Source organism: Pongo pygmaeus, chromosome 10 (assembly GCF_028885625.2).
Source record: "Pongo pygmaeus isolate AG05252 chromosome 10, NHGRI_mPonPyg2-v2.0_pri, whole genome shotgun sequence".
Classification (NCBI taxonomy): Eukaryota; Metazoa; Chordata; class Mammalia; order Primates; family Hominidae; genus Pongo; species Pongo pygmaeus.
The window spans coordinates 54048826-54188210 of NC_072383.2; the positions used below are offsets into that span (position 1 = coordinate 54048826).

The following is a 139385-nucleotide window of genomic DNA, read 5'->3' on the forward strand; positions in this document are numbered from 1 at the left end:
GCCCTGGTCTGGCTAGGGGATGCAGGTGAACAAGAAAGGTTGCCAGCCTGGTTCTCTGGGCAACTGGAGGGAGGAGGAGGGGCTAGAAGAGTTATTTTTAATATTACTTAGAGCACCGAAAGAGGATTTCCCAGTAGGAAAAAAAGGATTTGATGTAGGGAACACTGATACTTTCAGGGCTCAGGGAGACACACAGGATATGGAAGGAGGAGGCCAGAAGTGGTGATAAAACCTTCTTATGTGGACAGTCCTTCTGCATTGAACTACAAGCATTCATATTTGGGTAACTCTAGACAGATGGCTGCCTATTTTTAAGCCTCAGTTTTCCTTCTTCTGACTAAATGTGAGGACTCACCCGATGTACAGCCCTGTACCAACTGGTCGGGAGGTCAAAAATTAGAAGTAATGGTGTCTCTTTATGAGGAGCTTATAACTTAGTAGATGAACATACATATACATGTGAAACAACTACAGAATATAGGATACATGCTAGATTACATGGCATTATATGTTCAGAGTAATGTTGAAGGAAGGGTTCAGTCAAGGGGGTCTTCCTGGAGAAGGTGTATTTTGAGTCAGTACTTGAAGGAAGTTATTGATGTAGAATGGTGGAGACATGGGAAGAAATCTGTTGTTTCAAGTGTAGGGACTAAACTAGGAAAGTTTAAATGGCAGTAATTAGTTAAACTAATTAGTAGGGGACAGCAAGCAAATTGGCTTGGTAGGCCTATTGGACCTTGGGGATTCTGTAGCAGTCAACTTGGTTAAGGCAGAGTGGTAATGAGGTCACAGTTCAGTTATATATCCCTGTTAATTTCTGTCTTTTAACCAACCAGATCCTTACTCCTCATTCAAAGCAGCTGTCTCACATGTATAAGCCCTTAGTCAGAGGCGGGTGGGGCTGGACAAGAGAGTGGAATTGGAAAGAGTAAATCTGTCCTTTAAGGTCATGTGCCCATCTGAAGGTGGCTCCAGATTACCATTTGTGAACTGGAAGGAGGCACTGTACTACAGTAGTGGAGAGGAGGACTGGGCGATGTGGACATTTTAACAGGCTCTCTCTGGAGTGCAGAGGTGAAACGAAGAGATGTTAGGAAAGAAAATAAGTGAGATCATCACCCAACTTGGGGTTTCATGGAAGAGGATAAAAGGAAAGGTGGCGGCCGGGCACGGTGGCTCATGCCTGTAATCCCAGCACTTTGGGAGGCCAAGCAGGTGGATCACCTGAGGTTGGGAGTTCAAGACCAGCCTTATCAACATGGAGAAACCCCGTCTCAACTAAAAATACAAAATTAGCTGGGTGTGGTGGTGCATGCCTATAATCCCAACTACTTGGGAGGCTGAGGTAGGAGAATCGCTTGAACCTAGGAGGCCAAGGTTGCGGTGAGCCGAGATCGTGCCATTGCACTCCAGCATGGGCCACAAGAGCGAAACTCTGTCTCAAAATTAAAAAAAAAAAAAGTTGACAGAACACATTTATAGTCCAGGCATGGTGGCTCACGCCTGTAATCCCAGCACTTTGGAAAGCCAATGTGGACATACTGCTTGAATTCAGGAGTTCGAGACCAACCTGGGCAAGATGATGAAACCCTGTCTCTACCAAAAATGTGGTAGTGTGCCCCTGTGGTCGCAGCTATTTGGGAGGCTAAGGTGGGAATATCACTTGAACCTGGAAGGCAGAGGTTGCAGTGAGCCGAGATTACACCAATGCACTCCAGTCTGGGTGACAGAGTGAGACCCCCATCTCAAAAATTAAATAGATAAATAATAAAACATATTCATTTGGTCAATAATTATTTTGAATTGGTAGTACTAACTGCTATAGAGGTAGAACAGCTTATTAAAAATGGGTTTTGATGATCATCCAATGGCTCTTGCTTACTTGAAATCCAGAGAAGATGGGCTCAACCTTTTTTTTTTGAGACGGAGTTTTGCTCTGGTTGCCCAGGCTGGAGTGCAATGGCGCCATCTAGGCTCACTGCAACCTCTGCCTCTGGAGTGCAAGTGATTCTCCTACCTCAGCCTCCTGAGTAGCTGGGATTACAGGCATGCACCACCACGCCCGGCTAATTTTGTATTTTTAGTAGAAATGAGGTCTCTCCTTGTTGGTCAGGCTGGTCTTGAACTCCCAACCTCAGGTGATCCGCCTGCTTGGCCTCCCAAAGTGCTGGATTACAGGCCTGAGCCGTCTCGCCCCACCTTTTTTTTTTTTTTTTTTTTTGAGACAGAGTCTCTGTCTGTCGCCCAGGCTGGAGTGCAGTGGCACAATCTCCACTCACTGCAACCTCTGCCTCCTGGGCTCAAGTGATTCTCTGCCACAGCCTCCTGAGTAGCTGGGACTATAGGTGCGCACCACCACATCTAGCTTTTTGTTTTGTTTTGTTTTGTTTTTGAGACGGAGTCTTGCTGTGTCGCCCAGGCTAGACTGCAGTGGCACGATCTCGGCCTACTGCAACCTCCGTCTCCCGGGTTCAGGCTATTCTCCTGCCTCAACCTCAGCCTCCCGAGTAGCCGGGACTACAGGCACCCGCCACCACACCCAGCTAATTTTTTGTATTTTTAGTAGAGACAGGGTTTCATCGTGTTAGCCAGGATGGTCTCCATCTCCTGACCTCGTGATCCACCCACCTCAGCCTCCCAAAGTGCTGGGATTACAGGCAGTGAGCCACTGCGCCCGGACGTGTTTTGTATTTTTGGTAGAAATGGGTTTTTGCCACGTTGGCCAGGATGGTTTCGATCTCCTGACCTTGTGATCCGTCCGCCTTGGCCTCCCAAAGTGCTGGGATTACAGGCGTGAGCCACCGTGCCCGGCCCAAGAGCTACCCTATTTCTAGACCAGATGTCTCTTCCACATTAATTAGACCAGCATTGCAACACAGTCTTTTTTTTTTTTTTTTTTTTTTGAGACAGGGTCTCACTCCCGTCACATAGACTGGAGTGCAGTGGTGCAATCACGGCTCACTGCAGCCTCAACCTCCTGGGCCCAGGTGATCCAACTCAGACTCCCAAGTAGCTGGGATTACAGGCATGTGCCACCATGCCTGGCTAAATTTTTTTGTATTTTTTGTAGAGACAAGGTTTCACCATATTGCCCAGGCTGGTCTCAAACTCCCAGGCTCGGGTGATCCACCAGCCTTCACCTCCCAAAGTGCTGGGATTACAGGTATGAGCCACCATGCCTGGCTGCAACACAGTCTTTATTTACTTTATCCCCTGCCCCTCTGCATAACCACCACACACAACACTTCTTAGGGAAAGATTTCCTGAAAGTGGAGAGCTTGACTAAAGATTTAGAAAGCAAGCAGAGGAAAGGCTTGTACTGTAATAGCATGAATTTCTTAAAACTCAACAGCAGGCACCACCATTCTCTTGCACTCACCTAGTTCTAGTCTTTCTTTTTTTTTCTTTTTTCTTTTTGGAGAGACAAGTTCTCACTATGTTGCCCAGGCTGGTCTTGAACTCCTGGCCTCAAGTGATCCTCCCACCTCAGCCTCCTAAAGTGCTGGGATTACAGGCATGAGCCACTGCACCTAGCCTGATCTCTTTCTAATTGTTGATTTCTTTCTTCCCTTCCTTTTTTTCTTTTGTTCACCTGACTTTTTTTTTTTTTCTTTTTTTTGAGATGGAGTCTTGCACTGTTGCCCAGGCTGGAGTGCAGTAGCACGATCTTGGCTCACTGCAAGCTCCGCTCTCCGGGTTCATGCCATTCTCCTGCCTCAGCCTCCTGAGTAGCTGGGACTACAGGCGCCCGCCACCACGCCCGGCTAATTTTTTGTATTTTTTAGTAGAGATGCGGTTTCACCATGTTAGCCAGGATGGTCTCGATCTCCTGACTTTGTTATCCACCCGCCTCGGCCTCCCAAAGTGCTGACATTACAGGCGTGAGCCACCGCGCCTGGCCCACCTAACTTTTATCAAGAGCATTTTCTCTCTTTCTTTCTTGCTTTCTTTTCTTTTCTTTTCTTTCTTTTTTTTTTTTTTTTTTTTGAGATGGAGTCTTGCTCTGTTGCTCAGGCTGGAGTGCAGTGGCACAATCTCAGCTCACTCCAACCTCCGCCTCCTGGGTTCAAGCGATTCTCCTGCCTCAGCCTCCCGAGTAGCTGGGACTACAGGCGCATGCCACCATGCCAGGCTAATTTTTGTATTTTTAGTAGAGATAAGGTCTCACCATGTTGGCCAGGCTGGTCTTGAACTCCTGACCTCAAGTGATCCGCCTGCCTCAGCCTCCCAAAGTGCTGGGATTATAGGAGTGAGCCACCATGCCTAGCCAAGAGCATTTTTTTTTCTCTTTGAATCATGAAAAGTAGTATAGTGATATTTAATTGCCTGGGTTTCTGTCCATGAGTTCTCACTCTTCAACAAGTGCACACTTTTCAGACAAAGATGGTTCTCTGTCCTAAGAATATCTGGTTCTTCCTACCTCGACTTCTTTCTATAAATATTAAAGGTAAAAACTATGCAGTGTTAGCCCAGAGCTTGGAATGTTAATCTCCTTTCCCAAAAATGTAGAACACAGCACTAACCACTTGTGGAAGCTACAAACATGAACAGTGCTTCTAACTATAAACAAGGCCGAATATGATAAAGGCTCTGTGATGGTTAATATTGAGTGTCAACTTGATTGGATTGAAGGAGGCAAAGTGTTGTTTCTGAGTGTCTGTGAGGGTGTTGCCAAAGATAAACATTTAAGTCAGTGGACTGGAAGAAGGTGACCCAGTCTCAGTGGTGGGCACCATCCAATCCGCTGCCAGCGACGCTAGAAAAAGTAGACAGCGCTAGGCATGGTGGCTAACACCTGTAATCCCAGCACTTTGGGAGGCCGAGGCGGGTGGATCACCTGAGGTCAGGAGTTCGAGACCAGCCTGGCCAACATGGCAAAACCCCATCTCTACTAAAAATACAAAAATTAGCTGGGCATGGTGGCGCATGCCTGTAATCCCAGGTACTGGGGAGGGGGGCAGGGCGGGGGTGGTGAGGCAGGAGGATCGCTTGAACCTGGGAGGCGGAGGTTGCAGTGAGCTGAGATCGTGCCACTGCACTCCAGTCTGGGCAACAGAGTGAGACTCCGTCTTAAATAAATAAATAAATAAACAAACAAATAAATAAATAAATAAAAGTAAAAGTAGGTGGAAGAAGCCGACTTGCTGAGTCTTCCGGCCTTCATCTTTCTCTCGTGCTGGATGCTTCCTGCCCTCGAACATCAGACTCCAAGTTCTTCAGCTTTTGGAGTCTTGGACTTACACCAGTGGTTTGCCAGGGGCTCTCGGGGCTTTGGCCACAAACTGAAGTCTGCACTGGCGGCTTCCCTACTTTTGAGGTTTTGGTACTTGAACTGATCCACCACCGGCCGCCTTGCTCCTCAACTTGCAGACGGCCTAATGTGAGACTTTACCTTGTGATCCTGTGAGGCAATTCTTAATAAACTCCCTTTCATATATACATTTATCCTATTCACTCTGTCCCTCTAGAGAACCTAAGCCTCTAAGAGCGGCGTTCAGAGGATCTACAGAGATCTGCGGTAGACACGACCACGAAGTCGCCTCTGTGCCTACGTATCGGGTCCTGTGACCACAGGCGACCTCAGTCCCCTGAACCATCTTTGCAGCTTCTCAAACGCACACCCCAGTGCCCTTTCTCGCCAGACGTGTGAAACTACATCTCCCGACAGGCGGCGTTGTCCCCTTTCTTCCTTCCTTCCTCTCCCAGGCCCGAGCCATGGCAACAGCGTGACGTGGGGGTACCAAGATCTGCGGGAGCGGCGGTCCCGGCTTCAGTTCTAGCCTACCCGGCAGCCTAGACGAGAGCAAGGCGAGAGGTGCTGCCGCCTCCCGTCGCCCCTGCGCTCAGAGGTCCCGAACCAGCCTGGCCGCTACTTCTTGCCGCTCCGCCTTTGGAGTGAGGAGGGCGCAGCTCGCGTCAGAATTTAGAGGGCCAGGCAGGGTCGCGCGCATGGCCTGGGCGGGCTCGCGGCGGGTCCCGGCTGGGACGCGCGCGGCAGCCGAGCGCTGCTGCCGGCTCTCGCTCCGCCCGGGCGCGAACCCGGCCCCGCCCCCAGGCCCTCTGCCGCCGCCGCGACCAATGAGGTGAGAGGGAGGCGACCGCGGCTGAGGGCAGGGGGTCGCTGCGAACCCCGGCGTTCCGCGGTGGAGGGGTGCTATACTGGGATGCAGGCGCGGCAATCATGCCCTGGGAGCTAATGTAGAGCTTTGGATAATGCTTTTGCAAGTTGTACGAGAAGGGAAGTTCTTGGGGTGAGTGTCCAACCTCTTCTGGGCCCTCGCGAGCGCCCTGGGGTCCCCGGGGACAGTGATGCTTCCTTAGAGTCTTAGCTTTCAGCAGTAGCGTAGGCCCAGTCAAAGGCAACTGGCGCTTCCCACACACCCCGCTTTTTCTCATTCCCCCCACCCCGCCCCCAGCCCTGTCCTTAGCTGCCCTCGACCTTTTGCACTCGTGACTTCCTGGCCAGAGAGAGCCTAGCGGGCTGCAGCAGGTGCTGGGGGGAAAGCTTGTCTGGACGACCTTCGTCTGGGATGCACTCTTCTTCTCCTTCACCTACAAATGATAGAGGATTACGAAGAACTATAAGGTTGGCTCCTCTTTCCTTTGACCTTAGGTTTCTGACCTCCTGCAGCCTCCTCTTGCCTCGGGCTGCCCAGATCTTGGCGGCTGAGGCTGGCTTACCTTCAAGCCGTTCCTTCATGGGATTTGCTGCTCCCTTCACCAACAAGCGAAAGGCTTACTCGGAGCGTAGAATCATGGGGTAGGCATTCTCTCCCTTGCATCCTTCCACTTCCTCTTTCCCTCCAAATAACTATGTCCAGGCAAGAATGTCAGGGTATCATCGGTGGGCAAGATTCATCCCTAGCCATCCCCCTCCCCAGATACAATACTGATCCTCAATCCTCCCTTGCCACCCTCCCGACCTTAATTTCTCCCTTCTTGGTTGCTGTGCATGTGCTTAAGTGAAATGAGACTAGGGTTGGACTATACTTTAAGACAACAGGGCGTAGCCGATCGTTTTAGGTCAGGAGTTCAAGACCAGCCTGGCCAACATGGTGAAATCCTGTCTCCACTAAAAAAAAACACACACACAAAAATCAGCCTGGCACGGTGGCGGGCGCCTTTAATCCCAGCTACTTGGGAGGCTGAGGCAGGAGAATCGCTTGAACCTGGGAGGCAGAGGTTGCAGTGAGCTGAGATTGCCCCACTGTACTCCAGCCTGGGCGACAGAGCAAGACTGTCTCAAAAAACAAAACAAACAAAAAACAGGGTGTATTTTTCTGGTGACCATTTAAAAATTTTTTTATGGGTACATAGTATGTGTAAATTTGCAGCGTAACCTTTTTAGTATATTTTGAGCATAATAGCTAACTTATCGAGCACTTGCTACGTGCTAGCAGCTTGACTTAGATGTTTTACATAGATATTTCTCATTTAATTCTCACAACAAACCTATAAATCAGGTGAGAAAATGGAGACACAGGTAATTTACCTAAGGCCACATTGTTAAAAAATTGTTAAGAGCTGGGATCAGATCCTTGTGTGATCACCAATAAAATTGACAGCCTCTGTTCTCCCTAGATGGTCCCTCTTAAAATCAAAATAAACAATGAATGCAAAAGCATTCTGTAAACTGCAAAATATAAGGTAACAATATCATAAGGATTTACACGTTTGCTTTTGGGAAGTTATTCATCCAGGCTTATTTGGCATCTGTAGTTCCTGAAGGTGCATGGTTAGTGGGCAAAGGTATGAATTAGGGGCCTACAGCAAGGAGGAACCTGACCCAGCTGGCAGCTCCTTGGCCTGTGATTCTTCTTCTCCTAGGTACTCAATGCAGGAGATGTATGAGGTGGTGTCCAACGTCCAGGAGTATCGTGAGTTTGTGCCCTGGTGTAAGAAGTCTCTGGTGGTATCCAGCCGTAAGGGTCACTTGAAAGCCCAGCTGGAGGTTGGCTTTCCACCTGTCATGGAACGTTACACCTCTGCAGTTTCCATGGTCAAACCTCACATGGTCAAGGTGAGGCCTGTATGGGAGGGATTGACAAGATTTTTTGTTTTTAGCAGTTTCATATGAAAGTGCTATTTTGGCCTTCCTTGTTAAGGACTTTATGTCCATGTGTCAAGTATTTCCCTAACATCAGAAAAGAAGGAAAATGGCTTTCAATTCCTTTATATTGTATCCTATACTTAGTAATGTTATTTAACTACCTGATTACCCTATTCTAGGCTGTTTGTACTGATGGCAAGCTCTTCAACCACTTAGAGACCATTTGGCGATTCAGCCCTGGTATTCCTGCCTATCCTCGAACCTGCACTGTGGACTTTTCGGTGAGTCAGGAGGTCGTGTAGCAGAGGACGAGGACTGGGTATGAGGAAGGGCTGGCGTACTGTGACAGGGTTATTAATTTATTTGAGATGGAGTCTTGCTCCGTCACACAGGCTGGAGTGCAATAGCACGATCTTGGCTCACTGCAACCTCCACCTCCCGGGTTCAAGCGATTTTCCTGCCTCAGCCTCCCAAGTAGCTGGGATTACAGGGGCCTGCCAGCAAGCCCGACTGATTTTTGTATTTTTAGTAGAGATGGGGTTTCACCATTTTGGCCAGGCTGCTCTCAAACTCCTCGCCTCAGGTGATCCGTCCACCTTGGCCTCCCAAAGTGTTGGGATTACAGGCGTGAGCCACCACACCGACCTGACAGGGTTATTCTTTAAGTATAGCTAGCATTTCCCAAGTCAGTTAGTCTGAGTCAGACTTGTACTCTGTGCTCAGTCCCAAGTTAGGGCTCTTACGGGGATCCAACGAACTGGATGGGGAGGGGGAGAAAAGGCACTGAGGAACAGTTTCCTTGCATTTGGCCAGGGACTATCCAACATGGTCTGGAAGTTTCTGACTGTCTCTTACCCATTCCCAGATTTCCTTTGAATTTCGTTCTCTGCTGCACTCCCAGCTGGCCACCATGTTTTTTGATGAGGTTGTCAAACAGAATGTTGCTGCCTTTGAGCGTCGGGCAGCCACCAAGTTTGGTCCAGAAACAGCCATCCCCCGTGAACTGATGTTCCATGAGGTGCACCAGACTTGAGGCAAGGGATTGCTCCCTGACCTCCCTTTTACCCCAGTTCCCTATGCAATTCTCTTATTTATTTGGTTTGGCTCCTGTTCCAATTTGAAAGGAGTCTGTGTTCATAATACTGTTTTTCCTCTCAATTCCCCAGAAATTGGGTTCTATGCTGGCTGGAAATGTTGGGGGAAAGAGAAGGCAAAGGATGTGGAAATGAGATGTGCTTAGGAAAGGGTCAGGCCCATCGTAGGAGCACCATATGCCTGCAGCCTTTTCACTGCAAATTAGAATAAGGACTATGTGGTTGTCTCTGGACCTTATCAAGACACCTTAGTGTCTGACCAGGGGATGACAGTAACTTTTCTAAGGATTGAATAAATTGAGCTTTTCTTCTGGCACAGAGGTACTGAGTGGTAAGTAACTTTTACCCTGCCTGAGATTCCTCAGGAGAAAAGGCAACCTGCCTCCAGCCTGAAATACATAAAGCCTCATTTTAAGACTGTAAGTCCATGCTGCCTGGCTACTAGAGAGCAAGTGGCTTTCTTACCACCAGTGCCGAGGAGAAAAGTACTGAACGGAAACGGAGTTGTCTTTGTACTCTTGAGTTGTACCTTATTCTTCCACTTGGCCTGAGTTTTTATAAAATTTCAATAAATTGTGACAGTGTGAATTTGGCTTTATTATATTGTTTCTTGGGGCAATAATGTAGATATAGTAGAGTAGAACGAAGTTATGGCTTCTTTTCCTGGGGGAGTGAAGGTGTAAGAAGGCCTCTTGGACACAGTGTCCCTGCTAACTATAGTAGCACATTCTACAAGCCAGGACCTAGTACCCACCCCCTTGTCTATTTATAGACTTTTTCAGAAGGTCAGTTGCAGCACGGATCTCAGGACAGAATCATCTGGTCTCAGACCTCCCATATATGTGATGCCGTCAGGACCACCTCTTGTTATTTTTGGGACCTCCTTCAGGGAAGCTGTAAAGAGCAGGCACTCCAAAAAGTACCAGAGCCCTCTAGTGGCTCTGGTCCTGAGGTAGCAGTACTAGCCCATTCATCCTTGGTACAGTTTGTTCCTTTCTCTCAGTGGGCTAGACCAGTTCTTGGATTAGTCACATAAGCAATTGAGAATCTCAGCTATAGCCCTTGAGTATGTTACCTTTCAACAAAATTAGCAAGGTTAGGGGCTAAACATCAAGGACTTCCTAACCTTGAGGAAGGACAGAAATCTCCTCTGGAAATTTCTCAGGGAGCCTTTCCTCTGGTTAAGGTAAAAGAAAGCCAAACCCGCCTAAAGATAAATGGATACAGATTACTTTACTTATAACCCACTAAATTCAGGATCTTGCTAGCCAGATTCTTTACCTCATAATAAAGATTCTTCCAGGCCTTATTTAATAGTAGGCTCAAGCATTGTTAATAAAAACATTTATTTTGCATTTTATACAGAACAACCTGAAGTCTGCATCATGACTTGACAGTTACCCAGGGGTTTACAGTGTGTCCAACTCAACAGTGTGGTTCTGGGACTGGGTATCCACACAAACACAGGCAGGAGTTTGGAGGAAAGATGGGGGCACAGCAGGAGTGTATCTCAATCCTTTCTCAAAGAAAAAGAAGTAGAGCATTCTGAGTTGCTGAAAACCTGTGCAAATGGGACTTCTGAAACAAACACTGTACTGTGAGCTCTCAGGGAAAGGGAGGAAAAAAGATGTTGATAAATAAGGAGGCAATTTCTTGAGGCAGGGGATGAGGAGGGAGGCTTACTATTTTTAATGCCCTCAGCCCCAGTACCTGATAATCAGAGGAGACCATGTCCAATCTTGAACCAATTCTCTGTTCAAAAAGAGGTGCTAATACCCCAGGGACAAGACTCTGAAAATATCATGCTGGTTATTCTGGAGTCCCTATTCTATGCCCCACAGCATATTAAAAGATGGGGGTTGGTGGGGGGTGGGGAGGTCAGAAGGTAGTGGCTTGTAGTCTGTGGAAGTAAAAAACTTAATTCACATTAAGCACTGATAAAACCCAATGACTGGGCCCACAGATCTGTTGAGAGTCTCTAGTAGGGACCAAGAGGGGGAGGTCCAGAACATCCTCAGCCTGAAGTGCAACAGGTGTAGAAAGTCTGGGAGGAGGTGAGTATTAAAGTAATGGGAAACAGAACACTCCCAGACCTTAATTTTAATTGGATAGTTAAAAAAAAAAAAAAAATCAAACATTGGGTGCCAGTCACAACAAATGCCATGCCTTTATGGTCACTTGGTAGTATAAAAAAATTGCCAAAGCATGTCCAGCTAACCAACAGGTCTTGCTAGGAGGTGTTTGTGTGCATGGGAGAGGGCTAAGGGGCTTGGTACAGCTGACTATCCAGCATGATTCCTATGGAAACAGAAGGGGCAGAGTCCTGGTTTGCTGGCTTATTGAGGGCTTGGCAGAGAAGAAGCTAAAGCTCCAAAGTGATTGCAGGTTCTCTGCAACCGGCTTTGACCCATGGAAACAGGCGCCAGATTCTCACTCTAGAGATAGTGAGGGGGCCAAACCTACTCATACCACATGCATTAGTCCTGGTCATCCTCCAGGACCATGCCTATGATGGGCAACTCATACCAGGCAGGGGAAGGGAGCTGATTAGGGAAGAAGGGACCATTTTTCATCTTTTAAAGTCTTAATTTGTATTTTAACCTCAAACATATTATCAGTGCCTCAGATATAATTTAATCTTAAGTCTTTAAAGGCCCCCTGAAACAAAAGTATACTTTTTATTTAGGCTTCCTCACTTTCTGGTAGTCACTTTCCCCCAGTCTCCAGTTTTACCCTGACTTAGAGTCCACAAACTTCATCAGACCCTCTGTGCTCATGGACTTGGGCCTTTCTAGAGGGAAGCCTAAGGCTCGGCTCCAGATGAGCTGTGCCAGTACACCCAATGCTCGTGACACCCCAAACAGGACCGTGTAGTAATTCATCTCCGTCATGCCATAATACTGTAAGGTAGAAGAGAAAAATATTTCGTTTAAGGCAGAGGCAGTGGCATGTACAAGTCCTGGGTGATAGAAACCTTAAAAGCTAAATTTTCTGTTTTTCTCCAAGGACTTAACCCAGTCAACCTTAAATAGAAATGACACTGAGAAAAGTATAGCAATTGGGATTCTGAAAACAGAGCAACCCCAACCCCCAACCCTCTCACAGTCAACTTTATCAAAATGCTCTGTGAGGGAAGTCCTTGCTCTGACTAGGAGTTAATTGACTTTGTGCATGGCAGATAACAATAGGGTTTGGTACAAATTAGAGAGAAAAGAGGGAAAGGAGGACTTACCTGGAGCAGCACCCCACTGTGAGCATCTACATTGGGCCAAGGATTCTTGGCCTTACCCTGCTCTAAGAGGACATTGGGCACAATCTTGTATAGCTGAGCAACCAACTTAAACATGGGGTCATTAGGCAAGTGTTTCAGAGCAAACTCTCGCTGACAGGTATATCGTGGATCAGTCTTCCTTAGTACTGCATGGCCATAGCCTGGAACAACCTGTAAAGAGTGAGGAAAAAAGATAGTATTCTCAGTAGAAATTCTTTTATTTTTTGAGACAGGATCTCACTCTGTCACCCAGGCTGGAGTGCAGTGGCATGATCACATCTCATGGCAGCCTCGACCTCCCAGGCTCAGGCAATCCTCCCACTTCAGCCTCCAGAGTAGCTGGGACCACAGGTGCACACCAACACACCTGGCTTTTTTTTTTTTTTTTTTTGGTAAAGATGGGGTCTGGCCGGGTGCGGTGGTTCACGCCTGTAATCCCAGCACTTTGGGAGGCCGAGGTGGGGAGATCACCTGAGGTTGGGAGTTCTAGACTAGCCTGACCAACTGACCAACTCGGAGAAACCCCGTCTCTACTAAAAATACAAAATTAGCCAGGCATGGTGGTGCATGCCTGTAATCCCAGCTACTCGAGAGGGTGAGGCAGGAGAATCACTTGAACCTGAGAGGCGGAGGTTGCAGTGAGCTGAGGTTGTGCCACTGCATTCTAGCCTAGGCAACAAGAGCAAGACTCTGTCTTAAAAAAAAAAAAAAAAAAAGATAGGGTCTATGATGCTCAGGCTGGTCTCAAACTCCTGGGCTCAAGCGACCCACCCACCCTGGACTCCCAAAGTGCTAAGATTATAAGCATGAGCCACCACACTCAACCTATTTAAAACTGTTTTTTAGAGAACGGGGTCTTGCTGTGTTGTCCTGGCTGGAGTGTAGTGGCTATTCACAGGAGCGATCTTAGCACACTGCAGCCTTACACTCCTGGCCTCAAGTAATCCTCTTGCCTCAGCCTCCCAAGTAGGTGGGACTACAGGTGCATGCCATTGTGCCCACCTAGAAATTCTTTTCTAAATTCTTCAAGGTAGATAAATGAAGAAAAAAAAAATCTCTAATTTAGGGACCTCTTTCATTCTTTTCTTCTTAATTCTTCCAAATTGCAGAACTTGGGTCTTGGTTTCTTTCCTAGTCGTTAAGCATCTCTGCTTACCCGTCCCGAGTTGAGTGTGTTCCAGATGTAGTCTCGTAACTTCTCATCTGACACATCTTTGCCAACTTCCTTCTGCAGCTGTGTTAGCCAGACAAGCACTTCCTATGGGTAAGGTTTGGGAAAAAAGGGAATGTTAAAATACATATGCCGGAAGAGAATGCCAAGATCAGAAACAAAGCATGGGGTAAGGAAAACATCTAGCAGGAAAATAAAAAGAATAGTCTTACCTGATTTGCCAGTCCATGGAGAGGCCCTGCCAGCCCGTTCATGGCTGCTGCAAAGGACAGGTAAGGGTCTGAAAGGGCACTGCCCACCAAGTGGCTGGTATGGGCACTTACATTGCCGCCCTCATGGTCACTGTGGGGAAGTAAGAAGGGAGAGCCAAGGGGAGAAAGAAGGGGCAGATTATGGAAACCTTGCTGTTCTCTTATTTGCCACTTACTAGCCTAGTTATGGGCTCATGTCAGCCTATAGCCAGTCAGTTATACCTAAACTCTTGTAAAAGACATCCTAATCTTGGCCAGGCACAGTGGCTCATGCCTATAATCCTAGCACTTTGGGAGGCCAAGGCGGGTGGATCATGAGGTCAAGAGATCAAGACCATCCTGGCCAACATGGTAAAACCCCATCTCTGCTAAAAATACAAAAATTAGCTGGGCGTGGTGGCACACACCTGCAGTCCCAGCTACTTGGGAGGCTGAGGCAGCAGAATCACTTGAACCTGGAGGTGCAGGTTGCAGTGAGCCAAGATTGCGCCACTGCACTCCCACCTGGTGACAGAGCAAGACTCCATCTAAAAAAAAAAAAAAAAAGCATCCTAATCTCATTACCAGCTTTTGTTCACTCATCCACAGAGCTGGAGAGGTTACTGGTTGATGATGCCTGTATGCTCTGCTCCATGACTCCAACCTAGCTTTAATAGCAATGGCCCCAAAGAGCGAGCTCCTGGAAAGGTGAAGGACCACCTAATGTGAGCAGCTAGTACCTTTTCCCAGCCAGAAGCACCATCTTGTTCTTAGCATGGTTACAGTAATTTCTTTAGGCCTCCTGACCTTGCTTACTAGACCCCTTTCTTGCCTTGTATCATCCTTTATGCCACGTTTCTGTCTTCTTGCTGCCTATCATCTGTTCTCAGAAAATGAGAACATAAAGGAGCCTTTAAAAAAATTTCCCACCAATTGAGGCACCTAGTGGCTGTGGTTGCTGGGTCTAGCTTACCTGTGTATGGTGAGGTACAGGCGCATGAGCTCAGTGAACTGATGATCAGTGTAGCCTAACATGTTGGTGAAATTGTGAGACCAGTCCAGGTTAGAGTCAATGGCCCCAATACCGCTGCCTTCTCTGTAGAGATTTCGGTAGATCTTTGCTGCAACACAAGGTAGCTTTGCGATTAGATCCATAGAGTCTTCATAAATCAACTGACAGAAGAGGAGCAACATGGAGAAAAAAAAAAAGAATTATCAGCAAAGAAGAATTAGGCAGGGATATTGTCTGTCCTCCATGAATTGGGGCTATTTGGGTCGATGGTTAGTTATATGATGGGATGTAGTGAATAACAATCATAACCATTTCACTGAATAACTATTATGACCCAGGCACTAAGTGATTTGTAATACTATCTAATGTACACTAAAACATTATTCCCAATGCTTACTACTACAAAGTATACAATGACTGCCATTTTAAAGATGAGCAAACTAAGGCTCATAGTATTAGGTTAAATGCCAAAGTCAAGTTTGAACTCTGATACGGTTTTTTGAGACAGAGTTTCACTCTTGTTGCCCAGGCTGGAGTGCAATGGCGCAATCTTAGCTCACTGCAACCTCCGCCTCCCAAGTTCAAGTGATTCTCCTGCCTCAGCCTCCTGAGTAGCTGGGATTACAGGCATGTGCCACCACGTCCGGCTAATTTTGTATTTTTAGTAGAGACGGGGTTTCTCCATGTTGGTTAGGCTAGTCTAGAAACTCGCGACCTCAGGTGATCTGCCTGCCTTGGCCTCCCAAAGTGCTGGGATTACAGGTGTGAGCCACCATGCCTGGCCTTCTGATATGTTTAATCATGATCTTTTTCACTACACCATGACTTGACGTTCAATGTGTTAAGACAGCAGGTTTTACAGCCAGGCACGGCAGCTCACGCCTATAATGCCATTACTTTGGGAGGCTGAGGCTGGCAGATCATTTGAGGTCAGGAGTTCAAGACCAGCCTGGCCAATATGGTGAAACCTGGTCTCTTCTAAAAATACAAAAAATCAGCCAGGCGTGGTGTGGGCAGGCGCCTATAATCCCAGCTACTCGGGAGGCTGAGGCAGGAGAATTGCTTGAACCTGGGAGGTGGAGGTTGCAGTGAGCCGAGATCGTGCCACTGCACTCCAGCCTGGACCACACAGCAAGACTCTGTCTAAAAAAAAAAAAAAAAAAAAAAATGGGGTCGGGCACGGTGGCTCATGCCTGTAATCCCAGCACTTTTGGAGGCCGAGGCAGGCAGATCACGAGGTCAGGAGATCGAGACCATCCTGGCTAACACGGTGAAACCCCGTCTCTACTAAAAATACAAAAAATTAGCCAGGCGTGGTGGCGGGCGCCTGTAGTCCCAGCTACTCGGGAGGCTGAGGCAGGAGAATGGCATGAATCCGGGAGGTGGAGCTTGCAGTGAGCCGAGATCGTGCCATTGCACTCCAGCCTGGGCAACAGAGTGTGACTCCGTCTCAAAAAATTAAAAAAAAAAGACTCTAGGTTCTAATAATGAATTCTATGTTCCATCTTTCAAAGAAAATTCACCGTATGTGCCAAGGATCAAACAGTGATATTGAATTGTTATTTAATAACAAAGGCTTCCATTCTTTTTTTTTTTTTTGAGATGGATTCTCGCTCTGTCGCCTAGGCTGGAGTACAGTGGTGCAATCTCGGCTCACTGCAAGCTCCGCCTCCCAGGTTCACGCCATTCTCCTGCCTCAGCCTCCCGAGTAGCTGAGATTACAGGATGCACCACCATGCCTGGCTTAATTTTGTATTTTTAGTAGGGGGGGGGGTTTCACCATGTTGGTCAGGCTAGTCTTGAACTCCCGACCTCAGGTGATCTGCCCGCCTTGGCCCCTCAAAGTTCTGGGATTACAAGAGCGAGCCACTGCACCCGGCTGAGGCTTCCATTCTTTAAGCACTTACTATGCAACAGGTACTGTGCTAGTTATATTATTTGCAGTATTACTTTTTCTTTTCTTACAATAATCCTGTAAGGTAACATATACCTCTTTTTATAGATGAGGAAATTGGGGCTTAGCTAAGTTAACTTGCACAAGGTCACCCATGTAGCCAAGAAGCATTACCTAGCTTATATTATTAACTCATGCCACTTTTATTTTTTTGAGACAGAGTCTCATCCTGTCGCCCAGGCTGGAGTGCAATGGTGCGATCTCAGCTCACTGCAACCTCCGCCTCCAGAGTTCAAGCGATTCTTGTGCCTTGGCCTTCTGAGTAGCTGCGACTACAGGCGTGCGCCACCATGCCTGGCTAATTTTTTGTATCTTTAGTAGAGATGGGGTTTCACCATATTGACCAGGCCGGTCTCAAACTCCTGACCTCAGGTTATCCACCCTCCTCGGCCTCCCAAAGTGCTGAGATTACAGGCGTGAGCCACTGCACCCAGCCCATGTCACTTTTTAAAAAGTTGATAAACAGGCCAAGCACGATGGCTCACGCCTGTAATCCCAGAACTTTGGGAGGCTGAGGTGCACGGATCAAGAGGTCAACAGATCGAGACCATCCTGGCCAACAAGGCAAAACCCCATCTCTACTAAAAATACAAAAATTAGATGGGCATGGTGGCGTGCGCCTGTGGTCCCAGCTACTCGGGAGGCCAAGGCAGGAAAATTGCTTGAACCTGGGAGGCGGAGGTTGCAGTGAGCCGAGGTTGTGCCACTGCACTGCAGCCTGAGCGACAGAGTGAGACTGGGGGAAAAAAAAAAAAAAAAAAAAGTTGGTAAATAAAAAGCATGTATTTTTGGTTTATTTTATTTTGAGACAAAGTCTCACTCTGTCACCCAGGCTGGAGTGCAGTGGGGCTATCTTGGCTCACTGCAACCTCTGCCTCCTAGGTTCAAGTGATTCTCCCACCTCGGCCTCCTGAGTAGTTGGGATCACAGGTGTGCACCACGACGCCCAGCTAATTTTTGTATTTTGTTGTAGAGATGGGGTTTCGCCATGTTGGCCAGACTGGTCTTGAACTCCTGACCTCAAGTGATCTGCCTGCCTTTGCCTCCCAAAGTGCTGGGATTACAAGCATGAGTCCCCACGCCTGGCCTACTAGCAAAACTTGATCTGTCAGCTACTTCACAAATTTGACTAAATTCAACAGCTTAAGGCTACTTCACAATTAAACAGCTGGTTGCATCAGAGCAATCAATCTCCTTGTTCTGAGTGACCTTAAGTCAATTAGAGGCCTAGAAGCTAGTTAAACTCTTTCAACTCAAGAGGTTACACTATTCATCTAGAGTTAATGGAAATTATTATAGAAGAAATGTTCTGTGCAGAAGATCATCCTCTTAAGGTATATGTAAAAAAAACTCCTTAAAAGTTCAAGAAGGCTGGGCACCATGGCTCACTCCTATAATCCCCAGCACTTTGTGAGGCCGAGGCAGGCAGATCACAAGGTCAGGAGTTCAAGATCAGCCTGGCCAACATAGTGAAACCCCGTCTCTATTAAAAACACAAGGCCAAGCGCGGTGGCTCACGCCTGTAATCCCAGCACTTTTGGAGGCCGAGGCGGGTGGATCACGAGGTCAGGAGATCGAGACAATCCTGGCTAACACGGTGAAACCCCGACTCTACTAAAAATACAAAAAATTAGCCAGGCATAGTGGTGGGTGCCTGTAGTCCCAGCTACTTGGGAAGCTGAGGCAGGAGAATCGCTTGAACCAGGGAGGCAGAGTTTGCAATCAGCTGAGATCACACCACTGCACTCCAGCCTGGGCAACGGAGCGAGACTCCATCTCAAACAAACAAACAAACAAAACAAAAAAACAAAAAACAAAAATTAGCCAGGCGTGGTGGTGCGCACCTGTAGTCCCAGCTACTGGGGAGGCTGAGGCAGGAGAATCGCTTGAACCCAGGAGGCAGAGGTTGTGGTGACTGAGATTGTGTCACTGCACTCCAGCTTGGGCAACAGAGCGAGACTCCATCTCAAAAAACAAAACAAAACAAACAAACAAAAAGGCCCAGCGTGGTGGCTCATGCCTATAATCCCAGCACTTTGGGAAGAGGTGGGCAAATCACCTGAGGTCAGGAGTTCTGGACCAGCCATTCTAGACCAGCCTAGCCAACATGGTGAAACTCTGTCTCTATTAAAAAGACAAGGCCAGGCGCAGTGGCTCAAGCCTGTAATCCCAGCACTTTGGGAGGCCGAGGTGGGCAGATCACAAGGTCAGAGGTTCAAGACCAGCCTGGCCAACATAGTGAAACCCTGTCTCTACTAAAAATACAAAAAGTTAGCTGGGTGTGATGGTGTGTGCCTGTAATCCTAGCTACTCGGGAGGCTGAGGCAGGAGAATCGTGTGAACCCGGGAGGTGGAGGTTGCAGTGAGCTGAGATCGTGCCACTGCACTCCAACCTGGGCAACAGTGCAAGACACCATCTCAAAAAAACAAACAAACAAACAAACAAACGAAAAACACACACACAAATTAGCCAGGAGTGGTGGTGTGCGTCTGTAATGCCAGCTAGGCATGGTGCCATGTGCCTGTAGTCCTTGTTACTTGGGAGGCTGAGGCAGGAGGATCACTTGAGTCCAGGTGTTCGAGGTTACAGTGAGCTATGATCATGCCACTGCATCCTGGCCTGGGTGATTAGAGAGAGACCTATTTCTAAAAAAATAAAAATAAAAATGGCTGGGCACGGTGGCTCACATGCCATTTCACTCCAGCCTGGGTGACAGTGCGAGACTCCATCTCAAAAAAATAAATAAATAAAATAAATAAATAAAGAAAATGAAAAACAAAATATTAAGATTATATGACCTTTTGTACCTGCTAATGTGTGCAGGTACAAATACACACATTCACACCACCTAAAGTGTTTATACATAAGCCTTTATAAATAAATGCTTTATGTGGTGTGAATGTGTATATTTTGCATCATTCTGATACCAACTCCCCAATGCCAACCAAGTTAATATCAATTTTAAATGCTCTGTCTTCCTCAACTGCAAACACAATTCTCTACACACAGTTGATGCCGAATTAATATTGACCAACTAAATTAATCTAGATTTGCCAAGGACCCAAGGGGGTTGCATCAGAGCAGTGGATCATGCTCTTCTGTGTCTTGCACCACAGTGAACTCTTTAGGGCCTTCCTGGTGGCTGGCACCTCCTGGCCAAAAATCATTTAATGTACCTGCTTTGTAAAAAGAAAATTTTCTGTTCCTATACTACCTATCTCCAAATAAGAAACAAAAGAAAATGGTACCTTCTCCTGTAAACCTAGCCAGATCATTTGTACTTTTACCCAGTGTTTCTGAGTTTGTGGGGTACTAGAAGAGGACGGAAGGAATTATGTACTATGCACTGGGATAAGAAACAATCTTTCCATACCCCAACCAGAGTTGTAAACTGTGGGGAAAAGCAAGAGAGATCAGATTGTTATTATGTCTGTATAGAAAGAAGTAGACATAAGAGACTCCATTTTGTTCTGTATTAAGAAAAATTCTTCCGCCTTGAGATGCTGTTAATCTGTGAACTTACCCCCAACCCCGTGCTCTCCGAAACATGTGCTGTGTCAAACTCAGGGTTAAATGGATTAAGGGTTGTGCAAGATGTGTTTTGTTAAACAAATGCTTGAAGGCAGCATGCTCCTTAAGAGTCATCACCACTCCCTAATCTCAAGTACCCAGGGACACAAAAACTGCGGAAGGCTGCAGGGACCTCTGCCTAGGAAAGCCAGGTATTGTCCAAGGTTTCTCCCCATGTGACAGTCTGAAATACGGCCTCGTGGGAAGGGAAAGACCTGACCGTTCCCCAGCCTGACACCCGTAAAGGGTCTGTGCTGAGGAGGATTAGTTTAAGAGGAAGGCATGCCTCTTGCAGTTGAGACAAGAGGAAGGCATCTGTCTCCTGCCCATCCCTGGGCAATGGAATGTCTCGGTATAAAACCCGATTGTACGTTCCATCTACTGAGATAGGGAAAAACCGCCTTAGGGCTGGAGGTGAGACATGTGGGCAGCAATACTGCTTAGCAAAGCATTGAGATGTTTATGTGTATGCATATCTAAAGCACAGCACTTGATTCTTTACCTTGTCTATGATGCAAAGACCTTTGTTCACGTGTTTGTCTGCTGACCCTCTCCCCACTATTGTCCTGTGACCATGACACATCCCCCTCTCTGAGAAACACCGACAAATAATCAATAAATACTAAGGGAACTCAGAAGCCAGGGGGATCCTCCATATGCTGAACGCTGGTCCCCTGGGTCCCCTTATTTCTTTCTCTATACTTTGTGTCTTTTTCTTTTCCAAGTCTCTCGTTCCACCCAACGAGAAACACCCACAGGTGTGAAGGGGCGACCCACCCCCTTCAGTAAACTATTAAGGACACTTTTCATTTTCAGAGAATAAAGTTCATTTGTTGCTGGATCTGGAGCCTACTCCAAGGATACTAACCACTCTCCCACTCCTGATGGGTATCTTAGGTTGGCTACCCGAGAACATGACTGACTGGCATTAGTCCTCCTAGACTCCAGAGTTGCAATTGCTGTTCTCCCAACTTGTAAGATTTCTCAAAGTTTTCTGTATTTGAAGAAAATGGGGAGGGAAAGTGACCCTCTGGCGCTAGCGTGAGACTGCTCTGTGAAACCTTCCTCAGGGACCCTGCAGTTAAGTCACATCCTTTTCTTTTCTTGTTTTTTCCTTTTTTATGTACAGATGGGATCTATGTTGCCCAGGCTGATCTCAAACTCCTGGCCTTAAGCAATCCTCCATCCTCCCACCTCAGCCTCATGAGTCACTGGGATTATAGGTGTGAGCCACCTACCTAGGTCTCTTTTCCATTTCAACAGCCATGTGTACATACCTCTGTTACAGCAAAACTATGGAATTTTTTTTTAGATGGAGTCTCACTCTGTCGCCCAGGCTGGAGTGCAGTGGTGCAATCTTGGCTCACTGAAACCTCCACCTCCCGGGTTCAAGTGATTCTTCTGCCTCAGCCTCCTGAGTAGGTGGGATTACAGGTGCCCGCCATCACGCCTGGCTAATTTTTGCATTTTTAGTAGAGATGGGGTTTCACCATATTGGCCAGACTAGTCTTGAACTCCTGACCTCGTGATATGCCCGCCTTGGCCTCCCCGAGTGCTGGGATTATAGGCATGAGCCACTGTGCCCGGCCGACTATGGAATTTTAATAATTTCTTTTTTTGCACATGTGTCAGCCTAACCAAACAGTCTTGGTGATAGAAACCATGCTCTACTTAGCTTTGTAATTCCAACAACTGACAAAAAACAAGCCTCCAATGAAAATTTGTTAAGTCAGTTTCCGATGAACTCAGAGGTAATTTTTGTAAAGATTCTGTATTTTTTCCCTCCCTTCACACTCAAGTCCTTTGAATCCCCATCACACACCAATCACCCCACCCAAATTTCCTACCTCCCAGTACTTGGTTCGGCTGATACCCTGTGCATATGCTCGGGCAAAGTTACTTTCACTGTTGAGGGCTGTAACAGCTGCACTGAGCTGAGACATGGGGTGTAGATTGGTGGGAAAGTTGTCCAGCATGGTGACCACATGGGAAGGCAGAGCTGCCCTCTTTGCCCACTCTTTTGAGAGCCAAGATACCTGTGGAAAAAGAGACCGTGCTCGGAACACCAACAAGGACAAGGAGGGAGAAAAATAAAAAAGGACTGCAACATCTGAGTAAAGGAAACCCAAGAGAGGTCAACCCAATCTATTTACACAGCAGAACTCTGCTCTGATTCCTTCCCTTCACTACGCATCTCTATAAATGCCGGATCAGCATTAAGTGTCTGAGATTAGAGAAAGGCAATGAAGAAGGGGAATGAGAAGAGCTAATAACATCCTTCTGCTTTACCTGTTCCTCTGTTGGGATATGTCCAGTTACCAGCAGCCAAAATAAGCCCTCAGGCAGGGGTTCTTCCCCACCCTTAGCCTTGGGTAGCAGTTTCTGACATTCAGGGATACTAAAGCCTCGGAAACGGATGCCCTTGAGAGAGAAGAGAGAATTACAACTCAAGTTTATAGCCTGGAAGTCACACGACTGGTCTTACTCATCAGACCTTACAACAAGTTAGAGTAGAACTTTTTATGTTAATTATTATTTTTGTAGAGGTGGGGTCTTGCTATGTTGCTTAGACTGGTCCCGATCTTCTGGCCTCAAGCAGTGCTCCACCTTGGCCTCCAAAAGTGCTAGGATTACAGGGGCAAGCCATCATGCTTAGCCCAGAATATAATTTTTAATTTATTATTTTTTTTTGAGACGGAGTCTCGCACTGTCGCCCAGGCTGGAGTGCAGTGGCGCGATCTCGGCTCACTACAAACTCCGCCTCCTGGGTTCATGCCATTCTCCTGCCTCAGCCTCCCGAGTAGCTGGGACTACAGGTGCCTGCCACCATGCCCGGCTAATTTTTTGTATTTTTAGTACAGACAGGGTTTCACCGTGTTAGCCAGGATGGTCTCAACTTCCTGACCGCATGATCTGCCCGCCTCAGCCTCCCAAAGTGCTGGGATTACAGGCGTAAGCCACTGCACCCGGTCCAGAACAGAACTTTTAAAGCTTAAATCTTCACATAACTTACCTCTGGTTTTGTACTTTTATTTTTACTAGTTGATATATTTAAAAGGTAAATTTGTTCTTCAATTATTCCATACATATGTCTTCTCTACCTTCCAATATATGAAGCTAGGTGCTCTATTTTATGCTTACCCTTACTGGTCTAATCCACGGTTTGCATATTTGCACAAACTCAATGATTATTAGTAATTGACATGAAGATGTCTTACCTCATCAGGATCAAGAACTGATGTTTCATAGACCAATCCCTTCATGCCTCTCATGCCACCATACATCTAAAGAGGATGAAGAAAAAAGGAAAAAAAAAAGAGGCTGTGGCCAGTAATCAGAATGATTCAGACTAGAATTTGTTAGAGCTTCATGGGATCTGGGAGAGAAAATTTATTCTCAGGCTTGTAAGGCTTCATTTAGTGAGAGATGTCTGAGGAGTCAGCTTACTAAAGAATTAAACTTTGTGGCCGGTCGCAGTGGCTGACAACTGTAATCCCAGCACTTTGGGAAGCCGAGGCAGGTGGATCACCTGAGGTCAAGAGTTTGAGACCAGCCTGGCCAACATGGTGAAACCATGTCTCTACTAAAAATAAAAAAATTAGCAGGCATGGTGTATGTGCCTGTAATCCCAGCTACTTGGGAGGCTGAGGCACGAGAATCGCTTGAACCCGGGAAGTGGAGGTTGTAGTGAGCTGAGATCACGCCACTGTACTCCAGCCTGGTGACTCAGTGAGACTCCGTCTCAAAAAAAAAAAAAAAAAAAAAAAAAAAAAAAGAAACAGAGTTTTGCCAGCCATGTTGCCCAGGCTGATCTTTTTTTTTTCCCCAGATGGAGTCTCACTCTTGCCCAGGCTGGAGTGCAATGGCGCAGTCTCGGCTCACTGCAACCTCTGCCTCCTGGGTTTAAGTGATTCTCCTGCCTCAGGCTCCTGAGTAGCTGGGATTACACTTGCCTGCCACCATGCCCAGCTAATTTTTATATTTTTTAGTAGAGACAGAGTTTTACCATGTTGGCCAGGCTGGTCTCGAACTCCTGACCTCAGGTGAGCCACCCGCCTCGGCATCCCAAAGTGCTGGAATTACAGGCATGAGCCACTGCAACAGGCCTGGAAATGAAATTTTTTAAGTTGAGAAATCACCATCTTTCTTTTTTGTTTGTTTTGGAGATAGGGTCTCCCTCTGTTGCCCAGGCTATACTACAGTGGTATAATCATGGCTCACTGCAGCCCTGAACTCCTGGGCTCAAGCAATCCTCCTGCCTCTGCCTCCCCAGTAAGCTGGGACTACAGGGACATCCCACCATCTCTGGCTAATTTTTAAAATTTTTCTTTCATAGAGATGGTATCTTCCTTTGTTGATCAAGCTGGTTGTTAACTCCTGGCCTCAAGTGATTCTCCATCTGCAGCCTCCCAAAATGTTGGTATAATAGGCATGAGCCATTGTGCCCAGCCTACTATCTTTAATATTTCTGCCTCTGTTTGACTCCTTTTCTTATTGTATTTCACTTTTTTTCTCCTGCCTAGTCAACCACTCCCCAACATACCCTACCCTCAAATTCCAACCAATCAAAACAAACAGAATGAGTTCTATTCTAGGAGAAGGGGATGGAGACCAATAAGCTAAAAACTGTTGAGAAACTATCAGCTGAGCTGCTCAGAATCTGAAGGATGGGGAAAAGTCATCCTAAAGCTGTCCTACAGGGCCTATGGGACACAATGCTTTTGAATAGTCAGTGGAGAGAATGTTACTTTTGTTGATGCACATTACAGAGCTACTTTTCCCAGCCAAAGCCACACAACCCTTACCATGTCCACAGTGATTTGGCCCACCACCGTCTTGCCATGTTGCTGCCTGAAGGTCTTAATTTTGGCCTGCTCCTTAGGTATCAGGTCAGCCAATATGTCTTTCAAATTCTAAAAAGAAGAGTGGAAGGGCTAAGCAATGGTCTAAAAGTTTATTAGATTTCCTGTAAAGTAGGTGTGTCAAGAATTTGCTTTTTAGAAGCTGGCTTTATCTGCCAGGGAAGTCTGGTCAACTACTCTGCACAAATGAGGGTAAAGAATTAGGCAGGGGGAGGAAGGAATGAGGAGTTACTGTTTAATGGCAACAGTTTCTCGGTTTGGGCAGACAAAAGTTCTGGAGATGGATGGTTGCACAATAATGTAAACATCTACTGCCACTAAACCATATACTTAAAAATGATTAAAATGGTAAATTTTATGTTATGTATATTTTACACTACTTAAAACATTTAAAAGAATTAGGCAAATGTATTGATATTCCCATCTCACTATACCACTGAGTAAATTATTTGTTAAACAGTAGTATAATAATAATAGCAGCTATAACAATAACAATAGTAACAAACACTTCCAGGAAATACTCAGGATAATAAGAGGCCAGGTGGTTGCCAAATCCTCTGCCCCAAGGTCAGGCTGGCCGCAATGATTCTTATTCTTAGTCTTCTTTTCCAGACCTTACCGTGGAGGAAGCACTGGCATGCCGGGCTGCAAGAACAAGACAAGATGCATTCTGCAAAGCAAAAAAAGAAAACGTTATGTAACTGTTACCCCTCCCTCCTTTGTATTAACAAGAAGGAATTACAGTGACTCAACCTCTCTCTCTTCATCTTAGCCTCTTAGGGCAGTTTGACATAAGAAAGCTGTAAAAGTCCCCAAACAGTTTGGAAGGAGTTACCACTATGGAGACAGCAGGTTTAAGTGCTTTTTTTCATCCATAGCTTCACTAGCATTCCTTGAAGACAGACTCCTTCCCATCATCTGGGTTCCAGACCAGGGCAGTTGTCAATATTTTTGAGTGACCCCAAGGAAAACGAACGAGGAAACTGAGCAATTACTTAACACTGCTGGTAAGATCTCTCCTGCACCTGGTCTTTCAGCAGCACTTCAACCTCTCTAGTCTGGGAAAGACCACAGGCAGAGGGCAGCCTTTCACAACGGTACTTCTGACCCTCCTGGAAAAAGCTCAAAGATTATCTACAAAGAAGCTGACAGAAGACTACTCATTAGCAGAAATGGAAACTTGCAAAGTTTCTAAGAGTGTCAAAAGAAAATAATTAGTTTGGCTGGGCACGGTGGCTCACGCCTGTAATCCCAGCACTTTGGGAGGCTGAGGCGGGTGGATCACCTGAGGTCAGGAGTTCAAGACCAGCCTGGCCAACATGGTGAAACCCTGTCTCTACTAAAAATTAAAAAATTAGCCAGGTGTGGTATGGGCAGGCAACTGTAATCCCAGCTACTCAGGAGACTGAGGTGGGAGAATGGCTTAAACCTTGGAAGCAGAGGTTGCAGTGAGCCAAGATTGTGCCACTGCACTCCAGCCTGGGCAAATGAGCAAGACTCTGTCAAAAAAAAAAAAGAAAATAGTTTAGCTAGTTTATGCTTTTCTGTGTGTACAGGTAGTTTCTTTTTTCCTCAAATAAAAAATACATCTATGAGAAGATTGTCAAGTTGCAATAAAAGTTCCACACCAACTTTGTGAGTTTTCTTTTTTCTTTTCTTTCCTTTTTTTTTTTGAGACAGTTTCACTCGTGTTGCCCAGACTGGAGTGCAATGGTACAATCTCAGCTCATCGCAACCTCCGCCTTCTGGATTCAAGTGATTCTCCTGCCTTAGCCTCCCGAGTAGCTGAGATTACAGGCATGCACCACCATGCTTGGCTAATTTTTTTGTATTTTTAGTAGAGACGGGGTTTCACTATGTTGGCCAGGCTGGTCTCAAACTCCTGACCTCAGGTGATCCGCCTGCCTCGGCCTCTCAAAGCGCTGGGATTACAGGCGTGAGCTACCACACCAGGCCATACACTTTGAAATAAGATGACCAATCAGGTTACTAACTAGGAATACGGCCTGAGGCAAGGAAATTAATTTTTCTGTACTAGATTTTGAAAACAAATTGAGATAATCAAATTAAGCCTAAGTTTCCTGCTCTATAAAATGGCTCTAATACTCACCACACACCTCACAGAATAGTCCCATGATAATTAAATTACAGTGGACATAAAAGTGCTTTGCAAACTTAGAAGATTACACACAGAAATAAACTAATCCTGGAGCAAGGCTGTACCTGTCCTTTTGTCAAAAGACTAGAGACACCTTTTCTAGTAACTACTGCACTGCTCTCTGTGCAAAAAAGTGCTACCTGCCTGGGGTGAGAGTTCTATAGGGCTGAAGGCTTTTTAGAATTTTTTTTTTTTTTTTTTTTTTTTTGAGATGGAGTCTCATTCTGTCGCCCAGGCTGGAGTGCAGTGGCACGATCTCTGGCTCCCGGGTTCAAGTGATTCTTGTGCCTCAGCCTCCTTAGTAGCAGGGATTACAGGCACACGCCACCATGCTTGGCTAATTTTTGTATTTTTAGTAGAGACAGAGTTTCATCATGTTGTCCAGGCTGGTCTCAAACTCCTGACATCTGGTGATATGCCTACCTCGGCCTCCCAGATTTTTAGAATTTTTAAAATTTAGTTCCCCTATTTCTGTTGGGACGGAGAGGAGGAATGAAAAGAGGCCCTTCAGAAAGGTCACTGTTTCCCCCAGCCTGGAGTTTAGTGGCATGTTAATAGCTCACTGTAGCCTTCAATTCCTGGGCTCAAGTGATACTTCCACCTCAGCCTCCTGAGTAGCCGGGATTACAGGCGCACATCACCAAGCCCAGCTAATTAAAAAAAAAAATTTTTTTTTGTAGAGATGGGGTCTTGCTATGTTGCCCAGGCTGGTCTCGAGTGATCCTGGGCTCAAGCGATCCTCCATTCTCAGCCTCCCAAAGTGCTGGGATTACAGGTATGCACCGCTGCACCCAGCCAGAAAAGATTACTTTTAAAAGAATCAATCCAAAGGTAAATTCAGAGAGCATAGACCAAGCCAGTATGTTCCTAAAGCAAAGGAGGAACACCTCAACTTGTTACCAGGGCTGTCCTTAACTCCTTTTCTTAACTTCCTAGAGTCTCCTCTATCTTACTGAGGATCATTTGAGCAAGAAATAGGTAGCACAAACAGCCCTTCATAGCCCTTGCACCCTACATGGGCAAACAGGAAGCTGAACCCAGCACTGAAGATGTAACTTTGCCCTTTCTTTCACAAAAAAAGTGGGCAAAGAAAACATGTTAATAAGTTCAAACTATTGTTCTACAGAGTTAACCTTGTTCAAGCTATTCCATGGTTTAGAGTCCCACAGATTGCCTATTATAGAGGCCCCATGTCCCAGAAACTACATCAGCCCAGCAGGAGACCTTTTAATTGAGGGTGGTTGTTTGCTGTGGTGATTTTTTTTAAATTTAATTTAATTTAATTTTATTTTTTGGGACGGAGTCTCACTCTGTCACCCAGGCTGGAGTGCAGTGGCGCGATCTCGGCTCACTGCAAGCTCTGCCTCCCAGGTTCAACGCCATTCTCCTGCCTCAGGCTCCCAAGTAGCTGGGACTACAGGCGCCCGCCACCACGCCTAGCTAATTTTCTGTATTTTAGTAGAGGCGGGGTTTCACTGTGTTAGCCAGGATGGTCTTGATCTCCTGACCTCGTGATCCGCCCACCTCAGCCTCCCAAAGTGCTGGGATTACAGGCGTGAGCCATCGCATCCGGCCAGCTAATTTTATCTTTTAAACTTTTCTTATAGAGACAGGGGGTCTTGCTATATTGCCCCGGCTGGCTTTGAACTCCTGGGCTCAAGCGATCCTCCTACCTCAGTCTCCCATAGTGCTGAGATTACAGGCATGAGCCACTGCAACCAGCGAACTTTCTGTTTTGTTTTGAGACAGAGTCTTGCTCTGTTGCCCAGGCTGAGTGCAGTGGCTTGATCTCGGCTCACTGCAACCTCCGCCTCCCAGGTTCAAGCGATTCTCCTGCCTCAGCCTAGCGAGTAGCCAGGACTACAAGCACCCACCACCATGCCCAGCTAATTTTTGTAGTTTTTTAGTAGAGACAGGGTTTCACCACATTGGCCAGGCTGGTCTCAAACTCCTGACCTCAAATGATCCACTTGCCTCAGCCTCCCAAAGTGCTGGGATTACAGGCATGAGCCACGGTGCCCGGCAGATTTTCTGTTTTTTGTTTGTTTGTTTTTGAGAAGGAGTCTCGCACTGTCACCCGGCTGGAGTGCAATGGCACGATCTCAACTCATTGCAACCTCCCTTTCCCGGGTTCACACGATTCTCCTGCCTCAGCCTCCTGAATAGCTAAGATTACAGGTGCACACCAACACACCCGGCTAATTTTTTGTATTTTTAGTAGAGATGGGGTTTCACTATGTTGGCCAGACTGGTCTCGAACTTCTGACCTCATGATCCACCACCTCGGCCTCCCAAAGTGCTGGGATTACAGGTGTGAGCCACCGCGCTCAGCCTGACAGACACTTTCTAGCACCCTTCAGTGTCAGGTTCAGTCATATTTTTTGCTAAACCTGAAGCTTAAAAAAAAAAAGTTTTCAGAGGAATTTTAAAGGCAGCAATTCATTGGTAAGATTGCTCAAAAGGGTAGAGTAGAAAAAATTCAATTTAGGACAACTTTATCTAATGATGTAGAGTACAGAGCACTTGATTTGGAGTTAGGAAAGGAAGTCTGGGCTCTAGTCCTAGCTCCATTACTAATTAACTAAGACAACCAAAGGAAAACAATTAACTACTATTTCTCTTCCCATTTCCATAATTAAGATAACACTTAAACTACTTAACTCAGAGTCTGATTCTCAGGCTCCAATAAGGACATATATGCAAAAGTAGTCAAGTCTTGTTACTTAAAATGTGACCTCCTCGCCAGAAGTATTCACATTTCTTGGGCCTCAGACCTACTGAATCCAAACAGTTTAGATATGGAGTTACCAAGGACCAAGTCCTAAATTAATGTTCTGCCACTTTCCCACTGTGTTATCTTGGCTATGTAACCTAATTTCTAAGACTCAGTTTTTACATTTCTAAAATGGTAATAATAAAAGCCAATTTCAGAGTAGTTAAGTAAACTAAATAAAATAATTTTCATAAAGGCATCTAGAGAACAGTGCCTTGTGCATAGCTGAATTCAGTAAATATTTGTTTCTTAGAAATGTGTTGGCCTATCACCTACCACCAAGTGTCAGAACTTCCTGGGAGTTGGATCCCGGGAAAGAGGCAGTCAAGCCTGAGGCAGAGGTGAATGGATAATTGCTTCCAGCTGTGGAATACAAAATAAAGTCCCAATTTTCTTTCCTTCTTTTCTTTCTTTCTTTCTTTTTTTTTTTTTAACAGCCATCAAGGAAAAGATACCAGTTTTCTTTTTAAGGGTTTCTTGACCAAGAAGGGAGGAGTCTCAGGGAGAGGAAACAAATTTAACTAACCCTAATGGCCACCAGCAGACCAAATGACTCTAGACAGGAGGTGCTTGAGGACTGTAACATCAAAGGCTACATTTCATTTCCTCTACCCTGTGGCTGCCAAAGAAAGCTGCTGAATGGCTCTGAACAGTACATTCAGGTTATGTTCATTGATGAGACAGGTAGATTACAAACCTCTGAATCATCCCTGAACTTCTACCTCCCAGATTCTCCCCTAACCCTGGAGGTGTGACAGTTGGGCTTTTGGCTTCTGGATGCATGCCACCTGTAGAGTCACCTTACTGGAACAGCAGCTCTCAGGAGAATCAGGCAGTCATCTCACTCAATAGGTCAGCTCCTTCATGGGGAGAGATGGAGAGGGCTACTTCCAAAGACAAGGGCCTGGCTCACAATGTCTGACAGCCAGTATTCTCTGTAGGGTGGAGGTGGCGTTATCACAATCACGAAGAGGTTTTTCCCCCACAATCACTAAGAGCTCATTTGTTGCCACCCCTTACAAGAACTCCTCTAGTGAGTCTGCCATTATTGACAGAGGTGGGCTGTAGCCCTCAAATGTGGTAAGATGAAAAAATATAAAAATTAAAAGAGGCCAGGTATGGTGACTCACACCTTCCTGTTCTCCTCTGCCTTTGCCTCTTTTAAAAAGTTCTAAGTTGCGGCTGGGCACCGTGGCTCACGCCTGTAATCCCCGCACTTTGGGAGGCCAAGGCAGGCGGATCACAGGGTCAGGCGATCAAGACCATCTTGGCTAACATGGTGAAACCCCGTCTCTATTAAAAAATACAAAAAATTAGCCAGGTGTGGTGGCAGGTGCCTGTAGTCCCAGCCACTCGGGAGGCTGAGGCAGGAGAAGCTCCGGGAGGTGGAGCCTGCAGCGAGCCAAGATTGTGCCACTGCACCCCAGCCTGGCTGACAGAGCGAGACTTGGTCTAAAAAAAAAAAAAAAAAAAAATTCTAAGTTGCTAGCCAATCAGGACAAATACAAAATGTGAGGTCCCATTCCAGCCAATGGAAACTGGAACTGGACACAGCAGTAGGGTGGATGCGTCAGGGTATAAATGACCCTGTCTCCTTTGCTCAGTGTACTCTCGTGGCAAAACTGCTGGCGTGTACTCTTTCTGCAGAAAGTATAAAAATGGCCTTGATGGCCGGGCGCGGTGGCTCACGCCTGTAATCCCAGCACTTTGGGAGGCCAAGGTGGGCGGATCGTGATGTCAGGAGATCGAGACCATCCTGGCTAACAGGGTGAAACCCCATCTCTACTAAAAAAATACAAAAAAAAAAAAAAAAAATTAGCCGGGCGTCATGGCGGGTGCCTGTAGTCCCAGCTACTCAGGAGGCTGAGGCAGGAGAATGGCGTGAACCTGGAAGGCAGAGCTTGCAGTGAGCCGAGTTCGCGCCACTGCACTCCAGCCTGGGCGACAGAGCGAGACTCCGTCTCAAAAGAAAAAAAGGCCTTGCTGAGTAAATTAAATTAAATTAATTAAATTTATGTTCAAGTGCTATTTCTTTATGGCACCAGGGAACAGCATTTCAAACAGGAGGCTGAGGCAGAAGAGTCGCTTGAACCCAGGAGGCTGAAGCTGCAGTGAGCTGAGATTGTTCTACTGCACTCCAGCCTGGGCAGCAGAGGAGACTCTGTCTCAAAAAACAAAACAAAACAAAAAAACCCCACTTACTCAATATAGGTTATTTTCCTCTTACTCCTTAGCCTATTACCATCACTGTTCCACATCTAGCACCCTCACCCTACAGTCAAGAAGCCAAATTTTCTTTGATTCTCCATCCTAGGTACATCCAGACTCTGTCTGTCCTTCCGCATATCCAGGATATGTCCTACCACACATCCACATAACGTTAAAACCTCGGGGGAGGCTGGGCGCAGTGGCTCATGCCTATAATCCCAGCATTTCTGAATTAAAAAGCAAGACTCTGTCTCTACAAAAAATAATTTAAAAAATTAGAAAACAGGCTGGACGCGGTGGCTCACGCCTGTAATCCCAACACCTTGGGAGGCTAAGGTGGGTGGATCACCTGATGTCAGGAGTTCAAGACCAGCCTGGCCAACATGGTGAAACCCCATCTCTACTAAAAATACAAAAATTAGCCAGGCGTGGTGGCACATGCCTGCAGTCCCAGCTACTCGGGAGGCTGAGGCAGGAGAATCGCTTGGACCCGGGAGACGGAGGTTGCAGTGAGCTGAGATTGCGCCACTGCACTCCAGCCTGGGTGACAGAGCAAGACTCCGTCTCAAAATAATAATAATAATAATACTAAAAAAAATTAGGAAACAAAACAGAAAAACCTTGGGGAAGAAGCTCCTGATTTTAACAGGGACTTCGTCCTTCATCAACAAAAGATCAGAGCTTGCCAAGCCAGCAGGACTGGCTTAGCTGATGGAGCAACACAATACACTAATAACCAGTAGGAAAAAATCCTGTGCTACAGACACTTCCAATGCAGAAGGAACAACTTGCATTCAGAGAACACTAACACAAATAGGACAAAGGCTCCTCTCTCCCCAGAACCAGGTCAGAGAACTAAAGCCATTTAATGTGTGTGTTTCACAATGGTGATACTGGAAGTCGGTTTGGCACTACATGGTCAGGCCACTTAAAAGCCTGAGCAATCTACAGATTTCATACTTTGACCTCCTTCATACTTACAGACATTTCCTTAATAATTCTACCTAACTGTCATTTCCCAACAGTCTCTTCACGTGAATAGTCACTGATCATGGCCGGGTGCAGTGGCTCATGCCTGTAATCCCAGCACTTTGGGAGCCCAAGGTAGGCCGATCACCTGAGGTGAGGGGTTCAAGACCAGTCTGGCCAAGATGGTGAAACCCTGTCTCTACTAAAAATGCAAAAATTAGTCGGGCGTGGTGGCGCACACCTGTAATCTCAGCTAATCGGGAGGCTGAGAAAGGACAATTGCTTGAACCCAGGAGGCAGAGGTTGCAGTGAGCCGAGATCATGCCACTGTACTCCAGCCTGGGCAACAGAGCAAGACTCCGTCTCAAAAAAAAAAAAAAAAAAAAAAAAAAAAAAAAAAAAAAAAGATGCACTGCACTCAGGAGGACTGCAAAAGATACTCCTCCAGCTTCCATCTTCAGAAAGGAATCACAAGTCTATTTTTGTTTTTTGAGACAGAGTCTCTGTCACCCAGGCTGGAGTGCAGTGATGCGATCTCGGCTCACTGAAACCTCCACCCCCTGGGTTCAAGCCATTCTCCTGCCTCAGCCTCCCGAGTAGCTGGGATTATAGGTGCCTGCCACCGTGCCCAGCCAGGAATCACAAGTATTAAACTTTCCTTTCAGTAGGAACACTTACTGTTCTTTTGTTGAGACGAGTCTCACTCTATTGCCCAGGCTGGAGTGCAGTGGCATGATCTCAGCTCACTGCAACCTCTGCCACCCGGATTCAAGCAATTCTTGTGCCTCAGCCTCCCTAGTAGCTGGGATTACAGGCAGCTGCCACCACGATTGGCTAATTTTTATATTTTTAGTAGAGACGGGGTTTCACCATGTTGGCCAGGCTGGTCTCGAACTCCTGACCTCGAGTGATCTGCCCACCTCAGTCTCCCAAAGGGCTGGGATTACAGGTGTGAGCCACTGTGCCCGGCCAACACTTATTGTACTTTAATTTAATGAACATTTTTTTTTTTTTTAAGAGACAAGGTCTTGCTATGTTGCCAGGCTGATCTCAAACAACTGGGCTCAAGTGATTCTCCTACCTCAGCCTCCCAAAGTGCTGGAATTATAGACATAAGCCATCATGCCTAGCTAATAAATATTTCTTGGCCGGGCACGGTGGCTCATGCCTGTAATCCCAGCATTTTGGGAGGCTGAGGCAGGTGGATCACGAGGTCAGGAGTTCAAGACCATCCTGGCCAACATGGTGAAACCCCATCTCTACTAAAAATACAAAAATTAGCCCGGCGTGGTGGCATGCGCCTGTAGTCCCAGCTACTAGGGAGGCTGAGGCAGGAGAATCGCTTGAACCTGGGAGGCAGAGGTTACAGTGAGCCAAGATCACACCACTGCACGCCAGCCTGGGTGACAGAGCGAGACTCCATCTCAAGAAAAAAAAAAAAAATTATTGAACATCTACTTATTATGTGTACACTAAGTATATACTAGTGAATAAAGAATATAGGATCTGTCATCATAATACTTTCTCAGGAATTAGAAACTATTCCCTTACTTCTGCTAGAAGTTCTTAGAAGTTTTACGGCCGGGCGCGGCGGCTCACACCTGTAATCCCAGCACTTTGGGAGGCGGAGGCGGGCGGATCATGAGGTCAGGAGATCGAGACCATCCTGGCTAACGCGGTGAAACCCTGTCTCTACTAAAAATACAAAAAAATTAGCGGGGCGCGGTGGTGGGAGCCTACAGTCCCAGCTACTCCGGAGGCTGAGGCAGGAGAATGGCGTGAACCCCGGAGGCGGAGCTTGCAGTGAGCCGGGATCGAGCCACCGCACTCTAGCCTGGGCGACAGAGCGAAACTCTGTCTCAAAAAAAAAAACAAAAAACAAACAAACAAAAAAAGAAGTTCTCCCTGACACTTTAGGGATTTACAAGAAACTTTTCCAGACCCCATCTTACTCTGCAGAATCATAATCTGAAGGTAGGATCCAGGAAACTGCGACATAAGCAAGCATTACAGGTGACAATGCCCACTGTGAGTTTACAGACCTTTTAAATTAGCATCATGTTAAAAGAAATACACAGGGCTGGGTGCAGTGGCTCACGCCTGTAATCTCAGCACTTTGGGAAGCTGAGACTGGTGGACTGCTTGAGCCCAGGAGTTCGAAACCAGCCTGGACAACATGGCAAAACCCTGTCTCTAAAAAAACTACAAAAAAATTAGCCAGGCATGGCTGTGCGTGTCTGTGGTCCCAGCTACTCAAGAGGATTGCTTGAGCCCATGAGGTTGAGGCTGTAGTAATAGCAAGCCATGTTCGCACCACTGCACTCCAGCCCCCCACCAAAAAAAAAACCCAAAACAGAAAACTAAGGAATTTGTGCAGTTGAAGCACAGTTGAAGCCAGAACTGAAAGATAATCAGATGCTAAGAAAGATCTATTGCTACAGTTGCCTCATTACTGTTTTAAATTTCACATCCTACTCTGTTGCATAAAGTATTGACACAGGGCAGAAAGAATTATTGTGTGGCTTTATTGAAATCCACCAAGTCTGGTTTCCCTTCTGCTGCCCCTTGGATTTTAAGTCAGGAATGCCAACTCTATCACTGCTACCTACCATAGTATTCTTGCTGCCTCCCCATGCATTTATTCACCTGCTACCAACCTAAAGGCCACTAGGAAGACCAAATGCAGTCATCTCACCACTAACACCCCATAAGGCTTCCCCTGCCATTCTAGTATCAAGGAATCACCATTACTTTGGGTAGGCTGATAGTCAAAGTGAAGGCACAGAGATATGAGCCCTTACCTTTAAAAAATTTGGGCTTTAAAACCTAACTAAATATTTTGCAGGACAAAACCAACTCGGTTTTGTTGAATCCAATTTCTCAGTAGGACTTATACAGGTGATGTTGTACAGTGGTATAAGTCCAGTGTAAAGAAACCATTGGTTCCTTTGCATTTAAGAGTCTTGAAAAAGTCTAGAAGTAATCTAGAAACATCTTTGAATTGATTTACTCAGTTTCAAACATACTAGCTTGGAGAAGCAATTTTCAGTGGCTCAAGAGACAGTTCCCTTTAGCTAGGGTTGGTTAAGCATGTTGACTTCAAAAGTCCAGAAGTGAACTGTAGCCCTACTTCAATTCCTAGCCCAAATCCAAACCCAGATCATCTGTGAAAAGATGTCACAAAACTGAGTCACGCACAGATAATACTAAGGCCATTGCTTAGCATTAATGCATTTGGATAAACAAGAAGTCAAATAATCTCAAAGCTCTCTGAGTTAGCGTCTCTCTAACTCAGGTGTTTTAAATTATGTAACATTTAAATTATTTGACAGTGAAAGTAGAACAATACAACAATGACTAATTCACATTTTGTCTCCTAGTAAGGTTAAAAAAATTCGCCAGTCTGGCCAATATGGTGAAACCCCGTCTCTACCAAAAATACAAAAAATTAGCTGGGCGTGGTGGTGCACACCTGCTAACCCCAGCTACTCAGGAGGCTGAGTCACGAGAATCGCTTGAGCCTGGGAGGCAGAGGTTACAGTGAGCGGAGATTACGCCATTGCACTCCAGCCTGAGTGACGGAGCAAGACTCTATCTCAAAACAAAAAAAAATTTCTTCTCAGAAAAGTAAAACTACACCTGACGCTGAGACTCAAAGTGGTAAGAGTCAGTTCTCCCTGGTGAGAAATTACTGCCTCCCAAAGTCTACCTTACTAGCAAAAGTAAAATTACCAATTATGACTACCATTATCCACAGGCTAATCTAGAAAGCACAGGCAGGTGCTAGCAATGCTGACAAGCCAACAAGCTTCTTGGTATCCTGGTCATATTGCTTATTTCTCAGGAGATTTCCAGTCCAATAAACTCATTATTGGGCTTTGCTACCCCCCACCCTTTTTTTTTTTTTGAAACGGAGTTTCGCTCTTGTTGCCCAGGCTGGAGTGCAATGGCGCGATCTGGGCTCACCACAACATCCGCCTCCCGGGTTTGAGCGATCCTCCTGCCTCAGCCTCCCAAGTAGCTGTGGTTACAGGCATGTGCCACCATGCCTGGCTAATTTTGTATTTTTCGTAGAGACGGGGTTTCTCCATGTTGGTCAGGCTGGTCTCAAATTCCCGACCTCAGGTGATCCACCCGCCTCTGCCTCCCAAAGTGCTGAGATTACAGGTGTGAGCCACTGCACTTGGCCTACTTTTAAGGGTCAAAAGCCTTCTAATGGCTTTCAACTGATAGGTTACTAGGATCGTCAGGCCATCTCTAACAGGAAAATAATGGTACCATAATTATGTAGTTCTGTCATCCCAAAAGTGTTCTGAGCTTCCCTATAGGCTTAAGGAGCAAAATAAATTCAATAGGTAAATCCCAAGGCTTTTTCACATTCACTGCAGGGTTAGACTATCTGGTCTGGGTTAGCAGCTCAGAAATGAGCTAATTATAGTGTCCCCCATTCTGCCAAAACGCTATCTAGAACTTGCTTCATTTCCCAAGAGGTTTCCTTACCCTTTTCCCCAGCAGCAGGAGAAGCAACAGCCAAGTAAGACAAGCATCTCCCAAATGCTCAGCTAGTACTTGCCACTGGGTGCCTGGAAGAACCAAGGTAAATCTTACAAGTTTCACCTTGTGCCAACCATGAAAAATAACGCACAGCAGGCCAGGTGCAGTGGTTCACACCTGTAATCCCAGCACTTTGGGAGGCCGAGGCAGGAAGATTACTTGAGCTCAGGAGTTCAAGACCAGCCTGGGCAACATAAGGAGACGCTGCCTCTACTAAAAATAAAAAAAGATTAGCCAGGCGTGGCGGTGCACACCTGTGGTCCCAGCTACTCGAAAAGCTGAAGTGGGAGGATTGCTTGAGCCCAGGAGGTGGAGGCTGCAGGGAGCCTTGGTCACACCACAAGACTCCAGCTTGAGTGACAGAGCAATATCCTGTCTCAAAAAAAAAAAAAAAAAAATTACATACAGCAAGCCAAAACCATCCTAAGGCTTTCCTTTCCTTCAGATGCTGTCAGCTTTAAATTATCCGCAGGAAAAACTAAGTTCTTTGCAGAAGTCAAGGTCACTTGTGGGACTGTCCCCTGCTTGGATTGGAGGGCTGGGACTCCCTCAGCACAGCAGTTTCTGTCTAAAAGGGCCAAGTTACTTAGAACTAAAAGTACTGCAATTTGAAATTGAAGGCATCATTACCTGCAACAGTATTTCTATGACCCAAAAGGCAATCAATACCAAGTAAAGGATCCCAAAGAAGGAGAGAAAGTTCCTGGATAAAGTAGACTTAAGATCAACGGCATAACCTGGGTAAGCAAGTAGTATGATGGTCATGTGACCTTGGCATTAGTATCTCTTGCCGAGGATCTTCATTTATTGGCCTGCAGTTTGGTGGAACCACCTTTCTGGTTGTTTCTGCAATCATGTATGATAGTCATGCAGGAGGTTGTACAGAAGTGCTCCACCCCACCCAAGCTCCTCCTATATAAAAAGTGCAAGAGTCCCAAGGACAAAGAGGAGGGCCTGAAGGACCCACTCTTGTGCTCGGCGTGGTCACCGAAGGCTTAAATAATAGGCTTGGAGAAATGGAAACAGGCAGTTCGGGAACTGACAAGGCCCTTCCTACAAAGCAGAAGACGAAATCAGCCACTGCTCCAGAGTGAGCACATCTCTTCACTCCCGCTCCCTCCACCAAACTGACTGTAACTCCAGTGAAACACCATATCTCTAGTCTCTACCAGAGGTTCCTGTCTCGGCTCCTTGCTATTTCAGGGCCACGCATCCCTTCCCATTTCAGACATGCAGGGTGACAGCAGGGTCGGCCTCCTCTCGCGCTCTAGACTGCGGGCCGAGGGCGGGCGGCGTGCACTTCACCCCCAGGAGCCAGAAGGGAAGCGCGGCACATGGTCCTGGGAGCTTCACGCAGGGCTGGCGGCCGGCCAAACGCAGGGCTCTTTAAGGCACGCAGGGTGCGCACGGGTGTGGGAGGGAGACCCCGGCGCCGGAGGGCCTGCGGTCGCCTCAGCCCCACCCTGGGACGGCGTGCTCCCTCCCCTCGCTGCTCACCTTGGTTCCCAAGAGCCGGGCGGCCGCAGTAAGTAAAGCCATGGCGAGCGATCTCCGGGATCTGGTGGGGAGGTAAGAAGGGGAGAGAGCTGCGGCAGGAACAGGAGCCGCCGCCGCTGCACCAGAGGCCGCGCCGACGGGTTGACAAGGTTGAAAGGAGGCGGCTGAGGGAAAGAGTAGACGAACCGGCGGCGGCGCCCAGCCCGGGGTCCTCAAGGAGGACCCGCCCACTGGCCGGAACCCGAGCCCGCCCCTCTCAGGGGACTCTTCCCGGGCCCGGCCATTGGTCTGGTATGGAAGCGGGGCGGGACCTTAGCCCTTGACAGCAGTTGTGACGGGGAGGATTGGACCGCCCGGATTAGGGCTAATTAACGGTGGATGGGTGGCGGGCGGGGAAGTGCGGGTGGCTAAGTAGGTGCCTGAGAACTCAGTTAACTTCCCTCTTGGCTTTTCCCTTTGACCTTAACACGTTTGGGGTTATCTCTGAGGCGAATACTAAAGGAGACGCTCCAGGACTCGACCTCTGAAGGTCCTTGGAGCCAATTCCGTAATATGCTCTCATGGAAACTGATCATTGCCTGATCCTCCTACCGCCTTGGCGCGCTTTCTTGAGGAATGTCTTTGGTTAATGGCTTCACGGCCATGGAGGTGACATCATGTGGACAACAGGCTATGATGCCAGAGTTAGCTGCTTGTTGGAGATCATTTGAGGTCAGCAGAGGCCACGATATTATAGATACTAACAGACCCCGATATGGGGAGAAAAGCAAAAGCAGGAGCCTGATATCCAGTGCTTTGTGAGCTGTCAGTTCTGTGTATAATGGCAGGAAATCCAAGTCTTAACTGCGCCCTTACTATGAAGGCTTACAGAGCCGGCCACAGCCTCTGGGTCATGGGCATTAGTCTCACTGCCACTCTGGTCACGTAACCCCACACGGCAGCCCACCCCACTTTAGCCACAGATTAGGGCCGCAGACTAACCCCTCATCGAAGATCCCCTTTCGTCACATCATTCTTTAGGGCCTCTGGGCCACTTCTCCTACTTGGCAGTCTTCTATGCCCTCTTATCTTGTGCTCCCCAGAGACCATGACACGACCCTGAAGTGATATTCCGCACCACTTTCTAACTCCTCTGGGTAGACAAGGCTTCAGGACCTTTGTGCCTCCCTAAGCCTGTCGTAGTCATTGACTCAAGGGCAGAGGGGAACTGACCCAAGGACCAGGGCATCTTATCTTATCTACAAACCTCCAGTCCCAAGTGAACAGCCTTTTTTTTTTTTTTTTTTTTGGAGACAGATCTCGCTCTGTAGCCCAGGCTGGATTGCAGTGGTGCGATCTCAGCCTCCTGAGTAGCTGGGATTATAGGCGCTCGCCACCCCGCCCAGCTAATTTTTGTATTCTTAGTAGAGATGGGGTTTTGCCATGTTGTTCAGGCTGGTCTCGAAATCCTGACCTCAGGTGATCCACCCGCCTCGGGCTCCCAAAGTACTGGGATTACAGGCGTGAGCCACCGTGCCCAGCTGTGAATAGCCCTTTTATCTCACCACATAGCAGTAACAAGGATCAGAGGTCTCAGTATCCACCTAAGCCAGGTTTAGATAGATCTCCTTTACAAAGAACTGAGTTTCTAGCTTGGACTTGGAAAAAGATAGAAAACCCCTATTTTCTCTTCTTAATTTTCTTTATATTCAGCTTCACACCTAACAACCAATGCTCTTCTGGCCTGGGGATCAGATAGTTAGGTCTCAGGAAAAAACTTTAGGCAATGCTCCAGAGGAGCACTGACCTCAGCTACCTTTGAAGACCCTGGTGACTTCAAAGCTTCACTGATCAATATTTGCTCCCCATTTAGCATCTCATAAAGGATTTCCACATAACCCTAGAATAGTCTGACCTGGTTCCTTTTCTCTGGTTAATTATCCACAGAGACTAACCAGCAGACCACAGGACTGAACTTCAGTGCCAAAGGATGAGACTACCAAAGGAACAATTATTGAGACGCCATAGGATCATCTGTCTTGGAGCTTTAGTGATTGGGTGGGGAACAGCAATGCTCTAAGCCTCTCGACACTGGTTCCCAGAGCCACTAGTGCCATGGGGACTTTATGGACTTGTTTTGAAGTTGTCCAATCCTGACATCGACTGCTATAAGGGCAATTGGAAAGCACAGGATCAAAGGGGCTAACTGGCATCTCCCAAGAGCTGGCCTAGATTCCTTCTCAACACTGATGGGACCTGGGGAGGTGGAGAGAATGTTAAGGAAGAAAGATTGGCGTGAATAAAGCAGCCAAGTGAGCTCTAGGTCCAAGTATAACTAACTGCTTGGGAACTTGAAGGGGCAAGAGAGAGAAGGCTGAGAATTTAGGTTGTTGTGACCTTGGGAGGACCTCTTTAAAGTGTAGGGAGGCAATAGCACCCCCTAGTGGCAAAGGACAAGTGGGCTAATAAAATCTAAATCTAAACCCTTAAACTACAAGGTAAACCAAACTCCTCTATTTAATAGATAATAGCTAAAACTTAAACTGGAGGATTCCTTACTATTTGCAGATACTATCTAAATGTGGAACATGCATTATCTTTTTTTTGAGATAGAGTCTCGTTCTATTGCCCAGGCTAGAGTGCAGTGGTGTGATCTCAGCTCACTGCAACCTCCACCTCCCGGGTTCCCGGGTGGCACATGCTGCCACGCCTGGCTAATTTCTTTTTTTTTTTTTTTTTCTATTTTAGTAGAGATGGGGTTTCACCATGTTGCCCAGGCTGGTCTCCAAAGTGCTAGGATTACAGGCGTGAGCCACTGTGCCTGGCCTGGAACGTGCATTATCTTAATCTTCGCAACAACTCTAAGTTTCATAGGTATTAAAAAATAAAAGGAAGAGAAAACCAAGACTTAGATGAAGTATCCTACCCAGTGTCATAGCTTGTAATTGGCATAGCTATAAATTCAGACCAAGGTCAGCATTACTAGGCTGTATTTCTTTTTCTTTTTTTTTCTTTGAGATGGAGTCTCACTCTGTCGCCCAGGCTGGAGTGCAGTGGCACGATCTCAGCTCACTGCAACCTCTGCCTCCCTGGTTCAAGCAATTCTTCTGCCTCCGCCTCCTGAGTAGCTGGGATTACAGGCACATGCCACCACACTCAGCTAATTTTTGTATTTTTAGTAAAGACAAGGTTTCACTATGTTGGCCAGGTTGGCCACTGCGCCTGGCCCTAAGCTGTATGTCTTACATGATGATTGTGATTTTTTTTTTTTTTTTGAGAGAAGGTCTTGCTCTGTAACCCAGGCTGGAACGCAGTAGCACGATCGTTGCTCACTGCTGCCCAACTTCCTGGCCTCAAGCGATCCTCCCACCTCACTCTCCCAAGTAGCTGGGACTACAGGTACTCACCACCACACGTGGCTAATTTTTCCTATTTTTTTTTTTTTTTAGAGACAGGGTCTTGCTATGTTGCCCAGGCTGGTCTTGAACTTCTGGGCTCAAGTGATCCTCCTTCCTTGGTCTCCCAAGGTGTTGGGATTACCAGCATGAGCCACCACATCTGGCAATTGTGAACTATCAGCTGCAACTCAGTAAGGGGATTTTTGAGTCACTGTCAACTGTCTCCTGGAGACATCAACTCACTGTGTTGCTACAAAGATATTTCGGCTGGGCATGGTGGCTCACGCCTGTAATCCCAGCACTTTGGGAGGCTGAGGCAGGTGGATCACAAGGTCAGGAGATCTAGACCATCCTGGCTAACACGGTGAAACCCCGTCTCTACTAAAAATACAAAAAATTAGCCGGGTGTGGTGGCGGGTGCCTGTAGTCCCAGCTACTCGGGAGGCTGAGACAGGAGAATGGCGTAAACCCAGGAGGCGGAGCTTGCAGTGAGCCGAGGTTGTGCCACTGCACTCCAGCCTGGGTGACAGAGCGAGACTCTGTCTCAAAAATAAATAAATAAATAAAAAGATATTTAAGCCAAGCAAGGTGGAATGTGCCTGTAGTTACAGTTGCTAGGGAGGCTGAGGCAGGAGGATTGCTTGAGCCCACGAATTTGAGGCTATAGTGCCTAATGATCACGCCTGTGAACAGCCACTGTACTCCAGATTGGGCAACATAGTGAGACCTTGTCTCTAAAAAAAAAAACAAAAATAAAAGATAAGGAACTATAGTCTTACTCATCTGTAAAGACTTTCACATCCATACGTGAACTAGATAATAAATGGTGACTCCCAGAATACATAAAGGTAGGAGAGACAAACATTCAGCATTTGAAATGACCAGAAAGGGGCTGGGTGTGGTTTCTCATGCCTATAATCCCAGGCGTGGTAGTCTCAGCACTTTGGAAGGCCAAGGCAGGAGGATCACCTAAGACCAGGAATTCAAGTCCACCCTGGGCAACATGATGAAATTCCACCTCTACAAAAAATGTAAAAATTAGCCAGTCCAGGTGGTGTGCGCCTATAGTCCCAGCTACTGGGGCAGCTGAGGTTGGAGGATCAGTTGAGCTCAGGAGGTTGAGGCTACAGTGAGCCATGATCACACCACTGCACTCCATGTACTCCATTCCAGCCTGGGCTACTGAGCAAGCTCGTCTCAAATACTACAGCCCAGGCGTGGTGGCTCACTCCTGTAATCCCAGCATTTTGGGAGGCCAAGACAGGCGGATTACTTGAAGTCAGGAGTTTGAGACCAGCCTGGCCAACATGTTGAAACCCCGTCTCTACTAAAAATACAAAAATTAGGCCGGGTGCGGTGGCTCATGCCTGTAATCCCAGCACTTTGGGAGACCGAGGCGGGCGGATCACCTGAGGTTGGGAGTTTGAGACCAGCCTGACCAACATGGAGAAACCCTGTCTTTACTAAAAATACAAAATTAGCCAGGCGTGGTGGTGCATGTCTGTAATCCCAGCTACTTGGAAGGCTCAGGTAGGAGAATCGCATGAGCAGGGGAAGCGGAGGTTACAGTGAGCCGAGATTGCATCACTGCACTCCAGCCTGGGCGACAGAGCGAGACTCCGTCTCAAACAACAACAGCAGAAACAAACGAAAAATGACCAGAAAGGTAAAAGGGGTGTCTTATAAGGAACAGTCAGGAAAAATGGCTGAACAGAGGATATAATGCTTTTCCACTACAGATTACTAGAATCAGAGGGCATACATTCAAACTTGGAGATGGTTTTTCAAGCCATATTTAAAAAGTGCTACTTTATACAGCCACTTGGAGACTCCACTACATAGAATGAGGTATAACAGAAAGATGACTGGACTAGGGATTAGAGGATCACTGGGGTTGAAGTCTTGGCTCCTCGCTGACTAGCAAGACACTTAATCTCTCTGAGCTTAGTTTCTTCATCTATAAAATAGGAATAACATCTATTTCTTAGAGTTGTAAAGATTAAATGAGGCCAGGCAAGGTGGCTCACATTTGTAATCCTGGCACTTTGGGAGGCCAAGAGGATCACTGGAGCCCAGGAGTTTGAGACCGGCCTGGGCAAAACAGCAAGACCCCATCTCTACGAAACATTTTTTAAGTTAGTTGGGCCTGGTGATGCGCGCCTGTAGTCCCAGCTACTCAGGAGGCTGAGGTGGGAGGATTGCTGGAGCCTGGGAGGTGGAGGTTGCAGTGAGCCATAATCTCACCACTGTACTCCAGCCTGGACAACAGAGCAAAACCCTGTCTCAAAAAAAAAAAAAAAGATCAAATGAGTGTGTATGTGCTTGTTGTACAAGTATTCAACATATATTATTTCCCTTCCCCATGCTATTTATTCCTATTTATTTATGACAGGGTCTGGCTCTGTCACCCAGGCTGGAGTGCAGTGGCAAGATCTCAGCTCACGGCAACCTCCTGGGCCCAAGCCATCCTCCCACCTCAGCCTCCTGGGTGGCTGGGACTACAGGTGTGCCCTGCCTGGTTAACTTTTGTATTTTTTGTAGAGATGGGGTTTCTCCATGTTGCCCAGGCTGGTCTCGAACTCCTGAGCTCAAGTGATCCGCTGCCTCAGCCTCCAAAACTGCTGGGATTACAGGCGTAAACCACTGCACCTGGCCCCTGTCCTATATTTAAAGGAATATTGTACCTATGAATGCTTTTTAAGTTAAAAAATCCTATAGAACTTTTTTTTTTTTTCGGCCAGGCAGTGGCTCATGCCTGTAATCCCAGCACTTCGGGAGGCCAAAGTGGGTGGATCATTTCAGATCAGGAGTTCAAGACCAGTCTGGCCAACATGGTGAAACCCCACCTCTACTAAAAATACAAAAATTAGCCGGGCATGGTGGCAGGCACCTGTAGTCCCAGCTACTTGGGAGGCTGAGGCAGGAGAATCACTTGAACCCGGGAGGTGGAGGTTGCAGTGAGTCGAGATCATGCCACTTCACTTTTTTTGTTTTTTTTTGAGACAGGGTCTTGCTCTGTCACCCAGGCTGGAGTGCAGTGGCGAGATCATGACTCACTGCAATCTCGACCTCCCTGGCTCAAACAGTCCTCCCACCTTAGCCTACTGAGTAGCTAGGACTACAGATGCCTTCCACTATACCCAGCTAGTTTTTTTGCATAGACAGGGTCCTGCTATGTTGTCCAGGGTGGTCTCGAACTCCTGGGCTCAAAAGATCCTCCTGCCTCGGCCTCCCAAAGTGTTAGGATTATAGGTGTGAGCCGCTGCATCTGGCCTAAACTTTTTTTTGAGTCTCACTTTATTGCCCAGGCTGAAGTGCAGTGGCGCAATCTTCACTGTAACTTCTGCCTCCCTAGTAGCTGGGACTATAGGCGCATGCCACTACACCTGGCTAATTTTTGTATTTTTGGTAGAGATGGGTTTTTGGCATGTTGCCCAGGCTTGGTCTCGAACTCCTGGCCTCAATTGATCTGTCCACCTCGGCATCCCCAAGTGCTGGGATTACAGGCATGAGCCACTGCGCCCAGCCCTAAAACGTATTTCTAAAGGACTAAATTTTCACATAATAAACTTTCCTGTTATATCTGTACCTCATTTAACACTGTCTTCGGAAATGTTTGTTAAGTTCTAACATTTTACTGATAAACTAAGTTAGAAGGCATCTGAAGCGTGATCAGATTTACAAGGTTAAGAGCATATGCTCTACCAAATACTGGGCTATAATTTATTATAATGAACCTCCAGAGGGTTCAGATAAATTCATGCATTCCTTGTGATATGAATTAAAACATGTGCAAAGCCGGGCATGGTGGTGCTTGCCTGTAATCCTAGAAACTCAGGAGGCCAAGGCAGGAGGATTGCTTGAAGCCAGGAGTTAGAGGCTGCAATGAGTTATGATCATGCCATTTCACTCCAGCCTGGGCAACAGAGCAAGACCCCTGTCTCGCTAAGATAGTAATAATAATAATGATAATAATAATAAAAAAAGAGGTTTGCAAAGTGTATCTTCCTGCTGGGCACGGTGGCTCACGCCTGTAATCCCAACACTTTGGGAGGCTGAGGTGGGCGGGTTACTTGAAGCCAGGAGTTTGAGACCAGCCTGGCCAACATGGTGAAACACTGTCTCTAGAAAAAACTCAAAAATTAGTTGGGCATGATGGCACATGCCTGTAATCCCAGCTACTTGGGAGGCTGAGTCAGGAGAATCGCTTGAACCGGGAGGTGGAGGTTGCAGTAAGCCAAGATTGTACCACTGCACTTCAGCCTGGGCGACAGAGCGAGACTCTGCCTCAGGAAAAAAAAAAAAAAAAAAAAAAAACCCACAAAGTGTATCCTTAATCAAGCCTAGAAGGTAACATCCACCCTTTCCTATATAGGACATATCCTTTGTGTACCAATGACAAAGTTTCTCCAGCTGGAGAGTTCTTAACAGCTGTACTTTGACAAACCAGAAAGGTGCATCACAAGTAACTTGTTACTGATTAACATTAAACTTATTTATTTAAAACTATGAATAATTTGTTTTCTAAATTAAAACAGTTTTAAGTTTCCAGAAGAGTACTCTCTTTATTGTATTTGAGACAGGGTCTCACTCTGTTGCCTAGGCTAGAGTGAAGTAGTACAATCACAGCTCAGTGCAGCCTCAGCCTCCTGGGTTCGAGAGATCTTGCCACCTTGGCCTCCAGAGTTGCTGGGACCACAGGTGCACAGCATTATGCCGCCTAATTTTTGTATTTTTTGTAGCGATGGGGTCTCACTATATTGCCTAGGCTGGTCTCAAACTCCTGGACTCAAGTGATCATGATTCTTCTACCTTGGCCTCCCAAAGTGTTGGGATTAGGGGCATGAGCCACCGCATCTGGCTTGAAGAGTACTCTCATTTATACTTCTGATAAGCTTTCTGATGGAAAAGAAAGGCATTTTTAGGCACAAAGCACGAAATGGACAGCACCTTGGGTATACTTTCAGGGACATGAAAAAATGTAATTATTACTTATATGCATCATAGAAGAAAAAATAAGGTTTATAATAGTTGGTTTGGAAAACTAGACAGAACACAGCATTTCTTATGGATGATGGGAGAAGATGGAATTAACACCAGGCTGATATTAGTTGACAATAAATATCAGAGTGCTTGCTCTGTGCTCTAGTTAATTTGTCAGATTTCGCAGGGATTTTTGGTACAAAAAAGCTTTGTGGAATATATGCATTCTATGTGCCAGGCTTATTGCAAGGTATTATTAGAGAAAAAAGACTTAAAATAGAAGCTACTCTATAGCTATATTAGATCAGATTGGCACTTGGGAAAGTTAGCTTATAGACCCAGTTTTGCCATTAAATACAGAACTTCATGAAGTTCTATGGCTTCTCTGAGCCTCAGCTTCTTCATCAATAAAATGGGCAGAGGTGAACCAGATGACCTCTAAGGTTCCTTTAGATTCTAAAATGATATAATTTTTAAAACCTTTGAAATGTTTATTCAAGTCTTCTCTCCTTGAGGTGTTCTTGGGACTGGAGACATTCCATTTGAAACCCTGAGACAACCATACCTCAAGCTCAGGGTGTTTTAAGAATTTTCCACCAGGCGCGGTGGCTCACGCCTGTAATCCCAGCACTTTGGGAGGCCAAGGCGGGTGGATCACGAAGTCAGGAGATCGAGACCATCCTGGCTAACATGGTGAAACCCTGTCTCTACTAAAAATATAAAAAATTAGCCGGGCGTGGTGGCGGGTGCCTATAGTCCCAGCTACTCGGGAGGCTGAGGCAGGAGAATGGCATGAACCCGGGAGGCGAAGCTTGCAGTAAGCTGAGATCACGCCACTGTACTCCAGCCTGGGCGATAGAGCGAGACGCCGTCTCACACACACACACACACACACAAAATTAGCCAGCGTGGTGGTGGGTGCCTGTAGTCCCTGCTACTCGGGAGGCTGAGTCAGGATAATGGTGTGAACCTGGGAGGCGGAGCTTGCAGTGAGCCGAGATCGCACCACTGTACTCCAGCCTAGGCGACAGAGCGGGACTCCGTCTCAGAAAAAAAAAAGAAAAAAAGAATTTTCCAAAAGAAGGTATCCTTTAGGTTTTCATCCCTATGCCCCAGTCTGGAATCTCTACACACAGAAGTGTGGACAGACTTATAGTCCAGATTGACAATGGCTAGTGATAGAGATAAGAAAGATATACTTTATTGTTGCCACTGGCATCAAATTTAAAAGCTTAGGCTGGCAAGCAAGGCCTCTCATTAAACAACCTTCCTTACCTCATCTGTCCCTATCCGATAAAGCCCTTACTTTTCAGCTGAGTTGGTCACATCCATTTTCCCCTTCCTGTCTCTGTTCTTGCTGGTCCCTCCATCTGGATGGACAGGGAAGGAAGAATAATGAATGTCCGTTATTTCCTTCAAGACCAAGCCCTGTCTTACTTTATGTTTCAACAGCCATGAACACAAGGGATTTCTAGAATGCTACACTACCATACACTTATGTTCACCTGCTTACTCATGGAGGTTCCTCTATTCTCCACAATTAGACCCTAAAGACGTGGTATTGAGTGGGCACTGACTGAAAGCTTATCTAGTTTATGAGTGGAGTGGAATCTCAGAAGGTAGAAGAATTAAAGGTTCAGGCCTCTCCTACCTTTATCCTGTATCTATCCCAAAACTCTTCTTTCTCCTCCCATTATCTTTCCTGTCTATAACTCCTTATCTTCAAGCTTAATGTAAGGGCAATTCTGGGCATGAAAAGACAACACAGTTTGTACTTTTGGTTTCATATTTTTTCAGTTCATTTCAGTAAAAACATAATATATAAAAGGCATTGCCACCATTTTCCCCTCCTGGGGGTGATCCATCAAGCCAGTGTGGGCTGCTCCAGTGGTTCATAGCTCATCATGCGATATGTGCAGGGCATGGTCACAAAGATCTGCAAATGGCAAACAATTTAAAGGAAAATGCCATTCTCATACTGATATATGCCAGTATCAAGAAAATTTCCCAGACCAAGCTGACACAAACACACACCAACCACCATTCTGCAGAATATATGCTTATAAATGATAAAACATCCCCACTGCCCTCTCATCACCTGTATCTCAGGGTCAAGGGGACACAAATTCTGAAAGCTGACAGAAAATGTGGAGGAACACCCCAAGTCCCTAAGCCAAGGGAAATGGAAGACAGCTCTTGACCTAATACCAGAGGTTTCTGGGATGGGGGTGTATGGGTGAGTTAGGGAATGTCAGGTTCCACAGAGCTACTAGAACAGGAGATAAAGTGGGGGCAGCTTACCTGTTCGCTTACTGCAAAGTTTGTCTTTAACATTGTCAGCCTCTCGGGAAAAGAATTCAATGAGTTCATCCTCGTATTCCTCCACAATGCTCTCACACTGCCAACCCAAGGGAGAAATGGGTGACACAGGGCAATAAGAGGCCTCTTGCCTTCACTTCCAAAGAGGAGGACAAGGATATCAGCCTAACTTTCTAATTGGTTCTCCAACAACCCCTTAATGTCCAAGAACCAGCTACCGATTCCCATAGCTCACCGCAAACTTGAGGGTGCCGCTGATATCTGAGTCGATTCGGATGCCTTGTAGGTCCAGTTCATTGGATTCTCCATTCCGGCCCACTACACGTACGTAGTTCTTGCGATGGGTGGAAGGATCAATCTGTTCCCCATACTCCTTCATCCGGTCACATATCTCCTCCAGCAGCTCTGTGAGGTGGGCCTCTGAGCGGGCATAAGGCACCTAGAAATGTCCTCAGCCTTGGGTCACTCTCTTCTACCTCTGTACATTAGTAATTTATATCCTTACTTTTCTTTCCAAATCTAGCTCCAACAACCTATTCTAAAAGGCTTTCCCTAATTGATTTTAATTTTTAATTAGTTTTTTTTTTTTTTTTTGAGATGGGATTTTGCTCTTGTTGCCCAGGCTGGAGTGCATTGGCGCGATCTCGGCTCATTGCAACCTCTGCCTCCTGGGTTCAAGTGATTCTCCTGCCTCAGCCTCCTGAGTAGCTGGGACTACAGGCATGCACCACCACACCCGGCTAACTTCTGTATTTTTAGTAGAGATGGGGTTTCTCCATGTTGGTCAGGCTGGTCTCAATCTCCAGACCTCAGGTGATCCGCCTGCCTCGGCATCCCAGAGTGCTGGGATTACAGACATGAGCCACTGTGCCTGACCTAGTGTGGTTTTTATTTATTTTATTTTATTTATTTATTTATTTTTTTGAGATGGAGTCTCACTCTTTCGACCAGGCTGGACTGCAGTGGCGCTATCTCAGCTCACTGCAAGCTCCGCCTCCCGGGTTCACACCATTCCCCTGCCTCAGCCTCCCGAGTAGCTGGGACTACAGGCACCCGCCACCACGCCCAGCTAATTTTTTGTTTTTTTTAGTAGAGACAGGGTTTCACCGTGCTAGCCAGGATGGTCTCGATCTCCTGACCTCGTGATCCGCCCACCTCGGCCTCCCCAAGTGCTGGGATTACAGGCATGAGCCACCGCGCCCAGCCTGGTTTTAAATTAGTATGGTTTACTTGATAGTAAACCATAAGTTTACTATGGTTATTTCAAAGTACTTTTTTTTTTCTTTTTTTTTTGGAGACAGACCTTACTCCGTTGCCCAGGCTGGAGTGCAGTGGTGTGATGACTGAGGCTCACTACAGCTTGGATCTCCCAGGCTCAGGTGATCCTCCCACCTCAGCCTCACACAGGTGCACACCACCATACCCAGCTACTTTTTTGTATTTTTTTTGTAGAGATGGGGTCTTGCCATGTTGCCCAGGCTGGTCTTGAACTCCTGCGCTCAAGTGATCTGCCTGCCTTGGCCTCCCAGAGTGCTGGGATTACAGGTATGAGCCACTGTACTTGGAAGTAGTTTCGAATATATGATTTTATTTTACCTCATTGTACAATTCTTTTTTTTTTTTTTTTTTTTCTTTTTGAGACAGAGTTTCACTCTTGTTGCCCAGGCTAGAGTGCAATGGCGCGATCTCGGCTCACCACAACCTCCACCTCCCGGGTTCAAGTGATTCTCCTGCCTCAGCTTCCCGAGTAGTTGGGATTACAGGCATGTGCCACCACGCCCAGCTAATTTTGTATTTTTAGTAGAGACGGGGTTTCTCCATGTTGGTCAGGCTGGTCTCAAACTCCCGACTTCAGGTAATCCGCCCGCCTCAGCCTCCCAAAGTGCTGGGATTACAGGCATGAGCCACCGTGCCCGGCACCTCATTGTACAATTCTAAGAAACAAGACAGTTAACATTAGCTCCAAGTTATAAACAGAATTTTTTGATTAACCTGATCAACTTATACTTCTAATTTCTATAGATGAAGATAATTTTTTTTTAAATTATACTTTAAGTTCTGGGATACATGTGCAGAACGTGCAGGTTTGTTGCATAGGTATACATGTGCCATGGTGGTTTGCTGCACCCATCAACCGGTCATCTACATTAGGTATTTCTCCTAATGCTATCCCTCCCCTAGTCCCCCACACCCCAACAGGACCTGATGTGTGATGTTCCCCTCCCTGTGTCCATGTGTTCATTAATATTTTATTTTTGGCCGGGCGTGGTGGCTCACGCCTGTAATCCCAGCACTTTGGGAGGCCGAGGAGGGTGGCTTACCTGAGGTCAGGAGTTCAAGACCATCCTGACCAACATGGAGAAACCCTGTCTCTACTAAAAATACAAAATTAGCCAGGTGTGGTGGTGCATGCCTGTAATCCCAGCTACTCGGGAGGCTGAGGCAGGAGAATCGCTTGAACCCGGGAGGCAGAGGTTGCCGTGAGCCGAGATTGCGTCATTGCACTCTAGCCTGGGTAACAAGCGTGAAACTCCATCTCAAAAAAAAATAATAATAATAATTTTGTTTAAATTGAAACTAATATCCTCAGTAAGCACAGTATTAAAGAGGTAGTGTAGGCTCTGTGAATAACAGCTATTAAAGTACCATAATCTTTTTTCTTTTCTTTTTTTTTTTGAGACGGAGTCTCGCTCTGTCACCCAGGCTAGAGTGCAGTGGTGCCATCTCAGCTCACTGCAAGCTCTGCCTCCCGGGTTCACGCCATTCTTTTGCCTCAGCCTTCTGAGTAGCTGGGACTACAGGCACCCACCACCACGCCTGGCTAATTTTTTGTATTTTTAATAGAGACGGGGTTTCACCGTATTAGCCAGGATGGTTTCGATCTCCTGACCTTGTGATCCGCCCGCCTCAGCCTCTCAAAGTGCTGGCATTACAGGCGTAAGCCACCGCGCCCGGCCTCTTTTTTTTTTTCCAAGACAGAGTTTTGCTCTTGTCAACCAGACTGGAGTGCAGTGGTGTGATCTTGGCTCACTGCAACTTCCGCCTCCTGGGTTCAAGTGATTCTCCTGCCTCAGCCTCCTGAGTAGCTGGGACTATAGGCATGCACCACCGCGCCTGGCTACTTTTTTGTATTTTTAGTAGAGACGGAGTTTCACCATGTTGGCCAGGCTGGTCTCGAACTTCTAACCTCAGGTGATCCGCCTGCCTTGACCTCCCAAAGTGCTGGGTTTTGGGTTTTTTTTGAGACAGGGTCTTGCTGTGTTTCCCAGGCTGGAGTGCAGTGGCACGATCACGGCTTACTGCAGCCTTGACCTCCTGGGCTCAAGTGATCCTCTAGGCTCAAGTGATCCTCCCACCTCAGCCTTCCAAGTAGCTGTCACTACAGGCACATGCCACCATGCACTGCTAACTTTTGCATTTTTTTGTAGAGTTGGTGTTTTGCCATGATGCCCAGGCTAGCACTGTAATCTTAACGTTGCCTTATATATTGCTTATTAGATACATCTTTGTGTACATGTGTGTTGTTTTCGACTAAAATTTCCTAATTATGAGGATAAGACCTTTTATTCTTATTTCTGTTTTTTCATTTTTTATTTTTAGCTCCGACTCAGATTTTGAACGGATGTTTATATGTATACCACAGTGCTACATTAAAAACGAGTCATGTGGATGTGGAGAAGGGTGCTGATCAGGACTCCCTGTTTGCTACAAATTCTACAGCAGAAACAAAGTATTAAGGTTTGCAGCCAGGAAGCAAGTGCATGGGGAATAAGCCTGCAGCTTCTTCCAAATGAGACAGAGCCAAATCTTTTTTCTGAGTGTGTTTTCTTCATTTCTATTAAACCAAGGTCCTTTTTAAGCAGTCGAATTTTCATCCAAAGCCAGAGTGAGCTACTTTGTTTGGGGGAACAGTAACAGTTACCTCCACTACTGACTGGCTGCCATCTGGATTGATCCGGAAAGATCCCATCTGAATGGTCTTCTTGGGGTCCACCTGGGCAATTTCCCATTCTAGTTCATCCACCAGAGCCCTGCATGCTGGTGGAAGAGGAGAGAATGAGAGCAGGGGACAGGGTAGGGGGTAGGGTGTGAGGAGAATGGGATCAACCCAGGATTTCCATTCATCCTTCTCCCAGGCCTTGGATCTCACGCCCTCCCAAGGCTCTGCTTCCTCCACTTCTTTTTCCCGTTGTGCCTTTACCTCCACAGTGGAGATCCTGGCTCCTCCGAGCCCAGGCGGTTCCCAGCAGGGCCCCCAGAAGCAGGGCCAGCCAACCCCAGCCTTTCATCTTTAGCGTAATGGGGTCGCTCCACCTGGGTTTGTGTGGGAATAAAACATAAGTGTGAGGAGCCGACTCCATTTTTCCCTGACCCCCCCACTCCTCACCCCAAGGCTTTCAAAGGCCTCACTGGGACTCTGGCTCTACTTTCCAGGAAATGGCCGGGACACAAAGGGGCTTCTCTGTTCCAGCGCTTGAGGGCTCTGATTCCCCCAGGGTGGTGGGTGGGAGCGCGAGCTCAGGACTTGCGGCTCAGCCCGACTCTACGTGGATACGTGAGGCCCTGGGTGTTGGTACTTTAGCACTGCATGCCTAGGGTTCACAGGGCTTTGTGGCAGCTACAGGAGGTAAGTTGGCGATTACGTGAGGACTACAGGCACTAAGGAACTGCCGGCAGGGAGCCCTCAGTCAGGCCAGGAGGCCAGCGAGGAGAGCAATAACTAGGGCCCATTTGGATCCTGCACCGAAGATTCCTGCGTCGCCACCTCCAGCCCGTAAGTGATTATCCGTACGCACACCAGCCCCCTTTCTAAGGACTCCGCCATTGCTTTCGCTTCAGTCCATCCCCAACCCTCAGCGCCCAGCGCCTCGCCGCCCGCATCCGTCCCACCTCTGCTCCCAGGGCCGCCGCCGTGGCCCAAGCGCTGGAAGACCGCTGGATTCTCACTTTGGCCCCAGGGGCTCCCGAAACTACACCTGGCTGCAGGGAGCAGGGCTGTCCGGGATTCTCCAGAGCGCTTCGCCGCCTGCCACACACGGGGTGTCCCGGTGACCGCCCGACCCAGCTCCCCTGGCGCTAACTGGTACCTAAGCAGGGCTCCAGCGTGCTGCGGTGCGAGCCCCAATCAGACACCGACCCCAAACCCGCCCCTCCAAACTCTCGCGTGAACAGGCAGCTTAGGAGAGGCTCCCGGACAGCAAGGACCCCGGTCAATCGCCGAAGGACCCAGACTTGCGTGGCGAACGGCTCCACGTGACCACCAGGGGTCAGCCGTAGAATAGGAGTGGCCTTAAGCGACGACAGAGCCCGGGCGTGCTGTATGGGAGCGGCTAGTCGTGCGCGTGAGCCAGCCCAGGTGGGCTAGGACCTTCAAAATGGTGCGCTGCCGGCCAGCGAGCAGCCCAGGTTTCAATACACAGGAAACTACATCTCCCAGGAAGCACGGCAGCACCAGACCCATCTTTGTGAGCAATTACAGGTCTCAAGCTATCCTGGGACCTGTAGTTTGTCGGCTTACACAATTAACGGAAACCATATTGTACATCTTCAGTCTGACTTAGGGTACTGGGCAGCTATAGCAAAGACCCAGCATTGCCCAGAAAAGGCATAAATTATACCCTTTTTTTTTTTTCCTTTTTTTGAGACAGAGTCTCGCCCTATCGCCCAGGCTGGCATACAGTGGCGTGATCTCGGCTCACTGCAACCTCTGCCTCCCGGGTTGGAGCAATTATCTGCCTCAGCTAGGGTTACAGTCGCCATCCACCACTCCCGGCTAATTTTTGTATTTTTAGTAGAGACGGGGTTTCACCATCTTGGTCAGGCTGGTCTTGAACTCCTGACCTCGTGATCCACCCACCTCGACCTCCCAAAGTGCTGGGATTACAGAAGTGAGCCACCGCGCCCGGCCTAATTATACCCTTTCATATCCATAACTTTGGATTCTGGACCTTTACCTTCAAAGGAAGGAGAGGAAGACTGAAGCCAGAGAACTCACACTAGCAGTTCTCTAATGAGATAAATGGCAAACAATATTTTATTTTTATTTTATAAAACATGCAGTTTACAACAAATTTTTAAAAAATGGAACAAAACTTGGGACAGGAGAGTGGGATGGAAAACAGATGCTTCTCAGCCATCAGCAGGAATAAATGAAGCCGGCAGCCAAGCTTTGTCCAGGATCCAAAGGCCCTTTTGGCAATGGTATTGGCAACACTGGTTTGCTTGGGCCACCAACACTACTTGCTGGCCCCTCCAGGTATCCCTGAAGCAGTTGGTGACTTGTGCTAAGTCTTGAACTACTGTGGTATCCTCTGTCACTGTCCAGGACTTCAATCCCTAGCCAGCTAGGAACTTACAGTTATGGTTCCAGAAGCTTCTCTGCCTGGATATTAGTCACCCAGGATATTAAGAATACCAATTACCTTCCATCTGGGTCAATTCTAGACTCCATGTCTGTACCACTGTTTTGCAAAGAATGAAGAAGGAATGAATCTGGCTCCTAGAACCTTTGCAACAATTCTGCAGTGTTCCAGTTCAATTAATAGCACCATCTGTGACCCTAGACCCTGAGCACGTCCAGTACTGGAAGTGGACAAGGTATAGCCAATTTAGGAAGCCATCTCCCAGTTCTGGGGCTATAGAACAGTAAAGGGAGAGGGTAGTGGTTCTTTGGGAAGGGTAGTCAGAGCGCCAGCACTGAGGAGAAGACAGCTGCATCTGTCAGAGACAAAACCAAAAGCGTGATTCAAGCTGAGTGGAGAAAAAGCATCTTCTCATACTTCCTATGAAGGAAAAATGCAAGAGAAAAAAGGGCACGGACCTTCCCTGAACATTTTAGACTTGGGCAAGAGGAAGTTATAGTTAATGGAGAGTTTCGATAAAATGTATTTTACTGAATGTTAGGAGGATGAAGTGCTTTGTAAACTGTTAAGTGCTATTCTCCATATGTGCAATCAAAATCCATCCAATTGGGGGCGCCAGGCTCATGCCTGTAATCCCAGCACTTTGTGAGCCCAAGGTGGGTGGATCGCTTTAGCCCAGGAGTTTAAGACCAGCCTGGGCAACATGGCAAAATCCCGTTTCTACAAAAAGTACAAAAATTAGCTGGGTGTGGTGGTGTGTGCCTGTTGTCCCAGGTACTTGGGAGGCTGAGGTGGGAGAATCACTTGAGCCCAGGAAGTCGAGGCTGCAGTGAGCTGTAATCACGCTACTGCACTTCAGCCTGGGTGACAGAGTGAGACCCTGTCACAAACAAACAAAATACAAAATCCACCCAGTCCAGTTTCCCTTGTCCCATCCCAGGTCTTACTCTTGGGACTTGTTTGGCCCTCAGGCTCAGGCACCTTCCAGTCCATCTTTCTGCCCTTCTCATAAAGACCCTTGAGCACCTTGTGGAAAGACTCAGGCTCAGTGCCATTTTTGCTTAGCTCCAGATACTTTCGGTAGAGCTGAAGGGCTGTGCGGGCATCCTCAATACTGTCATGGGTTTCCCCTTGAATCTTCAGGTCTGGGGTAAGTAAAGGTGGAATAGTTTGGGACCCAGCAAAGGGAGGTAGGAACATGTCTCCCCACTCCTACCTGACTCTAGAAAACTAAAAAGCCTGAATGCCCTTAAGGAAAATTGTCAAACATCTTCTTCAGTGCACAGAAGGGATATTGAAATTAATTAAATCCATTAGTAACTGTCACCACTAACTGAGGGTCTCCCTTACTCCCACTTTGTCCTCTAACACTTTTCCTACTTTTTCTTTTCCCCCCATGCTTTTATTTTTTATATTTAAATTTTATTTTAGATTTGGGGTACATGTGCATGTTTGTTACATGGGTGTATCGTGTACTGGTGGGGACTGGGCTTCTGGTATCCCTAATATGCAAATAGTGAACTATGCACCCAATACGTAATTTTCAACCCTCACCCCTCACCCACCACCCCGACTTTTAGAGTCCCCAATGTCTATTATTTCCATCCTTATGTCCATAGGTACTCATTGTTTAGTTCCAGCTTATAAGTGAGAATATGTGGTATTTGATTTTCTGTTTCTGAGTTAGTTCACTTGGTATGATGGCCCACAGCTCCATCAATGTTGCTGCAAAGGACATGATTTCTTTTTTTTTAAATGGCTGCTTCTGCTATTAATATAGCAGGGGCCTACAAGGCAGAGCAACTCACCCAGAAAGTACCAAGCAAGGAATCGCAGGGAAATCATTCGTTTTCGGGGCATATGGAACAGGTAGACAGTGTCAAGGACTTGGTCCTTGGGCACCTGGCAAGGATAAAAAGGGTGGAGACTTAAGGTAGGGGACCTATAATTCCCCATTCTCTAAAGGCACAATGTATACCCTGAGGGGCCCACTCTCACAAGAAGACTCTTAAAAGAGCCCTGCCAAACCATCAGGTTGATGACCCGGAAGTCCTTCTGCAGGCCATGACCCACAAACTTGACTCCAATGTCAATGAGAAAACGAAGCTTTAAGTAGGTAGACTTGAGAGTTGTTAGGTGCTTGGAGGAAATTTTGGCATCGAGGTCACCAGGCTTTATACCCGAGTATTGAGTCAAGTAATCCACCACCTAAGAATAGAGAAAAGGACAAGTCTTTTTCAGGAAGTGAGATGGAGTTTTCCCCTATCACTCTTCCCTGGGTTCTTGAGCACTGTAAATATGCACCAGGGTGTGCCTCACTTGCATCTCCATATCCTAATACCTGCTCCTGGGTAGAGATGTAGTCATCAATGAAGGGGATACCCTCATTGGGTCCCTGGCCCCGAACACAGGTAATCCTGGCTACTGACATCTGGCTTGGTTTAATGGTAGACTTGGTACCATCACTGCGTAACTCTGCTTCCTCCTACATGAGAAGAGTTAATAAAGAAATCAGAGAAATGCTTACAACTCCTAATATCCTCAGAGTTCTCTTCCAATGCCCCATCCCTTTGGTCTTGGTTACCTCATTAAGGGTGACAAACTCAGCATCCAGACCCACCAGGTCCCCAATCTGTGGCATCTCATTCAGCATCAGTGGAATAAAGGTAGTATGTGTTTTCCGCTGCTTCCGTGCCAGCGAGGCTTCAGCCAGCAAGACACTTGCCTCAATAGGGTTCTTGACTAGAAGGGAGAATGCAGAGGACACAGAGCTTGGATAGGGAAGTGACTAGGGGAGAGAAGCCCAGTGTGGCTGATCATAGACTCTGGGTCTTCACTGTGATCCCTCAGTAATCAAAGCACGTGAGAAAAAAGATCATGTCCGATAAATGGGACAGGTACACAGAGCAGGTCACATCACAAAATTATCAACAAACATGCTGAGAAAAAAACCAGAAAAGACCACAGAGAAGAAAGAATAAGATTTTCACTTGGACCTTAGTTTACAGAATCCAGAAAAAGGTTACAGAGAAACTATGGTTTAAAGGTACTAAATAGGTACTTAATAAGGAGCTTATAGCCGGGCGCGGTGGCTAATGCCTGTAATCCCAGCACTTTGGGAGGCCGAGGCGGGTGGATCACCTGAGGTCAGGAGTTTGAGACCAGCCTGCCCAACATGGTGAAACCCCGTCTCTACTAATTAGACAAAAAAAAAAATTAGCCGGGCGTGGTGGCACATGCCTGTAATCCCAGCTACTTGGAAGGCTGAGGCAGGGGAATCGCTTGAACCCGGGAGGCAGAGGTCGCAGTGAGCCGAGATCACGCCATTGCACTCCAGCCTGGGCAACAAGAGCGAAACTCTGTCTCAAAAAAAAAAGAATAATTAGATGTAGCATCATAACCTAAGCCATTCTGATCAAACATCCCCCCCATCTCATTTCCACTCCATTCTCAAGATTTACAGCTGCTTTTTTTTTTTTTTTTTTAAAGACAGGGTCTCAGGCTGGGCACCGTGGCTTACGCCTGTAAACCCAGCACTTTGGAAGGCCAAGGAGGGCGGATCACAAGGTCAGGAGTTCAAGACCAACCTGGCCAACATGGTGAAACCCTGTCTCTACTAAAAATACAAAAAATTAGCCGGACATGGTGGCAGGCGCCTGTAGTCCCAGCTACTCGGGAGGCTGAGGCAGGAGAATTGCTTGAACCCGGGAGGTGGAGGTCGCAGTGAGCCGAAATTGTGCCATTGCACTCCAGCCTGGGCGACAAGAGTGAAACTCTGTCCAAAAAAAAAAAAAAAAAGCAGTCTCATCCTGTTTCCCAGGTTGGAGTACACTGGTGCAATCATGGCTCACTCACTGCAGCCTTGACCTCCTGGGCTCAAGTGATCCTCCCACCTCAGCTTCTCCAATAGCTGGGACCACAAGTATATGCCACCACACTCAGCTAAATTTTTTTTTTTTTTTTTTTTTTTTTTTGAGACAGGGTTTCACTCCCGTCACCCAGGCTGGAGTGCAATGATGCAATCTCGACTCACTGAAACCTCCGACTCCCAGGCTGAAGTGATTCTCCTGCCTCAGCCTCCCAAGTAGCTGGGACAACAGGAGCACATCACCACACCCAGCTACTTTTTGTATTTTTTGTAGAGACAGGGTTTCACGATGTTGCCCAGACTGGTTTCGAACTCTTGAGCTCAAGTGATCTGCCCGCCTCAGCCTCCCAAAATGCTGGGATTACAGGCCATAAGCCACTGTGCCTGGCCTACACTAGGCTAACTAAAAAAAAAAAGAAGAAAATTTTTTTTTAGGCTGGGTGTGGTTGCTCACGCCTGTAATCCCAGCACTTTGGGAGGCCAAGGTGGGCAGATCATAAGGTCAGGAGTTCGAGACCAGCCTGACCAACATGGCGAAACCCTGTCTCTACTAAAAATACAAAAAAATTAGCCGGGCATGGTGGTGGGCATCTGTAATCCCAGCTACTCAGGAAGCTGAGGCAGGAGAATCGCTTGAACCCAGGAGGCAGAATTTGCAGTGAGCCGAGATTGCGCCATTGCACTCCAGCCTGGGTGACAGAGCAAGACTCCATCTCAAAAAAAAAAAAAAAAAAAAAAAAAATTTTTTTTTTCAAAGAGATGGGATCTTGCCATGTTGCTCAGGCTGGATTTCGCACTTCTAAATTTAAGGTCTGATAAGCAGGAATCTCTAGTATCTCCAGAAATATTAACACTGGTTACCAATCCTAAGTACTTGCAAGCAATGTCCCAGATTTCATCCTGAAGCCCAGTCTAAACTGTCCACACACTTGGGTCTACTATGTAGCACTTACTGTTCAGGTTGTATCTGGAATTGAGATTCCGTTTGACATAATAAAGGATTGCAGGTACTTTCCAATTCATGTCAAACTGCACAGCTTCATGCTATAGAAGAGAAAAAGCACTTATGGCTAATGTATATCACCCTTTTCCTTTTCCCCACTTCAGACGGAGGCAAGGATTCAGGTGCTAGTTGTTTTTTTTTTTTTCAGGTGCTATTTTTAAGTGCTAATGGTTTTTATTCCTGAGGATTCCTTCCTCTCTCCCTGTTGAATCTGCCTGGCATTCTATAGAGCCCTAAAGATAAGGATGCTAGGAAAAGGGGAAATGAAAGAAGAAACAGAACATGTTGCAACTAACCTTATCAATAGGTTCAATAAGAAAGTCATTGAACAGATACCACTGCTGGTGAGTAACGCCCTATGGAAATACAAAGAAAGCCTGTGGCGATACAAAGTGATGGCTGGACCACTCTGTCTCAGACTCAAGGACAGATCTGGGACTCACTGTGGCCATCCCAGAAGTGTTCCTGCCCTCTACAACGTCACTCACCTCCTTGCGCTGGTGGTAGGTCTCTCCAACTTTGATGTGAGCCACCAGGCTGCCCCCTGTGCGTGAGTCCAGGATGTGTACCACAGTAGCCATCAGGTCATACACACAGACACCATGCTCCTCCTCTGCCCTGGCTGGGCCCCACTGTGAGGGGGGTACCCAGGCTGCTAAGCTAAGTTTAAGGATGGGGAAGGGAGGGGAATGGGGACAGAGGACAGGGAGTTGGGGGTATAGGGGATGGGGGACCAGGGTGGGTTATCTCCATCCTAGCCCATCTAGGACCCCAACACTGAACTAAGTGACTGTGGAAAATCCCCTAACAGGTAAATACTAGGCCTTATTCTCTTCCTTTTCCCTCTGCTAAGTTTCACCTTCCCCTGCCCTCCTTTACCTTCTGCCCCACCTTCTCTCCCTTATTCCCTTTCCTCTTCCCGGTTTTTCAACAACCTGCATCTCATCCCCATCAGTCCAATTGCAAACATCCAGCCCTTTGTTTTTGGTCATCTTCATGCGAATGGAGAAAGGAAGCCAGACGTTCTTCAACTCCTCAATGGAGGGACACACCAGCACACCCTCTGGACTCCCTAGTTCCTTCCTATCAGGTCAGAAGAATTGGAAATTTGTTCCGAAAGAGATCTTGACAAGAGGAACCACTGGGCAATTCAATCCTTTGACAACTCCCAAGACAGCACCCACCAATCAGCCAAAGCAAATTCCTTGTTCTTGGAGACTTCCCCACTGTGTTTCTTTACTGCCATCTTGAAGGCAACCTGAACACAGAAGAAAAACATCCAGTTCTTCAGGAATGTAATCATATATGGAGGTCAGAAGGGGGATAAAATGAAAAATTATTCCGGAAGCCCTGTTTCTAGTCTGAGTCCTTACCTCAGCCTGCATTCTCCAGAAATCAGCCTCTTTTGAGCTGTTCACCTCACAATTGATGACAAGAATATCTGGCAGATGGCGGATGTTGCGGGTCTGAATCTGAGAGGAAGAAACAAACAAGGAATGGCAGGGAATGTACAGGAAAAGGAGTCTGGACAGGGACCTGGGTCTGCATCCTCAAACTGGGATTCTTCACTCCACCAGAGATCCCAGGATGGCAGTGCTGACAGAGCCAGCCACACATGGGATGGTGGTTGAATCTCCATGGCAGGACCAGGACTCTAGTCCAGCCCAACAGTCCACTCACCGTGGGCTGGTACTTTTCACAGGTGTCACACCAGGCCTGTGTATTCTGGTCCAGGCAGATGCTTCGCTTCAGCACCTGAGCAAAGTCATAGTTCTTCCCAGTTTTATCTGAGGGAAAATTAGATGCTTTACTCCTGGTTCTCCCCTCTACCCACAGTTAGTCCCCAACACCCTCTCCCTGATATTACAGGACATTTTGGGGAGCCTTCCCAACTGAGCTGCAGGGTACACCACTTCTGCTACCATCAGGGTAGGAGAGTGTGAAAAGCAGGGTGGATGAGGCGCGCACGGTCTCACTGCCACAGCGGCAGAGGCTGCAGTTCTCCATCTCACAGCTGAAGAGCTGCCCAATAACAGAGTCCCCCGATGAGCAAAAGCTGCTAAGAGTGGAGAGAATGGTATATGCACATTGAGGAAGTTAGGAGACCTTTTAAATCACAGAGGGGCCTGTCATGATGGCTTTAACTATTTCTATCCTGATTTCATACCTGCCTCCAGCACCTCGATAAGCCTGTGGTACTTCCAGCTCCTGCATATCTTGATGCAGTTGAGTGAGAATGAAGCGATTCCACCTCTGAATGAGCCTGGCCAGATTGCCCTTGCCTGAGGCCTCATCTGAGTCAGCCAGGATCAGACCAAGGGCTGAGGCCTCAGGAATAGTACGGAATGCCCGAAGAAAATTATTGCCCTGGAAATTTGTTGGTGGAAAGGGGTTATTTTGTCTTTTATGTCCACCTTCCTTCCCCTTCCATTTTAAGTGTCTCAGGTCTCCAAGTACTGACCTGGCAAGGGTCACCACGAGAGAGGTCCAACATGTGAAACAGGAAGCCCAGCTCACATGCCAGACAGAACTCCTTCTGGCAAAGGTGGTTTTGAATTAGACAGCGTACAGGCTCCAGGAAATAGAGCACCTAGAAGGAAAAGTGGGAGAACTAATGTAGGAAACTGGCCTGGGGGTGAGGAGAAATATAGAGGTTAAGTGAGCTGGTGGAAAATACACAGCAGGAGTCCACCGAAGCAGTGAGTCCACCAAACCAGTGGAGTTCAGAGGAGACTTGAAAGTTGTAGAGGCAAGAAATAATTGTAGAGGAGACCATGGTAAAGGGAACATGGCTGAGGAGACCTGGAAAGAGCAGGGTCGAGAGCCATAAGGAAGAAGAAAAGCAGTAGGCACGTTCAAGTTATAGGAATACCCAACCCTTACCTGGATCATGCAGTTACAGTAAGCGTTGGGAATGTGGGGCTCTAATCCAGCAAACAAGGTCTTATTGTAGTGTTTGAAGTCAAAGTCCTCCAGCCCTAGCTTGGAATATTTGATGGTCACCTAAGGCAGAAATTGTCTGAGCAAGACAAGGATATTCTCAGAGTCCCCAAATCTTTCCAGTAGCCACAGCCTTTCCTAGAACCTTCCTCCTGGGTCCAGGGTGGTAGGTGAAGGCCTCCTGACTGAGTCCTTCAATCCTTTCTCATATGACTTCCTTCCCAGGGTACCCTTCCCCATATCCCACAGGCCCTGATGTCCCCCAGCACCTTGCGGTATTTCTTAGAAACCATGTGGAGATGTGGTTCCTCTTCTCGTCCTACTGGTGACTCAGTGACCTGGCTGAAGCTGTCAAATTCACTGTCTGACTCCTTGAGTCTGTAAGGTATCTAGGGATTTTAGGAAGAGGTAACCTTGTTTGATGTCTTGTCATCTTTGGCTTCACACTCATTTATCCCAACATTGAAACAGCCACCAAGTCCTGAACCTTCTATATTCATAGCATTCTCAGCATCCACTGCTTCCTTTCTATTTCCACTGCCATCACTCTGCTTCAGCATAGATGGACAACTGTGATGGCGTCCACACTGGTCTCCCTATATTCACTCTGTCCAGCACACTACTACCAAATTAACCCTTGCAGAATGCTGCTTTCTGTGTATTACTTCCTCTATTATACACTGGTGTTCAAAGCTTCACAATCTGGCCACTTCTAACTTTAATCGCTCACTACATCCCAATATGAACAGCTACTCCGGCCAGACTGGTATACTCATATAGTCCCCCGCAGATATGTGTTTTGCATTTATGCCTCTTGAGACCTTTACTAATGCTCTTCTCTCATCTTGGATATTCTCCTCTGTTACTATCTACTTAACTGATATCCCACCTTTCCAGCTTAATACCCAGCTCTTTCATTACACCTTCCTTGGTCACTTTAGCCTGGAATAACATTTTTCCTCCAAACAGCTCTGGCACTAAATGCTTATGACATTCCTTCAGCATTTAACAACAGAACGTAATTTCTGATATGGCTATGTCTTCTCTTCACCAACCAAATACTAAGTTTCCTAACAGCAAGGACCCTAGCTTCTCTATCTTTGAATCCTCCCTAACACCTAGCATAGTTCCATCAATTTGGTTGGTTACCAACAGGATCTAAAAACAAAAGAAAGACTAGTAAAGGAAAAAGATAGGAGAAACTTCAGTGGGCCGGGGTGGGGGCTGACCCTCCACTCTGAACACACCTGATTGCGCAGCCTGGTGCGGGGATTGGGTGCATAGCCAATGAAGCCCACCTTCTTCATGGTGCGCAGAATCTCTGCATCCACAGGTGGTGCTCGCCTACAATCCAGTATAGTTCTAGGACTTAAAGAGTTGTGGTGTACACCGGTCCACTCCCAATCCCCAAGGGTCCAGAGAAAAAGAAAATACTGAAGGTAGACAAAAATCAGGAAAGTAGTAGAATAATAACAGGGCTAGCAGAGAATTCTGGTATCTTGGCCCTTTCCCTGTCCCTCCCGCCTTTTGGCCCAGAGGTAGGGTACAACCTGGGAGCTGGAGCAGAGTTGGCAGCAGGCCAATCAGAGAGAAGTGTGTCAGTGGTGAGTGGGACAGGGATGAGGGAAAGAGGCAGCAGGTCCTGGCTCCAGTCCAGAGGAGGCAGTGAGTCCACGAGACACGGCAAAGCAAACTCAGTCTCACGGGAGTAGGGGTTGAAGGAAGGCTCTGGGGAATCAGTCCAGAGGTGCACACAGCCCTCAGAATCCCCAAAGGCCAGAGCCTGCTTGCTGGCTGACACATCAAATGTCATTAGCAGAGGCCCCACAGGATTCACATGAAAGATATCTGCTGGGTTGGCCAGGCCTGTGGGTTCACAGAATTGGCACTGCCCTACAAAGGAGGAAGAAACCCATTGAGCCCTAGAAAGTGAAAGGGAGCCATATTATTATGCCCTTCCTATCCTCTTCCCCTGATTTCAGGACAAGATGGGCCCCAAATCCATGCCTAGAGACAGAATGCCACCTGGTGCCTTCCATAAACCACAGATGGTTCGCTACTCAGCAAAGAGCAATTCTACAGTTATTTTGCCTACTTTATCTTTACCTTTTTCCATGTTCCTCGCATTCAAGAAAATAAAAGCTCTAATCTCTGGCCAAACCCAAGTAAAACCTTGGGACCCTGATGAAAGGTCACTTCTTTCCCCAACAAAGAGGTTTCAGGATGAGTACTCCTTCGGGTTCTAGCTCTCCTTTGCTCATCGATCCCTCCTATCCAATCCCATATGCCCTTCATACCTGACTGAGAGATGATAGCAAGACGAGAAGTATATGTAGGAATGAAGCGCAAGAAGGCAGGATCCACATGTACTTGAAGTGGTGTGATGGCACGCATCATGCGCAAATCATACACCTTGAGGAAACGGTCGCAGGCCAGGCCAGTGAGGCGGCTGGAGAAGCCACAGGCAGCTAGCAGGTTGCCATGCACATCAAAGTCTGACAGACTTCCTGAGAAGGCATCAAACTCATGTTCTACCTTAAAAGTACGGAGGTCTCTCAGGGAAACCTAAAAAAAAAAAAAAAAAAAAAAAAAATTCAGTTATCTGCAAATTCTATTATCAGGAAAAATACCTGCCACCTACCTAACCCAGTGGGGTCCCTACCAAAGGAACTAGGGCTTTAGGACAGGGAAACTTAAAGCACAGAAAAGGCAAATAGAGAAGCCCAGAGCCAGAAGGGGCTTCAGGGAGACTTCATTATCATAGAAAACATCAAGCTGCAAAATAATCTCATAGTAGAACATCACTGAGTAGTAAGTGAATTCACTCCACTCATCCCTCATCTCCAATCCAACTACACCCCAGAGTTAAGGGAAAGCAGATCCCAATCAGGTATCTAGTGAAACAGGGCCCTGCAGTGGGAGGAGAAATGGAACTTGGCCACCTTGCCAGACGTGTGGCCGCAGAAGAAGAAGCGATTTGTCTGTCTCATGATGGTGACTCCAGGCGTCTCTACTGCATACTGGAGAGGGAAGCAGGAAAAACCAGTGAGAAGAATGATTTTTCCCACAGACCAAGGGAACAGAAAGGTTACACCCACATCTCAGGCACGTTACCAGCCCAAGCATACCCTGCCCCCGCAACAACCTCAGACCCCACATAGGTCTTTCTTGCCCCAGGCTTGTACCTTCTGAGTCTCCTGGACAGTGTTAAGATCAATCTCTAGTATGTGATTCTGCAGCCCACCAACGAGTAGAGTGCTGCTGTCAGTCAGTAGGAGACTGTGCATATCTTCATTCTCATCCAGCCTGGTGGGGAGAGGAAAGGCTAAGGGGTCCAGGCCTTACAAGCTGTCAATCCCTTAGCCTTCCCACCCTATGAAGCATCCTCGTTCCCAGTCCAGATCTGAGAAGCCACTTACAGGTAATCAAATATAATGAGGCCCCCACGGGCCATATACTTGAGGTTGTTCTTGGTGAGAAAAAGGATACCATTCTCCAGGCTCTGGATCTGCCGAATATCATCACTGCCATTGACTTGAAAGGATGAGTAGCGCTCCAAGGCTGGGCCAAAAAATGAAGTGGCATGGCCCTATAGAGGACAAAGACAACAGAGACACTTAGAGTGGAGGGGCAAGGGCCATCCTACGGCCAGGTCAGGGACTGAACATGGCTCAGCTTTGATCCTTTCTTGCTTGGCCTTTGTGACTAGGAGCAACTGAGGCAAAAGGCTAGGAACCAGTCAATCTTAGTGATAAAGACACTGATAATACTGTCTTGTTTGTTTAATGTGTTACACAGCATTTTTGTAAACTCTACCTCATTTTGTCCTCACAATGACCCTGCTGAATATGTAATGGCTCACTTGGTTAGAACAGTATATAGAAGGTCAGGGACATGGTCCAATTCTCTACTGGTCAGCTGGCTTTCTTATGTTTCACATCTGGGAGGATGTGCATAAAGTTATATGCAAATACTATATCATTTTCTATAAGGGATTTAGGCATCCTTGAATTTTGGTATCTGGTATCTTTAAATCTTGGAACCAATCCCACATGGATACCAAGAAGATGATGGTAACTACTAAACCTCCTTAAATATCCCATCATAACCTCAAACTCATGACATCCTAAATTAAATTCATCATTTTTATTTCTATTTTTCTTACTGTATTCTCTATGGTACCAAGATCTACCTAGCTGACCAAGCCATATATCTGATAATCAAGTCCTATTTTTTTCCTAACCACTAGATAACCAAGGATTTTTAAAAATTTTTATTTATGTATTTATTTTTTGAGATGGAGTTTCACTCTTGTTGCCCAGGCTGGAGTGCAATGGCACGATCTCAGCTCACTGCAACCTCTGCCTCCCAGGTTCAAGCAATTCTCCTGCCTCAGCCTCCCAAGTAGCCAGGATTACAGGCATGCACCACCACACCTAGCTAATTTTTTGCATTTTTAGTAGAAAGGGGGTTTCACCATGTTGGCCAGGCTGGTTTCGAACTCCTGACCTCAGGTGATCCACCTGCCTCGGCCTCCCAAAATGCTGGAATTACGGGCATGAGTCACCGCACCTGGCCTATTTTGCTTCCTAAATATTTCCCAAATCTGAGGCTGGGTGCTGTGGCTCACGCTGTAATCCCAGCACTTTGGGAGGCTGAGGCAGGTGGATCACTTGAGGCCAGGAATTTGACACCAGCCTGGCCAACATGGTGAAACCTCATCTCTACTAAAAATACAAAAATTAGCTGGGCACGGTGGCACACACCTGTAGTCCCAGCTACTCAGGAGGCTGAGGCAGGAGGATTACTTTAACCTGGGAGGCAGAGGTTGCAGTGAGCTGAGATGGCACCACTTCACTCCAACCTTGGCAACAGAGTGAGAGTCCATCTAAAAAAAAAAAAAAAAGCCCTTCAGTGGCCTTAAGGTTCAAGTCCAAGGTCAAGCTCTTTTAACATAGCATATGAAGTTCTCTAGAATGTTCCTTCCCCAGATATCTGCATGGCTCCTTCCCTCCCTTCTAGAGGGCCTAGAATAGTAAAGGAGAGGCACAAGGATGAGTTAGAGGCATGGAGCTCTGCCTCTTTGTTCCCCTTTTTGGTGCTGCATCCAAGTCTCTATTCAAATGTTACTTTATCAGAGAGAACTCCTGACCAACTATCTAAAGTAGCAACATTGTTTCTAAAAGAGCCATTAGGAAAAAAGATTAAAATTAAAACAAAACACTACAAAACCAAACAAAATAGCAACACTTCCCACCCTTCATTACCTCAACCCCCTTACTCAACTGTACTTTTCTTTTAAGAGATGGGGTCTTGCTATGTTGCCCAGGCTGGTCTTGAACTCTTAGGCTCAAGCAACCCTCCCACCTTGGCTTATCAAAGTGCCGGGATTACAGGTACCACTGTGCCTGGCCTCACTGTATTTTTCTTTTTCTTTTTTTTTGAGATGGAGTCTTGCTCTGTCACCCAGGCAGGAGTGCAGTGGTGTGATCTCAGCTCACTGCAACCTCTGCGTCCCAGGTTCAAGCAATTCTCCTGCCTCAGCCTCCCAAGTAGCTGGGATTATAGGCGCCCACCAACACACCCAGCTAATTTTTATATTTTCAGTAGAGACGGGGTTTTACCATGTTGGCCAGGTTGGTCTTGAACTCCTGACCTCAGGTGATCTGCCTGCTTTAGCCTCCCAAAGTGCTGGGATTACAGGTGTGAGTCACCATGCCCAGCCAGTATTTTTCTTAACAGTACTAATCAACACCTGATGTATTGTAATGTTTTTCTGTTTACTGCTTATTCCAAACCTAGACCTTAGAGCAAGGTCTGACACCTAGTATGTGGCTCAAAAAAACACTGGTTGAATGAATAAATGTCTACCTCTTCCAGTCCGGTAAATCCTAATTGCTTGTAGTTCCTGAATTTTGTACTCATCAAGCTTTGTAGTATCTTGGGAATCTTTGTTTATCCTATGCTAAGACAGCCTTTTCCCATCTTTTTCACCTGACTTCTACTCATGTTGCAAGACTCAGTTCAAGGGTTACTTCCTCCTTGATGCCCTGTCTGACTATTCTCCATCCTGTCCAGCATCCAGTACAGATTTTCACACTGGCACTCAGTACCATGAAATTATCTGTTTTTGTATATGTTTTTTACCTCACTGTCCTGTAAACTCCTTGAGGGCAAGGATTATGTTTTATTTAGCTTTATTCACAGTGCCTAGCATAGCAGTAGACACTGCCTATTAAACTGAATGAATAACACACACAAAAATTCATCCCTTCTAATGGAAAAACAATTCATGACCTAAGAAGTCAATCAGTAAATGAAGGACCGTATTTCTTTTTTTTTTGAGACAGAGTCTCGCTCTGTCACCCAGGCTGGAGTGCAGTGGCGCGATCTCGGCTCACTGCAACCTCTGCCTCCCAGGTTCAAGCGATTCTCCTGCTTCAGCCTTCCGAGTAGCTGGGACTACAGGCACCTGCCACCATGCCCGGCTAATTTTTTGTATTTTTAGTAGAGACAGGGTTTCACCATGTTAGCCTGGATGGTCTTGATCTCCTGACCTCGTGATCCGCCTGCCTCAGCCTCCCAAAGTGCTGGGATTACAGGTGTGAGCCACCGGTCCCGGCCGGACAGCACAGTATTTCTTACAAAGTCTTTGGGCACCATAGCATATTGGCAATACGGGTACAGATTTTAAAAAATTAAGATTGATAACTGCTCTGAGAGAGATTAAAATCAGCCAGAGAAGACAAAATGATTCAATGTAAGATATGCAGAATCATTCATTAAATATTCTATAATAATAAAAATAGAAAACAGAGGTGGGGCAATAGCAATTGAGATTAGATTTGGATGGCTACAGACTAAGCGATGGGTACAACTATCAAGATAAATCAAAACACTGGATGGGCAATTGTGACAAAAGTGGGATGCTGGCCAGGCGCCGTGGCTCACACCTGTAACCCCAGCACTTTGGCAGCCCTATGCAGGAGGACCATTTGAGCTCAGGAGTTTGAGACAAGCCTGGGCAACATAGTAAGACTAAAAATTTTTTTAAAAATCAGCTGGTCTTGGTTGCGCATGCCTGTAGTCCCAGCTACTTGAGAGGCTAAAGTGGGAGGATTGTGTGAGCCCAGGAGGTTGAGGCTGCAGTGAGCCATGATCACATTATCCCATTGCAGTCTAGCCTAGGCGACAGAGCAAGACCCTGTCTCAAAAAAAAAAGAAAAAAAAATGGGATGCCTCCTGAGAAATATGTCATTTATTCCTAGATCCTAGATTCTCCCTTTATCCCTCCAACCAGACCCAGCTGTCTCATCACTACAACTCCTCGGTACTGGCTATCTGCAAAGCACCTTCCTTGGGTTAAGACCAGATAAAGACCTTCAACATCTTTCAACCCTCACAAAGGGGTACAGTTAGGGCTTACCCCGTGGCTCCCCACCCACAGCATCTCCTCGTGCAAGTCAAAGTGGGAGACGGAAACAGGTACACCCACTTCAGCCACCACGCTGTGCAATTCAGAGTAGACACCTTCCATTATGTGCACTGATTCCTGGACGGGAAGAGCCTCCAAGGCCACTCCCTCTGGGTCCAGCTCCACATTCTGTAGCAGACTTGGGTTCAGGTGGGCATCCAGGACAGGGTCCAGGGCAGAATGCATGGCTGGGGCATACTCTGCCAGTCCAGGGTCCAGACCCTCAAAGTTCATGATGACGATGGCAGCTTACACCTGTGTCACACCCTCCCTTACCACAGTCCCTTTAGATGCCTGACCCAACCTTCAGCAAGACAGCATCGATGGGCCTAGAATGGACATCCTGGCCTGTAAGGGGAAAGAGGTTGCTGAGTCAAGGGTAGGCCCAGGTACTGGTACTTAGGGTCTTCTAGGTTATGCGGGCAGGAGGGAGATGAGGCAGGCATGAGGGATGAGACTGCCAGCCAAAGGATGAAGCAGGCGGGGGAGGGATGGGCAGTGGGGGTGGAGGTGGTAGAACTGTTGTCCCTATCTCTCCTCCGCTAGGCCCTCTGTACTCTCCACCACCCCATTATCTAACCTAATCCTTGACTTCCCTTCTTTCTCACTTCGGACTGCTCACTTGCCTTGTTCAGCCCTGAATCATCAGGGGAAGGGAGCGAGAATTGCGGGGGTTGGAGTTAGCTAGAGGGATCTAAGGTGCTTTCTCCCAGAATCGGGGGTGAAGACGGGTGGGTTGGACGGTGGGGAGAACGAGAAGTCAGTTTCCTAGAATCCTCTCCAATAGCTACCCAGGATTCTCTAGAGGAAAACAATAATGGCCAGTTACCCACAATTGGGGCGGGGGCAGGGGAAGGTGATGGAAACGGCTAGTTACCCAGAATTCTCTGGGGGAACCAGAGAAATCGGTTATCTAGAATTCTCCCACGGCAGCGGTGAGGAGGGGGATAGGGCAAGGGTCAGATGTGTTCCTGGGATGCTTACGGGGAATGGGTCATTACCAAGATTTCTCCATGGCGGATATTTTGGAGCGCGTGGAATTAGAACGAGTAGGGGGAGCGCAAGCGCTGTCAGCTCCGCGGGAAATTCCAGTTTCCCCAGTTCTCCCCCACGCCTAGGGCTCAACCTAACCTCTACGGCGCTAAGGTCCGGGCTCCGAGGCGCGCCTTCCAATCAAGAAGGGCTCGGGGCATATTTAAGCCAATCAGAAGGGCTCCGGGCGCATCTAAGCCAATCAGAAGGAGCCAGGTACGGCGACTCCAGGAGAGAACGTGTGACGCACGCGCCGGAAAAAGAGGTTACGGGGCGCCGCTGGGACAAACGCAACCAGACGCCGGACTTGTTGGGTGGCGTTAAAAAGTAACTCTGTATTTAGTCTTTTTGAACAAAATTACGTCTAGGTTTGAAAACCAAACTTTTATGCTTTCTATAACTTTAGGAACTCCAAAATGAGGGACACCCAAGGCAAAGCACTAGGAGTCGCTGTTGGGTATTCCCAGCGGGGCTTAGTCTACCTCCTCTTCCTGCGGTGCTCTAGTGAGCCACTCCACCACCTCTGACCCTGTTGCCCCCGAAACTCGCTGGCATTTCCTATTATTTCTAGATATGGGAGAGAAAAAAAGGAAGCGGGAGCCGGACTCCTGACACAGTCCAAGTGGCTGCATCTTCTACAGGCATCCATCTGAAACTCCCATCCGTGATTGTTCCCTCCCCAGAGACCCCGGTAACATTCCCGGGTAACAGGATACCCTTGGTTATCAAATTCCCCTAGCTCTTGAGGCTGGCTGGACGTTATCCCTCAGAGGGGGATGAGCATGGCAAATTGGGACTTTTGTTATTCTGAAGGATTCGTGGGTCCTGTGAACTCTAATTGCTTTGAAATGGGTCTAGGTTGTGAGATGTCTCAGAGCACTTTAGCTCAGCTGTTATTACTGTTTCTAAAGGCCACATAAAGGGACTCTGATGGGAGACATTCCTCATGGAGGATTCAGTTCTATAACATTTCTCTCAATAAAGGCTGGTAAATAGACCTTCATTAAAGGAACCAAGAATTTAAATTTCTAGGACTCAGAGGGGTGGGGTCCTATACCCAGTCAGAGGTCCTAGAGCCTAGACCAAGAGAAAAACACAGATGGTCTCTCAAACTGATTTGATCTGACTTCGCAGGTCATTAGATATAGAATCTCCGAAAAAGGTGGATGCTGAGAGACACAGACAGTTCCTACACTTTAAGAAATCTCCATCTTGAGGTCTCAAATTGAGAAAGACTTAACAGACCCATGAGAGTTACAGATCCTAATAACCTGGGCTAAATAATCCATGTCTGCCGGGCGCAGTGGCTCACGCCTGTAATCCCAGCACTTCGGGAGGCCGAGGTGGGCGGATCACCTGAGGTCGGGAGTTCAAGACCAACCTGACCAACATGGAGAAACCTCGTCTCCACTAAAAATACAAAATTAGCCGGGCCTGGTGACGGGAGCCTGTAATCCCAGCTACTTGGGAGTCTGAGCCAGGAGAATTGTTTGAACCCGGGAGGCGGAGGTTGCAGTGAGCCGAGATGGCACCATTGCACTCCAGCCTGGTCAATAAGAGCGAAACTCTGTCTCAAAAAAAAGAAAAAAAAAAGAAAAGAAAAAAGGATACTGTGAGGAGACACAAGAGCATCCATGACATAGATTATTTAGCTCAGCTGTAATTACTGTTTCTAATACAGTAATATTAGATTGTGATCTGCCCGCCTCGGCCTCCCAAAGTTCTGGGATTACAGGTGTGAGCCACCGCGCCCAGCCTTTTTTTTTTTCTTTTTTTTGAGAGGATCTCACGCTGTTGCCCATGCTTAAGTGCATTGGCCCTCTCACTCACTGTAGCCTCAACCTCCTGGGCTCAAGCGATCCTCCCACTTCAGCCTCCCAACTAGCTGTAACTACAGGCACCAGCCACCAAACCCAGATAATTCTTTTTTTTTTCCTCTAGAGGTGGGGTTTTGCCACGTTGCCCAGGCTGGTCTCGAACTCTTAAGCTCAAGCGATCCTCCTGCCTCGGCCCCCCAAAAGTTCTGGGATTACAGGCATGAGCCACCATACCTGGCGTACAGTATCCAATGTAATGCAGTGATTAAAAATTCAGGATCCAGACCAGGATGGTGGCTTGTGCCTGTAGTCCCAGGGGTGGAGGTTGCAGTGAACGGAAATGGTGCCACTGCATTCCAGCCTGGGTGACAGAGTGAGACCCTGTCTCAACAACACCCCCCAAAAACCAAGAACAAAAAATAATGCAGGATCTGATGCTAGATTGTCTGCATTAGAATTCTAGCCACTTAAGCCGGGTGTGGTGGCTCATGCCTGTAATCCCAGCACTTTTGGAGGCCGCAGGCAGGTGGATCACCTGAGATTGGGAGTTCAAGACCAGCCTGACCAACATGGAGAAACCCTGTCTCTACTAAAAATACAAAATTAGCCACCAGGCATGGTGGTGCATGCCTGTAATCCCAGCTACTTGGGAGGCTGAGGCAGGAGAATCACTTGAACCCGGGAGGCGGAGGTTACGGTGAGCTGAGATGGCACCATTGCACTCCAGCCTGGGCAACAAGAGTGAAACTCCATCTCAAAAAAAAAAAGAAAAAAAGAAAAAGGAATTCTAGCCACTTAGAAGCTCTGTGATCTTGAGCAAATCGCTTATCTTTGCACCTCAGCCTCCTCATCTGTAATATAGGGTAATAGTATCTACCTTAAAGGGTTGTTGTGAAAATTAAATAGTTTAGTACATGTAAAGTGCTTAGACAAAGTATTTGGCATTAAGCGAGAGTTGGATATATTAGCCATCATTATTAACCACCTGGGGGAACTTCAACTGATTTGGAGTCTAGGCATACAACTGGAAAGACCTGCCTAGGAGTGTCTTGTGAATGCGATTTGCATAACGGTTTAGGCCCAGCTGACGTCAAGGGCTCCTTATAGTTCCAGGTCAGTTGTAGCCCTGGATGTAGTTCCTGCCACGCAACAGTCCCACAATCTCCCCACCAACCCTGCTTCCTACCCAACTCCTGCAGCACCAGGAAGTGAAACAAAGAGGCAGAGCCCTGTGCCTCCAACTCACCCTTGTCCCTCTCATCCCATCCCCCAGGCTCTACTTCCTCCTCCTTTTCATCTTTCTTTCATCTCTTATCTTTTAGGGCTCCCAGAATGGGGACCAGAGATGGGAAGAGCATAGGAGACGTTGTACACAAGTAAGGTGAACCTATCCTGCCCCCTCCCCTTTCCTTATTCCATTTGTGTCCACCTTATTAGGGAGAAAGGTAAATCAGTTCTCACCCAAACTCAGATAATTCTCTGATGCCGGAAATGTTTAATCTAAAGGGTAGATTTCCTTTTTTTTTTTTTTTAAGACAGAGTCTTGCTCTGTCACCCAGGCTGGAGTGCAGTGGCGCGATCTCGGCTCACTGCAACCTCCGCCTCCCGGCTTCAAGTGATTCTCCTGGCTCAGCCTCCCGAGTAGCTGGGACTACAGGCGCCCGCCACCGTGCCGGCTCATTTTTGTATTTTCAGTAGAGACAGGGTTTCACCATGATGGCCAGGCTGGTCTCAAACTCGTGACCTCATGATCCGCCTGCCTCGGCCTCCCAAAGTACTGGGATTACAGGTGTGAGCCACTGTACCAGGCCCTTGGTAGATTTAACTTAGAATCGTAATATTTTTTTTTCTTCTCTCAGCTCATACCTACAGAATCATAATATTTGAACCAGAAGTGTCATTGGGCAGTTTTGAATAGTTCTAAGGGAAGGGAGACCTCTATTCAGGACAAGTTTCTCAGAAGAAAAGGGTCAACCTCTTGGGGGAGGCTTTGGAAGCCAGCTGTGTGGTCACCGATGGCCTCATTCTGACGTCTTCGAAATTGTTCTGGGACCCTCCACTGGGATCGGGGCAGTCCCGGCTTTGGACCACCTTCCACTCCCACGCCCAACCTCACACTCTTAGCTGTTTCACTTGATGTTGCATCATGGAGGGTGATGAAATCGGTGTCAGTGGATTTTACCCATGGATGCAACAAGCTGAAGGACCAGCCAGTCATTGACACTGCACCTTCAACTACCCAGAACTCCTGGGCTTCCTAGCCATGGGGTCCAAAGCTGGGACTGCCCCGACCCCGGTGGAGGGTCCCAGAACAATTTGGATGACGTCAGAATGAGGCCATGGGGCTAGGTGCTGGAATGTCTAAGTTGAACTTCCAGGCCTTATTTGCACTAGTCCTGAAAAAAACATCATCCAACTCTTATAGAGCCTATGAAATCTTGGGCCACTAGGGTTGAGGAATCAGGTGGTTCTTAGTCAATAACCCTCTTCCCACAAGAGCCTTTCTAACCTCCACTGTGAGGCCTGAAATGGGGAGCAGTAAGACCTCATACTGGCTTCCCAGTTCTCCAAGTTCCTTCATGGCCATTCTCTCCCACGAAACCAGGACCATCCAGTTGAAATAATGCTGTTTCCAACTGAGAAAAAGAAGCCCATTTATTCCTAATAGGGGGCATCAGGTAGGAATCAAACTTCATTGCAAACAGCTCACCATCCTATTGGGAGATGAATGAATATTTCTCTGTTTTGCTTTTTCCTCAAGCAGGAGGAAGTGAGGAAATTAGGTTTGGGGTGGGGTAGGGGTATAGCTTTGAGAGGCAAAAAGATCAGGGAAAGATCAAACAGGAAGGAACTTGAGACCAGATTAATTTAAATATTTGTTCTCCCTTCCCCCTCCCACCCCATCCCCGCTGTGCCCCCCATCTCCACCCCTTCTATAGTTATTTCGATTCCTGGAGAGCATTACACATGTGTCCCATCCCAGGCCTCTAGCCACAGCAACCACACTACTCATTTCCCCTGGAACTGAGGCTGCATACCTGGGCTCCCCACAGAGGGGGATGATGCAGGGAGGGGAATCCCACCTGCTGTGAGTCACCTGCTGGTATAAAGGGCGGGCCTTACAATGCAGGGACCTTAAAAGACTCAGAGACAAAGGGAGAAAAACAACAGGAAGCAGCTTACAAACTCGGTGAACAACTGAGCGAACCAAACCAGAGACGCGCTGAACAGAGAGAATCAGGCTCAAAGCAAGTGGAAGTGGGCAGAGATTCCACAAGGACTGGTGCAAGGCGCAGAGCCAGCCAGATTTGAGAAGAAGGCAAAAAGATGCTGGGGAGCAGAGCTGTAATGCTGCTGTTGCTGCTGTCCTGGACAGCTCAGGGCAGAGCTGTGCCTGGGGGCGGCAGCCCTGCCTGGGCTCAGTGCCAGCAGCTTTCACAGAAGCTCTGCACACTGGCCTGGAGTGCACATCCACTAGTGGGACACATGGTGAGTGGCAGCTCCTGGAGCCTAACAGGAGTCTCTCCAAGCTCTCCAAGGCTGTGGCAGAAGACCGTGGCCTTGAGTGGAAGCTGGAGGGTTGAAGGCCATTAGGGAGTAAGAGAGGACAAGAGAGTAGGGTTCCTGGAGAGTCATGGGCCTGAGGGTCCAGGTTGGCTTCAGAAGTACTTATCTTACTTCTTCATTCTTTCCACCTCTTCCTTCATTCCAGGATCTAAGAGAAGAGGGAGATGAAGAGACTACAAATGATGTTCCCCATATCCAGTGTGGAGATGGCTGTGACCCCCAAGGACTCAGGGACAACAGTCAGGTACCACTGGGATGTGGCTGGGCGATGAAGGAGAGGGACTGAGAACATGGCTGGGTACCATGGTAAACCAGAAGTTGTGTCTAAAAATAGTAAGAAACTGGGTGAGTCTTCAGTGAATGGAGTAGGAAGAGGGTGTCCTCTTTCATTGCTTTCTTCTCTCCCTAGTTCTGCTTGCAAAGGATCCACCAGGGTCTGATTTTTTACGAGAAGCTGCTAGGATCGGATATTTTCACAGGGGAGCCTTCTCTGCTCCCTGATAGCCCTGTGGGCCAGCTTCATGCCTCCCTATTGGGCCTCAGCCAACTCCTGCAGGTATGAAGTAGGGGCCTAGAGGATGGGGGCTTGCAGGTGTCAGAGACAGAGGGTTGGGGGTTAAGGGGTTTAGAGTCTTCTCTGACTGTGTCCTATGTCCTTTCAGCCTGAGGGTCACCACTGGGAGACTCAGCAGATTCCAAGCCTCAGTCCCAGCCAGCCATGGCAGCGCCTCCTTCTCCGCTTCAAAATCCTTCGCAGCCTCCAGGCCTTTGTGGCTGTAGCCGCCCGGGTCTTTGCCCATGGAGCAGCAACCCTGAGTCCCTAAAGCCAGCAGCTCAAGGATGGCACTCAGATCTCCATGGTCCAGCAAGGCCAAGATAAATCTACCACCCCAGGCACCTGTGAGCCAACAGGTTAATTAGTCCATTAATTTTAGTGGGACCTGCATATGTTGAAAATTACCAATACTGACTGACATGTGATGCTGACCTATGATAAGGTTGAGTATTTATTAGATGGGAAGGGAAATTTGGGGATTATTTATCCTCCTGGGGACAGTTTGGGGAGGATTATTTATTGTATTTATATTGAATTATGTACTTTTTTCAATAAAGACTATTTTTGTGGCAGTATGAGTCTAATTTCTAGGCTTAATTGGGAAAGAGAAATTGATGGAAAAATAAGGCCAAGGGACTACAATATGCATTCTTTTCTTCTATTCTGAAGGGCTATGGTGGAGAATGATATTTTCTCATGATCCCCTGGTGTATAGAATAACTGGGATCTCTTTGGTATTAATTACTGTATGGCTGAGCAAGCAGAATGGGATTACCAGATTAGGAAGTGGGATCATACCTAAGGGTCACTTGCTCCCTGATCCAGTGTCTCCTTCCCTGCTTTCTTGGCCAAGGGTATATCTGATCAAAGACAGGAGTCCTGATCATTGCAGGATCAAAAGTCAGAGTTCAGTTTTGAGCAGGAAGGGCATTCCAGGGAAATGAAGGTAAATATCCCAGAACAATGGGACTTTCCTCTCAAAGGACAATTGGAGTCCCTTTTTTTTTTTTTTTTTTTTTTTTGAGATGGAGTCTCATTCTGTTGCCCAGGCTGGAATGCAGTGGCGTGATCTCGGCTCACTGCAACCTCCGCCTCTCAGGTTCAAGCGATTCTCCTGCCTCAGCCTCCCAAGTAGCTGGGACTACAGGCACGCACCACCACGCCTGGCTGATTTTTGTATTTTTAGTAGAGATGGGGTTTCACCATGTTGGTCAGGCTGGTCTTGAACTCCTGACCTCAGGTGATCCACCTGCCTCGGCCTCCCAAAGTGCTGGGATTACAGGCATGAGCCACCACGCCCGGCCTTGGAGTCCCTTTGGAAGTTTGGTAACTCAAGCGTAGCTGAAATTCTTTGAAAAAAAGAAAAGATGAGGGGAAGTGGCTAGTGATTATTTCCTTTCTTTTTTTTTCCATAGTCACAGCATCAAAAAGTGTCGGCTTTGAAGTCAGACAAATCCAGACAGGTTTGTGTTTTGGCTTTGCCAACAATCAGCTGAGTGACAATGAGACAGTTATATAACTACTCATCCCTCCCCCCACAATGCGTATATAGCTCCCAGCACCCCTAGAAGAGTCTAACGGACAGGAGGGGCTACTCCAAACAGGAAGGGAAGAAGAAGAAATATGACAAGAGGAATGTAGAGGGGTGGATGGAAGAGAGGCCACAATTTTCTGACTTCATTCCTGTGCAGCTTGTTGGTGTCCCTAAGAACATTAGCCTTTGTGAGCAGAGAAATAAAGAGGATCAGAGATGAGACATTTCCAGATCAGCACAAAGTTTATTAGCCATTTCTGCTCAGAAGAGCCCCTTTCTGAACAGGACTGTTCCTCTGACATAACAGACAAGAAACAGCCACCTGTGCAGGGCCTTTCATTTATATCTCAAGCTACATCAGGAGGACATCTTAGAGCAATGTCAGTTGCCCCCTGGGGTTCCCTGGGTGTGAGATTGTCCAGAGTCCTATGACAGACCTTCAAGGTTTTAAGTTCCACAGACTTGGACTTTGTCCAGGTCCACAACCAAGGAATAGAAACCTTCCTTTCAGGTAAATAACATATTGTACAAAAAAGGGGGGATGATAACATAATAGAGAAAGAGCTAAGACCCATTGCTTCTCCTCTGTAAAAACACCAAACTTTAGCCAATACTATAAAAAGAAATTCCTGCTGGGCACGGTGGCTGACGCCTGTAATCCCAGCACTCTGGGAGGCCGAGGTGGACAGATCACCTGAGGTCAGGAGTTCGAGACCAGCCTGACCAACATGGAGAAACCCTGTCTCTACTAAAAATACAAAATTAGCTGGGCATGGTAGTGCAGATCTGTAATCCCAGCTACTTGGGAGGCTGAGGCAGGATAGTCACTTGAACCCGGAAGGCGGAGGTTGCAGTGAGCCGAGATCGCGCCATTGCACTCCAGCCTGGACAACAAGAGAGAAACTCCGTCTAAAAAAAAAAAAAAAAAAAAATTCCTGGCCAAGCGCAGTGGCTCATGCCTATAATCCCAGCACTTTGGGAGGCCAAGGCATGAGGATCACTTGAGCCCAGGAGTTCAAGACCAGCCTGGGCAATATAGCAAGACCCTGTCTTTAAAAAAAAAAAAAAATAGGGCATGGTGGCGCATGCCATGGTCCTAGCTACACAGGAGGCTGAGGTAGGAGGATTGCTTGAACCCAGGAGGTTGAGGCTGCAGTGAGCTGTGATTGCACCACTGCATTCTAGCCTGGGCAACGGAGTGAGACCCTGTTTAAAAAAAAAAAAAAATCCCCAGCAATCCTACCATCCCCAGCCTCCAGGAGTGATCTGTCTCCTAAGCATTGAGAAAGTGGAGACTAGGTAGCATAAACTAGTGTGCAAAGCTTCACACTCACATTAGATTGGCAGGATCATTTTATGGGGGAGGAACAGGTACAGCCAGCTTAGGGGCAGAGTAGGGGAGGAGACTGGTAAGAAAAAGAGGTCTACTTCCTATCCATCCCTTTCTTCAGGGTAGAGTTTCACATGGTAGGCTAAGGCAGAAAGCTCTCAACCCCTGCAGGAAAAGAAGAAATTCAGGGCTTGAGTCAGGAGTGAAGGAAAGAAGAAAGCAAGTTATCCTAGACATGAAGGAATGGAAGAAAGAAATGGAGTCCTATCCTGTGTCTGTGCTCCCAAGGGCCAATGCCAGGTGTGCGCCAGTTTAGCCTAACCAGATATTAAATGTTGAAATCCTTCCAAACTGGAAAGAAGCCACTGCCCTGAGCCCTCCAAGTACCTGTCAACTGCCCTGGACTGCCCCCAGGACCCCTATACCGCCCAGCACAGCAGGCAGCCTCCAGGATCCTATTTAGACCTATGGCTCAGCATCTGTTCTGATTCATTGTTGTCTCTTCTGTACCCATGTTATGCTTTCACCTCTCACCCCAATGGAGTCACACAGGCCTGAGTTTGAACAGTTAACACAGCTTGGAAGGGACACATGCCTGATTCCCATCCTTGGAGAACAACATCATGCTATGAGGAGTAGGAAGGGCAAGAGATATGAAAAGAACAGAGGAAATGTGGTTCCTAGAAGTCAGAAGGCATCAAGGGTCCATCAGTGTAGAAGTGACTGGGGCGGGAGACGTAAACCTCATCCACGGTGTTCTGGCCAGCCAGCAGTGGGTCACCATTCAGCATGATTTCTTCAATCTTTACACAGTTTCTGAAGACTAGGTAATCCAGAGAGAAAAGTGAGGCCCTGATCTTAGTTAGGAGTTCCCAACCCAGCAGGGAAAGGGAGGGAGGATGGCAGGAAAGGCCTGGGAAGAGCCTGAGGGGGAACTTGTGGGATGAAAGAGCAGGGAGGTGGGGGAAGGCATGTGTAATTCCTAAAAAAAGGAATCACAGAATGGACCTCTCTCCAATGAGGAGCTTGGAGCTCAGCTTTTTCTGTAATGGGAGAGGGAGAAGGGGTAGGAAAGGGAATGCGTGCCATCTTCCATAGCTCCATCTCATCACTTACTTTCCATTGGCTCAGTGTTCAAATGTCTCAGATCACAGGGCAAATCTGGCTCCGGCACTGGCTGTGATACAGGTCCTCGGTCTGGCTCTGGCACTGTTTGTGATACCATGCATAGTGTGGGCTCTATCACAGGCTCCAGAGTGGACTCCAGCACAGATTCTAGCTCTGGCCCCAGATCCAGCCCTGCCTTCAGCAGTTGCTCTAAGTCCTGGCTGAGCTCTGGCTCTGGCGCCAGCCCTAGTTCCAGCTCTAATGACTCCAGCTCTGGCTCTGGCTTAAGCTCCAGCGGTTGTTGCACTTCATCCACCTGTCTGGATACCCAAAGACAGACAAAGGGGCAGGGCTCAGTGGTTCAAATGAAATAGGGAATGGTAGAATAAGCAGAAGCTAGTCTAAGAAGGCAGTAGGGCGGAGGGCTAAAGAGCATGGGTTTGGAATCAGGCCTCCTGGAGTTTGAATCCTGGCTGGGGGACCTTAGGCAAGTGACCTAACTTTTCTGAGCCTCAGATTTATCATCTATAAAGGAGAACAATACATAGTAATTTTTGAGAGGCAGTAGGGTGGTTAAAAGCAGGGGTATGGAATCTAACAGACCTGTATCATTTATTAGCCACGTACCTTAGGTACAAAACTTGACTACTCTAAATCCAGTTCCTTAGCTGAAAACAGTAACAGTGTTTACTTCACAGGACTATTTGGTAGATTCAATAAAATGAGAAAATAAGCGCAAACCATTTAGCCTAGTGCCTGGCGCATAATAAACTCTCAGGCCAGGCATGGTGGCTCACACCTGTAATCCAAGCACTTTGGGAGGCTGAGGCGGGCAGATCACTTGAGGCCAGGAGCTCAAGACCAGCCTGGCCAACATGGTGAAACCCTGTCTCTACTAAAAATACAAAAGTTAGGCCAGGTGCAGAGGCTCACGCCTGTAATCCCAGCACTTTGGGAGGCCAAGGTGGGCGGATCATGAGGTCAGGAGTTTGAGACCAGCTTGGCCAATATGATAAAACCCTGTCTCTACTAAAAATACAAAAATTAGCCAGGTGTGGTGGTTGTGCGTGCCTGTAGTCCCAGCTACTCAGGAGGCTGAGGCAGGAGAATTGCTTGAACCTGGGAGGCAGAGGTTGCAGTGAGCTGAGATCGTGCCACTGCACTCCAGCCTGGGCAACAGGGTGAGACTCTGTCTCAAAAAAAAAAACAAAAATTAACCAGGCATGGGTGGCGCTCGCCTATAATCCCAGCTACTCAGTAGGCTGAGGCAGGAGAATTGCTTGAGCCTGGGAGGCAGAGGTTGCAGTGAGCTGAGACTGCACCACTGCACTCCAGCCCGGGCAATGAGAGTGAGACTCTGTCTCAAAAAAAAAAAAAAAAAAAAAAAAAAAATCTATCCCCAGCCAAGTGCCATGGCTCATTCCTATAATCCTGGCAATTTGGGAGACCAAGGCAGGAGACTGCTTGAGGCCAGGAGTTCAAGACCAGCCTGGGCAACATAGTGATACCCCATCCCTACAAAAAATTTAAAAAACTAGCTGAGTGTGATGGCTTGTGCCTGTAGCCTCAGCTACTTGGGAGGCTGAGGCAGGAGCATTGCTTCAACCCCTAGGTCAAGGCTGCAGTGAGTCATGATTGTACCACTGCACTCCAGCCTGGGTGACAGAGACCCTGTCTCAAAAAAATATATATATAGGCCGGGCGTGGTGGCTCACGCCTGTAATCCCAGCACTTTGGGAGGCCGAGGCGGGCGGATCACAAGGTCAGGAGATCGAGACCATCCTGGCTAACACAGTGAAACCCCGTCTCTACTAAAAAATACAAAAAATTAGCCGGGCGTCATGGCGGGCACCTGTGGTCCCAGCTACTCGGGAGGCTGAGGCAGGAGAATGGCGTGAACCCGGGAGGTGGAGCTTGCAGTGAGCCGAGATCGCGCCACTGCACTCCAGCCTGGGCGACAGACCGAGACTCTGTCTCAAAAAAAAAAAAAAAAAAAAAAAATATATATATATATATATATATATAGGCGGGGCGTGGTGGCTCACACCTGTAATCCCAGCACTTTGGGAGGCCAAGGCGGGTGGATCGCTTGAGTCCAGGAGTTCAAGAATAGCCTGGGTAACATGGTAAGACCCCATCTCTACAAAAAATACAAAAAAAATTAACCGAGTTTGGTGATGCATGCCTGTATTGCTTGAGCTCAGGAGGTCGAGGCTGCAGTGAGCCAGGATCACACCACTGCACTCCAGCCTGGGCGATAGAGCAAAACCCTGTCTGGAAAAAAAAAAGCTCCATGCTTGCATCAAGTAGGTACGCATTAACACCAGTGATTATGATCATTATTATCCAGAAACCCCTGTGGAGACAACCTAAGGATGGCAGCAGAAAAATATGAGATAGGATAGACTAGAACCAGAAAAAACTAGAGTGGGCTAGGAGGGAGGGAAGGCTGGGGAGACTAGAATAGGGCAGGTTAGGAGAAGGCAGAAAGGAGAGGCTGTGGGAATGGCAGGGCAGAGCAGCTGACCATCATCCTGGTGCTCCACCCAGGAGCAGGTAATGCCCCCTTTTGACGATTCACTGAAGCAGAGCCAAAAAGGATTAGGGAGGATGGATGAAGAGTTCATATCTCACCTATTAGAGACCACAATGAGCCTGTGTTTCAGGTATTTCCTCCGTTCCTGGAGATTAACTGTGAGGAACATATACAAGAAGCAGAGAAGATCAGTGGGCCAGACACATAGCCTGAGGTTCCCCTAGTGCAGATGGTCCTGGCAGTCTCATCCCCATAGTAACCAGCAGTATCCCATGGACAAATCCCTTAACTCTTCTAGATATCAGTTTTCCCATGCTTGAAAGGAAGGAGTGGGATCTATGGATGTCTGAAGATCTCTGCAATCTAGCAATGAAGTATGTCAACGATTCCCACCTTTCTCCTGGTAGTAGCACCCAAAAGCTTCATCCCGGGGGATTCGGGGATAGAGGAAGCGCAGTGGGTTTTCAGGTATATTCTCCTCAGTGAGCAACTGGTAATGGCGGATGATTTCAGTCAGCGGGAGTGACTGCAGCACCTCCTTGGTGTAGGGTTGCACAGAGTAGATGAGCACCTTGTCTGGAGAGTGAATGCAGGAACAGGTGGGCTTGAGGGAAGAGGCCGGGCCTTGGAGCTCTCTGCTCTGGCTGCCCAGTCCCAAACCAGCTGAAGGATTCAGGACAGAGCCAGGGAAGCCAAGGGCAGGCAGAGGGGCAAGAGGGGAGCCAGGCAGAAAGGAGAGGCTGTGGGAATGGCAGGGCAGAGCAGCTGACCATCATCCTGGTGCTCCACCCAGGAGCAGGTAATGCCCCCTTCTGACGATTCACTGAAGCGCAGTAGAAAGGTGCCAGAGATGGTCTTCTTCAGCAGCCGGCGCTCCTGGCTCCGACTCACAAAGCCCATGATGCGTCTGGAGCACAGAGAGCAGCTGTGAGCCACCCCCCAACCCCCTGCCCCACCAGGCCCCTGCCTCCCTGCTCCCCTTGTATGGAGAAACAGCCCAGGTTTGGAACCCAGGTTTTAGACCAAGCCCTGCCACTTAGCTTTTTTTATCTTTTACAAGTCACTTCACTTTGCTGACAATAGCCACCTTCTGAGGGTTTGAAGAGGTACGAAGATTCAGTGAGATCACACAGATGAACAGCAATTTTCTTTTTTTTTCTGGGAGACAGGGTGTCATTCTGTCACCCAGGCTGGAGAACAATGGCACGATCACAGCTCACTGCCGCCTCGACCTCCCGGGCTCAAGCAATCTTCTCACCTCTCAGCCTCCAGAGTAGCTGGGACCACAGGTGCACACCACCATGCCTGACTAACATTTCTATTTTCTGTAGAGACGGGGTTTCACCATGTGGCCCAGGGTGGTTTTGAACTCCTGGGCTCAAGTGATCTGTCCGCCTCAACCTCCCAAAATGCTAGGATTACAGGCATGAGCCACCGCGCCCGGCCATAAATAGCACTTTTTTTTTGTTTTGTTTTGAGACAGAGTCTCGCTCTGTCACCCAGGCTGGAGTGCAATGGCACGATCTTGGCTCACTGCAACCTTCTCTCCTGGCTTCAAGTGATTCTCCTGCCTCAGCCTCCTGATTAGCTGGGATTACAGGCGCCTGCCACCACGCCCGGCTAATTTTTGTATTTGTAATAGAGATGGGGTTTCACCATGTTGGCCAGGCTGGTCTCGAACTCCTGACCTCAGGTGATCCGCCCACCTTGGCCTCCCAAAGTGCTGGGATTACAGGCGTGAGCCATCGTGCCTGGTCATGAATAGCACTTTTAAAAGCCAAATGCTACACAAGTTGGTAGGCAGTGTGGTGAAAAGAGCATGGGCTTGGAGTCACACAGGCCTGGGTTTGAATATCAACTCTGTCCCTTGGGTAAGTTCTTTAACTTCTCTGAAACTTAGAAATGAAGATGAAATGAAGATGGCAAAACCCACCACTCAGCGTGGTTGTAAGGATGAGATGAGAGAATTAATGAAGAGCACCCATCAAGCTCTGGAATGTAGGAGATGCTTCACAAACACTGTTTATGGCTATTATTGTTTTTTTTTTTTTTAAGATGGAGTCTTGCTCTGTCACCCAGGCTGGAGTGCAGTGGCGCACTCTCGGCTCACTGCAAGCTCCACCTCCTAGGTTCATGCCATTCTCCTGCCTCAGCCTCCCGAGTAGCTGGGACTACAGGTGTCCACCACCACACCTGGCTAATTTTTTGTATTTTTAGTAGAGACGGGGTTTCACCGTGTTAGCCAGGACGGTCTCGATCTCCTGACCTCGTGATCCGCCCACCTTGGCCTCCCAAAGTGCTGGGATTTCAGGCATGAGCCACCGCACCCGGCCTTATTATTGTTAACAAAGCCACATGAGGGGCGCAGAGACTCCACTCTCAAGCCCGGAAAGCACAAGGCCATGAGGGAAGGGTGACCAAGGCCTTACCCATCATTCCAGAGATCCTTCAGGTGGTCATGTACCAACTCCAGAATTTTGTCCAGCCATGTCCAGAATGGTAACTTGCCAGGAGGGCTCTCTCGCTGGAGGAGGAATGGAAAGGTAGAAAAAGCTGAGGGGCTGCCCCTGGTGTAGGGAAGGAGGGACATGGGAAGGCCAGTATTTGGAATGTGGGCTAGATCTAGCTCCACAGGATTGAGGGAGTTACCTTAGTGAAGTCAGCCCAGGACAATAATGGATCCTCAGTCCTACAGTTCTGCCCTGTGGGACAGATAGCCACAGACAGATGATGAGGGAAGCCAGGGGTCCTGGGATAGATAGGACAGAGGGACAGAAAAGACTAAGGCTGGGGAAAGGCTGAGAGAAAAGGAAATCTGTACCGAACAGCTTGTTTCTCAGCATGCTCAGCTGGTCTGAGTTGAGGCCTCGGCCAACATAGGAGGAGAACTGCCAACTGAGAGCAGGGCCCAGCAAGCTCCAGGGGGCCTTGGGGGGGTTGGAGAAGAACTGCTGGTTCTGCAGGGGTGGAAGCAGTGCAGGCTGGCTCAGAAGCAACTTATCACACCAAGCTTCCAAACCCCTCCGCTCCCCACTTGACCTGTCGGCCCCACTCCCTACCTGAAGGTTTGGGCTGAGCAAATTGAACCAGAGAACTGAAGCCCAGGCAATTGAGAGCTGGTTCATGTTGGAAATAATCACCACAGGGAGGGTGTCCGTCTGGGGAGAAGACAGGAGTCACAGAGAGGGATGTGATGTTTCTAGCTGCAGGTATTTGTTAGAGGAAAGGAGTGCTAACCCACCCCAAGAGGCTTCTGTTTATCCCCTTCTTATGCCTTCTTCCAAAGCTGCTTTCTCTCTCCTTGCCCTCCATTTTCACTCACTTTCAGCTCCTGCTTCAGACCCTGGTAGGTATATTTGACCGTGAAGCTGATGATGTGCAGTTCCTCTGTCACACCTAGTGGCCCCTGGGACAGCCAAAGACATAGTCATCAGAAGGCTCTTTGGCAAGCTCCCCCTGCCCCCAAGTCCTCTGTCCAGACCTCACCTTATTGCTGCCCTTTCCTGAACCACCTGAACGTTGCTCCACCAGAGTCTGTGAATTGAAGGGAAGGAGAGAAAATGCCAGAGTGGGCACCCTAGTGTCCCTGGAACCCCTGTTTGGCTTCAAGACCTCTCAAGCCCTGGGAACTTCCCCCAACCCCTGTTCCTTTGGACTAAAAGCAGGCCAGCTGTGGTGGCTCATGCCTGTGATCCCAGCACTTTGGGAGGCTGAGGCGCATGAATCACCTGAGGTCAGGAGTTCGAGACCAGCCTGACCAATATGGTGAAACCCTGTCTCTACTAAAAATACAAAAATTAGCCGGGCATGGTGATGTGTGCCTGTAGTCTCGGCTACTCAGGCGGCTGAGACAGGAGAATTGCTTGAACCCAGGAGGTGGAGGTTGCCGTGAGCCAAGATTGCGCCACTGCACTCCAGCCTGGGGGACAGAGTGAGACTCCATCTCAAAAAACTAAAAATAGTAATAAAAGCATAGGTCACAAACTATTCTTACCAGGTAGCCAAAGTCCCAAATCAAACCCTGACTCTGCCCCTTCTCGGGGGTCAAAGTTTTCTGGTTTGAAGTCAGAATGTTGAACTTCCGGAAGCTGTTCCAGGAGGAAGAAGATACATGGAGACAAGGAACGGAATTATTCTAAAAACTCAGCAGAAAAAAAAACAGCAGTTCCACTTCGTTTCAGATCTCGCCATCTCCCTTTGTCCATATCCCAAATCCCCCTCCTCCTCGTTTGTGCCACTAGGGCTGCCGAATGTGGTTCTGCAGGTCATGCACTGTACAGATGTTTGCAGTGTCCTTGTCAAGCACCTACCCTTGTAATTGAGGAGGATTCCTGAAAAGAAATAAATCAAAAAAAAATCATTGGGCAAAAGAGTATGGAAGTTAGGAGTTTGGTCTTTGGGATCAGATAGACCTGGGTTCAAACCCGACTTGAGCTCACTAGCTACGTGGCCTTGAGAAGAGATGTAATCAGTCTCTCTAAGCCTGTATCTTTGTTTGTATGGTGCACTGGTAATAGTTAATTCATGGGGTTGCTGTGACAATTAAATGAGTAGCTGACATGCTGCATGTCACAAAGTAAGTGTTCAACAAAAGAAATGAATTATAATTTCTATGAGGTGGGATTGGAAGGAGGAAGAAGATAGCCCTAGGGCCCTGTTGTGAAGAGTATCTCCTCCACCCTAGCAGCCCGTGTCCTGGCCACCCTTCACCTGCTCCAATTTACCTGTCAATGGAGACTTCCACAGTCAGTGACTCATTGCCTTCCTGGAGTCTCACCAGCAGCCTAGGGGAAGGAAGGGGGATAGGGGAAACCTCAACCTTCCAGATAGGCTAGATGTTTGAAAAAGAGAAGAGGGATTATAAGAGGTAGGGAGATTGCAGGGAAAGAGAAGAAAAAGCCAAGAGTGAGAAGAGCTGTAAAGCTAGAAAATACACAGTGGCAGGGTTGGAAAAAGGAAGTGGGAATGAGTTCTGGAATGCCAACCTTGTTCGGACGGTGAACTTGCTCCCAGTCTTGAGGATGAGGGGTCGATGGGGAGTTTGGGGCATGCAGGGCTGGGTTTCTACCACAAAGGCTCTGAGGAGAGAGAGGTGTGGAGAGAATATATAGCTCAGTATCTGTAAGAATGGCTTCCCTTGTTCCTTCTTTCCCCCAGGGTTCCTGCCTGGCCTCTAGACCTGTGGAGCAGACGCTGTAGCAACTCTGTGACCTGGGCGTTGCGTAGGTCCACCCCTTTGGTCAGAGGGTCATCCTGATAGCTAACCAGGCAACTCAGTCCCTTCAGCTCCTTCAGCAGCTGCCTCAGGTGAAACAACAGCTTTGCTCCAGCTGTGAACCTGGGTGATAAAATTCAGGAAGAAGGAATCCATGAGTTTCCTGGATTCCCCCATCCAGGTTCTAAGACCTCTCTGTAAATATGTGAAGAGTCAGAAACTGACTGGGGGGCAGAAAAAAAAAGAATCCAGGAAGCATATAAAGGATTATTCAACATGATTCATAATCCAAGAAATGAAAATCAAAGCTATTTTCACATATAAAACTGCTAATAGATATAACATAACAGTTTTCATATGCTATGTACAATTTATATTAAGCCCTTTCCACATATTAATGCATTTAATCCTCAAAACAACCCTCTGAGGCAGGTACTATTATTTTCCCCACATTACAGATGATAAAACTGAGGTAGAGAAAGGTTAAGTGACTGGCTCAAGGTCATACAACTAGTAAGGGATGAAGCTTGTATGTGATCCCAGGCAGTCTCATTGTACAACTCACACTTTTTTGTTTTTTTTTTTTAGACAGTCTCACTCTCTTGTTGCCTAGGCTGGAGTGCAATGGCGTGATCTGGGCTCACTGCAACCTCCACCTCCTGGATTCAAGAGATTCTCCTACTCTGGCCTCCCGAGTAGCTGGGATTACAGGCATGTGCCACCATGCCCGGCTAACTTATATATGTATATATATTTTTAGTAGAGATGGGGTTTTGCCATGTTGGCCAAGCTGGTCTTGAACTCCTGACCTCAGGTGATCTGCCCACCTTGGCCTCCCAAAGTGCTGGGATTACAGGCGTGAGCCACTGCACCCAGCCCCAACTCATATTTTTAACTACTGTACTTTACTGTCTCTATAATTAAAAATAATAATAATCAGCAATGTGGTGACAGGAAAACAACCATACACTACACATGAGAAAATAGATTCGATTGGGACAACTATTCTGGGAAACGATTGTAACTATCTTTTTTTTTTTTTTTTTTTTTTTGGTGGGGGTGGGGGTGGGGGTGGTTTCTGGCAAAAACCTGAAAGCCTGCTAGACAAATTCTAAAAGAGCTGTAACACTTGGAACTATCTTTTAAAAAGCCTCCCCAGCTGACATGGTGGCTCACACCTGTAATCTCAGCACTTTGGGAAGCAAAGGTGGGCGGATCACTTAAGGCCAAGCACTCCAGCCAGGGAGACAGAGAGAGACCCTGTCTCAATCAGTCATTCAATCAATCAATGCACGCATGCATGCTGGTCCTGTACCATAAGTACTATATGCCTGTTTTTCAATCTACCTGAGCAATTGTGGTATTTTTTCATCTACTTTTTTAAGAGGTGAGGGTCTTGCTATATTGCTCAGGCTGACCTCAAACTCCTGGACTCAAGCACTCTTTCTGCCTCAGCCTCCTCAGTAGCTGGGTATTATGGTATGTATACATATATACTTTTATAGACAGGTCTCGTTCTGTTGTCCAGGCTGGACTACAGTGGCATAATCATGGCTCACTGCAGCCTCCAACACCTGGGCTCAAGCAATCCTCCCACCTCAGCCTCCTGAGTAGCTGGGGACTACAGGCGTGTGCCACCATGCCTAATCTTTATTTTTTTTTTTTTTTTTAAGATGGAGTCTCGCTCTGTCACCCAGGCTGGAGTACAGTGGCATGATCTCAGCTCACTGCAACCTCTGACTCCCGAGTTCAAGTGATTTTCCTGCCTTAGCCTCCTGAGTAGCTGGGAATACAGGCATGCGCCACCACACCTGGCAAATTTTTGTATTTTTAGTAGAGATGGGGTTTCACCACATTGGCCAGGCTGGTCTTGAACTCCTGACCTCAAGTGATCTGCCCACCTTGGCCTCCCCCAGTGCTGGGATTACATGTGTGAGCCACTGTGTCCGGACATGCCTAATTAAAAAACAATTTTTTTTTTTATAGAGATGGGGTCTTGTTATGTTTCCCGGGCTGGTCTCAAACCCCAAGCCTGAAGTGATCCTCCTGCCTCAGCCTTCCAAAGCACTAGGATAACAGGCATGAGCCGCCATGCCTGGCCTGGTATATTTCTAAAAGACTAAATTATAATAAATTTTTAAATGAGAAAACATTGAAAACAGTAGGTATTTTTCAAGTATGTTGGAGGACACACTAGTGATTTTTCCACATCACAATATAATTACCTTAAAATATAGAGTTTCCTGGAAAAAGGTAACAAGAAATTGAAAATAACCTAAATAGCTGAAAATAGAAGTTCATTAATTAAATTATGTTACCACCATATAGGGGACTGTTGCGTGGACATAAGAAATAACATGGATAAATATAATATACTGTTGGCCGCGCATGGCGGCTCATGCCTGTAATCCCAGCACTTTGGGAGCCCAAGTCGGGTGGATCACCTGAGGTGAGGAGTTTGAGACCAGCCTGGCCAACATGGAGAAACACTGTCTCTACTAAAAATACAAAAAAACTAGCCAGGCATGGTGGTGTGTGCCTGTAATCCCAGCAACTCGGGAGGCTGAGACAGGAGAATTGCTTGAACCTGGGAGGTGGAGGTTGCAGTGAGCTGAGATCGTGCCACTGCGCTCCAGCCTGGGCAACAGAGTGAGACTCCGTCTCAAAAAAAAAAAAAAAAAAAAAATATATATATATATATATATATATATAAAATACTGTAAAAAAAAAAAACCCATGGATTTCAAAATAGTATGGACAATATGATTCCATTTTTGTTTAATAAGCTAGGTAATAGGTAATTTTCTCTTTCTCCTTCCTTCCTTCCTGTCTTTCTTGTCATTGTATTCGTTGCAGTAAAAAAAAAAATACATATATATATATTTCTGGGTGAATAAAAAAGAAGGAAAAACCAGATTGTGGGTTAATTCATTCCTTTCCCTGAAGGAGACTGGGCTCTGGGCTCCCTGCGTGGTGAGGATGAGGAGCAGAATAGAGCTGCAGTTAGCAGGGAGCAGGGCTCATTCTGGGGAGCAGAGACCAATAGAGAACAGTATCTCTTGCTATATGCAGGGCACTGCAACTTACAAATCACAGCGTGTGGCGAGGACGAGGGTTGGGGTGGTACCTCTCACCATGTCTCCAGCTGTTCCAACCCGTGGTCAATGGGAGCTCTGATGCAGGCTTTTTGCTGCTGGGCCTTCCACTCCTCCAACTTTGGCAGCAGTAGCTCGATTAGGGTCGTTAATCGGCCTAGCAGTGCTTTGGAGGCATCCAGCACCTCCTAGGAAAGAGATGTGAGTGTTGAGCGTCTCTCCCTTTCACCCTCCACCACCCAACTGGGGATGAAGAAACAAAGAAGCCAGCGCTAGAGGACCAGGGTCCCCACATCCCTCATTTTTCCAGGTCCTTGTTGCTCACACGTTCTGTCCTGTCTCCCACCTTTCTCCTTTTGTCCAGTTCATTGAGAGTTTCCTGCAGAATCTTCTGCTCTTTGGTCTGATGGGGGTCCAGAGAGGGTGTCTTCCCTGGATGGTGGGAATAGGAGTCAGTCCAGGGGTTCTTTCCTCTCCTTCCTGACTGGGGTCGGAGTCAGGAAGGAGGAATTTTGTGGAGGAAGAAAGGGAAACCAAGCAAAGCACAGGCACCTGTGGGACCCTCAGGCAAATTCTGAATGGTCATGCTTGGACCAGACACCCCCTCAAATAAAACACTGTTAGTTTTCCATGCATTTCCTCAATATTTACTGTCTCTCAGCTACACCTCCAGCTCAACCTCCACAAAGCACTTCCAGCTTTGCACGGCAGCAGGACTGTAGTCAGTGGGGTGTGTCTGACAGTGACTACTGCTCATTGGAGCTTTCTCCTGTTCACTTCCAGCTCCGGCTTCTCAGCAGGCACTTATCTTTCTCCAGCCCCTCAATGTGCTTCCTACCTTTGGCCTGGATCTTATATCGGAAGCAGAAGACATCCTGCTGGTCTTTCAGTTGACTGACGGATTTTACCAGCTTCTGCAGAGGGGAGAGGACCCCGATGAGGCTGCTTCTCAGGGAGGTGTTAGGCTGAACGCTGTCCACCCTAACTCCTACCACATCTACTAACCTCCATCATAGCCCTTAAATCCAGGATCCGGGATTCAATCTCATGTTGCTGGCTTTCCACAGGTGTTTCGAGAACTGGCTCTCCTTGCTCCTGAAAAAAGAGGCTCTGAGCACGTTTTAACTCTGGCCTTTCATGCCTTAAGTTCAGGCCTGAAATTATACCACAGGATGTCGGGGGATCCTGTTCTGAGACAACTCCCTGAGTCCTTTCCATGGTTCCTCTCTACTTCAGGAGTTTCCAACATTACCACTGAATTGTCCTCACCGATTGGGCCCTCTGAGCCTGGATCAAAATTCTTTTTTCTTCCAGAAGGAGGTTAAAGATCATCTCAGCCAACTGGGTAGGATCCTGGGAAAAGGGCTAGAATAGGTAAACAGAAAGGATTGATCCAATTCAACCACTCTCAATGACCTATTGCCCTAGACCCTCCCCACCAATGTCCACAGTATTTCCTCCTCCTTCGGGGTTCCTAGCCCTTTGTCTTTTCATCATAGCATCCTCCCAACAGTGTCACGTATATGCAGCCCTTCTCTCTGCTAGTGATTCCTCAAGTCCAGACTCTGTCCTCCTTTCCCCAGATTTGTTCCCGTCTCCCTTTCCACCTCCAGGTACTATTCCATTCTCCAAACCTTACTCCTCTATGCTCAGCTCCCAGTGCTACCCCATTACTCCCAACCATTCCAAATACCTGAATGTCCCGGCAGAATTTCCGCAAATTGTGCTGCAGCAACAAGGACTCTGGGTCCTGGCTGCAACGGCCACACTCATAGTTCAGCTGATCCAAGAAGTGGAAGAATAGCATGGTAGCCTTGGAATCATCACTCCCGAGTGCAGCTTCCTGCCTGGGCACCAGGAATAAGAAGTATTAGTGTCTCTGCAGTGTTACTGTAGTCCTGAGGCTTTCCAACCCCTTCCTGCCATTAATGATTCCAGGATCCCGGGGGCCCAGAAGTAAGGAACCACCTTTTTCATTCCCCCAACTTCCTGAAGGCCTCACCAGTTCTGGTCTTCAATCCAGACAGCCAAGTACTGTCGAATGTCCACAGGCAGAAGGCTGTGTGAGTAAAGCTGGTGCAGCTGGTCCTGAAAGGGGCTGTCAAGATTCTGCAGCATTTCCCACTGCGCCATTTGGGCTCTGCGTCAGAAGGATGAGGGTTCCCAATTGGATATTTTGCTGGACTAAATCATCCATAGTTTCATGATTGTTCATGATTACTAATTTAAAATGTTTAAATTATACAAGTAATAAAAATATAGAAAACATTAAAATCTATGTTGATCCTACTCCTAATCTTGGTTCTTTCCCCTCCTCTCCAGAAGTAACCACTGCTATCAGTTTGGTGCATATTCTTCCAGGGAGTGCTACCGGTTGAGTATCTGCTATTCCAAGCATTTTGGATTTCAGATTTGTCCAGATTTTGGAATATTTGCATTACTTACCAGTTGAGCATCCCTAATCCAAAACTCTGAAATCGGAAATGGTCCAAAATCTAACTTTTTGAGCACCCACATGACACTCAAAGAAAATGCTCACTGGAGCATTTTGGAGCCAAATTTTTCAGATTAGGAATGCCTAATCTGTTTTTTTGTTTTTTTGTTTTTTGTTTTTTTTTTTAGATGGAGTCTCACTCTTTTGCCTGGGCCGGAGTGAAGTGGCATGATCTTGGCTCACTGCAACCTACATCCCCCTGGTTCAAGTGATTCTTCTGCCTCAGCCTCCTGAGTAGCTGGGATTACGGGCGCCCACCACCACACCCAGCTAATTTTTGTATTTTTTTTAGTAGAGATGGGGTTTTGCCATGTTGGCCAGGCTGGTCTCAAACTCCTGACCTCAGGTGATCCACCTACTTCGGACTCCCAAAGTACTAGGATTACAGACATGAGCCAATGTGGCCCCAACCTGTATTTTTTTTTTTTTTTTTTTTTTTTGAGATGGAGTCTCGATCTGTTGCCCAGGCTGGAGTGCAGTGGTGCGATCTCGGCTCACTGCAAGCTCCGCCTCCCGGGCTCACGCCATTCTCCTGCCTCAGCCTCCCGGGTAGCTGGGACTATAGGCGCCCGCCACCATGCCCAGCTAATTTTTTTTTGTATTTTTAGTAGAGACGGGGTTTCACCGTGTTAGCCAGGATGGTCTCGATCTCCTGACCTCGTGATCTGCCCACCTCGGCCTTCCAAAGTGCTGGGATTACAGGCGTAAGCCGCTGCGCCCGGCCAGCCCCAACCTGTATTTTAATAGCTTCAATAAGTGGGCCTTTGTGCTTTAATGGGAATTTTCTTTCTTTTTCTTTTTTTTTTTGAGACAGGGTCTCACTTGGTCACCCAGGCTGGAGTGCAGTGGCATGATCTTGGCTCACTGCAGCTTTTGACCTCTCAGGTTCAAGCCATTCTCTGCCTCAGCCCCTCAAGGAGCTGGGACTACAGGAGTGTGCCATCATGCCAGCTAATTTTTTGTAGAGATGGGATTTTGCCATGTTGCCCAGGGAGATCTCAAACTCCTGAGCTCAAGTAATCTGCCTGCCTCAGCCGAAATGCTGGGATTACAGGCATGAGCCACCATAACCAGCCTAATGGTAATTTTCAAACACACACTAAAGTAGAGTGAATAGTACAAGGATCACCATCCAGCTTTAACAAACATTACTATTTCCACTATCTTATTTCATCTATCTCCCTAATTCATTTATTTTGCATTTATGTGTTTGTTATTTATATTTGATTATGCTAAAGCATTTAAAGATCAGTGTTGACGTTAAGTATTTATTACAGCATGATCCCTGCTGGCTCTGAAGCTTCTTTTTTTTTTTTTTTTTTTTTTTTTTTGAGATGGAGTCTTGCTCTGTCACCCAGGCTGGAGTGCAGTGACACGATCTCGGCTCACTGCAAACTCTGCCTCCCGAGTTGAAGGGATTCTCCTGCCTCAGCCTCCTGACTAGCTGGGATTACAGGCGCCCACCACCATGCCCAGCTAATTTTTGTATTTTTAGTAGAGATGGGGTTTCACCATATTGTCCAGGCTGGTCTGGAACTTCTGACCTCAGGTGATCTGCCCACCTCGGCCTCCCAAAGTGCTGGGATTACAGGCATGAGCCACCGTGCCCAGCCACCTGAAGCTTTTTTAGGAGCCAAATCTTTTTGGAGGTCAGGTAAGTACACCATATAAACTGCCCTCCATATAGGAAGGAGGAGCTCCATTCTAGAAGACATCTAAATGCTATGCAATGGGTGGCTCAATCCCTAAGAATATGACACGTTTATGACCTGTGAATCTTGAATATGATTATAGGTTATCAACTTTGTGAGATCCTGAAACTTCACTTAAAATTTTTTTTTTTTTTTTTTTTTTTTGGCAGGGCACAGTGGCTCATGCCTGTTAATTCCAGCACTTTGGAAGAGGCGGGAGGATCACTTGAGGTCAGAAGTTCGAGACCAGCCTGGCCAACGTGAAAGTCCATCTCTATTAAAAACGTAAAAAAATTAGCCAGGCACGTTGGTGGGTGCCTGTAATCCCAGCTACTCAAGAGGCTGAGGCAGGAGAATGGCTTGTACCCAGAAGGCAGGCATTGCAGTAAGCAGAGATCACATCACTGCGCTCCAGCCTGGGTGACAAAGCAAGACTCTGTCTCAAAACAACAACAACAAATTGGTTTTTGCCTGTCACCAAGCAGGCTGTGCCATGCATCTTTCTCCCCACTGTTCCCTGCTCACTGCCAGCTGGTGTCTATTTAGGAAACTGAAACTTACGCTTGTTGCAGCCTGAGCCAAACAGAACAGAATTCATGCATATTTGTGGTCTAAAAAGGTCACATGATTTTATTACAAAGTAAAGAGAAATGCTTGGGGTGGGAGAGTCTTCTACTAACATGAATAACATCAGCTGCCTTTCTACCTCCAGCAGGAACAAGGGAAGGGAGGGATTGGGCAGGGGCTATTTTCATTTTAACCCTTTTAGTAGTGCTTGATTTTTAAAACTATGTATCTGTATTGCTTTTATGATACAAAAAAAAGTTAAAAAAATGATTAGGTGGCCAGGCATGATGGCTCATGCCTGTAATCCCAGCACTTTGTGAGGCCCACAGGACGGGAGGATGGCTTGAGCTCAGGAGTTTGAGACCAAGCTTGAGCAACATAGTGAGATTCCATCTCCAAAAAAAAATTAATGATGAGGTCCCAATTCTTGAGGATTTAAGTGTCTGATATTAAAGGAGCAAGTCAGCAAAGATTCAAATATGAAAACAAAACAAAAAACCTGGTCTCCCCAAATGGATTGCAAACACTGAAACAATTTTTTCTCATTATCTCTCATTCTTAGGCACATATTTTGCACTCAAGAAGCTTTTCTGAAATGAACTGAATTTTGTGTGTGACCTTAGGCAATCGTTTCATCTTTCAGTACTTATACTTTTTAACAAAACAAAGATAATAGATTTATCTATCTTTGTTTTTAGATTTATCTATCTTTGAACATCGTTTTTTGGTGAAAATTAAAAATAATGCAGAGCAGAGGGAAAAACGTCAGATACCGAACCAACATAACAATGCCAGATTCCGGGTCTCGGAAGCTGCAGGGCAGTTTTGGGAGAGGGGCATTAGGGTTGGGGAGATAGGCTAGACAGAAAAAGATCGAGGACCGAGCAGGCGACAGCTCCTATTTCAACCTGGGGACCGAAGCTACCCCCTCCAGGGCGTAACCCCTGGGGCCAGTCGCCTTTCCCTCGGAGGAACTCTCACTCTCACCCCCACCCCTACCCCAGCACACCCTCTCAGGGGCCGTACCTGATTAGGGTTGCAGTACCCGCGCCCTCCAATGGCTCTGGTCGCGACTTCCCGTCCCTAGTATGAGCTCGGGTACTAGAACCTCACGCCCCGCCTACATCTTCGGCTAACCCCCCTCGGACCCGCCCCCTTGTAGTTGGCAGCGGAAGTCCGGAGCGGCCCCATTCCCAGCCGCCACCCCGACACTGGCTGCCACTCAGTCAAGCCCGTCCCAGACTGCGAGCTCACTGGCGCCGCCGCAACTCCGCCCCTCCACAGGGCGGGACAAGCTGAGCCGAAACCACACCTGCAGCTCCAGCGATTGGTGGAGAAGTTCAAGTAGGCACTTTCTACGAGGGGAGGAGTCCAATTAGTGGACTAGCCCAAGACTGAAACAGCTGATTTTCGAGAACCCGCGCGTGAGCCTCGGAACCGAAACTAGCTTGATGAGCCTGGAGACGCCAAGGGCTCCATGGGAAGGGGTGGGACCGGAATTTCGACGCCTTGGGATAGGAAGAGGAGGGCTGAGGTAATGAAAACAATTTTTATTTTTTATTTTTTGAGACATGGTCTCGCTATGTCACCCAGGCTGGAATGCAGTGGGGCGATCTCGGCTCGCTGCAGCCTCGACCTCCCGGGCTCAGGTGATTCTCCCGCCTCAGCCTCCCAGGTAGTTGGGACTACAAGCCTGCATAACTCCGCCAGGATAATTTTTCGTATTTATTGTAGAGACGGGGTTTCGCCATGTTGCCCAGGCTGATCTTGAACTCCTGACCTCAGGTGATCCTCTCCCTCGGCCTCTCACAGTGCTGGGATTACAGGCGTGAGCCACCGCACCTGGCTAATAGCTATTTATTGAGAGTACTGTGATAAGCATTTTAGATTCATTGTATCATTTTAAATTTACAGGGCAACTCATTGAGGTTAAAATCATTCTATCTCCTTTAGAAATTTAAAAACTGATCTTAGTTCAAGAAAGAAGTTACTAGTCAGTGATCACCGAGGCTGTAACAAGTGGAGCCTAGATTCAAAACCAAACCCTCTGACTTCAACCCCCAAACATTTACGTTCCTACGTTTTACTGTACAGCCTTCCTCCTGGATAAATCAGAGATTAAAATTTTGAAGACATGTATATAGCTTTTCAGGATAGTACAGTTATTAATTCTGTGGTTACCACATTCTTTTATATCTCAAGACTCCCAGCCCCGGGATCTAAGTCATAGCTCTTGATTATGGCCCACCCCCAGTAGGGAGCTGAACTTACTACTTCTGATATGAAAGAAGCCAGGGTAGTTGTTTCTTCCAAGTCACTCACATCTGAGATGGCCCTCAAACCCTCCTTGGTGGTCTCTGGCTGAGAGATGTTTGCGTCTTTCTGATCTTGGTAATACTGGATCAACTGCTGAACCCCAGACCTTAATGCAGGTTTAAGTGCAGCACTGATCGCTAGACCCATAGGCCCCCCTGACATCCCAGCCATGGTCATCAAAAGGTCATATCCCAGATCTATGGCCCCATCTCGGCCTCGTTCCCTGGCCTTGCCCAGGCAGTTTTGAGTAGCATAATACAAAGCTGTGCCCAGGTTGTAGAAGGTTCCCACTCCTGGCAGCAGCTGGACGACATTGTGCACACCTTGCTCCTTCTCATTCTCACAGTCCTCTGTGGGGAGGGAGCGCCCGACCCTTCCTGTGCTTCGCTGCTCCCTGGCTAACAGCTGCAGAGCAGAGGCCAGGGCTTCCACTGACACGTTCCTCTCTGTGCTTCTGCCTTTCTGGAGCCCTCGAAGATGCTGGATGAGGACCTGTGTAGCATTCACACCACCCTGGCGGTAGAGCTGTAGCTGTAGAGCCCAAATATCAGCCTGGCAACCAGCTTCCTCCAGGGCATTCCTTAGAGCCAGGCTTACCAAGAACTTGGGTAGAGGGGCCATGTGGCTGAAACCAGGCAGTGACTTTGGGTGCAGAAATTGGCAGGACAAGGGGTCTGAGGAGGGTGTCTGGGATTCCAAGGACAAGGGAAAGTGCATCAAGACATTTGTCTGCTTTCCATATGAAGTGGCATCCACAGGGTGCAGCAGGAGGTAGCAAAGTAGCAGCTCAACTGGTATCATGATGAGTCTGAGGCCCCACATGTCTGGAGCAGAGTACCCTAGAAAGGGGAGAAATCCGAAACATACAAACCATTTCCCTAAGGGCTATGGTAAGCCTAAGACTCAGTTAGGGGGACACCTCATACATCACCTACTTCCAAGCTTTTGTACTTTCTTTTTAGAGACAGGGTCTTGCTCTGTTGCCCAGACTAGAGTGCAGTGATGGTATCACAAATCACTGCTGCCTTGAATTCCTGGGCTCAAGGGATCCTCCTGCCTCAGCCTCCCAAGCAGCTGGGACTACAGGTGCGTGACTCCATGCCCAGCTAATTTTTAAATTTTTTGTAGAGATGTGGTTTTGCCATCTTGCCCAGCCTGGTTCTGAACTTTGGGCTCAAGTGATCCTTCCACCTCCACCTCCCAAAGTGATAGGTTTCCAGATGTGAGCCACCGCGCCTGGCCCCAAGCTTCTGTTCTTTTTAGGTAAAGCCCTAGGAAATAGGAAATGCACCCCAATTGCTCCCACTTGGTCTCCCGCATTTACAGGTCACCAGGGACTTCTGTTTTATTTCCACCCATATATAGGGACCCCAAATTACCACACAGTCCAGTCATTGAGAAGTGAGACTGCCTTGGTAGGTTTGGTCGCTCCCTGATCCTGTTCTGCCTAGTTCTGTGTCCCATGAGGAAAGGAGATATTTGCTTTCCCCTATGATCAGTGAAGGATGTAATCTCTGCAAATATTTGCCCATTTATACTGGCTGCTCAAACCTTGTGCCCCTTGTCACACACTCAACCTCTATACCTACAGTCCTGTTCTTTGGCATTTCCTGTATGTCCCTGCCACATTCCCACTCTAAGCTCATGATAGGAGCCAGGGAAATTCAGAATTAGGAAAGATGAGATGTTTGTGATACTCTCATTTCTCTTCATTTTAAAAATTAAATTAGCGGCTGGGCATGGTGGCTGACGCCTGTAATCTCAGCACTTTGGGAGGCCAAGGCAGGCGGATCAAAAGGTCAGGAGTTCAAGACCAGCCTGACCAATATGGTGAAACCCTGTCTCTACTAAAAAAAAAAAAAAAAATACCCGGGCGTGGTGGTGGGCGTCTGTAGTCCCAGCTACTCAGGAGGCTGAGGCAGGAGAATCTCTTGAACCCGGGAGGTGGAGGTTGCAGTGAGCCAAGATCGCACTACTGCACTCCAGCCTGGGTGACAGAGTGAGACTCCGTCTTAAAAAAAAAAAATAAAAGGGGGAGCTGACACCTACTAAGTGGAGAGGGGCGGGAGAGGGGCAAGGCTAACACTGGTCACATATGTGTTTAAGCGAAGAGGTGAAATAAAGAGCATTCATCTGTCCTAAGTGGTCTCCAACATTTCTAACTACTTACTGTGTGCCATCCTTGAATACAGTCCTGGGAAAGGAGACTTGTTACCTATGTGACATTGAATAGCTGAAATGAGCTGGGATCAATTCCTGGATCATTTTCCTCACAAAGCACTTCAGAATAGCTGTGGAACATTTGATAGATTATATTGTCACTGTCCATGGACATTTAAATGATCTTAACTTGAGAGCTTCTTCAACTTTTTGCCTAATTCTTCAATATGCTCCCAAGACTCATACCTGCAGTTCTTGGTGATGTGGACACCCAAAGCTTTGAACTGTAACACCAAGCATCATGGGAGATGGTTTCTCAGCAAACTCAATCACTATCTGAGCTAACTGGTAGGCCAGCCACCCCAGTGGGTATATTTGCCACCATCCATACATTTCCCAGGATGGGCAGCTGGGTGCTGGGTTTATTCGCACTTCCCTAAGGGACTACTAGATTCTTCACAATGATGTTGGTATTGCCTTCCTCCTCATTGAATTTTTTGACTCTCACGGATGAGGGTTTCAGTGGTATCCTTTCCTCGCATCTGAAACTGCAGAACATGGGCCTCAGTTGGGCAGCCCACCTCCTCCAAGGGCACCCTCAGAGCTAAGTTGGACAGGTACTCAGGCAGAGGGGCTAGGGAGGGGGCTGTGTGTAAGAGATCTTGGCAGATCCTGGGATCTGGGAGAGGAATCTGGCTCTCCATGTTCTCCAAATATGGAGAGCATGTTTGATGGATGTCCAGTCTCTGTGAAAGATGGCTGGAGAGTCTCATTCTGGGCATTTCTTGGAAAGGCAGACACCAGGGACAGCAGGACACAGCAAAGGAGCAGCACAGCCTGGACCATGGGGGGACAGCAGAGCAGCCCTGCTGGAAGGAAGCAGTGCTCAGGTTGGGAAGTGGAGAAAGGCTCAGGACAAAGAGACACCAAGACTGGCCAGAGCTAGAAAGTGTCTTAGCTCTTGGAAACTTTGGTTGCCCTGAACACACCTCATCTTCACTCTTAAAGGATGTGGGTGATCCTCCTATTTTAAGGAGAAACAAGTCAGAGGAAAAAAACAGTCCAAACATCTCATTTGCTTTAGTATCTTCATGACCTGAATTACTATTATTGTTACTGTTGTTGTTGCTGTTTTTAATCTGCCCTTTCCCAGAATCACAACGAAACCAGAAAGTTGATGGCTTCCAAAACAGTGAAGGACAAAACATTTGCAAATATTTATGCATCTCTTCCCAGCCCAGACTTTGTCCTTCTCACCTTTGACCCATACTGACAAACTGACCTTTCCCCTTTTAGGCCCTGCAGTCCTGTCCCATATCTTTTTTTTTTTAAATTTTCCTTTTTTTTTTTTGGATACACAGTCTCACTCTGTTGCCCAGGCTAGAGTGCAGTTGCAGTGGCACGATCACAGCTCACTGCAACCTCCACATCCCGGGTTCAAGCGATTCTTGTGTCTCAGTCTCCCTAGTAGTTGGGATTACAGGCACGCACCACCACGCCTGGCAAATTTTTGTTTTGTTTTGTTTTCTGGAGACAGTCTCACTCTGTTGCTCAGGCTGGAGTGCAATGGTGTGATCTTGGCTCACTGCAACCTCCGCTTCCCAGGTTCAAGAGATTCTCTTGCCTCAGCCTCCCGAGTAGCTGGGACTACAGGTGTGTGCCACCACGCCCAGCTAATGTTTTTGTATTTTTAGTAGAGATGGGGTTTCACCATGTCAGTCAGGCTGGTCTCAAACTCCTGACCTCAAATGATCTGCCTGTCTCGGCCCCCCAAGGTGTTGGGATTACAGGCGTGAGCCACAGCACCCAGTGACATATCTTTTTTATCCTAAGGTTTTACCCTAAACCTATATATGAGTTGAGGAAAAGGTCCTCCATATCTTCTTGAGGGGAGAAAGGGTAAGGCAGAATAGCTGGTGATCTCTGGGACCCCTAAACCATTTTTCTTTTCTTTTTTTTTCTGAGACGGAGTTTCGCTCTTGTTGACCAGGCTGGAGTGCAATAGCACCATCTCAGCTCACTGCAACCTCCACCTCCCAGGTTCAATTGAGTCTCCTGCCTCAGCCTCCTGAGTAGCTGGGATTACAGGCGTGTGCCACCATGCCCGGCTAATTTTGTATTTTTGGTAGAGACAGGGTTTCTCCATGTTGGCCAGGCTGATCTTGAACCCCTGACCTAAGGTGATCTGCCCACCTTGGCCTCCCAAAGTGCTGGGATTACAGGCTTGAGCCAGCCACAGCGCCTGGTCACCATTTTTCTTATTAAAAGAATATATTGGTTGGGAAGCCAAGGCGGGCAGATGGCTTGAGCCCAGAAGTTTGAGACCAGCCTAGGCAACATGGCGAAAGCCCCGTCTCTACAAAAAATATAAAAATTAGCCAGGAGTGGTGGCATGCACCTGTAGTCCCAGCTACTGGGGAGGCTGAGGTGGGAGGATCACCTGAACATGGGGAGGTCAAGGCTGCAGTGAGCCATGATTACACCACTGCACCATCCAGACTGGGTGACAGAGCGAGACTTTGTCTGAAAAAGAGAATATACTGGATGGGAGTCCAGGGAAACTGGACAGATTGACAAATAAGACAAAATCAGAGCAACTTTTTTTTTCTTTTTTAGAGTCCAGTGCAGGTATTGCTCTATCTCCCTGGCTGGAGTACAGTGGCCTGATCATGGTTCACCACAGCGTTTAACTCCCGGGTTCAAAAGATCCTCCTGCCTCAGCTTGTCAAGTAGCTGTGACTACTGGTGTGCACCACCATGCCTGGCTAAATTTTTTTTTTTTGTAGAGATGGGGTTTCACTATGTTTCCCAGACTGGTCTTGAACTCTTGGTCTCAAGCAGTCCTCCCACCTCAGCCTCCCAAAGTGCTGTGATTAGAGGTGTGAACCACTGCACCTGGTTTATTTTTCACTTTTCTAATTCCAATGCAAAACACAAATAAAACATGTTCATCAGCTGAGCAGTAACTTTCCAAATCTAACCAAAACTCCAGGAATTAGGCTTTATCTTGGGTTTAGGGGTAACATTAGTCCAAAAATTAGGGAAATAAGACATCTGATGCCTCCTAAAAATGGTACCAGTTCCCACATATCATTATGGCCTAAAGTTTCCTCTGATGTCACTCACCTCAGGCACATGGCCAAAGGGAATAGGCCAGTGGCAGGGTCCAGGGTCCCTCCCTCTATTTTTTTCGGTTCTTTCAGTTCCCAGGAGTGGCCCCTGACAACTAAGAGCAAAGACAGAAGCAGAGGAGTAAGTCTCCAGGGACACAGTGCCAAGTTAGAAACAGCAAGAACTAGGTGGAAAGGAGTCCAACCCTGTCTGAAATTACTAGACCCCAAACCCCTGGGGAATCCTTAAGACAATATATATACATATACATATACCTACATGGATAAAATATACATACACACACACACACACGTATACCAGGATGGAGTGCAGTTGGCACAATCACAGCTCACTGCAGCCTTGAACTCTCGGGCTGAAGTAATCCTCCCACCTCGGACTCCTATATATCTGGGACTTCAGGCACGTACCACCACACCTGGCTAATTTTTAAAATTTTCTTGTAGAGAAGGGACCTCACTATGTTGGCCAGGCTGGTCTCAAGCTCCTGGGCTCAAGAGATCCTCCTGCCTAGGCCTCCCAGAGTGCTGAGCCACTGCACCCAGCCTCATAGGACTCTATAGTTTCTGGGTAGCAACACTAGAAGGAGTAAAAGATTTAACCCTTGTCTCCTAAGATCTATCACAAAGCAGAAATATCCATTCTTAACAGTTTTTCCTCATTGTACTGGAAGTTCTAACTAGTGTAATGAGGAAAGAATAAAAAATAAATGGCATAAAACTAGAAAGGAAGATGTAGAACGATATTTATTTAAAAACAACATAGCCCTGGCTGGCTCAGTCGGTAGAACATGAGACTCTTAAAAACAACATGGGGGCTGGGCGCAGTGGCTAACGCGTATAATCCTAGCACTTTGGGAGGCCGAGACGAGCAGATCACGAGGTCAGGAGTTCAAGACTAGCCTGGCCAGCATGGTGAAACCCCGTCTCTACTAAAAGTACAAAAAATTAGCCAGGCATGGTGGTGTGCACCTGTAATCCCAGCTACTTGGGAGGCTGAGGCAGGAGAATCACTTGAACCCGGGAGGCGGAGATTGCAGTGGGCCGAGATCTCACCACTGCACTCCAGCCTGGCGACTGAGCGAGACTCTATCTAAAAAAAAAAAAAAAAAAAACCAGCAACAACAAACAAACAAACAAACAAAAGACATGGGGCGGGGCTTGACACCAGGAGTTCGAGACCAGCCTGGCCAACATGGCGAAACCCCATATTTACAAAAAATAAAAAACATAGCCGGGGTGGTGATGTGCATCTGTAGCCCCAGCTACTCGGGAGGCTGAGGCAGGAGAATTGCTTGAACCCAGGAGGGGGAGGTTACAGTGAGCCATGATTGTGCCACTACACTCCAACCATGGCGGCAGAGTGAGACCATGTCTCAAAAAGTAATAGTAATAAAATTTTAAAAAGTAATGCAAAATAAAAACAACATGGATTGGGCATGGTGGCTCACATACTTTGGAAGGCCGAAGTCCAGGAGTTCAAGACCAGCCTGGGCAGCATAGGGGAGACCCTGTCTCTGCAAAAAAAAAAAAAAAAAAATTAGCCAGCTCAGCTGTCCAGCTGTGGTGGCACACGCCTGTAGTCTCAGTTTCTCAGGAGGCTGAGACAGGAAGATCACTTGTGCCCAGGAGTTTGAGGCTTCAGTAAGCTGTGATCATACCACTGAACTCCAGTCTAGGCGACAGAGGGAGACCCTGTCTCAAATAAATAAATAAATAAATAAAATAATAATAATTTAAAAATAAAAAAATTAAAAGAAACAATGTGATTGTTTATGCATAAAATCCTAAAGAATACAATTTTAAAAGGACCAATAAGTTAATTTAGCAAGGTAACAAGATAAAATATTAATATATAAACGAATTCTATTTCTGTAATCTAAAAACATACATTGAATGTCAACTTAGGGCTGGGTTCGGTGGCTCACACCTGTAATCCTAACACTTTGGGAGGCCAAGGCGGGTGGATCACGAGGTCAGGAGATCGAGACCATCCTGGCTAACACAGTGAAACCCTGTCTCTACTAAAAATACAAAAAATTGGCCAGGCGTGGTGGCTCACACCTGTAATCCCAGCACTTTGAGATGCTGAGGCAGGTGGATCACGAGGTCAAGAGTTCAAGACCAGCCTGGCCAACATGGTGAAACCCCGTCTCTACTAAAAATATAAAAATTAGCTGGGCATGGTGGTGTGTGCCTGTAATCCCAGCTACTCAGGAGGCTAAGGCAGGAGAATCGCTTGAACCTGGGCTGCAGAGGTTGCAATGAGCTGAGATCGTGCCACTGCACTCCAGCCTGAGCGATAGAGTGAGGTTCCATCTCAAAAAAAAGAAAGAAAAAAATTTAGCCGAGTGTGGTGGCGGGCGCCTGTAATCCCAGCTACTCAGGAGGCTGAGGCAGGAGAATCTCTTGAACCCGGGAGGCAGAGGTTGCAGTAAGCCAAGATCGCGCCACTGCACTTCAGCCTGGGCAACAGAGCGAGACTCTGCCTCAAAAAAAAAAAAAAAAAAGAAAAAGACAAAAAAAAGAAAGTTAACTTAGAAAAACAATTCCAGCTGGTTACCATGGCTCAAGCTTGTAATACCTGGACTTTGGGAAGCTGAGGTGGGAGGATTGCTTGAGGGTAGCAATTTGAGACCAGCTTTGGCAACATAGTGAGACCCTGTCTCTACAGAAAAATAAAATGAAAAAAAAATTCCAATTACAATAGTGTTTAAAATAAACAAATAAAATTCCTAAAAGAAGAAACAAGACAAGGATGCTCACTCTTGCTACTTCTATTCAACATTGTACTGGAGGTTCCAGCCAGAGTAATTAAGCAAGACAATGAAATAAAATGTACCCGATTAGAAAGGATGAAGTAAAACAACCTATACTGATGGGTAACATGATATTGCATATTAAAAAAACTCAAACTTACACACACACAGACACACACACACAAAATAAGTACTAATAAATGGGTTCAGCTAAGTTGCAGGATACACTATCAATACACAAAAATCAATGATATCTCTATATATGTGCAATGAATAATTTGAAAATGAAGTTAAGAAAATTCCATTTATAATAGCAGCTATAAGTGTAAAACTTGTACATTGAAAACTACATGGGTTGGGGGAGGGGGGAGGGATAGCATTAGGAGATATACCTAATATTAAATGACGAGTTAATGGGTGCAGCACACCAACATGGCACATGTATACATATGTAACAAACCTGAACGTTGTGCACATGTACCCTAAAACTTAAAGTATTAAAAAAAAAAAGTCAAAGAAAAAAATAGAGCTCTCATCTTTTAGAGATTCATACTGAAATACTTATGGATGAAAATATATTATTTGCTTCAAAATGGTGGAGGTGGGAAAATGTGGAGTATATGACTATGAATTAATAATTCTTGGAATTAGGTGATGAGAAATGGGTGTTTAATAGACTATTTTCTCTACTTTTGTATACATTTGAAATTTTCCATAATAAAAAGTTTTTTTTTTTTAAAAAAAGAAAACTACAAAACATTACTAAAAGAGATTAAAGGAGACTAAAGAAGATTAAAGAATGAGTTAAACCTGAAACTATCATAAGGAAGGAAATAATAGAGATTAGAGAAGAGATAAATAAAACAGAGAATACCTTTAGGCACAAATACTTGTGAAAAAATTAAAAATAGGCCCGGCAGGGTGGCTCGTGCCTGTAATCCCAGCACTTTGGGAGGCCAAGGCAGGTGGATCACGAGGTCAGAAGATCAAGACCATCCTGTTAACACTGTGAAACCTCATCTCTACTAAAAATACAAAAAATTAGCTGGGTTTGGTGGCACACGCCTATAGTCCCAGCTACTCGGTAGGCTGAGGCAGGAAATTGCTTGAACCCAGGAGGTGGAGGTTGCAGTGAGCCGAGACAGCACCACTGCACTCCAGCCTGGGCGACAGAGCAAGACTCCGTCTCAAAAAAAAAAAAAAAAAAATTGGCTGGGCGCAGTGGCTCACACCTGTAATCCCAGCACTTTGGGAGGCCAAGGTGGGTGGATCATCTGAGGTTAGGAGTTCAAGACCAGCCTGGCCAACATGGTGAAATCCCGTCTCTACTAAAAATATAAAAATTAGCTGTGGTGGCGCATGCCTGTAATCCCAGCTACTTGGGAGGCTAAGGCAAGAGAATTGCTTGAACCTGGGAGGTGGAGGTTGCGGTGAGCCGAGATCATGCCACTGCACTCCAGCCTGGGCGACAGAGCTAGACTCTGTCTCTAAATAAATAAATAAATAAATAAAACAAAAAAACAAAAATTAGCCAGGCATGGTGGCAGATGCCTGTAACCCCCGTTACTTGAGAGGCTGAGGCAGGAGAATCACTGGAACCGGGGAGGCAGAGGCTTCGTACCACTGCACTCCAGCCTGGGCGACAGAGGGAGACTCTGTCTCAAAATAATAAATAAATAAATAAATAAATAAATAATACAAATAATAGAAAAACCACAGAGAAAATCATTGCAACCAAAAGTTGGTTCTTCAAATAGATGAACAAAATTGACAAACCTTTAGCTACACTAACAACAAAAAAGATAAAAAGACTCAAATTATTAAAGTCAAAATGAAAGTGAGAACATCACATTTTACAAAAATTAAAACAATTATAAAAGAGTAATTAAACAATTACATGCCAACAAATTGGATAATCTAGATGAAATGAACAAATTCCTAGAAACATATATCTTACCAAGACTAAATCATGAAGTAATAGAAAATTTGAATTAAAGATATTGCATCAATAATCAAAAACCTCCCCAAAATAAAAAGCCCTGGACCAGATGGCTTCATTCTGCCAAACATTTGAAGGAGAATTAATGCTAATGCTTCTCAAACTTTGCCAAAAGATCAAAGAGAAGGAACATTTCCTAACTCATTCCAGGGGTGAGCATTACCCTGATACCAAAGGCAGACATACACTAGGAAAAAAGAAAACATACACCAATATCTCTTATGAATACTGATGCAAAAATCCTCAACAAAATGCCAGCAAGCCAAATTTAGCAATGTATTAAAATGATTATACACTGTGGGATTTATTCCTGGAATGTAAAAACGGCACAGTATATGAAAAACAATCAATATAATTCACCACATTAACAGAATGAAGGATAAAAATCATACAATCATCTTAATTGATGCAGAAAAAGTATTTGACAAAATTCAACACCCTTTCATGATGAAAACACTTAACAAACTAGGAATAAAAGGAAACTACCTCAATATAATAAAAGGCATGTATGAGAAACTCATAACAAACATTATATCATACTCAATGGAGAAAGATTAAAGGCTATTCTGCTAATATCAGGAACAAGAAAAGGATGCCCACTTTTGCTAGTTCCATTCAACATAGCCCTAAAAGTTCTAGCCAGAGCAATTAGGCAAGAAAAGGAAATTAAAGGCATCCAGATTGAAAAGGAAGAAGTGTAATTATCTCTTGTTCTTATGAATTTTTTTTTTTTGAGACGGAGTCTCGCTCTGTCGCCAGGCTGGAGTGCAGTGGCTCCTTCTGGGCTCACTGCAACCTCTGCCTCCCAGGTTCAAGCAATTCTTCTGCCTCAGCGTCCTGAGTAGCTGGGACTACAGGCGCACACCACCATGCCCAGCTACTTCTTATGATTTTATGTGTAGAAAACCCTAAAGATTTCACACAAAAAACTATTAGAACTGATAAATGAATTCAGCAAATTAGTGGATTACAAGTCAACAAACAAGAACCACTTGCATCTCTACATATTAACAACGAGCCATTTGAAAATAAAATTTTGAAAACAATCCCATTTACAACAGGATAAAAATAAAATACTTAGGAATTAATTTATCCAGGGAGCTAAAAAGTTTATACAATGAAAACTGTAAAACATTGCTGAAAGAAATTAAAGGAGATACAAATACATGAAAATGCATTCCATGTCCATGGATTAGAAGACTTACTATTGTTAAGAGGCCAACCATACCCAAAGTGATCCACAGATTCAATGCAATCCCTATCAAAATCTCAATCATGTTTTTTTGCAGTTATTGAAAAGCCCAACCTAAAATTCATATAAAATCTCAAGGGACCCCAAATAGGAAAAACAATATTGAAAAAGAACAACTTCCTGATATCACAACTTACAGCAAAGCTACTATAAATCAAAACAGTGTGATATTGGCATAGCAGCAGACATATAGACCAATGGAATAGAATAGAGGAGAGCCCAGAAATAAACTCTTGTCTTGCATATACGGTCAAATGATTTTTGACAAGGGTGCTAAGACTATTTGATGAGGGAAAAGACAACCTTTCTAACAAATGTTGCTATGGGAAACTGGATATCTACCTGCAAAAAGATGAAGTTGATCCATTATTTAACACCATACAAATATTAACTCAAAATAGATCTAAAATCCAAATATAAGAGCTAAAACTATGAAGCTCTTAGAAGAAAACATAGGGGCCAGGCGCGGTGGCTCATGCCTGTAATCCCAGCACTTTGGGAGGCCAAGGTGGGTGGATCACGAGGTCAGGAGATAGAGACTATCCTGGCTAACACAGTGAAACCCTGTATCTACTAAAAATACAAAAACAAAATTAGCCGGGCATGGTGGTGGGTGCCTGTAATCCCAGCTACTTGGGAGGCTGAGGCAGGAGAATGGTGTGAACCTGGGAGGCAGAGCTTGCAGTGAGCCAAGATCGCACCACTGCACTCCAGCCTGGGCGACAGAGTGAGACTCTGTCTCAAAAAACAAACAAACAAACAAACAAACAAAAAAACATAGGGCAAAATCTTCATGACATTGAATCTGGCAACGATTACTTGGATATAACACCAAAGACACAGGCAACAAAAGAAAAAAACGGGCAAATTGGACCTCATGAAAATTTTAAAATTTTGTACACCAAAAGACAATATCAACAGAGTAAAAAGGCACTCCACAGAATGGGAGGAAATATTTGCAATTATATACCTAGTAAAGATTTATATCCAGAATAAATAGAGAACTCCTAAAACTCAACAAAAACAAAAATGGCCTGACTCAAAATGGGCAAAGGGCATGAACAGGCATTTCTCTAAGGAAGCTATACAGATGGCCAATAAGGACATGAAAAGATGTGCAACATCTCTAATCATTAGGGAAATGCAAATTAAAACTACAATGAGATACTATCTCACACCCACTAGGATAGCTATTATTTTTAAAAACAGAAAACAACAAGTGTTGTCAAAGATGTGGAGAAAATGGAACCCTTGTGCTTTGTTGTTGGGAATGCAAAATGGTACAGGCCCTGTGGAAAACAGTATGGCAGGTCCTTAAATTTGTTTTTGTTTTTTTTTGAGACAGAGTTTCATTTTTGTCACCCAGGCTGGAGTGCAATGGCATGATCTTGGCTCACTGCAACCTCTGCCTCCTGGGTTCAAGGATTCTCCTGCCTCAGCCTCCCAAGTAGCTGGGATTACAAGCATGCGCCACCATGCCTGGCTAATTTTTTGTATTTTTAGTAGCGACGGGGTTTCACCATGTGGGTTAGCCTGGTCTTGAACTCCTGGCCTCAAGTGATCTGCCCGCCACCTCAGCCTCCCAACATGCTGGGATTACAGGCGAGAGCCACCGTGCCCGGCCCTTAAAAATTTTTAAATAGAATTGCGATACAATCTAGCAATTCCACTTCTGGATATATATCCCAGAGAATTGAAAGCAGGATTTCAAAAAGATATTTTCACATCTGTGTTCATAGCAGTACTATTCCCAATAGGCAAGAAATGGAAGCAACCCAAATGTCTCTCAATGAACGAATGGATTTTAAAAATCCATTTGGTGGTGGATGGCCGCGGTGGTTGATGCCTGTAATCCCAGCATTTTGGTAGGTTGAGGCAGGTGGATCACTTGAGGTCGGGAGTTCAAGTCCAGCCTGGCCAACACGGTGAAACCCGTCTCTACAAAAAAAATATATATATAAAAATTAGCCAGGCTTGGTGGCAGGTGCCTGTAATCCCAGCTACTAGGGAGGCTGAAGCAGGAGAATCACTTGAACCCAGGAGGCAGAGGTTGCAGTGAGCCGAGATTGCACCTCTGCACTCCAGCCTGGGCAACAGAGTGAGACTCTGTCTCAAAAAAAAAAAAAAAAAAAAAAAAAAAAGGTGCATACATGCAATGGAGCATTATTCAGCTTTAAAAAGGAAGGAACAGGATGGGCAACATAGTGAGATCTGGTCTCTACAAAAAATAAACAAAATTAATGGGGTGTGGAGGTTCATGCCTGTGGTCTTAGCTACTCAGGAGGCTGAAGTGGGAGAATTGCATGAGGCCCAGAGGTCAATGTCCATCCTGGGTGTCAGAGTGAGGCCCCATCTCTAAAAAAAAAAAAAAACGAAGGAAGGAAATTCTGACACAAGCTACAACATGGATGAAATTTGAGGCTATTATAAGTGAAATCAGCCAGTTACAAAAAGACAAATCCTGTATAATTCCACTTATGTGAGGTATTTACAGTACTCAAATTCATAGAAACAAAGTGGAAGGGTGGTTGCCACAGGCTTCAGGGAGGGGAAGATAGGCAGCTGTTGTTTAATCAATATGCAGTTTCCGTTTTGCAAGAGAAAAAGTTCTGAATGTGGGTTGTACAACAATGTAAATATACTTACCACTACTGAACTGTACACTTAGAAATGGTTGTGGGCTGGGCACAGTGGCTCATACCTGTAATCCCAGCACTGTGGGAGGTCGAGGTGGGTGATCACCTGAGATCATGAGTTTGAGACCAGCTTGGCCAACATGGTGGAACCCCGCCTCTACTAACAATATAAAAGTTAGCCAGGTGTGATGGTGGACACCTGTAATCTCAGCTACTTGGGAGGCTGTGGCAGGGAGAATTGCTTGAACCCGAGAGGTGGAGGTTGCAGTGAGCTGAGATTGTACCACTGCACTGCAGCCTGGGCAACAGCAAGACTCTGTCAAAAAAAAAAAAAAAAAAAGAAAGAAAGAAAAAAAGAAATGGTTATGATGACAAATTTTGTTACATGTTTTTTTTTTTCTTTTCTTTTGAGACAGGGTCTTTGTCACCCAGGCTGGAGTGCAGTGGGGTGATCCTGGTTCACTGCAGTCTCGACCTCCTAGACTCAGGTGATCCTCCCACCCTAGCCTCCCGAATAGCTGGGACTACAGGCATGCACCACCACTTGCTAATTTTTTGTATTTTCTGTAGAGACGGGTTTTTGCCACGTTGCCTAGGTTGCCCAAGCAATCTGCCCGTCTTGGCCTCCCAAGGTGCTGGGGTATTACAGACGTGAGCCACCATGTTTGGCTTGCTATGTGTTTTTTACCATACAAAAACTAAACTAAAAAAAAAAAAAGGAAGTGAGAAAATGATGTTTTTTCTAGGAGATTTTTTAAGATGAAGAAAATAAGTTTTCCGATTGAGTGAACTCACAGGGTAACAGAAAATAGATGAATAAAGACCCATGCTTAGTGTGTTAGTCGGCTAGGGTTGCCATAACGCAAAACTACAGCCTGGATGTCTTAAGGAATATAAATTTACTTCCGACAGTTCTGAAGGCTGGAAGTACAGGATTAAGGTGTCAGCAGGTTCAATTGCTCCTGAGACCTCTCCAATTGGCTTGCAGATTGCCATTTTCTCACTGTGTCCTCACATGGCACATGGCCATTCCCCTATCCCCATACACTCTGGGTGTCTCTTCCTTTTTCCTTTTTTTTTTTTTTTTTTATGAGACAAGGTCTGATTCTGTTGCTCAGGCTGGAGTGCAGTGGTGCTATCTCAGCTCACTGCAACCTCCACCTCCCAGGCTCAAGCCATTCTCCCACCTCAGCCTCCCTAGTAGCTGGGACTACTGGTGCGCACCGCTGTGCCCGGCTAATTTTTGTATTTTTTTGTAGAGATGGGGTTTCACCATGTTGCCCAGGCTGGTCTCGAACTCACGGGCTCAAGTGATCCACCCGCCTCGGCCTTCCAAAGTGCTGGGATTACAGGTGTGAGTCACCGCACCCAGCCTTTTCCTCTTCTTATAAGGGCATAGGTCCTGTTGGATTAGGGTTCCATCCTTATGACCTCTTTAACTTTGTTTATTTATTTATTTATTTTTTATTTTTTTGACACGGAGTCTTGCTCTGTCACCTAGGCTGGAGTGCAGTGGTGCAATCTCAGCTCACTGCAACCTCCGCCCCCCTCCTACCTCTGCCTCCCAAGTAGCTGGTATTACAGGCGCCTGCCACCACGCCTGGCTATTTTTTGTATTTTTTAGTAAGAGATGCAGTTTCACCACTTTGGCCAGGCTGGTCTCAAGCTCCTGACCTCAGGTGATCCACCCGCCTTGGCCTCCCAAAGTGCTGGGATTACAGGCGTGAACTACCATGCCTGGCTGTTTTTTGTTTTTGTTTTTTTTTGAGACAGGGTTTCCCTCTGTCACCCAGGGTGTAGTGCAGAGGCATGATCATAGCTCATTGTAGCCTGGAACTCCTTGGCTTAAGCAGTTCGCCCACCTCAGCCTCCCTAGTAACTAGGAATATCAGCATGTGCCATCGTGCCCAGCTAATTTATTTCTTTTTTAAAAAATTTAATTAATTTTTTAGAGATGAGATCTCACTATGTTGCCCAAGCTGGTCTCCAACTTCTGGCCTCAAGCAATCCTCCCACCTTGGCCTCCCAAAGTGCTGGGATTGCAGGCATGAGCCAATTTTTAAATTTTTTGTACAGACACGGTCTCACTTTGTTGCCCAGGGTGGTCTTGAACTCCTGGCGTTAAGTGATCCTTCTGCCTTGGCCTCCCAAAATGTTGGGATTACAAATATGAACCATTGTGCCCGGCCTTAATTACCTCTTTAAAGGCCATATGGCCAAATACAGTTGACCCTTGAACAACACCAGTTTGAATTTCAAGGATCTATTTATAGGTGAATTTTCTTCCATCTCTGCCATCCCTGAGATAGCAAGAGCAACTCCTCTTCTTCCTCCTCAGTCTATTCAATGTGCAGATGATAAGGATGAAGACCTTTATGATGATCCACTTTCACTTAATGAATAGTAAATATATTTTCTCTTCTTTATGATTATCTTAACCTTTTCTGTTCTCTAGCTTAATTTTTTTTTTCAGACAGAGTCTTGCTCTGTTATCCAGGCTGCAGTACCATGGTATGATCATAGTTCAATGCAGCCCCGAACTCCTGGACTCAAGTGATCCCCTGACTCCAGCCTCCTGAGTAGCTGGAATTACAGGCATGAGCTGTTGCACCTGGCCAGAGACAGGGTTTCACCGTGTTAGCCAGGATGGTCTCGATCTCCTGACTTTGTGATCTGCCCGCCTTGGCCTCCCAAAGTGCTGGGATTACAGGCATGAGCCACTGCACCTGGCCGCACCTCTGATTTTCAATGTGTGAATTATCATATCTGTGAAAGACTTGATGACTGTACAGCATTCTCCCCAAATCTCATCTATTGCCCCTTGCCTTTTTGTTGTTTGTGTGTGTTTTTTTTTTTTTTTTTTTTTTTTTTGAGATGCTGTTTCGCTCGTTACCTATGCTGGAGTGCAATGGCGTGATCTTGGCTCACTGAAACCTCCGCCTTCCGGGTTCAAATGATTCTCTTGCCTCAGCCTCCGGAGTAGCTGGGATTACAGGCCCCTGCCACCATGCCCGGCTAATTTTTTGTATTTTTAGTAGAGACACGGTTTCACCACGTTGGCCAGGCTGGTCTCGAACTCCTGGCCTCAAGTGATCTCCCCACCTTGGCCTCCCAAAGTGCTGGGATTACAGGCATGAGCTGCCATGCCCAGCTGTCTTTTTTAAGAGACCGGGTCTCACTATGTTGCCCAGGTTGGACTCAAACTCCTGGGCTCAAGCAACCCTCCTGCTTCAGCCTCTCCAGTACCTGGGACTATAGGTGTGTGCCACTGCACCTGGCTTCACTCCTTTTTTACTCCTAGGGCCATCTGACCTTTAGGAAATTTAAACTTATTTTATTTATTTATTTATTTTTGAGACGGAGTCTTGCTCTGTTGCCAGGCTGGAGTGCAGTGGTGCGATCCCCGCTCACTGCAACCTCCGCCTCCCGGGTTCAAGCTATTTTCCTGCCTCAGCCTCCTGAGCAGCTGGGAATATAGGCACATGCCACCACCCCTGGCTAATTTTTGTATTTTTAGTAGAGACGGGGTTTCACCATGTTGGTCAGGATGGTCTCGATCCCTTGACCTCATGATCCACCCGCCTCCGCCTCTCAAAGTGCTGGGATTACAGGCGTGAGCCACCGCGCCCAGCCGGGAAATTTAAACTTATTGTAACACTTCAAGTTTAACAGAATAAAGCAAGCACATTCTGTGATTTAAGGAGTCACAAAATTTTATTATGAAGCAAAGTCTTCCTTTTTTTCTTCTTTTAATACAGATGGGGTCATGTTATGTTGCCCAGGCTGATCTCGAACTCTTGGCCTCAAGCAATCATTCCACCTCATCCTCCCAAAGTGCTGGGATTACAAGCATGAACCACTGTTCCTTGCTGTCCCACCAGCCCCCTTTTTCTTTTCTTTTCTTTCTTTTTTTTTTTTTTTGAGATAGAGTCTTGCTCTGTCGCCCAGGCTGGAGTGCAATGGCGCAATCTCAGCTCACTGCAACCTCTGCCTCCCGGGTTCAAGCAATTCTCCTGCCTCAGCCTCCTGAGTAACTGGGATTACAGGCACGTGCCACCATGCCCAGCTAATTTTTGTATTTAGTAGAGACGGGATTTCACCATGTTGGTCAGGCTGGTCTCGAACTCCTGACCTTGTGATCCGCCCGCCTCAGCCTCCCAAAGTGCTGAGATTACAGGTGTGAGCCACCATGCCCGGCCCAGCCCCCTTTTTCAAGGTAAGAAGAATTATCTTCACCACCATGGGTAATCACAGGCTGACATAATCATAGTTGAATATTCTATTTTATATCCAGGGAATAGTACAAGAGACTTGGTGATAATTTTTAAATTATTCAGTTTTTAAGTACTGCCTGTCTTGTTGATATTAAACCAGATGTTTAGTTGGATTTTGAATACCACACATACAGTTTGTCAAGAATTAGTACATACTCTTTTTGTGCCTAACCCTTTTACGTAAAGTACAGGACTCCTAGGACTAGTATCTACATCACAGCCCTTGAATAAGGCCCACAGCAAGGAGAGAACTGAGTTTCCTTCTGAAGCCTTGCCTTCCAAGGCCATGGTTGTTGTTTGTCACCCCTTGGTGACTCATATCTGTGGTGCCCCCACCCCTTGATCCCTGATGTCTGGTAGAAGGGTGTTTGCTTCTTTTTCTTTTCTCTTTTCTTTTCTTCTTTTCTTTTCTGAAACAGAGACTTGTTCTGTCACCCAGGCTGGAGTGCAGTGGCACGATCTTGGCTCACTGCAACCTCTGCCTCCTGGATTCAAGCGATTCTCCTGCCTCAGCCTCTTGAGTAGCTGGGATTACAGGCACGCACCACCACGCCTGGCTAATTTTTGTATTTTTGGTATAGACGGGGTTTCACCATGTTGGTCAGGCTGGTCTCGTACTTCTGACCTCATGATCTGCCCGCATCAGCCTCCCACAGTGCTGGGATTACAGGTGTGAGCCACCACACCTGGCCTGTTTGCTTCTTTTTCATAGGAATACTAGATTAGCTGTGAATCCCAGCCTTCACTGTAGGTTTAACACAGAGAGCCTGTGGATCCCCCTGAGAGCCTCAGTATGACCATCAGGAGGTCACAGCCAAGGTCTATGGCTCCATATCTGCCTCATTCCTTGGGTTTGACAGAGTAGTTCTGAGCAGCAGAGTACAAAGCTGTGCCTGAGTTTGTAGCAGATTCCCACTCCTGGTGACAGCTAGACTGCATTACAGACATGCTGCTCCTGCTCATGCCCACAGCCTACAGTAGAGAAGGTACACTTGCTCTGAATTAGGCTGAACCCTGCCTAGCAGCTACAGAACAGACATCAAGATATCCCCTGGGAAGCATCTACCTGGGCTGCCGTCCTTATGACACCTTGTATCTGGTTGAATAAACCCCGCGTGTTTTCACATCCTCCAGCCTAGAGATGAAGCTTTGGGGTCCAGGAGTTAGCCTGGTGGTCAGCGTGCTCCAGGGCAATCCTCAGTGCCAGGTCTATCTGGATCCTTGGTAGAAGGACCAAGTGGGTGAGGCCAGGAAAGGTCTTTGGGAGCAGGGTCTGGCATAGTTAAGACCCTACAGACAGCAGCTGAATCCCCAGAGATTAGAAAAATGGCACCAAGGGTGTTTATCTAGGTTTCACAGGATGCAGCAGGAGGCAGTAAAGGAGCAGTCATCCTGGGTCTTAGGTGATGCCTTGCTGGGTCAGACTATGCTGGAATGAATGACAATACTCAAACTGTTTCTCCTGGGTCATGGTCTGAAAGGAGCCCAGGGCTCAGAAGACATCTCATGCAATAACCTTCAGCTTCTGTTCCTTTTAAATTGGCCCCAAGAAAAGAGAATGGGACTCAATTATTCTTCTTGGTCTCCCCATTCCAGATCACCAGACTTCCTCTGCTTCACTTCCTAATTATGGGGCCCAAATTACTGCACAATCCCGTCAGTGAGAAGTGGGACTGCTCTGATAGGTGTAGACACTCTGCCCAGTTCCCTGTCCCATGAGGAGGGGAGATGATTGCTTTCCCCGATACTCAGTTAAGGGACATAATCTCTACAAATATTTGTCCTTTTGTTAAAATCTTCAGCCTCAAAAGACATTGGCATTTCCGTGTCCCTGTCACATTTCACCTCGAGTTCACAAAAGAGGCCACAGAGACCCAGAGTCAAGAGAAATAAGAAAACTGTGCTTCTGATATAAAAGCAGCTTTTCATTTCTCTTTTCAGTTTACAAATTAACGTAAGCAAGCTACAGCATTCGGGTGGGGAGTTGGAAAGTATAAAGAAGATGAAGGGGAAAGATAACAATACCCTTCATATCTAGTACATAATAAATCCACAGTATTTGACAACTGAAAGAGAGATAAATTGGGGAGAAGAAATAGGAGCTAGGAACTACTAAGAGAGGGGCAAAGCTGATTCTAGTCACGTGTCTTTTAGCTCTGGGATCAAGTGAACATACATCTGTCCTAAGCTGTTCCCATCATTCTTTTTTCCTCTTCCTTCTCCTCCTCTGTTCAACATTTCTAACTACCTGCTATGCTATGCTGAGTCTCTGTACACAGGTCTATCAGAGACATTTCAGAAAGTAAATGTAGTGGTAGGCTAAATCAGCCTGAAAATATTTCTAAATAAGCCTGAAAATATTTCTTTATCAAGTCCAGTAAAATGAGTTTCAGAATTTTTGTGGCATGAATGAAAAAGTACATCTGATCTTCTACATATAGGCATTGCAAAGTTCTTTTTTTTTATTCGTTAGAGTTTGTTTATTGAAAATTTGAAGCAGAAAATGAAAAATAAATATTTTTAGGCCGGGCACGGTGGCTCACGCCTGTAATCCCAGCACTTCGGGAGGCCAAGGCAGGCAGATCACCTGAGATCAGGAGTTTGAGACCAGCCTGGCAACATGGTGAAACCCCATCTCTACTAAAAATACAAAAATTAGCTGGGCATGGTGGCGGGCGCCTGTAGTCCCAGCTACTTGGGAGGCTGAGGCAGGAGAATTGCTTGAACCTGGAAGGCAGAGGTTGCAGTGAGCCGAGATCATGCCACTGCACTCCAGCCTGGGTAACAGAGCGAGACTCTCTCTTAAAAAAAAAAAAAGTTTTTACACAGTTTCACTAAGTTTCATACTTTAAGGACTAAAATATAATAAAAACTATTTCTGCTATATCTATGTACCAACAAATCATACTTTCCTTCCAATTATTTTTATTTATTTATTTTTTCTGAGACAGAGTCTCGCTCTGTCGCCCAGGTTAGAGTGCAGTGGTGCGATCTCGGCTCACTACAGGCTCCGCCTCCCGGGTTCACACCATTCTCCTGCCTCAGCCTCTCGAGTAGCTGGGACTACAGGCGCCTGCCACCACGCCAGGCTAATTTTTTTGTATTTTTAGTAGAGACTGGGTTTCACCGTGTTAGCCAGGATGGTCTCGATCTCCTGACCTCATTATCCGCCTGTCTCGGCCTCCCAAAGTGCTGGGATTACAGGCATGAGCCACCGTGCCCGGCCTCCAATTATTTTTTAAAAGGTGTAGCAATTTCCATTTATTTATTTATTTATTTATTTATTTATTTATTTATTCATGTAATTTTTGAGATTGGGTCTTGCTTTGTTGCCCAGGCTGGAGTGCAGTGGCATGATCTCAGCTCACTACAGCCTCTGCCTCCCGTGTTCAAGCAATTCTCCCACCTCAGCTTCCTGAGTAGCTGGGATTACAGGGGCATGCCACCAAGCCCAGCTAATTTTTGCATTTGTAGTAGAGATGGGGTTTCACCATATTGGCCAGGCTGGTCTCAAACTCCTGACCTCAGGTGATCCACCTGCCTCAGCCTCCCAAAGTGTTGGAATGACAGGCATGAGCCACTGTGCCCAGTCGCAATTTCCTTTTAGTTACAAAGAACTATAAAACTCTTATTTAACTCTAGAAAGAATGAAATTCTTTCATCGTACAAATTAAGATACACAGTATAGTTGCAAATCTACACTCAACTGTGTTAATATTAACATATATACAATGCTACTATCTTCATCAACTTTTTCAGTTGGGCATCACAAAGATGAGTCTTCTGATGTTCTATAAACAATATATTTATACAAAAGTCAGAAGTTTAGCTAAAATTCAGCCTACACAGTAATAAATGAATATGGAATGGAAATCAAATAAAGTTCTTAAATAGGATGAAAAAGTCCCAATGTCTCTTAAGCAGCAAGAGCACCTTCCCACTTTAGTTTCAAGATGAGCACCATCCTCCATTTATCCTTGTATTTCCAGGGCCCAGTGTTTCCATGGAAGATCCTTACCCAGCTGCTTGTTTGGAGCCTGCTGCAGGGGGTACAAGGCTGTCCAGCTGTTGGCGATGTCCTGTATTAATCAATCATTCATAAAACTTGTTCTGGCCGGGCGCAGTGGCTCATGCCTGTAATCCCAGCACTTTGGGAGGCCAAGGTGGGTGGATCATAAGGTCAGGAGATCGAGACCATCCTGGCTAACATGGTGAAACCCTGTGTCTACTAAAAATACAGAAGAAAAATAAATTAGCCGGGCATGGTGGCGGGCATCTGTAGTCCCAGGTACTCAGGAGGCTGAGGCAGGAGAATGGTGTGAACCCGGGAGGCTGAGCTTGCAGTGAGCCGAGATCGCACCATTGCACTCCAGCCTGGGCGACAGAGCGAGACTCCGTCTCAAAAGAAAAAAAACAAAAACAAAAACTTGTTCTCTATCAGTACCTGGAACTGCTTCCTTTGATCCTACGTCAAATGAGCCTCCTTCACAGTTTTCTGCCAGATCTGTATCTTCTGTTCTCTTTGACCCAGTGCTTTCTGATATACAGAGGGAAGACTCCCAGGAATCTCTGTTGTGTCCTCTTCCATTTCAAAGGGAATAATAAATATATAGAATTCAGAAGGTGGTAAAAGCCAGAAGACACCTGTGTCGCTGTTCTTTCTGCACACAACCATTAGATTATCCCAATAGTTAGGCACTGTAGCAAGGCCAGTCCTGGCCATATGGTTCTCTTTTGACCAGGATTAATGCTGGGTCCATTACCTAGCATTGGGTAATGGGTATGAAAAGGGGCAAAAGTTACTATCTGGTTCCCAGAGAGAATGAGTGGGCACGTAGGCATCAGAATGTGAAAGACACAACCTGTCGTAGAAGAGATGGACAAACGATGGCAAACAGCAATGACTTTAACGTTGTCACAACTATGGAGGTAAAGCCTAGTTGCTACAGGGCCCAAGACAAAGGTGCTATTCCTGCACTTCTCAATTGTCACAGATCATAAGGGAGACAGTAGGTATATAAAAGATTCGTTGCAATGATGAATCTTTACATGTGCCCCCACCAGAGTATCTGAGCTCTTAGCCAATGTCTCCTTGTAAACCTGGCTCATCACCATCATGTGGTGTATCCTAGGGGCCACATTAGAATTACAAGCAATCTGGGACGGGTGTGGTGGCTCATGCCTATAATCCTGGCACTTTGGGAGGCCGAGGCGAGTGGATTATTTGAGGTCAGGAGTTTAAAATCAGCCTGGCCAACATAGTGAAACCCTGTCTCTAATAAAAATGCAAAAATTAGCCGGGCGTGGTGGTAGGCACCTGTAATCCCAGCTACTTGGGAGGCTGAGGCCGGAGAATCACTTGAGCCAAGGAAGCAGAGGCTGCAGTGAGCAGAGATCACGCCATTGCACTCCAGCCTTCCAGCCTGGGTGACAGAGTGAGACTTCATCTCAAAAAAAAAAAAAAAAAAAAAAAAAAAAAAAAAAAAAAAAGAAGAAGAATTACAAGCAATCTTAGCTCTTTTGGTTGTCCCTTCAACTTGAAGAGCCCAAGCCAATTTCTTTCTAGACTTGAGGCAAGTTGATGTACCAAATGGATTCCCAGTCAAACAGGACCTCAACCAATGTTCCAGCTTGTAGAAAGAGAAAGTCTTGGAGATCTTTGAGAAGCCACTATCTGCATGCAGTGGTTACCACAGTGCAAGTTCATGAAGTGGATAGATCTTCCTAGCTCTTCTTATTCTACCTTCAATAAGGAAGCTTCTTGAGACACTAGACTACTACGGTTTGAACGAAATGATGCAGTGAGTTGTCCTGGATCTAAAAGCAGCTCGGGAGATCAGACAGATGATCATAGACAAAAGCTTGATGACTGTAATCATTCCAGTTCTTATTATGACAATTAGCTTTTTCAGTCAGGTCAAGAGACTGAGCTCCGTTTCTGGGACTGGGCCGCTCTGTTTCTGGGACTGGGCCGCTCTGTTCCTGGGACTGGGCCGCTCTGTTTCTGGGACTGGGCCGCTCTTCTCCAATCAAAGGTGTCCTTAGTAGAGGCCTTGTCCAATTGTTGAATGTATAAGAAGAGCAGAAACCGCAGGGTGTCCACTGAAGGCTGATTTCTCTGCTTTTCAACTTCCTCCTCAGACATGCAGTTGGACAAAACCTCAGACCATTCCAGGTGCTCCTCAGGTGTCTTCACTGAAAGACTATCAGATATTTCAAAGTAAAGCCACATCAGGTCCTTGGCCAACTGCAGCTTCCCACAAGCGATGTGCCTCCATGTAGACCAGTAGAGGTGTGGGGAAGATCCTTCTGTGGTCCGGATTCGCACATAGTTGAATATCTTCCAGAGATAGTGAAGACTAAACTTGGATAGAGTGGGGGAACTGCAAGGCACCCACTATAAAGGGTTCTGCTTGCACCCAGAGGAGAACTCTGGGCTCATCCAAGTTATCTCTAAGGACACCTGGGTGAAAACGCGTCTTTGCATACCTGCTAAGGCAGGTGCCCTCTGCCGCACTTCTCCGTGTGAGCACCACGGCGCCCCGCATCCCTTCACTGACTGGGCCTGACCCTCGCCCTGGCCTCGTGAAGTTCTTTTTTTCTTTTAAATTATTCACAAGATATTATTTATTTATTTTCAAGACAGGGTCTCGTTCTGTTGCCAGGCTGGAGCGCAGTGGCATGATCTCGGTCACTGCAACTTCCGCCTCCCAGGTTCAAGTGATTCTCCTGTCTCAGCCTCCCGAGTAACTGGGACGTGCCACCACACTGGCTAATTTTTGTATCTTTAGTAGAGACAGGGTTTCACTATGTTGGCCAGGCTGGTCTTGAACTCCTGATCTCATGATCCACCCGCCTCAGCTTCCCAAAGTGCTGGTATGACAGGTGTGAGCCACTGCGCCTGGCCATTGTGAAGTTCTTAATTTCAGAGTTATTCATCAGCCGTTTGCCTACTTCTTCCAAATGCTCCCAAGACTCATCCGTGCACTTCTGGGTGACATTGACAACAGAAGCTGTTACCAGCTTAGGGGAAGGGAGCTTCTCAGTAAATTCAAACATCAACGCTGCTGTCTCATAGAGCACCTGCCCATGTCCATAGGTACATGCCTCAGGAAGGGTGATGGGAGTGCTGGACCCGCATAAGCTCCCCTGGGGTTCCCCCGAGATCCCTCACTATGATATTAGTATTGCCAATCACTCCCTCCTCCTTGAACTTTTGACTCTCACGGATGAGGGTTTCAGTAGTATCCTTTCCTCCCATCCTAATGAGCTGAAGCTGCAGAACATGGGCCTCAGTTGGGCAGCCCACCTCCTCCAAGGCCACCCTCAGAGCTAATTTGGACAGGTACTCAGGCAGAGGGACTAGGGAGGGGGCTGTGTGTAAGAGATCCTGGCTGGTCCTGGGATCTGGGAGAGGAATCTGGCTCTCCCAGAAATGGGAGATGGATGCCCAGTCTCTGGAAAAGACAGCTGGAAGGTTAGGGCCCCACTTTGGGCATTTCTTGGAAAGGCAGCTACCAGGGGCAGCAAGACACAGCAGAGGAGCAGCACAGCCTGGACCATGGGGGGACAGCAGAGCAGCCCTGCTGGAAGGAAGCAGTGCTCAGGTTGGGAAGTGGAGAAAGGCTCAGGACAAAGAGACACCAAGACTGGCCAGAGCTAGAAAGTGTCTTAGCCCTTGGAAACTTCAATTGCCCTGAACACACCGCATCTTCACTCTTAAAGAATGTAGGTGATCCTTACCTGCTCCAGAAAAACAAGCCAGAAGGAGTTGGCCCAAAACACATCCTTTGCTTCAGTGTTTCCCTAATCTGAATGACTACTTTTTAGACCTGACATCTTTACCCAAATCAGAGTAACTTTTTAGTCTTTACCTATTTAATTCCAATGCAATACCCAAATTGAACACATTCATTACCATGCTAGTACCACTTTCTAAGCTTTTATCAAAACAACATGAATTGGGCTTCATCTCTCTTCTAGGGGTATCTGCAGTTTGGAAAATAGGGAAAGATGGCATATAGTTCCTCCTACAACTGGTAAAAGGGCCCACATAATTGTACCCTAATGGGAGGCACCTAGTGGTTCCTCCCTGGAGTTATGACCAACCTCTGGCAGACAGCCGAAGGAAACAGGCCAGTGAAGAAGTCCAGGCCAGGCCAGGTGCAATGGCTCACGCCTGTAATCCCAGTACTTTGGGAGGCTAAGGTGGGCATATTACGTGAGGTCAGGAGTTTGAGACCAGCCTGGACAACATGGTGAAACCCTGTTTCTACAAAAAGATACAAAAATTAGCTAGGCATGGCGGCAGTGCCTGTAGCCCCAGCTACATGGGAGGCTGAGGTAGGAGAATCACTTGGACCCAGGAGGCGGAGGTTGCAGTGAGCCGAGATCACACCATTGCACTTTAGCCTAGGCGACAAGAGCAAAACTCCGTCCAAAAAAAAAAAAAAAAAAAAAAAAGAGGTCCAGGTCCCTCTTCCTATTTCACTCACTTCTCTTAGTCCACCTAACAACGAAGAAGAAATCAGAAAAAAAACTTTTAAAACAGGGAGCTACTGGGACACACACCTAAAACTGGGAGAACTAGATGTAGAGATATCCAAAACTGTCACCCGAATCTCAAGCCTCTACTGCTGCTGCACAGCTCAGGGAGATTTTTGGATCTTGTCTAAGTCTCCCATTTCTGACCTGAGTTCACCATCCATAACTGGACCCATCTCCTCCTCTAGCCTTCTGGTTCTTCAGCTGGCATCCTCATCCTCAGTATGTATCTTAGTTTATTTGTGCTGCTATAAAGGAAATACCTGAGGCTGGGTAATTTATAAAGAAAAGAGGTTTATTTTGCTCATGATTCTGCAGACTGTACAAGAAGCATGGTGTGGCTGGGTGTGGTGGCTCATGCCTGTAATCCTAGCATTTTGTGAGGTGGAGGTGGGTGAGTCAGGCTGAGGTCAAGAGTTTGAGACTAGCCTGGGCAACATGGCAAAACACCATCTCTACTAAAAATACAAAAATTAGCCAGGTGTGGTGGCGGGTGCCTATAATCCCAGCTACTCAGGAGGCTGAGGCAGAAGAATCGTTTGAACCCAGGGGGCAGAGGTTGCAGTGAGCTGAGATCATGCCACTTCACTTCAGCCTGGGCGAAAGAGTGAAACTCCATCTCAAAAAAAAAAAAAAAAAAAAAAAAAAAAAAAAGCATGGTGCCAGCATCTGCTTCTGGGCCTCAGAAGCTTCCACTCATGGTAGAAGGCAAAAGGGAGCAGGCAGCACACAGCAAGAGTGGAAGGGAACAACAGGGGAGGGAAGTGTCAGGCTCTTCTTAATAATCAGTTCTTGCAGGAACTAAGACAACTCACTCATTCCCTCGAGAATGGCACCAAGCAATTCATGAGGGATCCACCCCACAATCCAAACAACTCCCACCAGGCCCCAGCTCCAACGCTGGGGAACAAATTTCAGCATGAGACTTCGAGGGGACAAATATCCAAACTATTTCAGTATGAAATTGCCTTTTCTTAGAAATTCTTTGAATTTCTAACTCTGGTGCTTTGGGAATGACAGGGGAAATTGAATGCATAAACATGGGAGGGGACAAGGAAAGTGAGGGTGGGTTTATCTTCAGGACTGAGGAGTAGAATGACAGAGGACATGAAGACAAAGGCAGGTCCCCCAACCAGACCTCCTGTCCTTATCTGCCACGTGTTCCTCATCAATGCCCAGCAGTTGTCACTTCTTGCGCACTTGGGTTTTCATTGCTGTTGTTTGTTTTTAATTAATAGAGTATTTTTTAGGGCAATTTTAGGTTTACAAAAACATTGAGCAGAAAGTAGAGTTCCCATATAATCCCTCTTCCCGCACCCCTCAGTTTTCCCTATTATTAACATCTTACATTGGTGTGCTACATTTGTTATAATTAATTATTGTTTTATTATTATTGAGACAAGGTCTCACTCTGTCACCAAGGCAGTAGTGCAGTGGTGTGATAATAGCTCACTGCAGCCTTGACCTCCCAGGCTCAAGTGATCCTCCTGCTTTAGCCATCCATGTAGGTGGGACAACAGGCATGTACCATGATGCTTGGCTAATTTTTTAATATTTCTGTAGAGACAGGGTCTCACTTTGTTGCCCAGGCTTGAGCTGATTCTGGAAGGATGGCTAGTGGTTGGATAGAACCCTCCAATAAAGGGACTGGCATGATCCACAGCTTGCTGGCATGAAAAGGCCTGCTCTGTGTGGGTGACTGAAAATAGTCAAGGGGGGCTGGGAATGGTGGCTCATGCCTGTAATCCAGCACTTTGGGAGGCCAAGGTGGGTGGATCACCTGAGGTCAGGAGTTAGAGACCAGCCTGGCCAACATGGTGAAATCCCATCTCTACTAAAAATATAAAAAATTAGCTGAGTGTGGTGGTGAACACCTGTAATCCCAGCTACTCGGGAGGCTGAGGCAGGAAAATTGCTTGAAGCTGGGAGGTGGAGGCTGCAGTGAGCCGAGATTGCGCCACTGTACTCCAGCCCGGGCAACAGACAGATGGAGACTCTGTCTCAAAAAAAAAAAAAAAAAAAAAAAAAAAAGAATTTCTGCAGAGGCTGGGCTTGGTGACTAGCACTTTGGGAGGCCATGGCAGGCAGATCACTTGAGGCTAGGAGATTGAGACCAGCCTGGACAACATGTTGAAACTCCATCTCTACTAAAAATACAAAAATTAGGCCTGGCATGGTGGCTTATGCCTCTAATTCCAGCACTTTGGAAGGCTAAGGTGAGTGGATAGCCTGGACAACATGTTGAAACTCCATCTCTACTAAAAATACAAAAATTAGGCCTGGCATGGTGGCTTATGCCTCTAATTCCAGCACTTTGGAAGGCTAAGGCGAGTGGATCACCTGAGGTCAGGAATTCGAGACCAGCCTCGCCAACACGGTGAAACCCTGTCTTTACTAAAAATATAAAAACTAGCCAGGCGTGGTGGCCTGTAATCCCAGCTACTCCGGAGGCTGAGGCAGGAGAATTGCTTGTACCTGGGAGATGGAGGTTGCAGTGAGTCGAGATCATGCCATTGCACTCCAGCCTGGGCGACAAGAGTAAAACTCTGTCTCAAAAAAAAAAAAAAAAAAGAAAGAAAGAAAGAAAAAAAAATTAGCCAGGTGTAATCCCATCTACTTGGGAGGCGCTGAGGCACAAGATTTGATTGAACCTGGGAGGCGGAGTTTCAGTGAGCCAAGATCATGCCACTGCACTCCAGCCTGGGTGACAGAGCAAGACTCTGTCTCCAAAAAAAAAAAAAAAAAAAAAAAGAATTTCTGCAGACAGAATAGAAAATGAACTTGAACTAAGGAACTAAAGGAAGAAGAGATTAGAGGGAGGAACCCCAGAACCCTAAAGAGCCAGCTATTTTAAGAGTCTAGGTCAGGCCAGGCACAGTGGCTTATGCCTTTGGGAGGCCAAGGCAGGAGGATCACTTGGGCCCAGGGGATTGAGACCAGCCTGGACAGCATAGTGAGACCTTGTCTCTACAAAAACTTTCAAAGTAGCTGAGCATGGTGGTGCACTCCTGTAGTCCCAGCTCCTTGGGAAGCTGAGGTGGGAGGATCACTTGAGCTCCAGAGGTCGAGGCTATGGTAAGTTGTAATCACACCACCGTGCTTCATCCTGGGTGATAGAAGGAGATCCTATCTCAAAAAAGGAAAAAAAAAAAAAAGAAAAAGAAAAAAAGGAGGAGGGGATGCATTTTGGTGGTTGAACCAATGTATTATAGTATGTGTCTCATTCTGTTAAGCTCCGTCAGCAGCAGCTGCAGTAAAAACAACTTTATTTGATCTATGACCCTGGGTGGTGGAAGTTAAGGAGGAGGGAACCAGTTAGTTTCCTGGAGTCCCAACCTTAGTCCCAAGAGGTCTCTTTTACATACATGGAGAGCCAGTAGCTGAATGGGGCAAAAAAGAACCCAGGAAGTAAGTGAAAGGTCTTTAGACAAAATGGATATGGGGTTTCTTTTTGGGGTGAAGAAAATGTTCTGGAATTATTGGTGACAGTTGCACAAAACTGTAAATGTACTGAAAGATACTGAGTTGTACACTTCAAAATGGTTAAAATAGTGAATGCTATGTGAATTCTACCCACTCCCAAAATAAAAAGAAGACATTCAAAATCTCAAGGGATTCATCACTGGCAGACCTGCAGTATAAGAAAAAATTTTTTTTTTTCCAAGGGGAGGGTCTTGCTCTGTCTCTGAGGCTGGAGTGCAGTGGCCCAATCTCAGCTCACTGCAACCTCTGCCTCCCAGGCTCAAGCCATCCTCCTGCCTCAGCCTCCTGAGTAGCTGGGACTACAGGCACGTACCACCACACCCAGCTAATTGTTGTACTTTTTGTAGAGACAGGGTTTTACCATGTTGCCCAGGCTGGTCTGAAACTCTTGAGCTCAGTTGATCCACTCACCTTGGCCTCCCAAAGTGCTGGGATTACAGGCATGAGCCACTGCACCTGGCCTAAGAAATGTTAATAAAAGTCTGTAGGCAGAGGAAAATGACTTCCATTGAAAATCTGGATATACATAAAGAAATGAAGACCATAGGAAATAGTAATTAAATAGGTAAATATACATTGTTTATTTGTTTTTGTGTGTGTGTGTGTGTTTTTTTCTTTTGAGATGGAGTCTCACTCTAGCTCAGGGTGGAGTGCAGTGGCACAGTATCGGCTCACTGCAATCTCCATCTCCTGGGTTCAAGCAATTCTGTCTCAGCCTCCCGAGTAGCTGGGATTACAGGCGCCCACCATTATGTCTGGCTAATTTTTAAAATATTTTTAGTAGAGACGAGGTTTCACCATGTTGGCCAGAATGGTCTCAAACTCCTGACCTCAGGTGATCCGCCCGCCTCGGCCTCCCAAAGTGCTGGGATTACAGGCATGAGCCACTGCGCCTGGCCCCTTAAATATATTTTTTTAAAAGAGATAATTGACTATTGACTATTTAAGGCAAAAATAATGTAGTTTATAACATATGTAAGTGTAAAATGTAGCAATAGCACAAAGGCTGGGGGGGCAAAATGGAAGTATACTATGGTTTCTTACACTGTAAACAGCACCTGAAGGTAGTCTGTAATAAATTAGAGATGACTACTATAAACCCTAAAGCAACACTAAAATAACAAAGCAGGTGTGGCACAGTGGCTTATATCTGTAATCTCAGCACTTTTGAGGCTGAGGCAGGAGGATCACTTGAAGCCAGGAGTTTCAGATTAGCCTGAGCAACATAGCGAGATGCCATCTCTACAAAAAATAAAAAATGTTCTTCAGGGGCTGGGTGCAGTGGCTCACATCTGTGATCTCAGGACTTTGGGAAGCTGAGGCAGAAGGATTGTGTGAGCCCAGAAGTTCAAGACCAGCCTGGGCAACATATGGAGCCTCCATCTCTATAAAAAATAAAAAATTAGCCAGGTGTGATGGCACAAACCTGTGGTCTCAGCTACTTGAAGGTGGGAGGATCACTTGGATGTGGGAGGTGGAGACTGCAGTGAGCCATGATTGCACCAGTGCACTCCAGCGTGGGTGATAGAGCAAGACCATGTCTTAAAAAAAAAAAAAAAAAAAAAAGCCAGATGTAGCGGCACATACCTGTAGTCCCAGCTACTTGGGAGGCCAAGGTGGGAAGATTGCTTAAGCCCAGGAGTTTGAGACTGCAGTGAGTCATAATTGCACAAATGCACTCCACACTGGGTGACAGAGCAAGACCCTGTTACAGAAAGGGAAAAACAAAACAAAACAAAACAAAAACAGAAGACAGAATTATAAAAAAATAGTCAGTTAAACCCAAAGAAGAGCCCGGTGCAGTGGTTCACGCCTATAATCCCAGCACTTTGGGAGGCCGAGGTGGGCAGATCATGAGGTCAGAAGATCAAGAGCATCCTGGCTAACACAGTGAAACCCCGTCTCTACTAAAAACATAAAAAATTAGCCAGGTGCGGTGGTGGGCGCCTGTAGTCCCAGCTACTCGGGAGGCTGAGGCAGGATAATGGTGTGAACCCAGGAGGCAGAGGTTGCAGTGAGCCAAGATCATGCCACTGCACTCCAGCCTGGGCGACAGAGCGAGACTCTGTCTCAGAAAAAAAAAAGCCAAAGAAGCAAGAGAGGAAAGGAGAACAAAGAACAGATGAGACAAATAGAAAACAAGTAGCAAAATGTAATATTTAAACCTTACAATATCAATAATGATATTAAATATAAATGGTCTAAACAACAAAATTAAAAGGCAAAGATTGTCAGACTGGATAAAAGAAAAAAGTCCAACTATGTGCTTTCTACAAGAAACCCACTTTAAAAGAAACAAATAAATTATAAGTAAAAGGATTTTTAAAACTATACCATGCTAACACTAACCTAGAGAAAGCTGGAGTGGCTATGTTAATATCACAAAAGCAGACTTCAGGGCTGGAAATGGTGGCTCACGCCTGTAATCCCAGCACTTTGGGAGGCTGAGGCAGGAGGATTGTGTGAGCTGAGAAGTTTGAGACCATCTTGGGCAACATAGTGAGACACTGTCATTATAAAAACAGATTTTTTTTTTTTAAGAAAGAAAGAAAAGTAGGCCAGCAGTGGTGGCTCATGCCTGTAATTCCAGCACTTTGGGAGGCCAAGGTGGGCAGATCACAAGGTCAGGAGTTCGAGATCAGCCTGACCAACATGGTGAAACTCTGTCTCTACTAAAAATACAAAAATTATCTGGGTGTGGTGGTGTGCACCTGTAGTCCCAGCTACTCAGAAGGCTGAGGCAGGAGAATAGCTTGAACCCGGGAGGTGGAGGTTGCAGTGAGCCAAGATTGCGTCACTGCACTCCAGGCTGGTTGACAGAGCGAGACTCCATCTCAAAGAAAAAAAAAACAGAAAAAAAGAAAAGTAGACTTCAGAGGAAAGAATATTATAGGGATAAATAATGTCATTTGATAGTGAAAAAGGGGCCAATTTATTAAGAGAACCTAACAATTCTAAGCATTTATACATATGATAACAGAGCTTCAAAACACAAGAAGTAGGCTGGGCACTGTGGTTCATGTCTATAATCCCAGCACATTGGGAGGCTGAGACAGGTAGATCACTTGAGGTCAGGAGTTTGACACCAGCCTGCCCAACATGGCAAAACCCTATCTCTACTAAAAATACAAAAATTAGCCAGGTGTAGTGGTGCCCACCTGTAGTCCCAGCTACTTGGGAAGCTGAGGCATGAGAATTGCTTAAAACCGGGAGGCAGAGGTTGCAGTGAGCCGATATCATGCCACTGCACTCCGGCCTGGGTGACAGAGCAAGACTCTGTTTCAAAAAAAAAAAAAAAAAATCCAAAACAATGTACCAATAAATTTAAAAGGATTCAAGTCATACAAAGTATGTTCCTTGAGCACAGTGGAATTAAATTAGAAACTAATTACTGATATCTGGATGATAGCCTAGTATTTGGAAACTAAATAACACACATTTAAGTAATTTTGATTTCAAAGAATAAAAAGAAAATTCAAAAAGTACTTTGAGCTGAATGAAAATGAAGACACAACATGTCAAAATTTGTAAGATGTTGGTAAAGCTGTGCTTAGAAGGAAATTTAGAGCACATGAACATACAGATTCAAGAAATGGAGTGAACCCTAAGTAGAATAAATTCAAAGAAATCTATTGCAAGACACATCATAAGCAAACTTCCTAAAATAAAGACAAGGAAAAAAGTCTTGGAAGCAAATAGAAACAACACAGTACCTATAAAGGAACAATTATTCCATTGACAGTAGATTTCTTATAAGAAGCCATAGAGACCAGCAAGGAATGGCACATTTTCCAAGTACTGAAACAAACAAACAAACAAACAAACAACTGTCAACTTTAAATCCCATACCCAGCAAAAATATCCTTCAGGAATGAAGGTGAAATCAAGAGATTCTCAGATGAGAGAAACTAAGATAATTTGCCTCCACCAGACCTACTCTTAAAAAAAAAAAGAAAGAAAGAAAGAAACAAAGCTTAAAACATTATGAAGAAAATTTGGGAGGCTGAGATAGGCAGATCACTTGAGGTCAGGAGTTCAAGACCAGCATGGCCAACATGGCGAAACCCCATCTCTACTGAAAATACAAAAATTAGCCGGGCATGGTACTGCACGCCTGTAGTCTTAGCTACTCGAGAGGCTGAGGCAGGAGAATCACTTGAACCTGGGAGGCAGAGGTTGCAGTGAACCAAGATCACATCACTGCACTCCAACACTGGGCAACAGAGTGAGACTCCATCTCAAAAAAAAAAAGAAAAAACCGAACAAAACAAAAATTATGAAGAAAGAAGAGGAAGTATAAAAATATAAATGCATGACAATAGGTCAATCTTCTCATCTTGAGTTTTCTAAATTATATTGGATGCCTGAAGTAAAAATTATATTACCTGATATGGTTCTCAATATATAGATAGGAAATATTTAAGATAATTATAGTATACAAGGGGGAGGGAATGTTAGGGGACCTAAATGGAGGTAAGATTTCTATACTTTCCTTAAACTGATAAAATGTTGACACCAGTAATTGTGATAGGTTTCATATGTATAATGTAATATCTAGACCAACCACTAAAAACATTCATAATAAATAAAAATTTATAACAGATAAATCAAAAAGGAATTTAAAGAAATGTTCAAGTAATCCACAGGAAGGGGGAAAAAGGTCAAAGAGTGATGAAAATGAGAGATGAAACAAACAAAAATAAACATAAAATGGCAGACTTAGCCCTAATATATCAAAAATTACATTAAATGTAAATGATCTAGGCATACCAATTAAAAGACTGGTAGAAAAATAAAAAACAACATGTATATGTACATGTACATGTATATGCAAATATAATGACATAGGTAAGTTGAATGTAAAAGGATAGGCCAGGCGCAGTGGCTCACACCTGTAATCCCAGCACTTTGGGAGGCCGAGGTGGGTGGATCATCTGAAGCCAGGAGTTTGAGACCAGCCTGGCCAACATGGAGAAACCCCACCTCTACTAAAAATACAAAAAATTAGCCAGGCGTGGTGGCGCCTGCCTGTAATCCCAGCTACTCGGGAGGCTGAGGCAGGAGAATCGCTTGAACCCAGGAGGCAGAGGCTGCAGTGAGCCGAGATCACGCCATTGCACTCCAGCCTAGGCAACAAGAGTGAAAGACCATCTCAAAAAAAAAAAAAAAAGTAAAAGATAAATCATACACATTCTTTTGAGTAATATGTTACTCAAAAGAAATCAGGAGTGGACATGCTAATACCAGATAAAATGAATTAAGAGCAATGAAAATTACTGCAGTTTGAGAGGAACATTGTTTAATTAATAAAATGTTAACCCACCAAGAGGACACACCAATTTTTTTTAAATATAGTTTTGCTCTGTCACCTAGGCTGGAATGCAGTGGTCAGATCATGGCTCTCTGCAGCCCTGACCTCCCAGGCTCAAAAGATCCTCTGACCTCAGCCTCCTAAGTAGCTGGGACTACAGATGCACACCACTGCACCTGACTAATTTTTGTATTTTTTTGTAAAGATACTTTCACCATGTTGCCCAGGCGGGTCTTGAACTCCTGGCATCAAGTGATTCACCTGCCTCAATCTTCCAAAGTGCTGAGATTACAGGCGTGAGCCACCGTGCCCAGCCTAAGACACAGCAATCCTAAATGTGTACATATCAAACAACAGAGGCCAGGTGCAGTGGCTCATGCCTGCAATCCCAGCACTTTGGGAGGAGGTAGAGGCAGGCGGGTCACTTGAGGCCAGGAGTTCAAGACCAGCCTAGCCAACATGGTGAAACCCCGTGCCTACTAAAAAATACAAAAATCTGCCAGGTGTGGTGGCATGTGCCTGTTATCCCAGCTACTCAGGAGGCTGAGTCATGAGAATCAATTGAACCCAAGAGGCAGAGGCTGTAGTGAGCCAAGATAGCACCACTGCACTCCAGCTTGGGCAACAGAGCAAGAATATGTCTCAAAAAAAACAAAAACAAAAAAGCCCCAATAAAATAGAGCTTCAAGATATATCAGGCTGAGGTCGGGCATGGTAGCTCACGGCTGTAGTCCCAGCACTTTTGGAGGCCAAGGCAGGTGGATTGCCTGCGCTCAGGAGTTCGAGACCAGCCGGGGCAACATGGTGAAAGCCCATCTCTACTAAAAAAGATACAAAAAATTAGCTAGGCGTGGTGGTGTGCACCTGTAATCCCAGCTACTTGGGAGGCTGAGGCATGAGAGTCGCTTGAACCCAGGAGGCGGAGGTTGCAGTGAACCGAGATCGCACCACTGCCCTCCAGCCTGGGCGACAGAGTGAGACTGTCTCAAAAAAAAGAAAAAAAAAGGTCTAGCAGACAAAAATTAAGGCCAGGCCCAGTGGCTTGTGTCTGTAATCCTAGTGTTATGGGATCGATTTTTCTTATAGAAAAACCTCTGTGGCCACGGTGCCCGAGTTCTTGTTCTTGTCCTGCATCCAGGAAGAATAAGGGTCACAGACAAGTGAAGGGTGAAGATGAAGAGTTTTATTTAGTGTTAGAACAGCTCAGAAGATACCCACAGTGGGTAGCTCCTCTCTGTAGGCAGGTCATCCCATGGAGTGTTCAATTCTCAGCAGAGAGGAGGCCCTGGAGAGGGTGGCTCCTCTCTGCAGGCAAGTCATTCAGACATCTCTGCAGGTCTCTGAAGCTCTCTGCAGAGACAGTAGCTCCTCTCTGCCAACAGGTCATCTCTGTAGCTCTCAGCAGAGGATACTCCTCTCTGCAGCTGGTCGCACCGACGTCTTTCTGCCTTCTTTGTCCTCTGGCCATCCTCTGCCCTGCTCTGGCTGACTCCAGGGCTTTTATGGACCTCAGAGGGGAGAAAGTTTGTGCCAATTGGCCCATGGGAAGCCGTGGGTGGGCCTGGAAGAGATACCACAAGTCCCCACTCTGGTCCGTGGGACTGTCAGTCCAGCCCCAGCCTTCAATTCCTCCCTGGCCCAAAGGTGGGGCCGTACTGGGGATCTGCCCCCTTCTGCCTTGGAATCAATCTGCCTCCCACTGCCATTCATGTTCCCTGGGTTCAGCCCCAAACCCCGCTCCGAGATCAGAGCAGGTGCCTGGACTGGAGGGAGACCAGGCAGACACCAGACACCCCCATGACTGCAGGGATCGGGGATCCTTCCTGGAGCTCCCAAGCATGCAGGCTGTAGAAACACCCAGCTCCTGTACCTGGAAGGGCAGCCACAGTGGCACGTGGGAAGGCAGATCTTACCTGCTCCCGGCTCTCCCTAAAGAGCACAGGGAAGCTCGGATCCACAGCTGCAGTTTGGATGGCTGTAGCTCCGTCCAAGAGGATGGGGCTCCTGCCTGCTTCCTAGAGCAGGAGGCCTGGGTCTGCAGCTGCGGTTTGGGTGGCTGCAGCAGCACCCAGGGAGCTCCTGTCCCAATTCAGAAGGGGCAGGACTCCCATCGGCTCCATGGAGTGTGCAGCCAGCGTCATGGCACACTGCCATCATTTCTCCCTCTGAAGAAGTATACCTAATTGCTGTTAGGATAGGGATGATGACCATTCTTAACTGCTTCATGCTGACAAGGGGTGCTGTTGTGGGAAAACAACAGTCAGGTCTCAGAGGCCTATCTAAGAGTCCCTAGTAAAAGGCAGCCATCGACTAAGGCTCCATTTGCATGGCCATTTGAAGTTTGATGGCCCATCCCTTGGTTCGTCTGAGCTGCAGTCAGAGATCACTGGTTCATTCAACCTATAATTGTTAAAAGCTATAAACAGCTCAAAAGAAAAACTTCCTTTATTCTGAAAAAACAGAACATAAGGATCACCAACGTTCCAAACAAAAAGCAAAAAGTCAAAAAAGATTAGGCTTCCAATAGTTCATTCAGTTTACCCAGTCAACTCCTGTTCACAATTTTCAAAGTTATCAGAAACCTGCACTGAGGGTTATAATCCATCCTTTGAAGAGGATCAAAACAAGACAAAAATTGTCTACGAATGTCCAAATGTCCTAGGGTAGTCACAGTAAAAAACACAACTGACAAAGAAATTTGGTCACCTCTGGGACTTAAAATAATCTAACACAATAACCTTAATTATGATTGATAACACAAACTCAGATATCAGAACTCTAGAAATCCCATGCGATTTTGGAATACACATTAACATTGTTCACTAAAATATAACCTGAGGATCAAACACCACCTATTTCAACAATCCTATGATGTGACATAATACCTTTGATCCTAAGTTCAGTGGACAAAGTGAAGAAAGAAAATGATGAACTCAGGGATTCTATCTCCCAGCTTCAGAAGCAGATACTGAGCCCCAAATCTGCTAAGATCGCCCTGAGTGAGAGTCTCATCTCCTGTAGAGGAAGAACTGAAATTGTGGAAAAACAAACCCAAGATCTTATCATGTATGTGGCTGACCTGCAACTAAAAGTGCATGCACAGACTTGCCGGGTGTCTACGGTTAAAGTGAGGGCATTGATTGGAAAAGAATGGGACCCCGCAACTTGGGATGAGGATGTGTGGGAGAACCCTGATGAAGCCGGGGACACTGAGTTTGAAACTCTGACTAACCTTTTTTGCCAGAAGGAACAGCTTCCCCATCCCCAGTAGTGGCAACATCC

At 46.6% G+C, this 139385-nt stretch overlaps 7 protein-coding genes and 1 non-coding gene across 29 annotated transcripts; 2 read left to right on the forward strand and 6 right to left on the reverse strand.

Annotated features, from left to right (window-relative positions):
* Positions 1-5705: 5705 nt before the first annotated feature.
* On the forward strand, positions 5706-9732 carry COQ10A (coenzyme Q10A). 5 transcript variants are annotated; one of them, XM_054445274.2, is made up of 5 exons: positions 5706-6083; positions 6614-6760; positions 7828-8020; positions 8230-8331; positions 8916-9732. In XM_054445274.2, the coding sequence occupies exons 1-5, from the start codon at positions 5950-5952 to the stop codon at positions 9081-9083; spliced, it is 744 nt and encodes a 247-aa protein (XP_054301249.1). In that variant the 5' UTR covers positions 5706-5949; the 3' UTR covers positions 9084-9732. The 5 variants fall into 5 exon arrangements, with proteins under 5 accessions (XP_054301249.1, XP_063503078.1, XP_063503079.1 ...); XM_063647008.1 differs by having other exon boundaries at positions 5707-6083; positions 6632-6760; XM_063647009.1 differs by having other exon boundaries at positions 5965-6083; positions 6417-6760.
* A 739-nt stretch (positions 9733-10471) lies between these two features.
* On the reverse strand, positions 10472-39711 carry CS (citrate synthase). Of its 3 annotated transcripts, XM_063647006.1 has the most exons (12): positions 38132-38244; positions 37824-37906; positions 25835-25885; positions 25159-25266; positions 23572-23637; positions 22643-22774; positions 22201-22389; positions 14790-14989; positions 13799-13928; positions 13572-13673; positions 12377-12586; positions 10472-12044 (listed from the first exon to the last, which is right to left on the reverse strand). In XM_063647006.1, the coding sequence occupies exons 4-12, from the start codon at positions 25159-25161 to the stop codon at positions 11874-11876; spliced, it is 1203 nt and encodes a 400-aa protein (XP_063503076.1). In that variant the 5' UTR covers positions 25162-25266; positions 25835-25885; positions 37824-37906; positions 38132-38244; the 3' UTR covers positions 10472-11873. The 3 variants fall into 3 exon arrangements, with proteins under 3 accessions (XP_063503076.1, XP_054301248.1, XP_063503077.1); XM_054445273.2 differs by lacking the exons at positions 37824-37906; positions 38132-38244 and adding an exon at positions 39375-39711; XM_063647007.1 differs by lacking the exons at positions 25835-25885; positions 37824-37906; positions 38132-38244 and adding an exon at positions 24360-24459 and having other exon boundaries at positions 25159-25272.
* A 9791-nt stretch (positions 39712-49502) lies between these two features.
* CNPY2 (canopy FGF signaling regulator 2) lies at positions 49503-55481 on the reverse strand. Of its 3 annotated transcripts, none has more exons than XM_054445278.2 (6): positions 55001-55481; positions 54255-54367; positions 53976-54091; positions 50289-50492; positions 50036-50132; positions 49503-49670 (listed from the first exon to the last, which is right to left on the reverse strand). In XM_054445278.2, the coding sequence occupies exons 2-6, from the start codon at positions 54340-54342 to the stop codon at positions 49627-49629; spliced, it is 549 nt and encodes a 182-aa protein (XP_054301253.1). In that variant the 5' UTR covers positions 54343-54367; positions 55001-55481; the 3' UTR covers positions 49503-49626. The 3 variants fall into 3 exon arrangements, with proteins under 3 accessions (XP_054301253.1, XP_054301252.1, XP_054301254.1); XM_054445277.2 differs by having other exon boundaries at positions 54944-55469; XM_054445279.2 differs by having other exon boundaries at positions 55030-55424.
* Positions 55482-56064: 583 nt separating this feature from the next.
* On the reverse strand, positions 56065-72869 carry PAN2 (poly(A) specific ribonuclease subunit PAN2). Of its 7 annotated transcripts, none has more exons than XM_054445285.2 (26): positions 72702-72869; positions 71653-72048; positions 67646-67815; positions 67412-67532; positions 67169-67246; positions 66524-66791; positions 65777-66119; positions 65474-65570; positions 64496-64615; positions 64170-64289; positions 63748-63876; positions 63454-63653; positions 63209-63342; positions 62967-63073; positions 62660-62758; positions 62471-62544; positions 62222-62369; positions 61775-61918; positions 61583-61642; positions 61237-61327; positions 59000-59157; positions 58757-58900; positions 58444-58623; positions 58224-58317; positions 57363-57560; positions 56065-56770 (listed from the first exon to the last, which is right to left on the reverse strand). In XM_054445285.2, the coding sequence occupies exons 2-26, from the start codon at positions 71932-71934 to the stop codon at positions 56736-56738; spliced, it is 3594 nt and encodes a 1197-aa protein (XP_054301260.1). In that variant the 5' UTR covers positions 71935-72048; positions 72702-72869; the 3' UTR covers positions 56065-56735. The 7 variants fall into 7 exon arrangements, with proteins under 7 accessions (XP_054301260.1, XP_054301256.1, XP_054301258.1 ...); XM_054445281.2 differs by having other exon boundaries at positions 58414-58623; XM_054445283.2 differs by having other exon boundaries at positions 63209-63345.
* Positions 72870-72970: 101 nt separating this feature from the next.
* Positions 72971-79321, forward strand: IL23A (interleukin 23 subunit alpha). Its single transcript, XM_063647011.1, has 6 exons — positions 72971-73423; positions 75872-75925; positions 77155-78038; positions 78262-78360; positions 78526-78672; positions 78779-79321. Exons 3-6 carry the CDS (start codon positions 77877-77879, stop codon positions 78938-78940), a joined length of 570 nt encoding a protein of 189 aa, XP_063503081.1. The 5' UTR covers positions 72971-73423; positions 75872-75925; positions 77155-77876; the 3' UTR covers positions 78941-79321.
* Positions 79322-80430: 1109 nt separating this feature from the next.
* STAT2 (signal transducer and activator of transcription 2) lies at positions 80431-99487 on the reverse strand. Of its 8 annotated transcripts, none has more exons than XM_054445291.2 (24): positions 99268-99487; positions 95492-95629; positions 95183-95336; positions 94759-94854; positions 94495-94584; positions 94328-94403; positions 93836-93921; positions 93529-93677; positions 90359-90517; positions 90165-90257; positions 89904-89963; positions 89490-89510; positions 89174-89267; positions 88666-88713; positions 88502-88585; positions 88239-88337; positions 88001-88136; positions 87829-87881; positions 87609-87703; positions 85950-86086; positions 85573-85755; positions 85278-85335; positions 82653-82963; positions 80431-82359 (listed from the first exon to the last, which is right to left on the reverse strand). In XM_054445291.2, exons 2-24 carry the CDS (start codon positions 95620-95622, stop codon positions 82217-82219), a joined length of 2556 nt encoding a protein of 851 aa, XP_054301266.1. In that variant the 5' UTR covers positions 95623-95629; positions 99268-99487; the 3' UTR covers positions 80431-82216. The 8 variants fall into 8 exon arrangements, with proteins under 8 accessions (XP_054301266.1, XP_063503070.1, XP_054301267.1 ...); XM_063647000.1 differs by having other exon boundaries at positions 88001-88160; positions 99268-99468; XM_054445292.2 differs by having other exon boundaries at positions 94759-94842; positions 99268-99454.
* On the reverse strand, positions 91462-91525 carry LOC129011036 (U7 small nuclear RNA). Its single transcript, XR_008493171.1, has one exon. It is a non-coding gene; the product is annotated as a U7 small nuclear RNA (small nuclear RNA).
* A 289-nt stretch (positions 99488-99776) lies between the features above and the next one.
* Positions 99777-102064, reverse strand: APOF (apolipoprotein F). Its single transcript, XM_054443980.1, has 2 exons — positions 101937-102064; positions 99777-101396 (listed from the first exon to the last, which is right to left on the reverse strand). The coding sequence occupies exons 1-2, from the start codon at positions 102019-102021 to the stop codon at positions 100432-100434; spliced, it is 1050 nt and encodes a 349-aa protein (XP_054299955.1). The 5' UTR covers positions 102022-102064; the 3' UTR covers positions 99777-100431.
* Positions 102065-139385: the final 37321 nt, after the last annotated feature.

Coding starts and splice junctions, on each gene's coding strand:
- CNPY2 (XM_054445278.2), bottom strand. CDS start 54,342: ATGAAAGGCTGGGGTTGGCTGGCCCTGCTTCTGGGGGCCCTGCTGGGA. Junction 50,493..53,975: donor GCAGCCAGTCAGTAGTGGAG/GTAACTGTTACT, acceptor GGACATTTCTAG/GTGCCTTATGCCCGCTCAGA. Junction 49,671..50,035: donor ACTTTGCAGTAAGCGAACAG/GTAAGCTGCCCC, acceptor TGCCATTTGCAG/ATCTTTGTGACCATGCCCTG.
- APOF (XM_054443980.1), bottom strand. CDS start 102,021: ATGGGACACAGAACTAGGCAGAACAGGATCAGGGAGCGACCAAACCTA. Junction 101,397..101,936: donor CTCAATGACTGGACTGTGTG/GTAATTTGGGGT, acceptor TCCCCTTTCTAG/GGTACTCTGCTCCAGACATG.
- PAN2 (XM_054445280.2), bottom strand. CDS start 71,934: ATGAACTTTGAGGGTCTGGACCCTGGACTGGCAGAGTATGCCCCAGCC. Junction 67,247..67,411: donor CTGTCCAGGAGACTCAGAAG/GTACAAGCCTGG, acceptor TTCCCTCTCCAG/TATGCAGTAGAGACGCCTGG. Junction 65,571..65,776: donor AACTCTGCTCCAGCTCCCAG/GTTGTACCCTAC, acceptor ACTGGATTGTAG/GCGAGCACCACCTGTGGATG.
- IL23A (XM_063647011.1), top strand. CDS start 77,877: ATGCTGGGGAGCAGAGCTGTAATGCTGCTGTTGCTGCTGTCCTGGACA. Junction 78,361..78,525: donor GACTCAGGGACAACAGTCAG/GTACCACTGGGA, acceptor TTCTCTCCCTAG/TTCTGCTTGCAAAGGATCCA. Junction 78,673..78,778: donor GCCTCAGCCAACTCCTGCAG/GTATGAAGTAGG, acceptor ATGTCCTTTCAG/CCTGAGGGTCACCACTGGGA.
- STAT2 (XM_063647000.1), bottom strand. CDS start 95,622: ATGGCGCAGTGGGAAATGCTGCAGAATCTTGACAGCCCCTTTCAGGAC. Junction 89,511..89,903: donor GTGGAAGTCTCCATTGACAG/GTAAATTGGAGC, acceptor ATTTCTTTTCAG/GAATCCTCCTCAATTACAAG. Junction 87,882..88,000: donor GCTGAGAAACAAGCTGTTCG/GTACAGATTTCC, acceptor TCTGTCCCACAG/GGCAGAACTGTAGGACTGAG.
- COQ10A (XM_054445274.2), top strand. CDS start 5,950: ATGGCCTGGGCGGGCTCGCGGCGGGTCCCGGCTGGGACGCGCGCGGCA. Junction 6,761..7,827: donor TCGGAGCGTAGAATCATGGG/GTAGGCATTCTC, acceptor TTCTTCTCCTAG/GTACTCAATGCAGGAGATGT. Junction 8,021..8,229: donor TCAAACCTCACATGGTCAAG/GTGAGGCCTGTA, acceptor ACCCTATTCTAG/GCTGTTTGTACTGATGGCAA.
- CS (XM_054445273.2), bottom strand. CDS start 39,416: ATGGCTTTACTTACTGCGGCCGCCCGGCTCTTGGGAACCAAG. Junction 14,990..22,200: donor GCCGAACCAAGTACTGGGAG/GTAGGAAATTTG, acceptor CTCTTCTGTCAG/TTGATTTATGAAGACTCTAT. Junction 13,674..13,798: donor TCCATGGACTGGCAAATCAG/GTAAGACTATTC, acceptor CCTTACCCATAG/GAAGTGCTTGTCTGGCTAAC.